The following is a 144,179-nucleotide window of genomic DNA, read 5'->3' on the forward strand; positions in this document are numbered from 1 at the left end:
ATTTGCCTTATGACTTTGGGAAATCACCTTCCCTCTCTGGGTCTCAGTTTCTCTGTCTGTCGAATGAATAAATAGGTTTAGATTATGCCTAAAGCCTCTCCTCCTCTGAGATTTTCAGAGCTGTAAATGCTTACTATGTATAATAAAAAGCAATATTCCTTTTTTCTTTCTAGAAAAAAAAATCCACATTAAATGGATTCACTGAAGCCTAGGTATAGACGAAACATAGAAATCAGAAAAGTAACAGCATTTATATATGTAAACATAAAACCACCAGATTTTCTAAAATTTTCCATTTCTTCTCTCACTAGCAGATGGGAGGCAGTTTGATAGAGTTTATCAGATGAAGCAGCTGCCATCTTACATGAGTGACACTAATGAGACAGGTGAAATATTCAAGAGCCCAAGACTGTCTTCAGGAAACCACTGTAGCTCTGCCAGGGTCATACTGGGCATGCCTGGAGGTTTGTCTTCTGCTCTAAAAATAGACTGCGTAAGTACTATTTTTTATAATGATGATGACTATTATTTAGAGTTTGCCCCAGCCTCCAGGCAAATATCCCAGGAAGAACAAAAGGATGCTTAGTATAATTAAAACAAAGAAAACGTAGAGGTGTTGGCATGTGAGAAAAGGAAGTGTTTCGACATCAGAAGCCAAGAACTATTTGTTGGACTTGATTAATCATCACTAATGTGGATTTTATTTTAAGATCACACAACATCGTGGAGTTTTGTTTTATTCACACACACACAAAGGCATCCAAACAGCCTCTTTATAAAAAAGTTATCACATTGCCCTTCCGGGCTTGATTGTACTTTTCCAGAAATAATTTGAAAGGGCCATTTTTCTAATCTCTGGATCTTGAGGATTCAGTGTAATGCAGATCAACTCAGTGGATATGATTAAGCTTACATTAGAGGTCAATACTAAGTTTAAGTTATGTTAAGTTTATATTAGATATTTAGATATCAAACATTGAGGACACAAATGTTGCGTGTATTTTTTTTGTGTGTGTGTGTATGTGTGCATATAATTTCTAATTTTCAGGACCCCAGAAAATAATGGGCAGAATTAAAACACTTTGAGATACATTCTAGGAAGAGGAAATAGCAGTTACAAAAGCAGATAGAAATGATATATTTCGAGTTAAAAAGTGGAGAGAAATGCAGCAGAAAGAACAAGTAAAGGCAGATTATAACTGGCCATATGAGTTCTGCAGAGAATGCAAGACTGTGGTCTAGTGTAATGGGGAGCCATTGAAGAGTTTCAATAAACATATCCCATGATCGTAGTCGTCTTTTAGAAAGGTCACTTGGGATGCAGGGTGGACAGTGAATTGTATAGGTTAGATATGAAGGCAGGGAGACCAACCAGAAACCTGTTAAAATAACTGTGGTGAAAATTGATAAGGGATTGATCTGGGCAGTGGCTGAAGGAGGGGTAAAAAAGAAGATATGATAGATATGAATTCTAAAGATGGCAAGTTTCCTGCAAGTATCACTATTCTAAGGCATTTCTCATTTAGTTAACAGGGTTAAAAGGCAAATATGATAGGCTGAAAACCATGAATATGGCCATTTATGTAGCTGTCTCATGTAGTAATGGGCATTTAAACATGAAATATTAATGTAATATTAGAATAGTTTACAAAAAGCTTTACAGGGTCAACCATTCTGTTTGACGATAATTTCAACACTGTCTTAGTACTGAAATTGTACTTTTCAGCTGCTAAAGATTAAGATCAACAAACCTATGAAAAAATATCAGCGGATCAGTACTTGGAACAGAAGTGATTTGTTGAAACTTTTCAAATAAGAGAGAAAGAAAAAGAGACAGAGAGACAGAAAGAGAACAGAATCTCTGATAGGAAGAGAGAATCCTGGCCTATGTCTGAATCAGACCTGCCCACTTTCTCACCAATATACTTTCTGAAAAGCAAAGAAAGTATTTGCAAAGTAAAAGAAGAAGATTTGGTTGTCCAAAGAATTTAAGACTTGGTCCCAAACTATGAGTCATGACACCCGTGTTTTAATTTCTTGGCTGTGGCTGAAATTCAGTTGATGACTTGAACAAGTTACATCAAGCCTTAATTTCCAGGCTATAAATGGGTATAGTCATAAGTGACCCTTACTTACCTGTTTGTGTAGTTGAATAGATGACTTGCACATGTTTATTAAATGCTCTAAGTCCCTGCTCAAAGGCTAGCATATAGGTATCATTACTTCGATGGTGGTGATTTTGGAGACTGTGAGCTTTGAAGGTGGTGAGTTTGAGTCCCCTAAAGGGGCAGACTATTTTGTCAAAGGTGCCAACAATACAATCAACAATTTCTGGGTTTACCTGGCCAGCCAAAGAATGAGATCAACTGACCTACAAAAAGTATCAGAAGATTTGGACTTAGAAGAAATAGAGGTTACATGCTGAGAGTTTGCATATCAGAGAGAAAGAGAGAGACAGAAAGAACAAAAAAAAATGTTTGCACGTGAAAATAACTATAATCACTTTTTAAATTTGGTAACTGGGTGATATGGTTTGAACCTGTGTCCCCACCAAATTGTAATCTCCAGTGTTGGAGGTAGGGCCTGGTGAGAGGTAATTGGATTGTGGGGGCGGAACTCTCAAGAACGGCTTAGCACCATCCCCTCTATGTTGCTGTCATGACAGTGAGTGAGTAACTTCTCAGGAGATCCGGATGTTTTAAAAGTGGGTAATTCCTCCTTCACTTACTTTCTCTCTTACTTTTTCTCTGGCCATGTAAGATGTGCCTGCCTCCCTTCACCTTCAGCCATGGTTGCAAGTTTGCTGAGGCCTCCCCAGAAGCTGGGGAGATGGCCAACATCATGCTTTCAGTACAGCCTACAGAGCTGTGAGCCAGTTAAACCTCTTTTCTTTATGAATTATCTGGTCTCAGGTATTTCTTTGTAGCAACGTGAAACTAATATGCTGGGTTACATCAGGCACTGTGCTAGCTGCTCATTAATTGTCTGCACATTCGTGATCTTATTAACATTTCTGTCTAGCACACAGTAGGTCCTCAATAAACATTAGTTGCAAAAATAATTCTTTGTGGCAAGTCCTGTTACAACCATTTTAATTATGAATGTGAGAAACAAGACTGGGGGCAATGAAGCATGCAAAGTTCCTACATGGTCTCCCTGACTTCCCTGCCCCTACTCTCCTTCCCCATTATCACTGTGTCACCAGTGACCCTTACAGTTCCTGGGCTATGTAATTTTTCTTTCTTCACTGTTGGCTACCATTTGACTCTATTTTTCCAAATCCTGAGAATTCATCTCCCACTTCTCTTTTTGGGGAAGAAAGGTGGATGGTGCTGTTCATACTCTTCCCCACCTTGGAAGTCAACAAATGTATTATCTACATTTGTAACACATGAGGAATCTACTCTAAATAGAATGCTCTTTACATCCAGAGTTGGGGGCTCTTATCAAATAACTGGCAGGAACCAAATCAGATCTTTGGCATTCATATGGGAAAAGAACCAGCAACAGTTTTTTGTGCTTTATTAATGTACATTTATTAAATTGTTGGTAAAAAATCTAAAGAAATGCAAGGCCAGATTGAATGATTCACTCAGCCAACTGGCATTAGTTAAATATTAATATTTTTTGTGTATCAGGTGCTCTTCTAGGTGTTGAGGAGATACAAAGACCAATAATAAAGCATCAATCCTGGCCTCAAGGAGCTCTTAATCTAGTCCGGAGGCACATACAGTTTATCTGTAACCTCAAACTCAATACTCCATCGCTTTTGTGATCTGTAGACATTCCCCAAGCAGGAAGCACTTGAGGCACCCAGACAGGCATGTTCCCAGCTGAGGTCCAGCAAGACCATATTCTGCCTTCTTGTTTCAGCTCTCATACAGCATCCTTTTTGTGATCTATTTAGTGCTACACTTCTTTCACGTTTTTGTGCTTGTTGACCATGATTTCACTGTTAAATAATGACCTCCAAGCACAGTGCTGAAGTGGCATTTGTGTTTCAAAGAAGGTGGGAGGTTCCTTACAGAGAAAATACATGGGTTATATAAAATTCGTTCAGACATGAGTTATAGTGCTGTTACCATAAGTTCAGTGTTTTTTGTTTTTGTTTTTGTTTTAGATGGAGTCTTCCTCTGTCGCCAGGCTGGAGTGTACTGGTTCAATCTCAGCTCACTGCAATCTCCACCTCCCTTGTTGAAGTGATTCTCCTGCCTCAGCCTCCCAAGTAGCTGGGACTACAGGTGTGCGCCACCATGTCCAGCTATTTCTTTAGTATTTTTTTAGTAGAGACGGGGTTTCACCATGTTGGCCAGGATGGTCTCGAACTCCTGACCTCGTGATCTGCCCACCTCGGCCTCCCAAAGTGCTGGGATTACAGGCTTGAGCCACCATGCCCAGTCAAGTTCAATGTTAGTGAATCAACATTGTATATTAAAGAAAGTATCTTTAAACAGAAACACACATAAAGCAAGTTTATGTGTTCATTAGTTGACAAATATGTGACCAAAGGCTTACAGGAGCTTAACCCTACATTTCCCCTAGAAGCTTTTGCTCAACATTTATTCAGTATTTAAGATGACTTTATAGAATATAGCCACTGCACATAACAAGAATCAACTGTGTAGAAACTTATCCAATCATCACAGCTTGGTGAATGCTCCTGTAGAGGTATAAGCGCTAGTCTATGGAAGCACATGGGAAAGAACAATTGACTTGGTCACAGAGAGTTGAAGGAGTCATTATAGAGGGGTTGCTTCTGAATCAGGTTCCAAAAATAATGAGTAGAAACTCAAAGAACAGACCAGGTTGAAAGGTCATTCAAGGCAGCGGTGTACCATGCGTAAAGGAAGGAAGGCCTGGAAGAGCCTGACATGCTCAGTGATGAAAAGTGAATAGAGGCAGAGCTCTTAAGTCGTGTGCTCCAACTTAGCCACAGGCAAGGATTTCCAGCCATCACGAAGTTTCTCTATGCAGTTTGGGCTGCAATTTTTGCAACAAGGAAGTGTGCTGCATGTCAGCTGTGAAAATTGGCTCAGTGTTCATAATCAAATCTATTATGCTCCCTCTGAAGCCTAGTCCATGTTTCCGTAGAAACCCCTAGTTATATAAAGGGGCCCCGGCCAGCAATTGGCAAGAAAACCCACCACCTTTGGAAGCCGTTATAGTAATGCCAGGGGAAAACATTATATCGTTCCTGCTGGAGATTAGTGGGTTTGCAGGGCAAAAATAAAGATTCCTTCCTCACAGAGTACCAAGCACAGAGCACCACAAGGCTTCACCACACAGGATTCCTCCGTCTCCCTGCCCTGTCCTTATCTGTGAATTAACCCACTAGCCAGTGGGTTAATAAGCACTTTAACGCAGCTTGAAATGAGCACTTCCTACACGCCCAGTGCAATTCAAGGCACCACAAGGCCACAGAAACACACACAGGACACTTTACATATTTTTTCTTTTACAGCTACAAAGCAGTTTATAATAGCCTTCACATCAACCTTCTCAGGTAGATTTTATTACTCTAATTTTATGGAAGAGAAAACAAAAACACCAAATGATAGAATATCCAGTGAGTGGCAGAATTCAGATTTATGTTCAGCTTTGACTTCAAATCTATGGTTTCATCTGTGACTCAGAAAAAATTTAAAAAGTCCCTGTCCCTGAGAAACTTATGTGAAAAGTCCTAAATGCCACTACTGAGAAACCGCTGTCACACATGACGTGTCAAAGGAGTAAGTTGTTCAGACTGTCAATTTCATAGAAATACTCAGAGGACAGAAGTTTGAGCCCAAGGTATCACACTCACCCCTAGGCCACCATTAGCATTGGAAGGAATAATTTTTGGTAGCTGAGATGGCAGAGGTAGGAATGTCACTGCAAGTCCAGAAGCACAAAGGATCCTTTGAAGAGGGAAAGGAGTCAGGTGGGAAAGGGAAACGTAAGTGGTTGAGTGATTTAGAGGGAATGCTTCACATGGTCTTGGGCAGGTCTCAGTGGGTGGAGGGGGTACTTGCTGCCTCCCCTTCTTTCTCCATCCACTGTTGCTAAGGACCTTAACCTCTCATCAGTCTCCTTATTCGGGACTCTGGTCAAGGCCACTTAGTCCCCAGGAGCTCCCAGGATCAAGTACAGATTCTCCGGCTGATGTTGTAGCTCTGCATCTCTGTCCCATGTTGCGGGATACCCCCGGTATGCTGGCCACCCTGGACCACTTTTCACCTAGGCTCCACTTTGCCTCTCTGCGTGGAGTGTCTCTGTCCCCACTTCCTGCCTATTGAAGTCTAACTTCCCACCTCCAATTTTAGTGTAAAACTGCCCTTTTCAAGACTCTGCTCTCAGTTTCCCCCAATCAAAATGAATTCTTTCTTTTCCTGGGCCCACATGGGAAATCTCTCTATTGTAGACGGTTTCCACAGCCAGCCTGGCTGTGTCCTCCTCAAGACCAGGGAATTGTGTCCTTATTCCATCACTTAGCGCAGTGCCTGGCACGTCATCCATGCTTCATCAATCTCTTTTAAAAAGCAAACACATGAAAAAGGTGTCCTTGAAACTAGAATAACTCAGTTTACATTTAATTTAATTAAGATATTAAGATTCGTTTTAGCAAACACTGTGACAACCACCTGAAATTCCATCTCAACTTACCTGCCTCCTAAATGACAGTTTAATTTCACTATAATCTTTTTTATAATAACCTTTAAACTTGTTATTAGTATTACTGATAAAGTTAAAAGACTTTCATCTGGTTATTGTGTCTTAGGAAACAATTATTAAATTCCACACTGATCATTAGAAAACCCTATTATTTCATAATAGGCTGGGCAATTCTATGCAGGCATCCCTCAATTATTGAAACAGAAGCCATCTCTAAGTGTGTGGAAGTGAAATCTCAGGCATCAAATAGTCTACTCACAAACTTAAGCTGTATTATTAGCGACAGACGGGTGTAAAGTGAAAAGTCCTCGCATGGTCTGAAATGATAGTGTTTTATGTGGATGAATGGTGTCTGTGGCTGATGAGTCCTTGCTGGTCCCCAAACCTGGCCAAGCTCAAGGGGGACAGATTATGCCAGAAAATTTTAGGGGTGTGTGTGTGTGTGTGTGTGTGTGTGTGTGTGTGTGTGTTTGTGAAGTAGACATGGTTTAGCTCATGGCAAGAAGGCTTTTCTCATAGAAACACTCACAGATAAAACACCTTTGCGGAGACTGACAACTGAGGCTGGTCTAGGGCATGGGGAAAACTCAAAAAGATAATGGGAAAGTGTTTTTTCTGATCCTAAGGACCCCTTCCAAGTGGGAAATAATTTCACTCTAACTAGGCAGTGCCTTCCTTCCCTCTGTGAATTTTTGCCAAAAAAACAGACCACGAGTCTCTGTGGGCAGTTCAGGAGAGCCTTTCAGAGCCCAAAGGAAACTTGGGCAGCAAGTCCTTCCAGGAGAAGTACCCTGGATCTCAGAAAGGAGAGGGGCCTCAGCACGTTCTCCTGATCCCAACCCACACAGGGCCCCAACCTGTGCAGCGTCGGGCAAATACCTTGGCACACTATGGGAATTTAACACGTTTCATGATGTTCTGGCTGATGGACTAGGAAAGGAAGCAGCCAAAGCCGGGGTCCCCAGGAGCTCTCCCTCCCCTCAACAGGAGCTCTGACTCACAACCTGTTTGGCACTGCTGAGTCCTCTCTGGTTTCCTGAATCTCCCTCTCTCTAATGCAAAAAGCCTCCATGGCAGATGTTTTAGAACAATGATCCTGTCAATGATGCTTTCTTTTTGCATCCTAGAATTTTTTAAGTGTTTTTGAGGATTTACTCTTTAAGGTTAACTGCATCTTTTGGATTAGGCCTTTGGGAAGCCTTTACTGTGGTCCCATGGGATAACTGCGGGCCCCCAGGCTGGAGACCTGTTAATAGGATGGATGGAACTGGGAGCGAGGCTGGGTTCAGAATCTCAAGCAATTTGGGAGCGGGCCTAGGGATTGGGATGATTTGGCTGGCCATGGATTTGAAGGTGAACGTGCGTCTGGAGATTGCGGGGATTCCTCCTTTTTCTTGGAGGGCAACAGCGGGTGTGGAGGAATTCGGTGTGCGGAAACAGAAAGGTCTGCTTCAGGCTTCCTCTGGGAGGGCAAGGCCAAGAGGCCAAGGCTGAGAAGGGGCAGGGGCGACCGCGCTGGGCGGGTGCGCACCAGCGCCTGGGAGCGGAGGGCAGAGGCGGGAAAGGAGATAGGGTCGCCCGGGCGAGGGTGAGGACGCGGCGGGTGACAGCGCGGGTGGGGATCCCCGGGGCTGGGGCGGGGCGGCCGCCGCGAGCCGGGCTGGGGGCGGGGCGGGGCGGGGCGAGGCGGGGCTCCGGGGCCGTCTCGCAGGCTGCGGCGGCCGCGGGAGAGGCGTCCACGGCGGCGGCGAGGCGGGCGGCGGAGCTGGGCGGCGGCGACTCGGTGAGCGCGGCGCGGCTGGGGGCGCGGCAGGGGCGCGGGCGGGGGTCTGCGGGCGCGGGGCTCGGCCTGAGCGGGGCACCGCGGGGCGGGGCGGGCGCCTCCCGGCCGTCCTTCTCCCCCCTGACGCCCCTGCAGCCTTCGGGCGGGAGGCAGAGCGGAGGACCCGGTCCTGGAGCCCTTCTCCAGCGCTCGCCGGCCGGAGGTCCCGCTTTGTGCCCCGTTGCCCCCTTTCTGCAGTGGCTGCCTCAAGATTGTGTTCCTTTCCCAGACCACCCTCCCTCGTCCCTCACTCACTTACCCCCAGGTATGATAAGCTCCAGTCTTGCAGGGGACCCCAATCCTCCCCTTCCCACCACCCGAGGCCGGGGGCTCCTGGACACGCTACAGCCCCAGAAGGAGGGATGGACCTCCCTCCCCCGCCCCTGTACACCTGGACCCTTCCACTGCCACCTGCCACAGACGGTCTTAGCCAGCCAGAAAGCTGCTATGCCTGGGACCCAGCACTCCTTGCCGTCACCCTCTCTCCTCCCTCAGAACCCAGAACCCCAGTTTGGCAAAAGGCACTTTTCCAATGTTGGGCTTTGGGAACAATTTGACCCACTTCCCAAAATGCTGGTCCTAGGCCAGCCATGCTTTTTGGTGGAGACACCTGTCTTGTCTGCCAGGAGACATTCACTGTCAAAATGGGCCAGCCCGTCCCTGGGTCCTCCTCCAAGCTGCTCCTACTTGCTAGCCAATGTCCCCAGAGACCAGGGCCACTAGCTTTGTCATTTAAGGCCTCCAAAGCTATTTCCCCACCCATCCCCAGAATTCTCCCAGTCACTGTTTGGGGAGTGTCCGGTCCAGAACTGACGGAGCGACCCTTCTGGGTCCAGGGCCTGATGTCCTCTCCCACATCCTTGTTTACCTGCCTGCTCCCCAGGAAACCCCAGATGGGGTCATGGGGCTAGAGTTCAGGGTCTTGATCTCCCCTGAACCTCTGTGGCCCTCCTTTTTTCCCTGTTAGAAACTTTCCTCTCTTTCACCAGTCACTATATCCTCTGGATGGGACCTGGGCCATCTGCACAGCGTCGAGTCCCCAGGGCACCGAATGCCAATCTGGGACCCTGGGAGGCTGGGACTTGTGCTGGGCCAGCAGGAGGAGAGTGGCTGCTAGCCGAGTCTGGGCTTGGGGAGCAGGGGTCTTTGGGTGGATCGATTGTTGGCTTTCACTGATCTCTGGCTGGGGGTGAGGGCTTGCTTTGCAGTGGAGACAGGAGGCAGAGCAGGGGCTGTTTTTCCTGCGTGCTTCTGACTGTCTTGTGTTGCTATGGAGACAGTTTTGCCTGTCTTCTTCCTTCTGACTCTTCTGGGAGCTGGTTTTTATTGGTCTGTTGTCCTGTCTTTCATGGCTCTAATTTCTCCTTTCTACTTGCTCTGAAATAAACAGTCATAAACATGGGCACTGGGCCCAGGCTGGGGGCTGGCAGAACTTCACCTCCTGCTGGCCCTGGACTCCTGTGAGGGGAGAGTGGGAAAGCGAGGTGGAACAGACCTGCCCACATTCCCTCCTGCCTCTGGGCACTGGCTCTGGGAGGGGGGCAGCAGCATCACAGCTTGGGCACATAGTGGGTGCATAGTGCCTCAGTGCTAAAAATAGATCCCAAATGTGGTGAAGGACCTCACTGGTGTTACTTCCTTTCATCTTCGCAATAGCCACGTGGGGCATGGGCTCTTTCCACTTTGCAGATGAGGAAACTAAGCTCAGAGCAAGTGAGCTATTTCCCTGAGGTCACATTGATTTGAGCACACAGTCAGCCCTCAATTTTGGTTGAATGAATGGAAAAGTGATGAGACTGACATACATGCATCTCAGCTGGGCTCCCTGGGCCAGTCCCAGAGGGACCACAGAGACCTCCTCAGTCCAGCTGCCTAAACCCACACTCCAGGAGGCTCTCGGGAAGTGTCTCCACTTTCCCTGTTCCTGCTGGACTCCTATGGAGGGAGCTGCCTGGTGTGTCCCAAGTGTACCCTTGACCTGAACTGTTGAGGACCCCAGCTGAGAGCAGAGTGAACCACTTGTGACTTCCTGTTTTTACTCAGCACCAAGAAGAATTCAGTTTGCTTTTACTCCCAGACCCAGATGCAACTGGGTAAGTCAGGGACACAGAGTTGAGTAGACCCTCCCAAGCCAGCCCTGGGCAGGGAGTTCATAGCTCCCCAGGGCCATAGGGGCACCCACTGTCAGCTGTCAGTGAGTCTCCAGTGTGGCTGTTCCCTCCCTTCCCTGGTGTTTTGTGTCAGTACTCCCATCACGTCACCGCACTCTAGGTTTGTTAAAAGTAAGCCGAGCAAGTATTACAGTAGCACGAAAAGGCCAGAGAATCAGCAGCCTCAGTGTCAAATGTTGGCCCTGAGAAAATGAGTTCACGCATATAGCCTCAGTGTCTCAGTCTTTAAAATGGGGGTGATGGCATCTATCCTATTGGCCACATTTGCCTGTTCTTTTAGGATGAAATAGAATAGCCTTCAGGGAGTGCTTTGAACACTTTGAAAGGCCGAAGGACCCATAATGTCCTGGTTCTTTTGGGAGATACCAGTGTTAGAGAGAGCCCTGAACCACTGTCCAGAGATTGAGAACTGACTTAGGAATAATTAGGCTGTAAAATCTCAGTGTTAGAGCATCCTCCAGAAGCATTTTGCCCAGCCTTGATGTTAAATCCTTTAACTCATTTATGTACCCTATGTTTATTGAGTATCTGCTCAGTACCAAATACAGTTTTGGAAGCGAGGAATTAAAAAAGTGAAGAGTTTTTCTGTTTTAAAAAAAAAAAAAAAAATGTAGTCAAGGGAAAAGATCCTTGTAATACAGTGAGAGAGGTGGTGTGATAAAAGGAAGGGCAGGCTGATGTGGGCCCAGAGATGGCCACTTGACTAAGTCACCCATGAGGGTTGAATCAGGTGGCCTGTGCATTGTGGCTGAATACATTTGTCCTTCCACTGCCCACTTGAGGAGCAATGGAGTGATGGCTAGAAAGCCACTCATCAGCCATTGTGAGCAGGGCAGGGGAGAGAAGCATGGTAGGGAACCAGGCCTGCCTTTCTCACTGAGTTTTGACTCATCCTCTCATAGAAGCCTCCAGTTCCTACTTCGTTATGGTTAAAATCTTGTCTCAGTGGCTGCAGTGGCTGCATGAATTACCTGACAAGGCATCATGGTGATTGGAAAGAAAGTGGTCTTAAGAGTCAGCCATGAGTTCAAACTCCACTCCTGCTTTGTCTTAGCTGTGGTTGAAGGTGCATCTAACCTCTTTGGGTCCCAATTTTTACATCTGAAAAATTGCAATAATTATACTTGCCTTCTAAGATTTAAATGATCTTATGTATTTAAAGGGTCTGGCATGGTGCCCGCCTCACAGTAGACTTGCTGTTATTTAGTTATATTGATTAGAAATGTGTTCTCAGTTACTGGGCCTCTGGGTCCCCTTAAAACCGTGGTGCAAAGCTCTTTGGATGAATTCTAGCCTTTGGAGATCCATTCATTATCTGAGAAGGTTAAGAATTGCCTGTGCTCAGGCTCCTAGCACTGCTGGCTAATTTTGAAGTTATCTCTCACTAGATAAGCTATGTTCCGCAATACCGCTACAATGCAGGAATTACCAACACTTTTCATTTCTCAGAGGAGAACAAATTTGAGGTGGCAATAAACACCCTGAGTTTTAGAAACTTATTCTATCTCTGAGAATACTTTAAAATGAACGCTTCATATTTTTTATTCTGAGCGTGTTGAACTTTTTGTAAGCTGTCATAAACATGAATATACATTTTTCCCAATTATCACTACAACTCTGTGATGTTCGTATTATTGTCTCCATTTTACAGTTAAGAAAACGGGGAAAGGTAAAGTCCCTTACCTCGTGTCCAGCATCTAGGAAGTGGCAGGACCAGAATTTAAAGCTAGGTTCTGCTTGCTTTTTGTGCTGTGGTACACAGTCTTGTCATTTCCTTGGCTGGCATGTCAGTGACCTAAAATAATTGTGTTTGGATAATGCAGGCAGATTTTAACAGGGGCGGAACTGGTCAGTGCTGTAACTCAGTCTCTTAGTAAATATTTAGAGAGTTTATTAGGGTTTAGCTCTCAGCATAGCCTTAAGAAGGGTTTCTGCAGTTGCCTGGGGTTTTATTTCTACAAGTGATAAATAGAAGAGGAGTTTGACACATCTGAGTTAAGGGGAAATGTTTGATGGTGCTAGAAGTAGCTTCCTTTGCCCAAGAATGGATTGCTGGTTTGTCAGTGAAATAAACTTAACCTTTAGGCAGGCCAAGATTTTGTGATTGAATTTATGAATGGAAAGCATAACGGTTGCTTTCCAGGGATACAAAGACAGGAGAAACAACAAGGTCAGAGCATATGAGTGGATGGCTCTTCAAACACAAAGGTGATTTGGATTCAGTCTATTTTTTTTTCTTATTTTAAGACAGGGTCATGCTCTGTCACCCAGGCCAGAGTGCAGTGATGACATTGTAGCTCATTGCAGCTTCGACCTCTCCAGATCAAGTGATCCTCCCACCCCAGCCTCCTGAGAAGCTGGGACCATAAGTGTGCGTTACCAAGACTTTTTTTTAATTTTTTTGTAGAGGTGGGCTTTCTCCATGTGGCCCAGGCTGGTCTTGAACTCCTGGGCTCAAGTGGGTCTTCCGCTTCAGCCTCCCTAAGTGCTGGGATTCAGTCTGTCAGTACAGCTATCACCTAGGAAATTGGAGATATTGAAAAGCAGTTATAGAAGTGCTCATGAACCTTTCTCGTGTAATTTAGAAGCCTAATTTCCCTGGTTTAATAACCCCATTTTCCCCACAAATCCAAGAGCTGAAAATGGGTGCCATGTTTCCCAGCAGTGTGTTTACCAGGTCCAGCTTAGCGCTGCAGACAGATGCGTTTCTATTTGCAATTATCTCAGGGCCTGAGTTTGGTGTCTGCTTATTTAATGACTTCACTTTCTAATAAAAATTCTGTATGGCATAGATAATTAGATTTTTAAAATGAAACTGGGGAAATGGAGTGCCCCAAAGAGTTTAATTGCAGTTTTATGATGGATCAAGCATAAAAATGAGATTAGTTATTTGACAAATATGTATGGGGTGGGTTCTTGCCTTGTGTTGCACTAGGATACAGTGATCAATACATCACCCCTGCTCTCAGGTGGCTCTCCCTCCACGGCAGAAGCAGGGGAGGAAACACATGCCCAAGTGGCGCTTGGCCAGTGTTATACAGAGTGCAGTGTGCTGGGGGAAGAGGGAAGCATTGTTTTGACTCTTACTACAATAGAGTTCATTCCCTCCACATGGGCGCTCTCTGTGGAGCACCTGAATTACACCTGACATTGCACGGAGAGGGAGCACAAAGCAGAAAAGCGCATGTCCTGGAAGGCTGCCCACCTAAGCTCAGCTGTCAGCTGCAGGCCTCACTTCCTCGTAAGGGAGGAGCAGGTCTCTGTGCTTCAGTTTTACTGTTGGTGAAATGGGAAGGCTGGATTTCATGACTTGAAAGGGCCTTTCCACATCTAGCCTGATGATTCTAGTAAGCTCTTGGGCTCATTTCCTCTAGTGACAGGTGAAGAGGCAAAACGTAGCCATCTTAGTTAGCAGGGTTGCCAAGAGAGAGCTGGGATGCTGAGAACCAAGTGTGTCTTCAAAGAATCCTCTCAAGGAGCCAAGAAGCCCTGCTTTCCTTCCCAGAAGGAAAATGACTTTCTGGTTGAGGCTTCCAATGAAAGACTGATGACAGTGAAAAGAGACAAGCAGAGACACAGGAGTGGCACAGAGTCACCAGCTTACTCCCATATTCTGGAGCCTTCACCACAGTGAATGCAGAGGAGGCTGACCTCACAGATGCCTTGGTTACTGCAATGTGCTCTTCTGTTTTAAGTTAATATGGTTTTTAAAAAATTATTATTTAGTTTGAAGACTCCTGAGTTTCCAAATTAAATGCACAGTCATTTTTTTATCATGAGGAACAACGAGTGACACACATCTATCCCAACATTCTTCAAGTTCTCTCATTCGCATTGGCAACCAGTTGCAGGCTTTCCAGCCACAGCGATGAGGCTGGCTCCCAGTCACCTCATGTAGAGAAGCTTCATGCTACGGTCGGGGCAAGAGCAAGTGGAGAGTCCAAGAAACCCCCGGGTCTGATAGTCACTCTGCCCACTCACAAGCAGCCTGGACTTTGACAAGCTGTCTGATCTCTTGAGTCTTATGTTCCTACTGAGCCATGTAGGATATCGTCAGCAGGACAATGATAAGCATTTTGTACTCACTTTTAGTAATCTTCTGAAGAACTTTTGAAACAGTTATTATCCCCATTCTATGGATGGGGAAACAGAAGTCCAGAGGTGTTAAGGAATTTACATAATGTCACCTCATTAGAAAGGTGACATGTTTAGTATCTGAAACCACATCTCTGTGCCTTCAAAGCCTGATCTCTCTGTACCGCCCACACTATAAATAAGAGCTGTGCATAGGTGAGGAGCGTGGAGTTAATTAGCATGTGTCTTGTGTACAACTTTCATCTCAAAGAGGCGGTGAGTTTCTGCTAGCCAGAGGAGCCTCCTTATCCTAAAACTGAATGAAGTATAGCTTGTGTTCCAAGTGCTTCCATGTGACTGGTGTTTCTGTGTTTGGCTGACGTCCTTCAGGGTGTCCTTTGCTCAGCCCACCTCAATGGAGGATGCAACCCAGCAGTAATGAGCTGAGCCTGCAGTGAGTGCAGCATATGGCCTTGCTAAGCTGTGGATCACGCCCAGTCGAGGCAGGTGGTATCCAACTTACTTCTCAGGCCCTTCCCCGGGACAGCTTGCAGTCATGGGAAGGAACACAAGATAACTACATTCTTAGCTTACAGAGTGACAGACATGCATGTAGATGACACCCCTGCTCTTTGTTCCACAGAAACTGGCCGGGGGGGTTAGACAGATAGGTAGATGGATGGAATGAAAAGAAAAGAAAAGGAAGAAAAAAGGAAGGGACGAAGGAAAAGAAAAGAAAAAAGGAAAGGAAAGAAAGAGAAAGAAAGGAAAAGAGAAACTGAGACCGGTGGCCTTCCCAAGGCTGAGACAAAAACTCAGCTACCACAACTCTTTGAAATTCAAACAAGTGACATCTGCTTCTTGAAGTTCTGGAGCAAGTGTTTGGAAGCAAACAGACCTGGGTTGGATGGAATCTTGGCCCTTCCCTTGGGCAAATTCCTTAAGTTGCTAAGTTTTCCAGTTTGTGAACTAAAGTTAATAATGTTAGTGTCTCAGGAATATGGTGCGGAATATGTAAATTAAATATACATCCATCCTCCTTTTTGCCTGATCTTTGAATAAAATTTGTTTGTAAAGCTTTGGCTACGTCCTCTAGGTTCCTCTTTGTTTGTTGTTCTGGGAGAGAAGTGACATGAAGTGAAACTTCTCCTTTCTCTGACTACACATTCCTGAATCGTCCCTGAAAAAGCCCCATGTAGTCAGCCCCTCTGGGCTTGTGTTTCTAGCTTTTCAGCCTTCAGTTTATGCCTGAAGTGAACCTAGCCGTATTATTTCCTAGATTGTAACAAGGATAATGATTCTTGTCAGCATCAAGCACTGTACACGCACTAGATGATCAATCTCCTTATCCTAAGTGTTTTTCCTATTTTTTAAGAGTGTATTTTTTTTCTGGAGTGTTGCAGTTTTAAATCCAGGTCCTTTCGTACCTTCAGAAGTAATAAATGGGGTCATAAGCTATTTTCTGACACATATACATTCACTTATTTTTAAGTCCAAAATCCAAAAAGCTCTGAAAATGGGAAGTTTATTTCATCACGCATTTGAAAGCAAAAGCTGACCCAGAGACTCTTTATAGCTTTTATGTATTCCACTCAAGATGAATGAGGTTTTCAGCAGAAAGATGAGTGACTCAGACCCTGCTGGGCATGTACATAATATATGGCTTATGTACTCTTTACCTTTCTAAAAGACAACATTTCTGAATTTGGAAGCACTTCTGAGCAAAGAGTCTCAAAGAAGAGTTTATAGATCTTGCAAAAAGCCTAAAAGAACTCACCGTGTCGGCAAAGTCCAGATGACACAAGTGAATATCCTACCTTTGGCTATTAGAGGGTATGGTGACATGGCCCATCTCATGTGTATCAAAAGCGTTAATGGTCATTTTTATATTTTTCAATTAACTGAACTAAATGACCATGCTTGGCACAAAAACAAAACAACAGCCAAAACACATTTAAAAACATGGGCTCTCAAATTTCATTGGGACAAAGTCTTCAAAAAAAAACTTTTTCTGAGAAGTAAAAATAAGCTGGGAATTTTTGATTGAATGTGGCTTATAATTAAGTTTTGGTTTTGGCCTTGGAGGGGAAGGTAGAGGGAATTTTTAAATCTTACTCATCATTTTACCCATGTGAGGAAGAGCCAGGGCAAAAAGAGCAAGCATGGGGAAGTGAAAAGCCTCAACCGAGTGTGAGAAGGTTTTGGTTCTTATCTTGGGTCTGCTCTTGGCTTGTTGAGTGAGCTTGAACTTGTCACTTCCCTTCCCTGGCCCCTAGGAACTGAGTTATTGAGTAAATGACTTCTTCCTTTGTCTCTCTGAGAGTTAAGACATGGAGGCTAGGATGTCAACAGAGAAGGAGAGTGGGAAGCACTGAGCTGTCTGGCTGGCTGTACTGGGAGCTTCTTCCAGCCCTGGGCTGACCTCCGGAGGGATGCTCCGCTGGGTTCCTTCCCGGGTCTTCCTTTACTTCTTCCACAGCACTGGTCTGTGCCTTTGGCTGCTTTGTGTCAGATGTGTTTTGGCCCTGGTGCCTCTACTGCCATTCGCACCACTGATGCCCACGAGGTCTCATTGGCCGTGGCCCTGTTGGCAATGGCCATTCTAGTGGTTGCTCTGCTTTTGGGGTTAGACCATAACGAAGCATTATTGAGGAGGTGTCAGAGAGGAGGGCGAAAGTTTTCTATTGGAGAGCACAGAGCCAGTGCAAGATTTGCCCAGGGAAATGGGATAGTTTATATAGGGTCCTGTGTCTGTGTGGACTAGGTATTTAAATAGAGAGCATTTAGGTAAACAGGTTTGGGGACCGACCCACTGAGCTACCTCTCCCTGTCTCACCTTATCTTTCTCTCTTGTTTCTCTTTCTTTATATCTTTGTCTTCTGAGTTTATTATCAGTGCATCATAATTCTGACTTTTTCTAGGTCAAAAGCTTAACATTTCTTTCAGAATCTGATGATACTTAAAAATCAGCAACTCCTCCTCTCTGAGGACCCACTCTGCCCTTCTGGAGAAGGGTCTCACCCACTCATAACCAGTGATAGCCATGTGGCTTCCACCATGGGGGAGTGACCTTAAGTTGTAGGATCCTGAAGGCCTTTGGTTTGCATAGACTATTGGGGCCACTAGCGAGTTGTAAATATGGCTCACATCAGGGCATACAGAGATTAGGATGCCTCTGGGATGGCTGGAACTTAGAAACTAGAGAGGCCTGGACTAGTGAGTGTGTAAGTATGATGTGTGTGGTTTGGATGTATGTGTGTTTATGTGTGGCTTGGAGTGGGCGTGGGGGTATGGTATGTAGATGTGTATAACTGTGTGTATAGATATGTGTAAGTGTGGGTGCTGTGAATATGGGTGTGTGTGTGTGGTTTGTGAGTGTGTGTGTGGATGTGAATATGTGGATGTGTATAGCTGTGTGTGTATAGGTATGTGTGAGTGTGGGTGGTGTGGATATGGGTGTGTGTATGTGCTTTGTGTGTGTGTGTGTGTGTGTGTGTGAATTTGTGGATGTGTATAGCTGTGTGTGTATAGGTATGTGTGAGTGTGGGTGCTGTGTGTGGTTTGTGAGTGGGTGTGTAGGGATGAATATGTGGATGTGTACAGGTGTATATGTAAGCGTGTGCATGTGCGATAGGAGAATCCTTTTAGTTCCAAGGAAGCGCTGCAGAGGGCAGGGCCCTGCCAGGCACTCTCTGGACAAGGCTCTGCCCTGGCCTTTGTGTAGCTCACAGGTGGAATTAACTCCCCAGACCCCCCTGTGGGCCGAGGGACCTTTTGTTTTTCAGGGACCAGTGGCCTCCAAGAAAGGCAAATCTGACAATTAACTGGCAGAAAGCAACTGAATTACATTTCTTAGGGAGAAAATATCCAATTCTGCTGCTTCAGAAACATAGAACCCTGTAAATCTTATTCCACATGTTTCAAAAACACTCAAATCATTTGCGTATGCTACTTTAGAAATAAAAATAAAGAAAAATCTAATACAGGTTAAAAAGAAAAAAAAACACTAAGAATGCATTCAATTTTATGTAAAGTCAGTTGGGAAAAGTAGGAAAGAGAAAAGGAAGGGCGGGGGAAGGAGAAACATGGAGGGAGACGCCGTGCAGCAGCCGCCGGAGCCCTTGTGTGATCCGGCCGTGCTCCAGTTGCCTCACGTTTACAAAGTTCAAGTGTTTAGGATCAAACCCAAGCAGGGTTTAGCAGCGTTGAGACCCTGGATGTGAGAAAGAAGGAACAGAAGAGGAGGTGAAAGATTGTTGCAGTTTTGCTTACCAAACTGCAAGGATCAGGAAGACCATGTGGGCAGTGGAGTGAGCACTGTCCAAGGAGTCCCCAGGGTATAAGCCTGGCTCTGGCGCTGACCCTCTGTCTGACCTGCTATAAGCCCCCTCTCCTCCCTGAGCCTCAGGTCCTCCATTTTTAACAAGTGTGTTTGACTAGATGAAGTCTAAAGCCATTTCTGCGTTGGTGAGGCAAGCCTGGCCCCACACTTGAGGCCCAGAGGCTTTCTCAAGATGGAGAGGAGGTTGGCTCTGGCCTGCAATCACTGAAGCCAAGAGCCCCCTTCCCCATGGGTCCAAAGTGGGGTTTCCTCTTTCATGACTCGGGGCGAGCAAATGAACTTGTACAGGTATGGATGAAACGCTAAGTGGATATCTCCTATTTTTTTCTCCCTTTAAAACATCTGTTTTGTCAAGTCCTCGTTCCTGTTTCTCCCTTTCACACTGTATGTTCAGTAACCTGCTAGTAAGGTCATGGGTTGTGTAAATTTATCTGTTAAACCTCAGATTCAGGAAATAGGTTGAGTAGTTCATAGAAGCTAAAATAGCTACAGTGCGATCGCTATTTGTGGTATATGAATGTGAGTTATTTTTTTAAAAAACTGGTGACTTACAGGTTGCCGAGTCCAGACATGACCCCGAATTTTTCAAAGTATTCCCAAATTTTTAATTATATTAATAACAGTGAATTATGTTATTCAGTATACATTTAGCACCCATTAATTCATTCTAACTATTTGGATATCATCTTTATATACATTTTTCATCCCACAGACAACCTTCTAAGGTGATATTTTCATTTCTCTTTTAAAGATAAAGAAAAGGAAGGTTTTAAAATTTGCTTTAAGACATAGGACTGGAAATAGGGCACCAGGATTTGGTTGACGTCTGCCTGGCTCTAGAAGTTCTACACATTTCCATACCACACACTGCTTCCAGGCTACAATTATATTTTATTTTTTTAAGAAAGTAAAATCCTTTTTCCTGCCATGACTGGAGTCTCTTAAGCCTCAGAAAATATGATCATAGCTTCATTTCTTTGCCTTTTTCCAGAATGGAGTCCCATGGTGTTCCCTACTTTAATGTAAATTTCATGCAAATAGTATATGGTATTTCTATTTAACAAACTTTGACCATGTATTCCCAAAGTGACAGACAGTTTTCTGGATACTTGCAGATGTGTCATTCATCTGGAAATATCCAGAAATACATGGTCAATGGAAGAAGTCGTGCTCTTTATTATGTAGAGGACAAAACCAAGACTCAGAGAGATGCAGCATTGTGGCTTGCTTTGTGAATCAATGATTCACAGACTACAGTTTATAGAGTGCTTGGGGTTGTGCCTTGCCCTGGAACAGAAGCACTCCTTGTTGAACCAGGAGATCCAGTTGACTCACCAGCTTCCACCTTGCAGGGCTGGGGTCCCCAGCGTCTGTCTGCTGCTCATAACTCAATCTGCTGGTTGCGGAGAAAGGCAACTTCCTCTTGTCTCTTCCCATGTTGTTTCAGCCTGCACCACTGTTGGCTCATTTTAGCTCACCTAAGCTCCTTTTTCAGTTTCATGGCTCAGCCTCAACTTGCAAATACTATGCATTAGCTTCGTATTACAGAAGAAAAAATGGTAATGTGATTTACCCAGGATCACACATGAGCTACATCCTCTTTTCAAAATGTCCTTTCTTTGCCTGGGCAGACTCTGAGATTCACTTCTGGTGTAGCATTCGCTGGAAACCTTCCCCAGTTCCCCATCAAATTCATCCATCATTCATGCATCAACTTATTCAACAGATATTTATTGAGCATCTACAATGAGTCGCACACTTCTCTTGGTCTGTTTCTGGGGATTCAGCAGTAAACCAACACACAAAACCCTGTAACCCATGGAGCTTATATTTTGTTGGGGAAATATGGACCATAAACACATAAACAAGTAAAATGTACATCATGTTCAATGGTGACAAGTTCCATGAAGAAAAATGAAGCAGAGGTGGATACACAGAAGGATAGGTGGATGACGGGAAGTTTGGGGAAAGAGTTGCTATTTTAAATAGGGTTGCCAGAAAAGGTGAGGATTGAACGAAGGCCTCAGGAAGTGAGAGAAGAATCCATGTGGCTAACAGGGGGAAACTGTTCCAAGCAGAGCCTCAGCGAGGGCCAAACCAGGGTAGAGTGTGCCTGGCCAGGTGAAGAAACTGCAGGGATGCTAGGGCTGGAGCTGAGCGGACGAGTGGCCGGTTGCAGGCCATGGGGTCATGGAGACATCACAGGCCAGCCTGTGATTTCAAGGCCCTCCTGGCGTTCCCTCTGACCCAGAACATTTTTGCTGTTTCCAGTTCACTGGCTTGTTCTCACGCTGGCCTGTGCACCACGCAGGGCGGGTCCAGGCTTGTCCTCAATCTTCACATCCCCAGCACATAGCACAGGGTCTGGACTAGAAAGAAAGCACAGCTTTTATGAAGACCTCTGCTCCTATTTATTTTTTAAGTCAAAGAGTCCTAGTTAAATATTATTTGTGATTTTTTTCTTAATAAACATGGGAACTTGGAAGAAATGCTGGCTCTAAATCCCAGTTAACCAGCTGGACAACCATCAGACGGGCAGGATTGTGCTAAGGAAAGTATAAGGTGCCAGGAAAAAAGCTGGAAGTGAAAAGCTGTGGAGAGGAGAGTGTTAATTGCAGTCCAGAGGAAGAGGGCTTCTTCAGAATCCCCGGGGATTAACAGCTCGCCGGATCCCTGCTGGGGACTGGTGTTTATAAAAAGTGACCGGAGGCTGGAACAGGGAGGCTCTCGAGAAACCCTCAAAGTGTGTCAGGATTTCAGCCAGGACTTTCCATTCCCACTTTGCTGACGCACAGGGTAGCAGGGGGAGCCTGTGGGACCTGGAAGACTCTCTGGAGACCTTTCCAGAAAGGAAAAAAAAAAAAAAAAAAAACCTACCCTGGTAGGGCCTTTCCTCTCACAGAGCAAAATGCTAGTCTCTGAGAAGCTTTAGTTTCTTCAAATGCAGGGAAAAATCCTTGCAAATGTAATGGGACTGCAACAAGGGGAGAGAGGAGGGCTAAGAAAAAAAAGCATTTGGCCCAGTGACACATCAGGGTTGAGGACCTCTGAGGGCTGCCAGCTCCCACCTCATATCCTCTCTGAATCCTGCTCCTCGGGACAGTGGCTTACAGCAACCTGTACCAACCTGGAGCAGGTGGCACAAGCAGCTCAATAGGATTGGAGTGTGAGGGGGTAGCTAGAGCTCAGTGAAGACTGAAGCTAGAGGACATCCTGAAGCTGTGGGAAACTATCAGGGAATTTTCACAAAGGAGCAATGGAAATGGATTTCCCACCAGAGGTACCTGTGGGTTTCAAAGGATGGACCTCATAGTTAGAAAGTTGCCGAGCGTTCATTACCCGGAGTTGGGGAGGGAAGATTGCTTTCAGCTGCTGGATCAGATAATAGGCTTGCTTAAAAATATTAAAAAAGGGAAAAGCAAAGACTTGCCTTTTCCTTGTTCAATAACTGCTTTTTGAGAACTGGCTGTGCTTAGGTGCTGGAGCTGTTCCAGCAGATAAACCTTGCCCTCATTGAACCCATTCCAAGGGGCCTCCCTGAAGAGGCTTACCTGAAGGTACTTGAGGGAAGATGACTGGAATTTCCTGTGTTCCATTGTACGTAACAAGTTTATAAAATGGGGAAATTTAAAAAAAAAATCACTGCACCTGATATTAAAATAATATAAAGTTACTTCTTGGTCTGCCAATGACCTGCTCAAAGTCACTGGACCGCCTCCCTGGGCCTTCATCTGCTCATCCTCCAGTGGAGCCAATCTTCCTTCCTGCCTCCCTTTCAGGAATATTTTGAAGGTACCAAGCTTTGAAAACAAGTTGAAATCTCTGTGCAAATTGCAGGGTGTGACTCACATGCCTGTGAGGGACCCGTGTTCACAAGGTACTACCTGGTGAGTGGTTTTGGGTGAAGGATAGAGTCTGTTCACAGATCAGTTTTTATCAAGTTTACTTCTCCAGGTTTGTCTGCAATGGTTTGGGGTTATTTTTCCGGTTGTCAGAAATACTTTTCCTGATTTTATATTAGTATTTGGCTTCTGCAATGCAGTGCAGTGCTTTACAAACATGCACACGTATATGTTTACCTAATTGCTGTAGGATGATAATTTAATGTAGTTGATATGACAGTGTAAAAAGGCCAAGGCCAGGATTGTTGCTCCAGGTACGAGGAGGCTTGAAACAGCAGCTGTGGGTACACAGGAGTGGAAGGTGTTAGAAGTCAGCCTAGCTTGGGTCAGGGTAGGAAACCAAGGGTGTGAATTGTCATGGAAAGCCACATGCAAGGTGCCAACCCTCCCAGACCGCCCAGAAATAGCTGTTGAAAATTGAGCTTTCTGGTGAAAAGATCAGCTGCTGCGGAATGCCTTCCATATAGGTCAGCAAGTGGGGCCAGAGAGCATAGAGCGAGCCTGAAATGTGTCTAAATAAATGATTATGGTGACTCACTGGCTCCCATTGAAAGGAATTTTTTTTTTTTTTTTAAAGTGAAAGTAAGAGAGAATGAAGACAATAAAGCAAAGCAAAGGAACAATAAGGTTTGAATTTAAAACAATAGAAGCAAGAAAATTGAATTAGTCACTCATGTCAAATCGTGTGAGCCTCTGTCCTGAATTGCTACCTCCCTTCTTGACTTGCATGAAGGTCATGGTCTTTCTGTCTGAATTTCCTGGTGAAATAACACACCCTCTGATTGTTGCCATTCCCGGTGCCGGCTCCAGGCATGGAATGGGCATTCCGAGATATTTGTCACAGAGCCACTACAGAGCTTGTCTGTTGAGTTCAGGAAGCCTTTCCATGGCCAGAGAGGAGCATCCAGTCTCTCTGAGATATTTAGTGTTGCTTTGTGGAGCCTCTGAGTGTGAGAGCTGGGGCTGCCAGCCCGTGAAGCTTAATGGAAAATGTTCTGCATTTGTTCTATTGCAGGCTTGTTGGTATGTTGCTGCATCATCTGTGATATCAGGAACTGGCTCATATACCAGTGAAACCTTTATGATTTGCTAGTGTTTTAATCAATCTGCAGTTTGCGGAGATTTTTACATTAAGGTGAGTCAGCCTTGTTATATACTATAAACTCACTCAGTGAGTGTATAGCTTTGCTTCTCTTTCTGGTTGATTTCTGGGCTATTGCTTAACCATTCTCATGTCTTAGGGATCTATCCATAAAATGGACATAATTTCTTCTCAGCAGACCCCAACATAATACCTATGAATAGAAAATGATTTGATCTGGAAAAATGTGGAGTATGTCACTTTTGGTGCAGTCAGAAATAACAGTGGCTGATGGCGACGGGTATCTTGCTATGCCCCGTGTCAGGGGCTGCAGGTTGGTTTCTGTGGCACTGCTGCACGTTTCTTCTCATTCTGGAACCTGGTCTGAAGGAGTGTCTGTTTCTTGGAATGCGTCATGCTCATGACAGAAGTGATTGAGCAAGGTGGCAGAAACTTGAGACTTCTTGAAGCTTCTACTAGGATGTGCCTCTCTTTATTCTACTTTCACTCCATTTGCTAAACAAGGCAAATGTCCAAGCCCTATATCAATTGTGACCTTCTCCCAGGGAAGGGGAATCCAAGTCATCTGGCAACCATCAAGACTGTACTGTATAATCGTCCCCTGTACTGTGCCACCGTGCGCTGTACTGTACAACTGTCCCCTGTACTGCAGTCATCCCTGGGAGAGAGACCACCCCTCTCCCAAGATATCAAAATCTGCAGATGATCAAGGCCCTTATATAAAATGGCACAGTATTTGCATGTAACCTATGTATCTCCTCCTATATATTTTCAGTCATCTCCAGATTAGTTATAATACCTCATGTAATGTAAATGGTTGTTATACTGTGTTGTTTTTTAAATTTGCATTATGTTTTGTTGTTGTTATTTCTTTATTTTTTTTTTCTGAGTATTTCCCATCCTGGGTTTGTTGAATTCCAAGGATGTGGAACCCTTGAATATGAAAGGCTGACTACAAAATCTTTTGCAATTGAGGAAATAATGCAGTGTAACAAGCACATTGTAAGCTTATTAAACACAGTGTGAGGATTATGTTCTTAGTAAGATAATATTTGATTGGATAGTAAGAATGGAGCTTATGTCTGGTATCAATATTTATTGGGAAATATCACACTAGGATGTAGTAGTCTATGATGGAGGAAATTTTGTGTCATCCACCCCTGCATTTTAAAGGTGAGGCCTACATTCTCTTCCTGGCATATAGTAGGTATTCAGGACGCATTAGTTGTTCTGTGTAAATTCATGAGTTCACAGCTGTTCCAATACGCTAGAAACCCAAGACAGTAAAATATAATTCAAGTCTCTGCGGTCTCTTTAAGATTAGAAAACAGCAAAGCCACATTTCAACTGCATACTAGAGAGATAAAAAGGTTTATCAATTTATTTCTTAAATTCAAGTGTAATCACATCCACAAAGCCTTTTGCTGAAATTCCCCTTTTGATGAAACTCATGTCATCCCATCAAATAACTCCAGTGGCACAGACTTAACTAACTCAAGGTCTCCAGCATTGTTGATGGGCAGTGGCCTTGACAGGGACAGTACTGACATAGTGCTTTTGACCATTGTTGTGTCTTTCTTTGGGGCTGTCCGAAATGCTTATTATTCATCACATTCTTTTCATTTTTGTTGTCATTGTTGTTCCTACTCTGTCTTCCTGGGAGCAATGGTAACCTCTTAAATTTAGAAACAACAGAGCCAAGGCAACAAGATATAAGGGTAGGGCCAGGCTGTGCAGTGGGTGTGGCAAAGATTCCACCTCCCTGGCTGAGTTTCTCCATGATAGATAAGACCACCTGTGACACTTCTCCACTCACTAGCTGTGTGACCTTAGGCAAATTAGTTAACATTTCTGTGCCTCATTAGTTAGATTAATGGAATGAAGATAAGAATAGCATTTTCTCTTAGAGGTGCTGTGAGGATTTAACGAGGTGATACATGTGAAGTGTTAGAGCCGGGGAGGTCAGGGGGATGAGATGGGTGTCATGGTTGGACAGGACCATGGGCCTCAAACTACTGTGGTGGTGGTTCCAACTGGAGCCTCTCAGAGCAATGCTCATTGGAAGCACAAAGGCCATTCATAGGCACATTGTCATTCACCTTGATATGGGTGGGTCAGGGAAGGCAGTCTGATGGGCAGATAGGTGGAAGAAGTGTTTGAGCTGTGGGGTGGGGGGTGGGGGAACTGAGTGAGCCATGCCAATATCCGAAGGAAAGATGTGGCTTGTACAAGGCAGAGGAGAAAGAAAGTGGGGAGAGCCTGAGATGAGCGTGCTTTGCTAATTGTAAGAAAAGCTAGAGGGGTTGGTATGTGTGGTGAGGAGCAAATGAAGATAGCATTGACGGGGGCAAGAGGGAGACTGGACCTGCAGGACCTGGTAGTATGAGTTTTGATCAAGGAGAAAGGAAACTAGCACTTACTGAGGACACGTCGTGTGCTAAGCTCTGAGCTGAGTCTAAGCTTTTTAATAATTCTGCAAGAGCAGCTGGTACAGATAAGAAAGAGGAGTTTACATTTTTACGTACGATCAATCAGGTGGCTCACACATGGCAAAACCAGAATTTAGAAAAGGTCTTTTGGATTTCAGAGCATACTCCAGACATGCTTGAAATTTAGACGTTTGTTAATTATCTAGTATTTGAATATACTTGTTCAATTCTTTGCTTCAAATCAACTGAGGTGATACAGGAAAGCTAAATTTCAACTCACTAATTTGCATTAACACAATTGATGACTGTAAAACATCTTTTGGGAAGACAGTACCAGATGTGGTTTCATTGCTTGAGCGAATTAACACATCCCTGTTACTTGGTATGCATTAATCTGGGTTCTTCGGAGAAATAGAACAAGTAGGAGATAGATACAGATATGGATGTGGCTATAGATATGAAGAGATTTATTTAAGTAATTAACTAACATGATCATGGGTGCTCGGATGTCCCAAGAGCTGCATCTGGCAAGCTGGGGACCCAGGAGAGCTGATCATAGAGTTCCAGCCTAAGTCAGAAGGGCTGAGAACAAGGAGAGCTGATGGTGTAAGTCTGGTTCAAGTCAATCCAAATGCTGGAGGAGACTCATCTTCCAGCTTAAAGACAGAGGGAGAGAGAGCAAATCCGTGCTTAATTCACCTTTTATTCTATTCAGGCTTTCAAGGGATCTGTTGAGGCCCATCCATATTGAAGAGTGCCACCCACTTTACTCTGTCTACCAATTTAAATGTTAATTTCTTCCAGAGATACCGTTACAGCAACACAGAATAATGTTTAACCAAATATCTGGGTACCGCATGCTCCAGTCAAGTTGATACGTAAAATTAGCCACCACAAAGGCCATTTTTTAATGAATGTAAGTACAATGAAAGAAAATGTCAAGTTACAATATGGTGGCTCCCACACTGCACATGGCTTCTCTGGTCTTGCAGAGAGGCCTGAGCTTGCCTGCCCCAGAGCCACATTTCCCCTTGCACCGATCAGCTTCTCTATATTCCTGAGACTTCCTTTGCCTATACAAGCCCTCTCCATTTTCAGGGCAACACTCAAGCTCTCCTCATAGGTCAACTAAGCAGGCAGTATTCTTTGAGTTAATTTTGACTACGGATTTTCAAAATGTGTTGTCATGGCTGCATGGAAAATGGTAATATTTGTACAGCTCACCAAAGAAATGGATGAAGCTGCTTGTAGCCACAGGGTAGTGGCCTGTTGGGGGAGGAGGAACTCTAGACACCTTGATTCTACCAACTGTCCCCCTGGACCACAAGTGTACCTTTGCTACATGGTTGGAAAAATCTGATTTAAATCAAGCCATCCATCTTATAGATGGGAATACTGAGGCCCAGAGAGGGGAAGACCAGAGCTAGAGCCACCTGATTTTCTCCTGGGATATGCCTGTGCAGTTCTGATCATACTGCATTGCCTGCCTGATCCTTTTCTGCCTCCTCATTTCTGAATTATTCATTGGGCATTTGTCACAGACTGTCAGGGACAGCTGACTTGTGTGGGTGTGTGGGCGTGTGTGTGTATAAGCACATATGATCTTTTCCCAATTAGATAATAAATCATCTGGGGACAGGATCTTTGTCATGTTCTCTTTCTTTTCTTATGCCCTCCAAATTACCAAGCATATCAGATTGTACTTTTCTATGTATTAAAGTATAAAGGAATAATCATCCACCATTAGCCTTTAAAATAAACTGTAGCATTCATCCTACTTCAAATGTCCTTTCTTCTAGAAAGTATTTGCTAATTCCTAGCTGCCAATGATCTCTGGTTTGTCTCATCTCCCAAAGCATTTTCTTTGTGACACTGTAGCACTTTTACTGATTTCCACCTTATATTAGAGTCATAGCTAGAAATATCCCATCTCCTTTTCCAACGACGTGACCACCTTAACAGTAAAATATGTATGGCTCATGTAATAGAGTGGTGTTTACTTCACAGGCATTCCATTCTAACTCCGCATTTTAAAATGTCTATTACATATCAGATACTGCAGTATCTGTGTCATTGCAGGAGCTCGTTTAAACTCCAGAGCAGCTATATATGGTGCATATCAGCTTTGTTTTATTATGTAAGGAAACTGACGCTCAAAGAGGGGAGGTACCTAGTTCCAGACTGAGTTGAAGCCAAACTTCTGGTTCCAAATGCTATACCCTTGTTCTAGCCCAGGACAGTTGCCTGTTTACCTTAGCAAATGTTTGTGGAATAAATGTGCAAGCCAAGAATAGGTGACTTAATTCATTTGAAGGCTAACAAATGCTGAATGTAAGTTATTTGTGGCTTTTGGAAATCATTGTGAAAATAGCTTTATACTGCAAAAATTGAAAAGAATGTTGATTCTCATGGATCACTTTTGCTCGCCTGTGGGTTGTCTCTGAAACATTTGCAAGTTCAATTGAAATATGACTTTCAGATGAAAGAATGCTATCACTGTCCCAAGTCTTTCTTTCCTGATGCCTACCACCATGAAAGCAGAAGTTTATACTTTTTCATTTTAATGGTAATCAGTTTCCTTAATAAGTCTTGTCTTGGAGAGGTAAATTCAATCAGCTGCTGTCTGCTATGAGGTTGAGTTGTTGTGGCTTCACATGTGTGGGTTGGTGGGGCAGGTCTCTCTTTATTTTTCTGCTCTATTTTTTTCTTATTTCCAATAGCAATAATTGACTCCTTGCCTGTTAAAGACTCCCGAAAAGGTAGAAGAAGGCATGCGCAGCCATGTTGGAATCATCTTCCGTGTGGTTATGTAAGTGTGGCCTCCAAGGAAGTTACTCCCGGAGCCCAGTCAATTTCTGACTTAAGCTGAGCCCGAAAGCCCCAATCATGCTTCTGAATTTGGTAATGGCAAGTGTCTTCACAAACATCTGGGAAGAAAACAAGCTTAGAGGAAGCTTTGACAGACAACAGTACTTAAGCCCCAGCAACAGTGCGACAGATGCCAGTTGAACAGTGTGATAGGCTCCAGCTCATGGGTGGACGTGGCAGGGACTGTCCAGAGGAGAAATGGTCACCCGAAGCTGGAACACAACAAGGGCAGTCTTCCAGCATGACTAAACACTGAAGCTTTCATGACTCAGCCCATCCACCAAGGGGACTGATCTTAGAGTTTCAGTCCTAACCTCCCTGTGTGGCAGGACAGACACAGCAACTAAGTGGGATGTGTGACTTTACTCACATTGGTTCTCTACCTGGGGTCAAACCATAGCAGCAGGGTAGAGAGCCCTGAGATGCTGGCACAGAGAGTTGAGAAATGGCCTTTATTATGCCCAGGCTTGCAGATGCTTGAGCTTGATCCTCAGTCATTGGATACTTACGGAATGTCTGCCGGCACTGTGCTTGGCACTCGGGCTAATGATGGTTCAGGCCAAGTCTAGTAGAGAGCTCCTTCTCAGAATATATTCTTGTGTCATGGGACTTGTCCTAGCAGGAGATGTTCAGAAGGCATTCATTCATCTCTTCACTCATTGAACAAAGGCTTTGAAAACACTATGTCTGGGTGGGCCCTAGGAACATAACAGTGAGCAACACTGATGTGAGCCTGGCCCTGGGAGCCTGCAGGGTGTCTAATAGTGGGGGACTACAGATAGAACTGGGGATATGGTCTTTGTAATCCTTTTTAAAGGTGCAAATATATGTGAAATGCAAACAAAATTGTAGAGGGAAGATGTACACAATTATTGATCAACTTTAGTGTGCTTCATTTACATCTTAATGCTATGTCTTAAAAAATACAAAAATTTTCAAAAGCATTGCTGCACATTGAGGTCCCTTGAAAGTGTCTATGGTAGGTCTGGGCTCAGTGGTGCTTCTCTAGCAGTGTCCTTTAATTCAAGCAGGCTTGTGCAACACTGTCCCATCTTGAAGTATTGAAGAAAACTTTATCTCCAGGACCTGGTTCCTCAAGCTTCTCCTGCCTACAGGAGCCTTTCAGCTGCCTTTGTCTGTGTTTCAATGCCATTCATTGTTTAAGGATTATGGACTAAGGTCATTCATTCATGCATTTGACAGATATTTATTGAATGCCTACCTCAGTGAAGGAAAAAAATTAAATAATAAATAATAACTTTAATAATGTTAAAGCAATAATAATATTTTCTTCAGGTAATAACATTAAGAAAAAAGTAATAAAGTCGTGTATTTATCTTATTTGTTATAAGTAATAATTATTATATATAGTATACTATTATAAATAATAACAACTTTAAGGTAAGGTAATAAATAAATATTTAGTGCCTTCTAGTATATTAGAAGGTCAAATGGTCAATGGGAAAAATGGAATCAAACCGAGGGGATTGTGGCTGCTGCAGAGGAGGCCATTGCAGATGAAAAAGATGGCCAGGGTGGTTCTCATTGAAAGAATGACATTTGAGCAAAAACTATTAAAAGGTGAGGGAATGAGCACACATATATCTGGGAGAAATGTGTTCCAGGCAGAGAGAAAAGGCAGTGGGACTTATGGATCTGTGGACAAGGTGGTGGACCTGAAAGAACACAGGAAGAGGAGCAGCTGCAGCTGATGTTGGAAAGGTGCTGGGGAGGCAAGGCCTTCCACGCTGAGTCTGATGAAGCTGGAGAGCACGTATCAGCGAAGGGTCCCGGTGGGATTCGCATTTTAGTGGCATCACCCTGGCTGCTCTACGGGAAGTAAACCACAGGGTGTCAGGGATGAAAGGGGCGGACCCGGCGGCAGCATGTTTGTGCTGGACTAGTTGGAAGGTGTGCAGGTGTGCTGGGTATATTTTCAAGGTAAAGGCAAAAGAATTTTCTGAAAGATCGAATTTGGGGTGTGAAATAAAGAGGAGGCTCAGATGATTCAGCATTTTTGTCCTAGCAACTGGAGGGACGGAATGGTCATTAGCTGACATGAGAAAGGATGTGGGTAGAGCAGGATTGGAAGGAAAGAGGAGGACTTCCGTTTTGGGCCACGCTGAGTTTGAGTTAGGCATCAGAGTGTAGCTTATGAGTAGACTGTTGGTTATTGCTGGCAAGGGAGAGGTCAAAGCTGGAAATGTAAACATGGCATTTATCAAAATAGAGATGGTATTTAAAGATGTGAAACTAAGGCAAGATCACTACAGGAGCGAGCCCTGATAGAGCAGAGAGAGGCTGAGGAGCCGAGTCCTGGGAAGTGCCAATGTTAAGAATTTAGAAAAAGAGAAAGAAGTAACCAAAGAGACTAAGAAGAGGTCAAGACTGGGAAGAGGTCAAGTAAGTAAGAACCTTCTAAAACAGGTGATAACACAATTGTGTCAATTATTGCTAGTGGGTTTAGTAAAGATGAAGACAGAGTTGACCATTGGCTTCAGTGTCATGGAGATCATCGTGTCCTCTGCTCTCACCCCCAGCCCACGCAGCCTGCCTCCTTTGCATGCCATCATGAATGATCTGCTTATGAAGCTGCGTCTCCTGCAAAATAGTTTTCTGGCTGCCATCCTTCAGACACGCTCACTTGTGTGCTTATGCAACATTGTTGAGCACCTCCCACATGCTAGATGGAATGAGTATGCAAAGTTGAACTTGGTATTTTTCTACCCTCAGATGTCTTGCAGCCTAAGGAGAAAAGCAAGGTGTCTAGCATCCACTACAGCAGAAGAAGGGATGGAGGGATAGTAAAATGATGAGAGTTCAGAGGACAAAGAAATTTTCTCTGGGGGTCAAGGTTGAGCACATGGCTGAAGTGGCCTTTAAATTTGGCCTTGAAGGCTGGACAGGATGTAGAATCAAAGAAATGAAGGAGAAAGAAGAGTATTTTAGATAGAGTGGCATATAGGAGTAAGGGCACCCAGGTGGGAAGGCTGGAAAGGGGGCCCTGAGCTGAAGGCGCAGCGCAGGGAAAAGAAGGTGTGGAGAATAAGGCCAGGATTTGGGTCAGGGACCTGATGAAGGCTTCTTAGAAAATAGAGGCTGGGCTTTATTTCTTAGTCAATGGAGGAATCATTAAAGGTTCCTGAGCCACAGAGTGATGCAATAATGGCCGTGCTGCTTTGGGAGGAGTCATCTGGCTGTGTGTGCAGAAATGTCCAGGGGAAAGACAATAAGAGCCTAAATTAGGGCAGCAGCATTGGGAACCGAGGAGGGGGAGAATGTGAGGCACTGCAGGAGCAGAGTTCATGGGCCCAGCACTCCAGAGGGATGGGCACATGCTGGGGATCTGGGGCCTGGGCCCTCCCTGAGAACCTCGTCGGCCTTTTGAGGTCAGTGGCCTCGGCTGTCCCTCGTGCTTGTCACCCCCACCCCCACCCCATCTTCTTCCAAGCCCATGTGTGCTCAAGCTTCACCTCATTAATGAAATGAAGCTGCTTATTTTTGGAACTCTGTAATTAACACAGTTCCTGTGCTTAGGAAACAAAAGCGCTCTATGCATTTTAGAACTCGCCACCTGCACTGTGTCCATCTAAAAAGGTGAGAGCGGGCACATCCAGGTCACTTCTGGCTCCAGTCTCTGATCTTCTGCTGCACTTGACCTGATCCATTGCATGTAGCATTGCCAGGAATTGTGGAGCAAAAACAGCTCTGGAGGCCCAGAGTGGGCGATACACAGTGCCACCCAAACAGCAGCACCATAGGAAAGGCCAAGCTGCCAGATGGGGCTCTCCACTCTGCCTCCATAAAACCAGGCAGGCTGCCTGCCCATTTTCCCTAGAAAACCAGCCTAGTCACTTGGCCAATTGTGCCAGAGAATGGAAGCCCTCTCAGTGCCCTGCGGTTCTCCCAGCCCCCATCCAGGGCCGGCTGGGGCATGGCAGGCTATGGCCCCCAAGGGTATCATCACTGATTTAGGGAGGCTAGAACCCTAGCGCTGTGGGGGAAGGGCTGGCCTGCTGCCAGTCCCAGCATCCCAATTCCTGTAGCAGTGCAGGGGGAAGAGCCTCTGTGGGGGCGAGGCTGGCTTCCTTTTGAATCTGCCCATAAAAGGATAAAAGCGCTGCTATCTGGTCCGCATTGGTAGGATTTCTGATGGTAAATTTTTTAAAAGTGTGGATTTTTCCCCCTTTTTGCAAGGATATGTGTGTGTGCATGCAGGCGCATGCGTTCGGGTGTGCCTGCATTCACACAGTTTGCAGCCTGTATGTGCTAACAGATGGATTCAGCCTCATCTTTTATCCGGTGTTACAGAAGATAAAACTGAAACTGGATGATATGCTGCCTCTTCAATTTAAGAGAGAAAAAAATAAAATAAAAAAGCTCTTAAAGGAAGCCCTTATGGTAGAAAAGAGTGGTCCAAAATATTGTCAGGCTTTACTCAAAAGGCAACGAATGGCAGAGCCATTTCAAAGTAATTTTTCTCCCTCCTCCCTCTCTGACTTCTCTAAAATATATCATCTATGTGTCAGAAGTAGGGCAAGCTTTAAGGCTATCATGAATTATGTACCAAGGGACATCATTTCCCAGGAGTCTTGAACAAATGCCCCACGGTTTAAATTTTACAGACATGCTCTTCCCCCCAGTGGCAGCAATTTCTGTCCCTACCGTCTTCCTGAGATGGAATGGGAAAGTGTTTTGCAAAATGCACAATGGGACGTTATGCTAATAAAGGTAATTGTGCAGTGGTTGGAAACCATTCCTTCCTGAAAGAGGCTTTTATACTCCACAGACTGCCCCACACTCCAGGTACTTAGGCAGCAGGCTGCTTCCATGGGTCTTGCCTTCTTTAAGCTGGAGTCAAATATGTTCAGGGTGAGGGCAGATTGAAAGAGGGAAACCGAAATCAACTGGGCATTTCTGTGCCCATCTCGTAAGGCAAAGACCCTGCCATTTCATCTGAATTTCAGACATGCTTTAACTGTCTATTCATTATTCCCTAAGATTTAGGAAAAGCTGTGTGAAATTCATTCTTTCATCTAAAATTGGAAATATACATTCATTAGCTAAATAAGAAAGGTGGGTTTGAGGGTCTTGGTATTTTGCTTCCTCACCGCTGTTGGTTGGATCAGAAAGTTAGCCCAGAACATGGGAGCGGAGGATGAGCGATGACCATACCAGGGTGCGGTGCTGGGTAGGGCATTGCAAGACACTGACAGCGACAGCTGCAGGAAGTGGCTTCTCCTCTCATGCTTCACACTCTCCCTCCCAATTGATTCTTTTGCAGTGGATATTTTAAAGTTCTGAGCTTTTCTGTATGCAGCCTTGAGAGAGTCCAGATACAGTTCTTTATATAGATTTGTCAATTTCTTAATCTTTAACAATTGTTTATTAATTATCTCACTTCATTCTTACAACACTTTTGAGATATGGAGGGCACATCATGTTTTTCCCGTTTTAAAGAGAAAATAATTCATGGAGTGGTGAAGTCACTTGACTAAGGACACTACTGCCAAAGTAGTGATATTATATAGATACAGCTGTAGATCTACACACACAACATTCCACACTCACATGATATAAAATACAAACCTGGCAACAGCACCCTGTCTCTGCCAAATAATGAAAGGTAAAACCGTACATTTAAAGTGCAGGTTCCTTTATGAGGATTTGCTGGGCCCTCTGTGATCCTCCTCCCAGCCCCTGACTCACATGCAATGCAAGCCTCTCTCCCACTCCATCCCATCGATTTCTTAACCTCCAGCCACACCCCTTCCTCACGTGGGGAGCTTCATCACTCTTGTTCATTTTCAACGCCCATGCTCTCTGTCTGAACACCCTATTCCCACTTCACATCCTCACTGCCTCACTTAGTGGTATATGGAATTCACACTCTGATTAGGCCCCAGCCGCTGCAGGAAGCCTTTTCTGCCCAGATCCCATCACAAAGGGGGAGTCCGGTGCTCACTACAGATGCTTCCACACCAGCCTGTGCAACCGCCACACTGTAGTTAATCGTCATTTCCTGCTGTTTATATTTCCTGGAGGCTTATGGGCTATTAGCAAACAAGAGTGAGGTACCATACCTTGTTCTCTGAATCTTCAACCCCAGAGGGGGAAGAAATTCAGGAAGCCAGTGACAGCCTGCAGGGTGGGCTCCAGTGAGATTCCTCCTCCTTCTTACTGCTCTTTTGTCTGAATGCACCTCAAACAAAGGCTTTACCTAATAGGTAGGCTTTGGTGACTGTGTGCCATTCAGGTGTGTGGCTCCAAGATGAGGTCACAACTGCCACCCTGCCCATCACCCCCCATTACCCAGGCCCTCAGCCCCACATTCGGCAGATATGTTGATGAAAGTTACCGATTTCTAGGGTCTGTGGGATCTGATTGGTCCCTAAGTGGACACAGCCCCTGGTGAAGAACAGAGTTCAGGACCAGACAACCTTCTGCCATTGACTGGCTGTGTGATCTCAGAAAATTCACCTGAGCACTCTGGACCTTTTTTTCTGCATCAGTAAAATGACGGCGGTAGATGCTACTGGAAGCTGTTTTGTTAATTACAGATTATTTTGTATAATGCAAGGTACATAAATCATATGCATAAGTATTAGCCATTATTAGCAGGAAAAAATTCAAGTTTGCCATCCAATAAATTAGGGGATTATTAATAATATGTAGCAAAATTATTTTGTCATTACTGAAAAAGTCATTGGCTTGATCAGTTCAGGATGCTATAACAGATTACATAGACTGGAGTACTCAAATAACGGAAATGCATTTCTCACAGTTCTGGAGGCTGTGAAGTCCAAGGTCAAGGTGTAGGCGGATCTGGTGTCTGGTGAGGGCTGGCTTCCTGGCTTGCAGATGGCTTTCTCCTCATTGCATGTTCATATGGTGGGAGAGAAAAACCATCTCTGTTGTGTCTCTTTTTAGAAGGCCATTAATCTCATTCACATAGCTCCATCCTTATGACCTGCTTCTTCCCAAAGAATCTTCCCTTACCTCCAAATACCATTCATTGGGAATTTAGGCTCCAACATATGAATTTAGGGGATACAAACATTCAGTCCCTAGAAGTCAACATGTTGCTGCTTTACATATTACAATGTTAAGTTTAAAAGCAAAGAGTTTGTTTAAGGCACGAGCATTGCAATCAAAGAAATCCATTAGCTGTTTGGCCAAGCAGATTTCTTTACTGCACTTAGCCTGGGCATCACAAGACCCACTGTGCTGGGATGTGCATGTGAGGAATGAATTACAGAGGCGTGATGGAAAGGGCCAAGTTCAGCCCAGGAGATGGCCGGCTCCTGCTATGTGGTGGTTTTGGAAGTTTCTTTTCTATTTTTTGTTTGTTTGTTTGAGATGGGGTCTTGCTCTGTCACCCAGGCTGGAGTACAGTGGCATGATCATGGCTCACTTTAGCCTCAATTTCCTGGGCTCAGGTGATTCTGCAACCTCAGCTTCCCGAGTAGCTGGAACTACAGTTACATGCCACCATGCCCAGCTAATGTTTAGTGTTTCTTTTTCTTTTTCTCTTTTCTTAGAGATAGATAGGATCTTACTATGTTGCCCAGGCAAGAGAAATTTCTTCCCTGAAGTTGTCCTACTTCCAATCTGTGGCCCGAAGTCTCAGCTAGAGTATAACCAGCTTTTCCTGAGTTCTGAGTAACTCTTGCAGAGGGAATGTAGAGACTGCAACAAAAACATTTTCTCCTACTAGAAAGGTGACTCAGCACTGGACACCAAGAAAGTCGCATTTAGCTGAAAGTCAGTAAGAAACTCAGGACCAGGCCTGGGGCAGTTGGCCTCCTATCCTGGGTCACGGGCCTCTCCTCCACAAAGCAAGCGACTGGGCAGACAGTTGCCCAGGTGGCTTCCAGCTCTGGCATTCAGTGCATAATAATTTATAGTTGAGTGAGTTGTCATTAATAGAGCAGGAAGGGTGGAATTATTCCCATTAATCTGCTCACAGTTCTGGTCCTTGAGAAGCCACTGGGTCTTGCCACGTCTCGAATTAGCTCTGGGCCCTTGGGCTTTTAATTAAAGGGCTTTGTGAGTCAGGTGGTTTATGGTCAGATTCAGATCTTCAGGGAGACACAGAGGGATGTCCTCTGTTCTGTCATCTGCTTGTTTAGAAATCAGCTGCCTCTCTCAGTGTGAGAACTCAGAATCTGGAGTCTTGCAAGGGACTTCCAGGAATGACTTGTGGTGATGCCTCACCCCCTATTTTGCTGACTCCAGGCCCAGAGGCTGGGGGACAGTAGAGATGCTGCCTGCCATTGCCTCTTTCCTCGTGCGTGTCTGAGTGGTGCCAGCCTAGTCAGATTCTGTTGCAGTTCCCCGTGCTTGCCACAACGTTGGTAGCGTTTCTTACTGAACGCTGTTTCCGCTTCTGGTGGTTTGTGCTAAATGCATTTTCAATCCCAAGTGGTACAGAGAATAAACAGATTGTCTTTAAAAAGTGGCTTTGAATGTGTCGAAAGCAAGGTTGCCTGCTGTGTGTTTTTGACAATTGCCTCCCCAGAGGAGCCTTTGAAAACCTCACTTTTCAAGATGTTTCAACTCCTATTAGAAAGTGGCTTAAATAAAATTGCTCTTCTGACCATCGCTGCTCTGGATGCCAGGCTAGTGATGACTTGTCTCACCCGAGTCTCCAGGGCTAGAACTTCACACCATTTCTTTTCACTACCCTCCCAGAGGAGGTGAATAGACACTTGTCAGATTCTTCCGCCTGGTGTCACTGTGGGGGGATTCACACACACTGAAGTGTGGGCTTGCTAGAGAGAGACTGCATTATTATTTTGACTAGACACATTTGCTTTTCCAACTAGACACATTTGCTTTTCCCGCAAATGATTATGGAGCACCTGCGGTGTGCCCGGCACCATGTTAGGGCAAGAGCTCTGCCTCATCCTTGCATTGTCAACCTGTAACATCCGTGGCAATGTTCTGTACCACTGCCCTCCCAGGGTTCCCTCAAGCTGACTCCAGTGCCTTTTATTTTCCTTCTGCATGCTGATGTATTCAAGGTATTTGAATGGGCTACCGTGCCACTATCTCCCCATCAGGCTCTCTCAACCTTGATACTGCTAACATGTTGGGCAAAGTAGGTCTCTGTCAAGGGAGGGCGGAGGGACTTTCCTGGGCATGGTAGGATGTTTAGCAGCATCCCTGTCCAGTAGCACCACAGCCACCTCAGTTGTGGCAACCAAAAATGTCTGCAGACATTGCCAAATATTTCCTCCCTATTTTACATTGTCCAAAGTGCTCTTTATGCCCTTCACAGTTAAGGAAACTTAGGCAGGAAGAAACTTGCCCAAGTCAGATCGTGAGTTGGCAGTAGAGCTTTAGCTACAGTTTAAGTCCTGTCTTCCCAGCCCAGTGTCCATTCTATGGTTGCATTCAGTGGTGTGCTCGTAAATGTTTCATAACAAATTCTCTGGTATAAACAAAAGCCAGACAAACTTGCTGGAAGCATGGGCCAATTTCCATGGTGTAAATACTCCCGCCATGGCTGGCATCAGGCTCCTTCCGTGGTCTCACTGAATGTGAAATTGGGAAAAGATCTGTACAGTTGGCTCTGGTGAGCTGGTGCCAGCCAGTTCAGAATGCCCCCGGGTCCATGCATCCTGATGATGTTAGTCTTGTTCTCCTCTGGACTTGGTTCTGCCACCCCCAAACACAGGCACTTATCACTGTGATGTGCTGTGGGGGAAGCATTAGCATGGTAAGCGTTTTTGATAATTTCTCTGTATAAACATAAAGCAGTTAGAGTGGAGTTTTCCCTCTCTTCTGTTAAACAAAAGTTTCTTTTCACAGTCTTTCCATTGCAGGAGTTGGAAAAGCCATGGGACAGCTCTGGTGTTAGAGCAGAAATGAAGTTCCCCAGAAGGGTCCTGGACAGAATGATCTCTTGGGCAGAAACTAGATGGTGTAATCAGATGTGTCTAGTGTAAGGTGCTTGGGAGGCATCACGGTGGTGATAGCAGTTGTATTTTACCATTCTGGAATATAGGTGAAGGGATGTGCCTGGTATTTTAGTCCAGATAGCTGTCATAGAGTCATAGCTGCTATGACCAGGGAGCCTCATTTTCCACACCTGCGAAGGGAGAAATGGTGATCCCCTTCCCACTGTTGGTGTAAAGAGCAGATGAATCTCTGCCTGAGTCTCAGACGCCTACTGCCCACTTGGTTGCTTGGTGGAGGGGCTGGATATCAACAGTGTAAGCTCAGCAAGCCTCAAGTCTTAGTTGGTCGTGACTTTTTCACCTTGACCATGACTCAGTGTCATGTGCTCCTTGGTATCCTATCTGTTGCCCAACATTAGACCAGGGAGAAGCTGGGACTGAGGGAAGAACCCTTAGCTAGTTGTCAGGAGATCCAGGTTCTCCTCCTGCCTTTGATATCAACTCATTACACAACCTTGGGTAATAAATACTTCGGTGTGACTGGAATGAGGATAGCCTCATGGGAAGGGCAGGAACATGGTAGGGCAGTGGATTTTATCATGAAGGTCGTGGGAAACACTTGGAGGGTTTTAAGTATCATCATCAAATGTGTGTTTTGAAAAGTTTTCTCCGCAGAGGACAGGGCCATAGCCCAAGCAGTTAGGGGTCAAACCAGTTAAGGGATTGGTGCAACAGTCCAGTCAGAAAGCGATGAGGTAGCTGGGTGCAGTGGCTCATGCCTGTAATCCCAGCACTGTGGGAGGCTGAGACTGGCAGATAGTTTGAGACCAACCCTTGGCAACATGGTGAAACCCCTTCTCTACAAAATATACCAAAAAAAAAAAAAAATAGCCAGGCATGGTGGCCCACACCTGTAATCCCAACTACTCGAGGCAGAGGTTGCAGTGAGCTGAGATCAAGCCACCGCACTCCAGCCTGGGTGACAGAATGAGACCCTGTCTCAAAAACGAATAAATAAATAAATAAATAAAAGTTATGAGACAATTCATAGGCACTAAATGCCAAGTGACACAGACAGAAAGTGCTACGAGAGTTCAGAAAAGAGAGAGGTCGGTATGGATTGTAGTCTTGGCGGGGTATTAGAGGACACTTTCTGGAGGAAGTAAGACTGCTGCTGGTCTTGAAGGTTGATAGACGGAGCAGACGGGTGAAAATCTAGGCTGCAGGGCAGGGCAGGAGAGTACAAAGCTGCAGTAAATCACATTTGGGCTTAAGCTGGGAGTTTATGTAAAGGATGAGTCTAATTAGTATGCACTCGTTTATAGAGGGATTTGTACCTTCAATTTAGGAATATGGATTTTGTTAGAGGTGGTGATTCTCACATGGAAAGTGCATTTTCCTGTAGTCAGTTTCTGTGGGGGTCTTATCCTTATCCATTCTTCTATCCACTGCTTCCCTGATAGAAGCATTGGGGCAGGGGGTGTGCACCCCCCTCGCACAGCCCTGTGCCATTGGGGAAGGCAGGATCCCTTTGCATCTTGGGGACGAATGCAATGCTGAATACTGATCATATGACCCCTGATTTGCCTCACAGCAGGAAGCCCAAGAACAAGAGCAGCTGTGCTATTGTCTGGAGCGCAATTGCCAGTGTTTGTCTGCCGAGGCCAGGGGTGACCCTTGCCAGCATCATAGATAAGCCGGCTCCCAGCTGTCATGGGTGTGTTCTCAATTGGTCCTCATCCTGTGGACTCTGACTCTCTCCCGCTTCCCAAAAATGATGGAAGTTTTTTATTTTCCACCATGCCTGCTTTGCAAAAGTGTGCCTGGCTCTGCCCACAAAGATGATGTCAGGAAACAGTTTGCTAGAAAATAGCATGAGCGATATATCGTTGCTTCTGAGGCTCACATGAGGAAATGGAGGCTCCAAAGTGTGAAATGACACACCTGAGGTGGCACAGACAGGAACTGGTCAGGCAAAAGCTAGAAACCAGGCACCCTCTGGACTTCAGCACATTCCTGTTGGGTTTGGACCGGAGTGTGCTATAGAAGGGACTTTATTTTCAGGGTAGTTTTAGCAGAGATTTGCCTGATAAGAACATGACTTTCTCAAATGACAATGTATGTCCTAGGTTAAGCTATTACAGAAACACTCCACTGAAGGGCACTTTGGCATTGAGGGTCCCAAGACTCAGTCCCAAGACTCAGCCACTGTACACATGGCAAGTGACTTGCTCCAGTGTGTCAGGGAGATTTAGGTCCAGGACAGAAACTGGAGCCTAGATCTCCTGCTTCTCAGCCCAGAGTGCCGTGCCTCCTAGCCAGCCTTATGGCATAAGCGATCTCTATGGAACACCCAACAGAAGTCACCTGACAGTGTCCTTTGTGGATAGTGCTGTAGGCCGGGGCACTGGGAAGTTTTGAGGTGATCTGTGGGACTCAGGGGTGGTTTGCCACATGACACCATGTGGTCTTTGGGTACATGAGGGCTGTGGGTATTCACAGGATATGCTGGAGCACACCAGAGTTGCTGGAAACTTGGACAACACATGACTCTAGCCAGGTTGGCTCTAGGTTGTACTCACTGCAGTATGGCCATGGCACCATTGCATGGTTTCTCCCTCCAAGGCAGCAGTGGCCTAGAACCTCTGTAACATACCTTTATATCTGATAGTCAGTGTCAGCTTGGCCCCCACTCACTTAGGGCAGTAGTATTTGCTGAAGTTCAAATAGTTGCCAAATACTGCACTGGTCATTTTAAATGTTGGGTACCCCTAATGACCCTGGAATGAAGCCGTTCTTCTCATTTTGCAGATAAGGCAACTAAGGCTCAGCTCCAAAGACCTGAGACTGAGGTCAATGATTGTTGGGCTCGAGACCCCAGGCTCTTTCCACAGCCCCATCCTCCACTAATACTTACTAAAGCATCTGGGGTATCAGCTTACCATCCAGCTGCAGATGAAATTTAGAAGCATCAGTATGTGTCAAGTCCTCCACAGCCTGACAACAGCCTCTTTTTCTACTCACTCTATCTCTGCCACCTCTTTCCTTCCTCCCCAGGTATGCTGGGCTGTTCACTGCTCTCAGAGAAGCTGAATTTTACAAATTCAACCTTCAACACTTCTCATTTGAGCAGGGCTCTGGGCTAGTTACAATAGTTTGTAAAGATGAATAAGACGTGCTCTCTTATTAGGAACTTTCCACCCAATGGTGGAGATAAAACATGAACACAAACATAATAGCTCATTTGGTTTTCAAAGTAGTCCAAAGAAGCTTGCTGGTATATATCTCCATGTGATCTGCATTTAACAGGTGTTGTGTCTGAGGATCTGACAGTCGTGACTGACTGAGGGTCACACAGCCTAGCCAAGGCCAAGCTAGGGGTACACCCAGGTCAAGACTGAGTCAAGGCATCCTCCTGGCTTTCATCACCTGGGGGTGGTGAGACTCAGACTCCACAGTCTGGACTGTTGGGTTTTGTCTTATTCCTGCCTTCCAGATGGAGACAAGGCAGACTGTCAGCTTCTGACATCTCAAACCTGCTTAAGATGTGCCCCTTACGCCTCCCTAATGGTGATGCTCCTGTAGTTGGAGCCCTGGATGGGAGGAGGGGAGATAAATTTGCCCCTTTGTTTGGCATCCAATTGTGCTGTTGCTCTGGGTTGTCAGAGAAGAGGAAGCTGGCCTCCTTGAGTTTCTAATGTGTCCCCCACTTCCTCACTCAAAGGAGACCCGGTGTAACTGACATTCTGGAATGCAGTCTCAAGGAGAAGGAACTCACCCCAGCAGTTGTGTTCAGGCAGTGCAATGTGAACTTTTTGAAAAGCTTGGTGGAGTTTCCTGAATGCTGCAGCCAGTTTGACAGGTGTTCTCCTGCCTGGCTCATGAGTGCACTCACCTTAATGGTTGTTAAGGTGTTACAAAGGCTGCTGACAGATGGTAAACCACAACCTTGGGAGATGAAACTAACGTGAGTCCAGGGGTAGAGATCTGGGCTCTTGTTCTTGTTCTGCTACCATTTGCCCACTTGCAACTGCCTTCTGTACCCCATGACTCAGATACACCACCTCTGAGGGTGGCCTGGGTCCTCTCCTTTGCAGTAGAGTGCAGTGGTCAGGGCCCAGGCTGGGGCCTCTCAGATGCGGGTCCAAATGCATGGTTTGTTATCTACTTGTCGTTAATCCAGGGCTCGTCACCTAGCCTTTCTGACTGTCCAGCTCCTTATCTGTAAGATGTGGATAATAGGAGCATTGCTGTTTCCAGCAAGCGTGGGCAAGGGCTGGATGGAACACTCAGGTGATGTCTACCCCATGCCTGGCACATAGTCAGTGCTCGATGAAGGAGGGTTGGTATCTTGTGCCCCGTCACCACCATCACCGGTGTGTTGACCTCTGACTGCCTAGAACTGCCTGAGCCATGGCCACTCCCACTCACTCCCTATCTGGTCTCTGGGCTGCTTCCATGCTCGGGTTCCCACCATGGGAAGGCTGCGTACTGGGTGGCATCAGACAAATCCTTTCCTTCTCTAGGTCTTAAGTATCCCCCAGAATAACATAATTATTACTATTAGGAATGATAGTAATAATAATCATAATCATAGCTGTTGTGTGTTGAATTGTGGCCCACAAGAAGCTATGTGCATTCCCTAACTTCCACAACCTGCGCACATGACCTAATTTGGAAAAGGGTCTATTTACCAAAAAATCATCACTTGTAGAAGCCCCTACACAAAACAGGTGAAAAGTCTCTCTGTTCCTGTTATCGCAGGACAAGGGCCCGGAGCCCTAACAGTCAGTGCCTTCCCAAGAGCCCTGTCAAGGCTTTCTAGGGCTGCTAAGAGCTGGCAGTCTTCTCTGGGGCCTCCAAAAATCCCTGGCCTCGAGGCCCCGTGATGCTCCACAATTAAACGTATGCCGGAAATGGTCTCTTCAGAGAATGGACAAATGCCCTCTGCTTTCTCATTAGCACTTCACTTTACCTGTATTGATGTGACAGGTTGTCAAGACTGATATCCTGGCTTCAAAAGAACAGCAGATTCTTCCTTCATCTTGGGCAGAGATTCCTAAGAGGGCAGATTCTTAGGAAGAGTAAAACAAAAGAGTTTGAAATGCCACCTCCTTCTCCCCTAGGCCCAGTAGCTGGGAAAAGGGGGGATCTCTTACCAAGCCAGAGCTGCTCACCCCTGGGCATGATCAGTGCCTGCTGGCAGTGGAAAAAGGCCAGGCCTTATCTCAGAGATGCAGCTGTCCCCGGAGGACCCCAGATCTGTGTTCTTCCAGTAGACTGTGGTTTCTCCGGCAGGTCCAGTAGTGGTGACAGCCGCACTCCCATGCTGGCTTCCCGTCTGCTTGACTCAGGCTGTTCTTGATGACAGAGCCACAGAGTCCTCGCTCTTGAGGGACTGGCTGCTTATCAAAAGAGCTGGGCATTCGGGTTCTGGGCTGCCATGGCACAAGGAACCCACCCATCTTTTAAAATATGCTGTTTCAACTAGTGACATCTTTCCTTCTCAAACCATAGCTGACTGCTTTATAACCAAGTAGCATCAGCCTGTTGATCTCTAAGGCCAACAAGCTCCACGAATTCAGAAGACAGGCAGGTAAACACAGGGAGAATGAATTATTACAAAGGAGTATTTGTGTGGATTGGGAAGCAAGGCTTTGTCCAGGAAGGTTCTCTACCAACACAACTGGACGTGAAAGTAACCAGCCCATGGGGGTGTGGATTGTATTCGGGTGACCACATGTTCTTACATGCCTAGGACAGTCCTGGTGTCTGCCTGTTGTCCCAGCGTTATTATTAAAAGGGCCCCCTTTCACTCTCAGAGGTATCCGGGTTTGGATGAAAAACCGTTAAGTCACCCAGTTGTATGTCTGTGTATATAAAAGTGGTTAGCAGCACTTAGTGTGGATGTGTAGTGTGGAGAGTATGTGGATGTAGAAGCCAGTGCCCATGAGTTCTGACAGCTCAGAAGCTGTGGGTTAGCGCCGCTGCACGGTCATGGGTAAATCACTTAACTGTTTCACAGCACACACGGCTCTGAGGTGAGATCAGGGGCCTCAAAGTCTGATAAATGGTGGTTCAGAGCCTTTCTCATAGGCTGCTAGCTTTGACCTTTACAAAATTACTTAGCTTTTCTCAACTGTAAATTAAGAGTAATCATATGGACCTCTCAGAGTGGGTATCGTTTTTACGCAGTCTATGTACAGCATCTAGCATATTTTCTGACAAATCGTAACCTGCCAACAAATGGTGCCTGTGTTGTTGTTTTAATTCCAGGACAGTGACCGCTTTTGGCCTTAGTCTTTTCAATGGGGAAATGGTAAGAGATGATCCCGTCTTTCCTGGCTTCCCAGGCTTCATGAGGCTGTAACCCGGTGGCATCCCTGAAGCCTGGTATCCTGGGTTTGTGTGCCCTGCTGTGCTGGGGATGCAGAAAGGAACCGCTTGCCTGCCTGCCCAGCTGCTCCATCCCTCTGGGACATGGGAATTGGATTCCCAGGGCATCATCCTCTCCACCCATCCTGGTGGCTCTCCCATCTCAGGCCCTCCCTTCATCTCCTCCCTGGCCCAGCCACTCCCTCCTCCCACAGTGGTGCTGTATAAACACCAAGACCAGAATGTCATTTACTGGTGTTGGTTGACATTGGTCGGCTGCTACCCTGAGGGGACTGGGGACCAAATTCCTAATCCTGCCTGTATAGCACCTCTCCGTATTTCCTGCCTGGAGAGTCTCTATCTTCCTTCTCTCCTTTTGAAGGAAGGTGGCATCTGTTCCTACTGTGTTTGCTTTATTCTCTATCTTTCCACTATTTGGCTTTGCAGAATTTGAGCCAGCCTGCCTAAGTTCACACCTTGACTCTCCCACTCAAAAGCTAAATCCCATGGGCAAGTGACTTCATCACTCTGTGCCTCAGTTACCTCATCTCTAAAAGTGGACAATAATACTACTACCTAGTTTGGTTGCCATGAGGTTTCAGGGGGTCACTAGGTGCATGGTGCTAAACAAAGCGCAACACACAGTAGGTACTTGATCAGTATTAGCCATTTTTATTATCTAAACACCGGCCCCTTCTGGTTTCTCAATGTTGGTCTGTGCTGCTGGCATTGAGGAACTTAGTCTAAGCTCTGCTGCTGGTGAATTGTGGAAACAAGCGTGCCCCACCCTGGGCTTTGGGTCCCTTGACTGCCTGCCCCAGAGGGTGGGGACGTGGTCTTTGGGGCCCTTTTGGCCTCTCATAGTGGATACTGCTTTCCCTTCCATTGCCCTGCCTTGTTTTTCAATGTCCAGACCCATTCAGAAGGGGAAGGCAGCAGCCGTTTGAAGCTGTTCCTCAGCCCTCCCCTGAATGGGACCGGGAGGGACAGGACACAGGGAAAGGTCGCTGGACTGGAAGACAAGAGATGCCTATTTTGGGCCCTAGTTCTGTTTTGAGACTCTGGATGAGGCCTCTCCTGTCTCTGGTTTCTCCATTTATAAACTCGGGTGATTACCCATCAGCTTTGTACCTCTCTCAAAATGAGCGAAGATGTAAAGATACAGAAAAGCATTTTACTGGCTGCCAGGTGCAACAGAAGGGCAAGCTCCTGATTGTGTTGGCGCTGTGAGTCCCACCAGGCCAGACACAGGGCAGAGCACTGTGGAAACAGCGTGGGCCACCCGTGGCTGCTTGGATGGGAGCAAATGCGTGCTGGGGTTGCTGGTGATCTGTGAAGCTGTGCTGCCCGTGGAGACGCGAGATGAGAGTTTTCAGTTTCTTTCCCTCCCCTCGCTCTCTGTTCTCCCTAATAGACATTTGGCCCTGGGGTGACTCACACAGTAAACCATCGGCAATTGCTTCAGAAGGCTTGGACTCCTCTCAAATATAAACTGACTTTTTGTTGTTCTATGTTTGCTTTAGGGGAAGTGGGGCAGATCCCTGGGAGGCCATTAGCTGTGGGACCCGGAGTAAGCCCCTGCCCTTGGAGAGCTGTTGTGTTGCATCTGTTGGGTGGGAGGAGGTGGGGTGAGAGTGAGAGCGGAGTTGGGGTCCATGTTAACTGAATTCGTGGCCGTGGATCGGAGCCAGGTCGGTGACACTAAAACCCTCTCAGAAGATTTTTAACCATACAGATTTCCTGGCCATTAGCTAAGAAGCTGACAAAAAATATAGACCCAACCCTGTACTGCTTAGCCGGTACCCTTACCTCTGGAGTAGGGGCGCCAGTATCTAACGGCTTACCCTTGAGGGGGTTCTGCATTCTTTACCACTGGTGCCCATCAGGGGCCTACGAAGAGCATTAGCATTAGTAGACGTGGTATTCGGTTATTATTAGAGTCATGTCTGTGTGTGGTTGTTCATACCAGGTGACTGTCATTCTTTACGATGTGCATTTGGAGCTGAGCAATTTCCGTAAGCCTGAGTAAATACGTAGAGTGAAGAAAATGGATAGAAAACAGGCAGAGGAGGTGTGGTAGAATCATGATCAGGAGGAAATCCGGTGTTCCGCCTGACTGACTCTTGGTTTTGTGGTGGAAGATAGCAGCATCCTTGCTGAACCCAGCTGAGTGAATCCGTCCCAGTCATGCACACTGAAAATGGGTTGAATTTTGAGGACATTCGAGAGAAAAAAAAGCAATGAAGATGGGATACCTCTCCCGGATATGGGATCACTTTGAGAGCTTTTCTCTTGTTTCAAGATCCTTTTGTGACGCACCTGGCCTCTCAGCTGGTCAGGAGGTGAGGAACAGGGCCTTACCCCAGAATCCATCTCTGGAAATTCACCACCTTCAGTGTCTGCACCTGAGTGTGTGGAAAACAGCCCTATGCCAGGCTGTGCTCGGTGGTGAGAAATGGGATTTGTGGACCGAAACCCTGAGTCTGCAGGAAGTAAACTTATTTGCCCCGCCCCGCTACCATCACGATCCAGTTTCCCAAAATGCAGGTCCCAGCTCCACTAATGTCCACTCAGAAATCACTTTCTCATCAGGCCAAGGACGTTTCAAAGTTGCTGTGTTTTCTCTATCATTTCCCTCCCTCCTCCCCGACTTCACTTCCTGTTTTTTCTTCCTCTTTCTCCACCCCCACCCCGTCTCTCCTGGCATGTCCCTTGTTGTCTGAGAACAGGAACAAAGCCCTGAGCCAGGGAGCGTTGATAATCGTGACTTCCTGAGGTGCCCTCTTACTGCTGCCCCTGCTGCTGAGAGTCAGAGCCGGCCCAGCCTCTGAGGGCATGAGAGCCCCAGCTGGGAGCCTGGCTGGAAGCCTTGGACTTTAGACATCCCCCCAAGCCCCACCCCTATCCCCCACCCCCATCAGAAAGAGAATCTAATAAGAATAATCTTTCATGCCCTTACAACAATTTCAGTTTCCAAAGAACTGCCTCATGCATTTGAATGGAAACACTGGAAAAAAACAGACAACTCTAGTGTTTCGTCCTAGTAAGGAACTATAGTTCAGTTTAGATAACAAAAGGTAGATTTAGGAGGCCCAAGCTTATTTCTGTTTCTGCCTTGCATCTCTTTTTTGACTCTGCAGATCATTCTAGCTCTTGAAAGACTGGTTTCCTACCTCCCTGGAAAAAATGGAATTAATGGTATCTTACAGGGATTTTTTTGAGGACAAATTAACAAGAAAGTGTATCTCTATAATTCTTACGATATACTTGACAGATATTTGCTTAATAAGTGAGTGCTCCCCTCTATTTCCTGTGATTTGGTTTTTTGCACAAAGGAGTGGACATTTAAATGCACAGTAGCCAGGGGGAAAAGGAGTCCATATCTGTTGCTGTGTTTCTCTGAAACATGGAGAGAGAGGTGGGTGTGGGGGCAACTGGGTCCACACTTGCTTCTCACTGAAAAGCAGCACTCACTCCCCACCGTGTCACTGTGTTCATGGGTCATGGTATTTTATAACAATATTTTTCTAATGCGAAACAGGGAGAACCATCCCAACCACATGCCTGAGGTAGGCTGTTTTATGAATTTAGCTCCCAGGGGTGAAACTACAAAAACAGCAATCTGGAAAAAGTGCCACCTCCCTTTTTCAAAATTTGTTAAACAAAAAATTAAAAATAAAAAGACTTCCCATTCAAGGTCAATGACCACTTGTTTGAGAAATCATCCTGACCATGTGGCTGCATTTAAAAGATATGTCAAAGGTCAGAGAGTCAGAGACATGTTCCAATGTGGATGTGACTCCCACACCGCTGAGTCTTCAAGGGGGGCTGTTTTCTTCTCTGAGCCTCAATCTTCTAATTATGAAATGAAAGAATTAGACAAGATTCTCTTAGATGTCCTTCAGGCCTGAAAACCTATGATCTGTGACTCTCTCTACTCTCCTTAAAAAATATATTGTGACTAGCGGAGAATGGAAAATTGCTTCTCACAATAACATGACTTGCCTTCCCTTTTCAGCAGGGTGCCACCATCTGAAGGACAGAAAAGCTACAGGACTCTAGGAGGCCACAGTCCTGATTTAAGCCCGACTTACTTTGGCCAGGCAGCAGCTAAGCTGGTTCATTCCATCAGCCTGGATTGGTGAAACTGAATCACAGGAGATATTTCCAGGTGAGAAACAATTGACTTCGATCATAGCATGTAGCACAGTGATAACCATCATTGTACTGCAGGAAGTGTGTCATCTGCATGCTTATATTATGAAAGACGTGAAAGTATTAAGAACAGTGATTTGACCAGATCTGTTCTTGATCAAAAGCCGTGCCTCCTGACATCACATATATCTAAAGAAAGGCAAATGAAAAAGGACATGAATAGTAACTGACATTCATTTCAAGGTAGCTGTCTGCAAGGGGTTCAAGACCCTGGGCTCTATAGCTGTATTCTGAGTGAGATTTCTGCTATCTTTTGGGGGTTAAGGAGTGAAAGAAGGTAACTTAGAACTACACGCAGGAAAAGAACAGATTCGAGCTGCACGTCTTGGTTCGTTTTTCCTTGCAGAATCTGTTTAAGATTTAGTATTCCTTTCTGTGCATGCTAGCTGACCGGGTTTAGACAGTAAGAGGAGAGGTCCTTTGGTAGCCAGCCTGAGATGGAATTTAGATCTCATGTTAGAGACCTGACTTGCATCCCACCTGCTACAACATCTTTAGAAATGGATTTAGTTCATGAAGTTTCATTCAAGGGCACTTGGAGCAGACAGGCTGCAGCTAACCACTCTCGTCACCCGCTTCCCTGACCGCCAACACAATGGTTCTGTCTTCTTACTGCTTTTCTCTCTCCCCTCCTCCCAATCATTAATGGTTCTGTCTTCTTATTGCTCTTTCCTCTTGCCTCCTCCCAATCACTTATGGACCCTTTTCTTCTTATGTGCAAGGAATGTGGCCACATCTACTAGAATGTCTTCACCGGACTCACACCTGATGTAGGCTGGCATCCGTCCCAGATGACTAAAGATGGGTCAAGGGTTCAGCTGCCTGGACTGTGGTATATTAACACATCTCTCTCAAGTAGGCCCAGCGTCCCCACAAGGACAAGGTCAGGAATCATGAAAAAAATGCCAACACATTGAGATGGCTACACATCTTTACGCTCACACTAGTTTCTGGTGTTATCTTCTGCTGCCCTCTGTCTTGAAGCTCTTGTTTCTCAGCCAGATACCTTGAGTTTTCTTGAAAACTAAAACCAGAAGCCTTTCATGAAGCTAAGCATAGGACAGAAAGTAAAACTAGGTGATACCTGAAGCTCCTTTTGCGTTGCTAGGATTGTTTTATCCCAGACTTGCTTCTTATGCCAGACTCTTATTCTTTGGGAACACGCTTATCTCTTTCCTGCTTCCCTTCTGCCTCTTGTGGTCTCTTTCTCTAGCCTGGTCTCTGAGCTAAAGCATAATTCAGTGGAAAGGGAAAAGCTTTGCGATTTACACACACTTGACTTCTTGACTTCAGATCTCAGCTGTGCTATGTGTTGGTTCAGTCATTTTGCTTAAATCATCATTTTAAATCCCCAAGCTTCTGTTTCCCCACCTGCAAGGTAGGAATAGTACACTCCATGTTATAGGCTGGTGTTGAGGATTAAGTGAGATCTCACGTGAGCATGGTTTCTTGCTTATAGGAGACCTCAGCAAATGCCAGCTCCTCTCCTTACCCAATCTTTTTAAGAGCTACTTAAATACAGCTTTGATCTTATATCTGGATTTCATTTGAACCTTGTGCCTAAAATCCAGGACAGGCCTTGTCCACAAACACTGTTAAGTCCCAATGATTTAAAAAGGAGAGAACTGTTAACAGGCTTTTTGATTTCAGAGTTCCTCATCCATAGAAGCCTTTTCTCACCTGGGCTTTAGCCAGATTGCCTCTCCAACCTGGCCATTGGAAGGTTTTCTTTGCCAAATCCAAAGTTAGAACCACTACTTTCCTAGACTTTTGACTCTGTTCTCTATCCCCTGAGGTATTAGCTGAAAACTGACCCCCTCTCGGTGACTTTTTCCCTTCAGACTAGCCTACATCCAAGACCCAGAGTAATGGGTGAGTTAATTTTGGGCAGGTGTCCTGGCCTGGTACTCAGCAACAGTCAGGGTTCAAGCACATGCTCATTCAGGGCTTCCTTCCTTGCCTGTTAGCTTTTCTGAGGTAGTCATTCATTCAGTCAACAGATATTCAGAGAACATGAACCATGCAGTGGGTGGCCTGTGCTGATCTTGGTGCTAAGGATACAGGACAGAGCAAAACCAAGTTCTCGTTCTCAAGGAGCTTGCATTCAAGTAGGGTCAAGAGATCATCGGCAAGTAACAAACATGCATGTATTACATCAGGCAGTATTAGGTGCTACGAAAAAAAATAAAGCAGAAAAAAAAAATAAAGCTAAGTCAGAGAGCTAGAGGGTTGAGGGAAATGGGCATGACTGTTTTATACAGGCTGCTGGGGAACACCTCTGGATAAGGCATTATTTGGGAAGGATCTAGAGAAAGTGGGGGAGCAAGGGTAGAAGGAACAGCCAGAACTAAAGCTCTGAGCAGGGAACGTGCTTGGATTTTACCCAACCTCGAGTGACCAGTAGGATTGGAGCAGGAGGAATGTGGAACCTATGGACAGAAGCGAGGGCAGAGAGGTCTTGGGCATTTATGGTCTGGCTGGCTTTTCTGGACATTTCTCGACCCTTCCTTTCTCTTCCCCAGAGCTCTTACCCAGTGTAGTGTTAGTCATTCATTCAACAATCTTTACTGTGCCCTAGCTACTGAGACTCTGCAGATTAATGAGTCTGGGCCCCATTCTTAGGACCCCATTCTTGGTGCTAGTTCAAGGCTTCTCGGGGAAGTTGCATGAATAAAGTAGGTTGAAGTAAACAGTTGTCTTAATTTGATCATAGAGCCAATTTGCTAGAGTAGGAATTTTCCACTGGAACCTCCCATAGGTAACTTTTACCTATTCTCTTGGAATTCACTGACATGACCGACTATTGCTCTGTCTTGCCTTCAGGGTAGAAGGAGGATCATTCATTCAGCAGACATATGAGTGCCTCTTCTATGTGAGTGCTGCACTAGGCACTGGGGATAAATGAGGACTAGGTCAGCCCCTGCAGTTGAGTTGCCTCTGGTTTTACTAGGAGATGCACTAATGGCTAGACAACACACTTTTATCAGTGTTGCAGTAGGAATGGGTGTTTGGGGAGCTCAGAGAGGAGTCCCTGACCCAGACTGAGGAGGGGAACCACAGAAGCTCCCTGGGAGCATGTCTACACTCAGTCCTGGAGATGGGATGTAGCCAGACAGGTACCGAGCAGGGAGGCCAAGATGCTTCAGGGAAGGGTGTTAGGAATTCCCAGGCGGGGAGATGGAAATGCAAAGGTGAGGACTGTGCCTTGGAGAACGCTGTGCACCTTCACCTCCCTCCTGAGACTGTGGAATGTGGAGAGGTGAACCTGAGAGACCAAGGGACTCACTTAGAGAGGGAGGTGAGGGTATGAATTAGAGATTTTCCAGATGAGGCCAAGTGATTGGAGTCTATTTTGAGGAGAGCTCAGAGCTACTCACAGTTTTTAAGCAAAAATGGATGAGCTGATAGGATTGGAGTTTTAAGAGGCAAAGAGCCTAATTTTATTTGAAACCCCAGGTCCTTAAAATGCTTATTTTATACCTCTTTCGTATATTATTATAAGATTATAGTTTCCTTGGCTGTAAAATAAGTTCACACAGATCAACTGAACGAGATGGCTGTGGGTAGCAGATGCATACAGTGGCCCTTCCCACCGTTAGTGCTGTAGTGAGTGTTAAATGTCAACATTTCATGCCTAGTCTTAGTACACAAATAGCTATGAAATGGTTAGAACGTAAGCTTTGTTTCTTTAGAAGTGGCTGGCAAAAACTTACACAATTCCAGTAGAAATGATGGGATTTAGATCTTGTTACCTTTTCTTCCAGTCAGAAAATGATTGGGTAATATCCATTCCTTAACCCTCTCTCCACTGCATACTAAAATCAGAGTGTTCTCATTAGAATTTACACACTCATTAAACAGGTAGTATCTGAGTATCTACCAGGGGCCACACCCTGTTTTGGGCCTGTGAACATCAGGACGAATCAGACATGGTCAGTACCTCTAGGAGTTCCCAATCACGTGGCAAAGACAAGAGAAGCCAACAATCAGAGGAGCAGATAGTGGGTGAGAGCCCAGACATGAACAAAGCGATGTGGATGCAGAGGTTGGAAGGTGTTCTCTGCCCAAGAAAGTCAGGGCAGGCTCCAGGAGGGGCCATATGGTTTGGGCACTGAAGGCTGAGTAGGAGTTGGGAGCTGGAAAAGAGACGCTCGGGTACATAACTGCACTCTATAAATAAGGGCCAACATTCATTTCTCTGTCATGGGTGAGGAGGAAATAGCCAGCCTGCTCATCATGCTCAGATAATGCCTCAACTCTGCTTTTCAAAAATCCATTAGTAGCCACCTCCTCATCCTCCCACTTTGTCCCCAACAGTGACTAACAAGAAGCAAATTGACTAATTTGGGTTGATCTTTTCTCTGACCCTGTGGAGGTGTTAGTGAGCAGAATAGGGTACAGGGACCAAGAAAAGAAGAAGAAAGAAGAAGAGGAGGAATTCATCTTCATCACCCAAAAACGTGGATTTAGCAGCATGGATTGCACCATAACTCCCTGGTGGTAACATGCAGCTTTACAGAGACATAAGTCTGTTTCTTCTAAGTGAAAACTGTATTTCCCCTGTTACCTTCTTCTTGGAACTCTTGGGGTAGAATATGTGTATATGTGTGTGTATATATCTATCTGTATATATATATAGATACACACAGAGAGGGTTTCTGTACATGTGGATGTACATGTGGACGTGCTTACATGTATGCATTTATGAGTATATATGTGCATATGTATATATGTGTACATTATGTAGGATTTATTCTAGAACCTAGCTCAGAGCCTAGTGCAGCTGACCTCCCATCACCCCTGCTGGCTAAAGATGAATGGACTGGCTAGACCTAAACTTTCACCAACGGGCTTCCCTGGATATGACAAGATCACTGTACTTCATTTTATTGGATATTCACAAGCTCTAGGAGGGAGCCTGGGACCAGGTACAGAAGACGAGACTGAAGCTCAGGGAGGAAGTGGCTTGCCCAAAGTCTACAGCTATGAGAACATCAGGATCTAATCTCTTGTCTAACTGTCCCCTCTTCCACTATACATGCTGTGTATCAACCTCTCCACAAGCAGACGGGGCTTCAGGCAGACCAAGGAGGAAATTCTGGAGCTAAGCATTGTGAGTGGACTTGAGTCTCACCTACACTCCAAAATGCAGGACTGGGCGAGCAGTGAGGTCGGAGCAGCATGCCTAGAAGCATGCTGGGAAGAAGGAGTGAAGAGAAGAAGAGGCAGGTTTCTTTTCAGAGGCAGCATCCTCCCACCCCTGCCCCTGCACTGAGGCAGATTCGAGCACACTCTCATCCTCACCTGGGTTCTGTTGTCCTCCATGTCCTCAGAATCCACACCAAAGGCCACTTCCCCAAGGAAGCCTGGCTTGATAGCCCAGCTGGAAAGAGTTCCTTTCTCCTTCGAAACCCCACAGTGCTGCCTCTGTGTGGCACTTTCCTGGTACAACAGGGGTATAGATTTTTTTAAAAGTTGTGGGGGTGGGGGTGGGTGGAAGGAGAAAAACAAAAAAATGGCCATGAGATCTGGGGTTAACTTGGATTCTAGTCCGAACTGCCACTGACTCACCAATTAACCTTGGACAACCCTCTTCCCTTAATCATCACTATGAGGGAATTTGGCTTGATCATGCAGCTTCTTCCATCTCTGAACTTGACTTTAAGGTACCCAACTCCCAAAAGAGTCCTTGAGTCCACTTGAATCACACATGGCCTGGCAGGACCCCGGTGTGGCGTTTGCACTTTAACCACCTCCACCAGGAAGCCCCGCTGGAGGGAGATAAATCACCTCTCACTGCTTCATAGCAGGCAGGGCCTCTGTCAGTCCTCAACAGACAATGGCTGATCTGGCTCACAGAGTGAAAGGGGCTCAGCTTGTACCCCGCGCTCTTGGCTGCAGGCCTTAGTGAAGCAGCTACCAGCCCTATACCGAGAGCTCTGGCGCACCTGCTATGTTCAGTTGCCTGGTTTCCGTCCTCTCTGCTTCTTCCAACCCTGTCTTTGTTCTTTCTTTGGGTTGGGATCTAGGAGAACCGGCTTGGCAGGGGGTTTTGGCCTAGGCCTGATGGCAAGCTTGCCTTTCTCTGTTTGGAGCTGTAAGCTGGCGGCACGCTGGCCCCAGGACGGAGACTGCACTGACCTGGAAGTCGGAAGAGTCCGGGGTTGGGGCCAGGTGCACACTGGCAGAGGAGTTCTGAAGAATCATGACTGCTGAAACCAGCATGGCCAGTATTTCCTCTGAGGCCCCCACTTGGTCGTCACGAACCTCAGCTCTTTCGTGTCTCCAGACCTGAAGGCTTGGCTATGCTGCAAATCAGGGAAGAAGGGGAATGGCCATCTATCAATTGTCTTCACTAGAAGGAGCCTAGAAACTTGATGACATCTGCAGAGGCACATGGACCTAGTTTAAGGACCCCCATATAACAGATATTGTACATGGTAGTGGGCTTCAGGTGAGGTTTGCTTTAATTGTGGTCTTGATGTAATTCTTTGTAGTGCTGTGGTTAGGAGCCCAGGTTCTGGAGCCAGAATGCCTGGGCTGGAATTCTCTTCAGCCCCTCTCAGCTGATGCTCTTGGGCAAGTTATCAAGCTCTTCATAGGACAGTTTTCTCATCTCTAAAATGAGAAGACTAGCAGCACCAGCCTTGTAAGGCTTCTGAGATCATTACATGAATTAGTATAGGTAAGCATTTAGAAAGATGCTTGGAGGATTGTTAAGGACTCAGTGATTGCTAGCAGTTTTTATTTTGACTTGAAGCCTCAGTTGAATTTTCTATTAGAAGCAAATGTCTGCAGTACGATGTAGGTTCAAACATTTGCTGACCTTTTATGAAGCATCTTCTGCGTGCGGAGCTAGGCCTGGATGATGGAATTGCAGAGCCGAGGCCAGCATCCTGACAGATATCAGGATGAACACCCGGCAGGCATCCCTAGTGTGTGACACCATTGGTGCCCTTAGACAACCAGTGAAAGGTCTTAGGAGACCAGAGGCAGGAAGGGCCTCTGAGCGAGGAGTCCTCTCAGGGGGAGTGAGTGAGAGGCCCAGAGTCAGTGTGGAAGCAGGAGCCCGGGGGAGCCGGGGAAGGCTGAAGAGTTGACAAAGGGTGACTTAGGGAAGGATGCCATTGTGAATGGGACAGTGGGAAACCAGCCAAAGAGAGAGGAATTGTTCAGCAGGGAGTTTTTGGTGCTAGTGTGAGCAGTAAGTTCTGCCTGAAGCCTCTTCAGTGCAAATGCCTGCAGGCCCCAGGAGCAGATCCTCCACTTTGTCCAGCCCTGGAGTCAGGAGGACAGGGAGGGAGAAAGTGTCAGTGGTGGGTTCCCACCATGGAGGACAGAACAGCCACCACTCCAAGGCCGAGTGAGCACAGGCCTCCTCTGTGTACAGCCTGAGCCAGGCTAGCCTCGTCCCCTTGAGGGACCTGACAAAGACTGGCTTGTTCTCCGCTGACATCAGGCCTCGCCCTCAGGATTGCTCTGTGCTTCGGGGGCAAGATCTCACACAGTGATAATCGAGCTAAACAGAAGAGAAGAATCGAGTGAAGATGGTCTCAGGCGTCACCATGCCAACCCTGGGCCTGCGGAGGGCACCTGCCCTGTGTCCAATCTGCACCTCCCAGTTTGCACCAGGGACATCCCAGTGGTAAAGCTGCTGGTATCGGTTCAGAAAGGCCAGCTGCCTGGTCACTGGGCCACCAAATGTTATAGTCACATTCAGTAATAGCTCTAATATGTAGGTTGACTGTTTTCTGCTTTTGCATTGCATCTAGATTTTCTATTATAACAGAGATTTCTGTGGAGAGCTATAACTCGGAAGTTTCATAAAGCTCATTTTTGGAGGGAGCTGAGGGATCGTCTGGTTTACCTCTGTGTGATCCCATTTCCAGGTGAAGAAACAGGCTGGGAGAGTGGAGGCAGTGTTGGTCGTGAAGAGAGTGAAGACTTCATAGCCATCTAGTCCAGCTCAAGGACTGAGATATTCTAGTAAAGCACTTAGTACCAAGCCCGGCCTGCAATGGGACTCAGTAAGTCCTGTCACTGGTTACAATGTAAACTTCCATTTGTGCCAAGTGCAAGCAGTAAAGGGGCCCACTTATAAAACCAAAGGCCTATTAAACCAGTAGGAGAGGAGCTCCTGGTTTAGGGACCAATCCTAAAACAACCACTGGGGACTTGGGGGATGCAGACGAAAATGGGGATGCAGTGATTCTCAAACTTCAGGCCGCTGAGGATTGGATTAAAACGTAGACCTGCGTTCAGCAGTTCTCACGTGGGGCTGGAGTGGCTGCATTCATAACACGCTCCCAGGTGGGTGCCAGTTCCCAGACCATGCTCAGAGCCTAGAAAATTCGAAGAAAAGAAAAGTAAGCCATTTTGAATTTCATGGTTAGAAGCAGTTTATGGAAAATTCATTGCCGGAGCTCCTTTATGGACAAGAACTTCTGGCTCCTGTTTGGAGCCTGATTCAGTCCATGTAATGGAGTCACACAGAAGGGAATGGTCTTGATGTGATCATGTTTTAAGTACCAACTATAAAACAGGCAGTAAGTAGGCTGAGCAGGGGAGAAACGCAGATCATCTAATACAATAGTTGCAGCAATGGAGACGTGACCGCAGTGCTACAGGACCAAGAAGAGGCCCAATAATTTTGCTGTGCCTCAGTTTCCTTATCTAAAAAAACTACTCTGCAGAGAGATTTTGAAGATAAGTAAGAAGCAGCAAAGAGCTTGACATCCAGTAGGCATTCAAGAAAAGGCAGCTGTGGAGAGGGATGTGGCACCTTGCCAAGGCCACATGGCTGCTGAGAGGCAGGTGAATGGATGTCTCCATGCTCTCTCCTCAGTGTATTTTCCATCCTCCACTGAGGACCAGAGGACCTGTGGTTATTTTGTGTAGCTGAGCTGGGTTGTCAGATGATATGAGCTGAGGAGCAACGCAGATCTTGTGTTGGAATCACAGTTTACTGTCTTCAAGCGGAATGAAGACTTAGCCCGAACACTGCTTGATCTGTCTGGGAGGCTTGCAAGCTCGCCAGAGGATGAAAGGCAAAGTGTTCAAATGTAGAGACCTGTGTGGCCGCAGACAGCAGCTCGGGAACCCCGATCACAGGGGAAAGTTTAAACCAGGATAGAGCATGGCTGAGTCATCAGGAGCTGGGATGGGCTTACACAGAAATTCGGAGATAAACTTTGTGCGTTTGTTTGTTTGGTTTAAGTGTGGTTTTGGTTTATCAATCTAAACAGGGAAGTTCCACAAGGACTTTGCTGCCTTCTCTTGTGGACTGCAGATTTCCTGAAGGGACATCCTCCATGGAAGCAACTTGTACCTTTGTCCGCCCCCCATCTGTCCGTAAGAACAGGCTCGGGGGTACAGATCATGAATTGAGGGTCTCCAACTATGTGCATTTCCTTTTCCAGAGCATTTTCCAGGCCCAAAATGTAATTTTAAGTGGAGGTTTTGTTTAAATGAGCTATAGAAACTCATTCTGATAAGCTCGTGGTAGGATCCTAACCTCTCTTTTTACCCTTAACTTGAGTGAAGTTGATTCAGCCACAACACAGATGTTTTCCTCAATGGAAAACGTGACTTAAGAAATTAGTTGAAGGGGCTGGAGAGGATAATTACTAAACCAAATGGTGAAGTCTATTCGTATTTCCTTCTCAAATGTCATAGCCCCGTTTTCTGGCAAAGCGGTCAAGACAAACGGTTTTGAAATGACCTTGAGGCGGGAATTGAGTTACTACATTAAGTGAGCACTTAACTACAACTATGAGTTTATACACTTTTTACAAATGAGGGGAATAATATTTAGAAAATATTCAGGACGTTGAACTTGATACCTCTGTCCTTTTTTCACCAATTTTTAACTTTGTATAAAGTACATACCTGACCAGGTCTGGCATTTTTAATGTGAGATGAGAATGACCCTTAGTGGATAAAATACTTAACTGCAAGCTTTTGCAGTTGCCCAGAGAAAAGCTCTCCATTTTAGCAGAAATATACAATATAGTCACTCTTCAAACTGACCTATTGGAGAGTAATTGTGAGAATTAAATGAGAATATTTACATGCAGCGCTTCATGTAGCATTGAGTGTAGGGCTGACACTCAGTGGATGGCTGCTGTTAGTATACTTATCGGATCATGAGAATTTGACTTAGATGAAGGCCTCTATGAAAACAGGGGAGTGAGTCTTGGGGTTTCAGTGTCAGGGTCCTCTGTGTCTGCCCTGGTATGCTTAGGAAAGGGAACTGAAGAGAATCATGTGCTCTCCTGCCCAGAGGTGGAGGCATTAAATACCTGAAAGTGCACTCCTGAAAATGCATGGAAGTCTTCTAGAGGAATTTAGACTTACAGGAATGTATTATTCATTCTCACACTACTATAAAGATATACCTGAGACTGGATGATTTATAAAGGAAAGAGGTTTAATTGACTCATGGTTTCACATGGCTGGGGAGACCTCACAGTCAAGGAGGAAGGTGGGGGAGGAACAAAGTCATGTCTTACATGGCGGCAGGCAAGAGAGCTTGTGCTGGGAACTCCCATTTATAAAACCATCAGATCTCATGAGACATATTCACTACCACGAGAGCAGTATGGGGGAACTGCCACCATGATTCAATTACCTCTCACCAGGTCCCTCCCATGACACATGGGGATCGTGGGACCTGCAATTCCAGGTGAGATTTTGGGTGGGGACGCTGTCAAACCATATCAATAAGTATCCATATAATGAGATCCATCTCCATTTGGTGGGGAGACATTACTATTTTGTAAGCCTGTCCTTGAAGTTGGACTTCTCACGCAGCTCAGCCAGCTGGTCAGAATCCATGCTGAGATGGTTCTGCAGGCTTCTTGTCATGAAAGTAAGTCTCTAGCCATTACATCCTAGCAGTGGGAGGCAGGCTCTTCTCAAATTCTGCTGTCTGTTTTAGAAGTTAATTTGTGCATCATTGAGGACATATTTTACTTTTCCAATGACTCAAATTTTCTTCTTTAACTCTCAAGCATAACATGAGATCTTTAGCTATAGCCTTATTAAAGTGAGGGAGACCATGGTGGAACCATTTTTATTCCTCCTCTCCCTTCATCCCACCCTCTTTTTTCCTTTTTTTCTCCTTCCTTGCTTCCTTTCTTCCTTCCTTCCTTCTTCCTATCCTTTCACCCCTTTCCCCCCTCCCATCCATGTGCCCTCCCTTCCTCCTGTCTTTCTCTCTTTCTAAATAGTTGCCTGGAAGGACCTCAGGCTGGAGGAACTTGGATACTGATTGTGGCCTTCATGCCATCATTCTTCACTCATTCTTTCATGTATTCAGCCAGCACATACTCCCTGGGTGGCTTGCTATGGATTCAATCACAATTAAGTCCCAGTTCCCATCCAGGGGACCTTTACCTCCTAGGAGGAGAGATAGGCAGACAAGCGGGCGTGACCAGGAATTCAGAAATGTGGTGGGAGAGAGGACACAGGGGGCTGTGGCATGAGGTGCAGAGGGCAAAGAGTCCCCGCCGCAGGACTGGGACAGGCAGCATGGCCTGGCAGGGAACTACTTTCAGACAGAGCAGGCTTAAGAGCCACACAGAAAAACTGGTCCAGTTACTTCAGCATAACCAGAAGAGTGGGAGCTGCCAACAGCTTGGCTTTCACAGATCTTAGAGCCAACTCTGTGACAGCTGCTACTCCAGAGATCCCTCATCTCCAGCCTCCACCCCCCAGTATGTGTGATCTCAGCAGATCCCAAAGTGAAGGATGCTGGGCTCCCTTCTTCACAGCTCATGGGCTTCTTGGTAGTGGGATGTTCACTGGGAGTTTCTCCTTCTCCTCCATCTCAAGCTACAGCCCCTTTCTGCAGGAAGCCTTTCCAGACTCTTCTAGCCTGGATGAGGTACCTCCTCTTTTGGACCTTTTGCCCCAAACACTTTGCCCAGATCACAATCCTCACTTGAACCTTCCTCCCCATTTCAGTTGTCTTTGAACATGAATTCCCGTCCTTACTGCTGGAGCCACATTTTATTTAGCTCTAGTCTCTAAAAAGAGCAATGCTCATGTATTTATTTCTTTGACTAGTCACCAGATTTCAACCCTGTATTAAGAACTGTGCTAGGTACAGAGGATGGCTTGATGATTAACACCTGCCCTCAAGATGTTCAACAGACAGGTGTATTACATTTTTGATAGAAATATATGCAAGATATATATTTTGGGACTATATAAAGAAAGAAGAAGTCCATCCTACCTTTGGGGCAAGTGTTAAGGATGATGAAGTGTGTTGGATTGAGGGAGGATCAGTGGAATTGAGAAGATAGGAAGTGAAATGTGTATAGTTAGATAACTAAGCAGAGACAATACAGTTTTGCGAACTATACAGAAATTTTGGTTATGCTTATAATTTTTAGAAACGTCACAAAAGTTTATCATGTATTCCAACTACATGCTGCAGTGTACGTAGGCTGCCAAGGCCTTGGTGGTTTTGAATCTCATCTTTATCGTCTGTAACTCAGAAGGACTGGACCACTGGGCTGGATTAGGGACAATGCTCCCTGTTCCAGCATTCTAGGGTTTTATACAATGAGAATGTCAGCAATCCCCAAAAATGTATTCAGGCAACCTAATGCCAAACCATGTGCTAATGAGTTAATTAGAAATGAGACACAATTTGCTATGAGTTTCCACAGTCCTCTTCCCCTGACCAGAGGCCACAGGCCATGTCTTAAGCCATTTTCTGTTTCCCAGAAACATTGAATAATAGCACAGGAGTATTCGACAAAATAACATAGCAGCTCAGAGTGTGAGTTTTCTAGTATGATGGGCTGTGTTTGAATACCAGTTCTGCTGGTAATTAACTGAGTTATCTTGGTCAAGTTATTCACTTGCTTCAAGTGTTCTCATATGTAAAAGGGAGATGGTAATAGCACAGAGCCTTGAGTTTGATTTTGGCATTAAAGATTATACTTATGTATTTAGCACAATGCCTAGCACAGAATATATGCACACTCTGTGGAAGTCATTATTATTATTCATCTTACTAAGTAAGCAGTAAGTACTCAATTGCATATTTTGTTGGCCGTAAATCAGTACATATTGGCAATATGCTCTGTCTGCCAAAATTCCACAGTACCATCTTGGGTGGCATCATTAAAGGTTTAGTGTCCAGATGGAAGCGAGATGGAATCCTTCTGGTCAGACCATACTCAGAGGCCTGGAAACGGTTCTGGATACTACACAGTAGTAGCTTCTTTGACCAGTGAGAGTGTGTGAATAAAATATCAGGATGATCTGAGAACCTCTTTGCCCCGTGATATGGAAGAAGAAGCTTATGTTTTGTTTTGGGAGGAGACACGACAGGGGAGTCATGAAAGATGTCTTTATTCATTACACATATACGTATGGCATTCCTTCTATGTGTCAGGCCCTATTCTAGGAGTTGAGGATACATAAATAAATGATGATATATACTAAAAAGGAAAACAGAGTTTCTGGGGAGTGGGGGTCAAGTAGTATTTTGGACAGAACAGTTAGGTTAGGCTGCACTGAAAAACCCCAAACGAATGGATAAAGAAAATCTAGGCAGAGTGGGGAAAAAGCATTCCAGGCGGAAGGACTAGCAAGTGCAAAGGTCCTGTGTCCGAAACATGTGGTCTCCAGCTGGAAACTGAGGTCTGAGGAGGGGTGAGATGACATGCTCACGGTCTTGTAGCTAATCCATGTTTCAGTTGAGATGTTGATATTCAAAGTCAGGCTTTTCAGACAGCAAAGCTCATGCCTACTGCACTCTGCTCTTTAGACAGGGGAGGGAGAGAAGAGCCTGGGGCCCCAGAGGTCCCCCTTGTGTGCTTTATCCCCTGTATCCCTGGCCTACAGTTCCAGAGATGACCAGCAGAGGGTACCATGCACCGGGTTTCCGCAGCCACTGCCTGAAGCCATGTTGAATGAGCAAATGTCTGCAGCCGCCTCTGTGAGATCTAAATGTCTCCTTGGCAGGAAATCCGCGAGGAGCACGGCGGGGTTGTGCAAACAGCCTTACAATGTCCGCTTGTGTGTGTGCACTCGCCTTCGCCTGTATCGCCCACAATGCTCTGTTTTTTTTGGATAATGGGGCTCTGTGGACCCATGTGCCTTGTCATGCAAAGGGAGTGACCTGCGTTTGTCATAAATGGGCTCTTGTATGATTAATAGTCATGTGAATGATCCCGTCGCAGCAGCGGTTCAGCACCCAGCTTCACCTCTTCACTGACGTGGTGGTCTGAGTCGGCTTTCTTCTCCAGCTCCAAAGCAGCAGTGCAGGATTTATTGCTGAAAGGGAAATGACTTGTTTGCACTGTGGTTGCAATTTTTAAAATGCGAGACAGGGGGCGTAGATACTTATTTGTTGTCGGGACTTACTGCGTGCCAGAAGCTGCATTAAGAACTTTACCTGCCATTGTCTTACTTATTTAGTAACAATACTGAGAAGGAAATATTTTGATTTGCATTTCACTCACAAGGGAAACGCAGATTCAAAAGAGTCCAGTGACTCTCCCAACGTCTCCAAAGCTCATGCTGTTTCCATGAAACGATTCCCTTTCCTTTTTAAAGTAGCTTGGTCTGTGGTCCACACGCTACGAATGGCCGTCCTCATTCCACTTGGCCATCTATAAACTGAAATTTGTGATCTTAAAATAGATGAGGGATTTCCTCGTTTCTGGGCTTCCATGTATTTATTTTACCTCCTGAAAATATATCAGTCTGCATGTGTGCATTTTTCTGAGAAAGCCAGTTTTCATTAGATTTTCAGAGTAGTCTGTGATCCTAAAACAAAAGGACCAGTCACCCAAAAGTGTTTATATTTGGGGAAATGCTTATTTTTCTGTGACCTGTTTTTCTCACCAGTGACTGTTTTCTCTGCTCAGTCTGTGTGGTTGACGTCTTTGGTGTTGCTGCTGGGTAGCGACTAGTTACCCAGCCCATCCGATCCATCTCAGTGGCCATAAATGAAGAATGGGATGTTTCGGACTCTTCTTGGTGGTTGGGTAGGGAGGAGTGAGGAGGCGTGGTTGAAATGGCTAAAACATGGACAGCCAGTCAGAGATAGTCCCTGCAAGAATCCACAACAACAAAGGTGCTTACTTATGTCTGAGGCTTGGGGAGGAGGTTACTGGGAGAAACGATAGATAGAGCGTCTTTAGGCATTCCAGGAAAAGGGAACAGCATGAGCAAAAACACAGAGAAAAAACCAGGCACTGTGGCTCACACCTGTAATCTCAGCACTTTGGGTGGCCTAAGCGGGTGGATTACTTGAGGCCAAGAGTTCAAAACCAGCCTGTCCAACATGGCGAAACCCTGTCTCTACTAAAAATACAAAAATTAGCCAGGTGTGGTGGCATGCACCTGTAATCCCAGCTGCTTGGGAGGCTAAGGCAGAAGAATCACTTGAACCTGGGAGGCAGAGGTAGCAGTAAGCCGAGATGGTGCCACTGCACTCCAGCCTGGATGACAAAGCAGACTCCAGCTTGGGGAAAAAAAAAAAAAAGAAGCAAGGAGCCAAGAACACTTGAACACTTGCACTGTCATACTCAGGTGGCTTATGTGCAGAGTGATCAGAGGAGTTTCAGCAGAGGGGCAGGATCTTGAAAGAGCTCTAAGCCAGGTTTATAGCCTCGCATACCAAGTAAAAATTTTATCCACCTTTATTTGACAGCCAGCTTGGCAAGTGTTTACGCTAACCATGGCTAACTTCATCTACACAACTAACTCTGTGTTCTATTTGCTCCCTGGATTCTGTTTCAAGAAGTAGCAGCTCCCCACCCTGGCCCCTCCCTGCCTGGCAGGCCCACCTCCCACCGCTCTGTAGGCTGTCACCTCATCCACCTTTCCTGTTCCAGCCTTAGGGTGACAGTCTGCACAGCTTGCTAGAGCTCCAAGCCAGGGCTTTTACTTTAACATGTTAGTTTTGTTTGCAGTGAAGAGTACATTGAAAACAATGGCAATTCCTCCTTTCAGAAGCCGGAAACAAAGGCAGAACTGCACCTGTCTCTGAGATTTCAAGTGAGGTTTTGACATTCTGGACATTCTTGATGCTTGAGATTTCACGGAGCATGCTAACCTCCCTTGGCGTCAAATTCTTCAGGTTTTTAGTATGTGATAGCTATTATTGGGTTTTTTTTTTTTGGTGCTAAAATAATTTTTGATATCCCTCTGCATTTTCTAAAATAAATTTGACCCAGGAGCAAATTCCCTGAGTGCTTTGACATGTAAACTCCAAAGCCTCCTTTGGTGCCCAGGTGAGCTCCAGTTTAAGAAACCTCAACATCTGGAAACCTTCTTAGATGTCAAGTCATCCCATGGTCCTGAGGCCATTGAATTCTGCAGGGCCTTTTGCTTCTCAGAAGCACGACTTTCATCAGGACTCATCTCCCTGCCCCTTGACCTGACAGGTTGCATTTTACCACCTGTGAGAGAACTACGGGAGCAGATAAACTCCATGAACAAATGCATGATGCAGTTACCTGGGGAATGAAAGCCAGGCAGGGTTTTTTTGTTTTGTTTTGTTTTTTACTTCCATTATAAGCTAACAGAAATGGAACAGACTTAATTCTTCAGAATTCACTGTATACAGTATATGACCTTCCCTGCGATATGTTCAGAGACTAATGAATGATCCCAGGGGTCTCGAGTATCCAATGTAAGAGTGGAAGGAGGAGAGAGAGAGACTAGAGAGAGAGATGAGGACACCCAAGAGAAGGGCAGAGGGAAGAGGTATGGATCTAAGGGAGGCGTGGAGAGCATTTGGTGGGAGAGTAGATCAAGGGGTACAGCAGGTGGAGAAATCTCAGGTGGTGCCCAGGGCTGAGATTGGGAGGATAATAATGCCTTTCATCGGGTGAGGGAGGACGAGATTTTGGGAAGGGTGGAAAGATTTCTGTGGCCTTCCCCAAATGGCTGTGCTTGCGGGTCTGGCGCTGGGAACAGAAGCCCAATATAGGGCAAGAGGCTGAGACTCATCTGCCTATGGGTGGAAGTTGGAGTCCAAAAGGCCTCACCAGGGAGGATGAGAAAAGGCTGAAGAAAGGACATGGAGACCAAGACTTAAAGGCCAGATGGAGAAGGCAGAAACTTAAGGAGGAGCTTCCAGAGAGGTGAGAGATGAGGACGGGGGTGGGTCCCAAGCATCTCAGCAAGGAGGAGTCGATCAGCGGTGCCCACGACAACACTTCACCTACAGCTCTGCTCTCAGAGGGTTGGCGGGTCCTGGCTGTTGCTTATATAAATACTTGAGAAAGAATTCTGGAGAAAGGAGGTTTGTAATCCAAAAGAACTGACGGTCTGTTTAAGCAAACTCACTGTCAGAACAGCCCAAATTTGAGGTAACTTCTAGGCGTTCCCGTTCGCTTTCTAGAATGGAGTTGAAGCCAACCCAGAGAGGAAGAGGAACTTGCCCAAAGTTACACTAAGTGAATGGCATCTCCAAGATGAGTGCTTGCGTCTCTGGGGCCCCTTGCCCTGCAGGGATCCCTTCCCCTTTGAAATGAGGCAGCACGGGCCTGGGTGGACTGAGAGTGTCCACCTGCCTAGGTGAGAAGCAGACACCTCAAGCAGTTTCCTCAGTGTGTTCTTGATTTTCCAAGAGAAAGGGGACAGGTTCACTGCTGACTTCCCAGCCGTGGCCTGGGCCAGCGATGAGCCCAGTTTGATTGCTCCCGTGTTCACTAGCATTTGAAATCAGGGGGCACATTGACTTTCATTCTCTAAAAAAGAATTAATTTTGCCCTTATTTCTTGGGTACATTTTGCTGCTGTAATATTGATGTTTATGGAAAAATTAGCTATGATGAGGTAATAGTCTATTTTAGAAAGCTGAACTCAGATATTGAAAGAACTATTTTAAACCTGCACTTAATTGTTTAATTCCATAATGGTTCCTTGGCTTTTTTTTTTTAAATTCCCATGAGTTGCCTTACAACTGGACTCTAGCAGCTTGTGTTCCACGGGGAATGCCAAGACCTTTTGAGGGACACCATGGTATTAATGATCGATGAGAATATTCAAGGCATTTTCCCATTTGAGTGTCATTACATGTAGTGTTAAAACGTTTTGAAAACACATTTTAGCCATTAACTCATTTTTATTGTCAGATGAAAGTGCTTAATAGACTCACTCCACTTCAGTTTTCTTCCTTCATCTTGGAATGAAATCATCTGTTGGATTCTTGGCAATACTTTCGACAACGGAACGGAAAATCTCATGACTTCATTGCAAAAGATGGCAGATGGAGCAGGGATATACAGCCCAGCCCAGCCTCTAAAATCGCTAACCTGGTTTAGCAAATACAGGCTCCCAGAAGTTATCAACTGAGCTACTTCATTCCCCTGCTGCCTAATTTCCCACAGAAAAGCAGCTGCTTATATCACTTAAGAAATGTACCTGTAGTTGAGAAGCATTTTTTAACAGCACCTGTTTTGTATCTGACGTATTGTAAGCTGATGATTAAATGGAAATGGGTATTTTGTTTTGCCTGTAATTCAAAACAGTCAGAGGGTGTAATGTTGTAGATGAGGTTCTGTGGTGACCAGGAGAAAGCGTGTCTGAGTCATCTGAATTCTAGACATGTCAGGGCCGGGCGCCTTCCTCCTGGGACACCCACTGGATGTCAGCCGATGGTTGGGAGGAGCCAGAAGTGCTGCTGGCTTTGCAGAGCACTGTGGGACATCTGCAAGTCTTTGATGTCAGTGACAGCAGTAGCCTCCCTGGCTGCCCATCAGGATTTCTCCAACTCTGAAACTTGTTGTTCAGCTTGAAAGGTAGATTGTCTTAATCACCCTCCTAAAATCACATCCAGTCTCCAGAAACATTCCTAAAGCCAAACTTGACTGTTTTCCTCTACTCTGGTTTTCTTCTGCCCTGCTGCGGAAATCTTGGGGCCCCATTGTAGCGAAGTCAGACTCATGGTAAAACAAAGTGAGGTAGCAGATGCAGATGCAGCCGCCGGCCTGACGATGTGGGAGGCCAGGTTGTGCTTGTAGCTCTGCTCCCAGCCCCGCACAAGGCATTGGCCAGGTGAGTGATCCTAGACCTCAGGATTTCATAAACCAGTAACATATCCACATAAGCCTGGCAAATTTAGAAGACAACTACAACATCATTTTATAAGGTAAATAAAAACCTTGTGACATAGAAATGGTGTTTGAATAACTTTCTGAAAGGCTTATTACGTAGGCATTTTGTTTTTTTCTCATTTTGCCTTGGAGCGACTGAGGCTTGGGAACCACCAGTCAGAATAACCCTAAGGATTTATTTTCCAGTGCTTACTACATGCCAGGCCTGTCCTAAGTGCTGGGAATACAAGGAGATGTAAAAGCAGCCCTGCCCCAGAAGACAGGGAGATATTGGAGACAGCATATATAATTATGGTTTGCTGTGACATGCACTGTTGCATGGCACACGAGGCATGTTAGGTGAGCAGAAAGGAGGAGCTCACTCACGAGAGTGGCTTTCGTTTTTCCTTGTGTAGAATAGAAGGGGAGGGGGAGGGCTCAGGAGGTCCTTCCAAGGATCCTGATTTCCACCCTCCTACTTGAAAGCAGGTGTGGGGAAGCAATTGCGAAGACCTGGTGCTTAGAGATCACATAGAAGGGGATTCCAGTGACCCTGTTCTGTCACTGGTGAGCTGGAACAAGTTTTTAAGTCTCTAAGATTCCTTATCTCTGAAATTGGGATAATTAGAGTAACTTTCATATGGTTGTTGTAAAAAATAAAATATAGTAATACATATAGCATCCTCCTCACTCTGTCCTGCAGATCATTAAGAATGTTAAGCAGACAGAGCAGCATGTGCCAGGGCCCTGAGGCAGTCAGGAGCAGAGCCGCTCTAGGGACGGGATGTGCAGGGCAAAGCTGGAGTGCAGGGACAGGGGCCAGGCTTTCTGCGCGCAGTGCACACATTTGAATGCGTTTTATCCAGCAGGCACTGAGGAGCCACAGAAGTGTGTTAAGCGAGGAAGTAGCATCTCAGATTTGTGATCAGGAAGATGTCTCTGCTGGCAGCATGGGAATGAGTGCAAGGGAGACAAGATTGGTGTCAGGAAGATCAAGTTGGAGGCTATTTGCAGAACACAGGCAAGCTCTGCAAGGGAATGGATTAGGAAAATCAAGGTGAGGAGGAAGAGAAGTGTGCAAAATTATTCTGGACCACCAGCCAGGGTGTCCTTGCTAGGGAGCAGAGAGCATTTGAGTTCATCGTGTCTTAGAAAATGAACTTGACGTCCCATTTACTTTTTGTGTTAATGGACAGAGCAGGAGATTGACAGCCACTTCTAGTCTATTCTTTGACCCTAACGCTGTGGATTCTTGAGCCCATCCTTTTGTTGTAAAATGAGAGCTTTCAAAAGATGACCTCAGTTCTAATGTAGAGTGTATTCTCAGCCAACCTGGATTCCCAGGATTCTTCACGTCTGGGCGGCAGCTTGCTGCTTCTATGGAGCAAACCCTTCCAGAAGACTTCACCCCGCATGGTTTTCTCTTTTCCTTCAGATCCTGAAGAAACACCTCCCTTCCTGTATGTGCTATTGAGTAGCACTAGTGTAGACCCGGCCCCTTTGGAATCTAATGGAAGCTGTGGGCTCTCTCCCCAGAAAAATTAGCATGTTGATTCAACAATACAGCATTTGGGGATGAAATTTGGGGATGTAGGGGGACTTTATATTATGAAGTCCGGGACCCATCTGGAGGACCTTGAGAAGGATACTTACTATACCTGTTCATTGAGTTCTTACCTGTAAAATGAGTCCAATGATAACTTTCTTCCCTTTGATACATGCTGACACTGAAGATAAATGCAGTCAGACACATCTTTGACAAAGATGTGAAATTATATAAATATATGTCATTGCTGTATTCATGTTCAGTCTGTAGTTTAACTGCTATGTTGCAAAAAAAAAAAAAAATGATTTTCTTATTCCCAGAATGTTGAGTTGTAGGTAATCTGAGTCTTTGATTTCTTTAAATCTTTGCACCAGAGATGATAGAGATTATAGATTCTGGAAGCTATTGGGTTATTTAAAATGATAAGACAATCTACCCTTTCTGGTAGAGGTCTTATTATCTGTTGGAGATGAGTATTATCATCTTAGACCTTAAGAAAAATGTTAGAAAATAAACGCTGGTAGGGCTGCTGTTGTATTTATTTATTTTCTCACCTTCTGTTCATTATTGATAAAAAGTAGCATTGGCTTAGGAATTGTCCTTTCAAATAGTCATAACCAAAAAAGAAATATCCTAGGAGCTTGTTATCTAATCATGAAGAATGAGCATTGAAATTTTGGTATACACAGGCAGAGGTTATCATTCACACTGCCCTGTTCCCTGGGCTTGCATCCTTTGATATGTCTTAATTATAGAAAACAAACAAATTTCTCCATAAACCATGATCACATCTTTTTAAAATAAACTCTGCTTGATTTCGTTTGGTTTTATACTCTGGGAGTGCAGCTAATGCTATCAATTTAATTTTTTTTTCTTCTAAACAAAAATATAGTTCCAAATAGTGAAAAAAAAAAGTGACTGTGTGTATGAAATCTCTTCCCTTTTTTGAAACTGGAAATGTGACTAGAAAATTATTTTTTAAAGAGAGTCATGGTTTTCCGCTGAGTAGCCTTAAAGCCAACTCTCATAGAAGTGCTTTTGAGCTGAGAGCCAAGAAAATGGTCATAGGAAATACCATGTGTACATCCAAAATTGTCACCCTTTAAAGATGAGTGCCTCCCTTGGCAAGGGTATGCCTCTTTAGAGGAACTGCTCCCAATCCTAAAGTGGCTAGAGAAACGCCCTTCTTCTACACTATTTGGGGGGAAAAAATTGAAAGACCCATTTTAAAATACTAATGCAATAAATGAATCTTGCGGAATAAATCTTCGGTTTTCGGAGGATTGATGAGTCACCCAGTGTGTATCCTGTGTTCCCTTCACACTCAGAATCCCTCTCTAGCTGGAGGGCTTCTCTCAGCCAACCCAGATTCCCAGGATTCTTCACGTCTGGGCGGCAGCTTGCTGCTTCTATGCAGCAAGCCCTTCCAGAAGACTTCGCCCCACATGGTTTTCTCTTTTCCTTCAGTTCCTGAAGAAACACCTCCCTTCCTGTACGTGCTATTGAGTAGCACTAGTGTAGACTCGGCCCCTTTGGAATCTAATGGAAACTGTGGGCTCTCTCCCCAGAAAAATAAGCATGCCCATTCAACAATACAGCATCCTCCACATGCCTTTGGCTGACCACACTCTCAGAAGTCCCCAAGCAGGGGCCTCCTAGGGATGTGGAGCCCCAGGACTTCTGCTGTGGAGAAAAGAGCATAGACTTCAGATTCACAAATTTTCAATGTCAAATGTGACTCTATCTTTTATTCTCTTGTAGTATTTGTAAAGTTGTTTAGCCATTTGAGCCTCCATTTTATCCCCCCAATCAGTATGAAGATAATGATAGCTACCTGAAGTTTGCTGTTTGAATGAAATAAAGTGTGTGAACGCCTCAAGTATAGCGCCACACGCACAGTGGGCACTCAATCAAATGCTGATGTTCCTGTTTCTCTCATAAATAGTAGTAATAACTATAATTACTCTGTTACTTAATATGTATCGGGTACAAACTACTATTTTCACATTCAATTAATATCTTTGAGTACTTACGATTTACCAGGAATGTGCTTTTAGATAGATTGTTTAATTAAACTCGTGATGTTTCCCTAAATAGAATGTGCATCACCTGAATGCTGAAGCCATGTCCTCTCTCAGTGCATACCCCACCTGTAAGTGCCCTGGGGATTCTCTCAGAGTAATTATTAAAGGGAGCATTTTTATTAGAAAACCAAAGGAGGTAGAAGCAACTTGCCACCCAAACTCTGATCAGATTACGTTTTCATGGGGTAGGCATTGCTCTTTCCTTTTACTTGGATAGGTCACTGTCACCAAGAGAGTCACTGTGGAGGAAGATAAAACAGACCTCCTAGGACTGGAGTGGACAGCCATCCCAAGTCCCCTGCTTCAGATTGCTAGAAAATCTACATGTTAACTCTAGTTCTTTGATCCATTTCATTTCTTTTCAGTAGCAGTATTTATGAACTACGTTGGGTGAGTTTTCTTTATTAGAAAATTTTTTTCCTTAGACTGTGTGCTGTATGACATGGGGTACATAGACACAATTGTTTGGTTAAAAAGTAAAATCTGACCGGGCTCGGTGGCTTGCGCCTCTAATCCCAGCACTTTGGGAGGCTGAGGCGGGCGGATCACAAGGTCAGGAGATCAAGACCATCCTGGCCAACATGGTGAAACCCCATCTCTACTAAAAATACAAAAATTAGCCAGGCATGATGGCAGGTGCCTGTAATCCCAGCTGCTTGGGCATCTGAGGCAGGAGAATTGCTTGAAACTGAGAGGCGGAGGTTGCAATGAACCAAGATCGCGCCACTGCACTCCAGCCTGGGCAACAGACTGAGACTCCGTCTCAAAAAAGAAAAACAAAGGTAAAACATTTGATAATAATCTGAGTATTATTAAAAGAGTGACCTCATCATTCATATTTTTAAAAGCATTTTTATGTTTGGGAATTTTGCATTAAATATGGGTTTAAATTTTTGTAAAATTACCTGAAGCCTCTAATTATCAAAAACTTATGTAAAAATTGTTCTTTTGAAAATTTAATTGTTTTTCATAAGAATTTATATTTTTTAATCAGCTTCTATACTTAATTTTAATAATTCTGTTTTCCAATCTCTAATAATATGTCTTCCCCCAAGTACATTTTGAATATGAAATAAGAAAACGTATCTAAAATACAGTGTCTTGAATGTAGAAAAATCTCTTTCAGCCATTAATGCCTATAAGCATTTACCTGGCTATAGTTTAATGTGGAGAAGAAATGCATAAAGGACCATGGATCTTAGGACACCAAACTTGAAATATAAAGAAAAATGGAAATCATGTGGGATCATACAATGCTGGGGACATCAATCCATTTATCAGATTACCTGAATACCTTAAACTATAAGAGCTATAAGACGAGTTGTAATGTTGAACAATTTTATTTAATATTTTCCCAGCCCTTTGCAGTATACATGGTGCTTTCACACTCAGTTCATTTAGGCTTGCAAGAGTTCCGTACAGGAGATACTATTATATTACTGTTTTGCAGATGAGGAACCCAAGACGCACAGCTACAATGACTTGCTCTGGAGTAATAGGCAGTTAGATGGTGCGCTTTTTTCTATGATCCCGTTCACGTATTACTTATAGTATGCACCCTTTTGATAAGTCATGTTGTTACTTTGGCCTACTCTGTCTTTCAGATTCTCAAAATTGTGTCCTAATCTCTGAAAATTAGCCCCAGGTTACAATGCATCGGGAAATAGACCCAGCAAATGCCAGGGACCCAGTGACCCAGATGCCCAGACACCTTCACTTCAATAGAGAAAGGGCAAAGTCCTGGAAAATCTAGGCAGGGAAGACTGGCGCCTCTAAGAGTAACAGGCTGCCCGGAGAGGACACAGATGAAAGGAGGACCACCTTCCAATGCCTCTCTCCAAAGCAGAAACATCCAAATAAAGGATGTTGATTTTCAAGACCCCATCCCTTCATGAGTGCGTATCCAACTGGTATATGCTCTGCTGTCTCTTCATCTGGTAGCCAAGACCTTGTACAGGTTGAGTATCCTTTATCCAAAATGCTTGGGACCAGAAGTGTTTTTAATTTCAGATTTTTTTTCTGATTTTGGAATATTTATATCATACCTCCTGGTTGAACATTCCAGGCACAAAAATCTGGAGTTCAATAAGCATTTCCTTTGAGTGTCATGTCAGTGCTCAAAAAGTTTTAGGCTGGGTGTGGTGGCTCATGCCTGTAATTCTAGCACGTAGGAAGTCTGAGGCGAGCGGACACCTGAGGTCAGCAGTTCAAGGCCAGCCTAACCAACATGGAGAAGCCCCATCTCCACTAAAACTACAAAATTAGCTAGGCCTGGTGGTACATGCCTGTAATCTCAGCTACTTGGGAGGCTGAGGCAGGAGAACCACTTGAACCCTGGCGGCAGAAGTTGCGGTAAGCTGAGATCACACTATTGCACTCCAGCCTGGACAACAAGAGCAAAACTCCATCTCAAAAAACAAAAAAAGTTTTAGATTTTAGAGCATTTCAGATTTCAGGTTTTTGAAATTGGAATACTCAACTTATACTCTCTCCTTGCTCCACCCCTACCAGACCCTCCCCACAGGAATGAATTTAGATCTGAAAACTTGCATGTATACCAGTGTAGCTACATTATGTCTGGGTAGGACTTCAACTTAGAAATGATTTCTGAAGATGCCAAGGGAGTCAGTGTGTCTGTGTGTGTGTGTGTGTGTGTGTGTGTGTGTGTGTGTGTGTGTCTAAAATAAGCCTAAACTTTACAGTATACACAACATACTAGATTTAATTAATAAACTCTACAAATAGCTCTACAAATAATAATGCTCTACAAATTACTACTTAAACTATTTTATGCCTAGGACATCTCTTATCCTCCTTTATTCATTCTATCTCTAATCTTTCAGTATTTTTTTACCTACATTTCTTGCCATACTTCTCTCCTTCTTGAAATGTGTCTCCTCCACTTTGGGAGAAGTGGAGACATTTCCTGTTCTCTGAACCTACATAAGCAATTTATTATCTGTAGAAACTGCCACGAATCATCATAATTTTAAGATACTGAGATTAAAGTCCTCCTAGGGATCTCAGAGCGCTTGCTGGATTGCCGTATTCCGTCTGATATAAGCTCCCACACCATAGAGAAAAGTGATAAACCAACATCCTGTGAGATGGACCCAGCACCAGGTCACATTAGGAGGGTATCCATGGAATCACCAAATAGAATGTAGAAACCAGAATTCCCAGCTCTTCAGAGTACACCCCAACCAAGCTACTCTGTCACCCATTTGGCCATGAAACCACAGCTCTGCCCATGGGAGCTCAGAGACTCAACTCATTCTCAAATATGACTTCCTGTGTGAAACAGCCTCTTCTCTTAGAAACCAGAGGAGGTTTCACTTTGTCTTGACTCTCTCTTAGCCATGACTCTTTTTCCTTTTTTCAATAAAACAAACAAACAAAAAGCTATACTTCTCTAGTATAACCTGTTTGTATTTTCTGAACACCAAATATTGAAGGGGACACTTCTTTGCTTTGGCTATCCAGGATCCCAAAGCGATAAGCCATCAACAAATGTCCTGGATCGGATGGCTTATAATTCATCTACTTCTTGCCACTACCTTTCCTTTACTGTTTCGCTTTTTCTGTCCTACTCCTTCTACTTCCGTTACTTATTTGCATTCTGTAACGGTGTATAATAATTAAAGTCATTTTATTGAATGAGATAACTTAAGAAGCTCTATATGAATTAAGTAAGCTATTTCACTAGTACTGTGGTAATGGCTATGCATATTTTGTATTCACTGATGAGCTGCTTGAAAAATAATTGGAGAGTATCTGTTATGCAGAATATGGATGAGAGGTCTTTCCAAGTGAAACCCTAGGTCCAATTAAAAATAACTATGGTGTCTACTAGGTATCTGTGTGATGATGGACCAGTTCACTCTGCAGATCTTCCTAAACCAGAAGATACTACCATGAATTCTTATCAACCTTGGCATGGGGCAGTAAGCATCAAATCATTTGGCCGTAATGAAATGAAAAGCAGGTTTTCTAGGCTCCATGGGACTAGACTTGAACTCTGTTTCTACACAGTGTCCACGGCCATTGTTCTAGAGGGGTAACACATGTAGAATACTGGGAGTTTCAAGTAATTAATCTTGGTTGATGTTAGAATGATGTTCCAAAATATCTGATGATATCAGCCAAACCACTGAGATAACATTTTGAAGAGCTAGAATTCCACAGCTAATATTTGGACATATTTTTACATGTGTTTGTTTCTATCTGTTATGAGTTTCAAAGGCTTGACATATTTTCTACTCAGGTACTCTGAAAGTAAAATCACATACAAGACAGAATTTTAGAAGGAAGCCCAATCCATGTAAGTCCCTTATGACACATTCATAGCACAAAACTAAGAAACTTAAGAATATTTAACTTCCATCAAACAGTAAAATTATCTTCCTACAAGAAGTGATTCCAAGTCCAAGCTGCAATTGTTCATTAAGCTGGCAACAGATTATTTCTTTTATTTTTATTTTTATTTTTACTTTAGGTGCATACCATATCTGGCATTTCTCCCTATGTTATCCCTCCCCACCCTCAAAGAGATTATTTCTTAGAGACCCAGGAGGATTAGTGAATGCTGCTTAGTGGCAAGAGTGGATTCTACCAGCCCAAGCTTTAGTTTGGCAGAACCTACCTCAAACAGGGTTTTGCTCAAAAAGATCTTAAAAGGAAATGTGCATAAAATGCAGGGAAAGAATGGAAGAATAACAGAAAGGATAGAGAATAATCTTTGGGGAGAGAGAAGTATGGTGTTTGCTTTCCATTGTGTGTGTGTGTGTGTGTGTCTGTGCATGTCCAGAATATTCCTACACCTCAAGGTGGGAGATGTCTAGGATGTGTCTAGTTCACCCTTCTGTCCAACACATAACTCATTTTTCCAACGATGTTAAGGGCTGATATAGCATTTTTCTACTTAAATATTACCAGTGAGAGAAAACTCACTATTTCAGTAGACAAGTCACTTAATATTTAGATAACTATAATGTTTAGAAATTTTTTCTCATCATTTCCCTGTTAGTCTTCCCTTCCTTAGAGTGACATACAGCCTATTATAATCTCCCTTCCATAGGCTAATCCTTCACAGGTATTTGAAGGCTGTTAGGATAATCATGATGATGTTGATGATAATGATGGTGGTGGTAACTATCACTGTCATCAATAATAAAATCATGCCATTTTTCTTGAGCACTTCTTGTAAGTGCTATGCTAAGCATTTTATACTTTTATGTCATTAATTCTCACAACTTGATGAAATAGATCCTTTTCAAAAGTTTATTTTACAGATGAGGAAACTGAGGCCTTACAGAGATGAAGTCTCTTGCTCTGGGTAGCAGAGGTAGGGATTAGAAATCCCAGAAAACAGCTGGCATTAGACACCGGCCATCTAACAGGGTAGACTCCTTAAACAGTCTCTCTTCTGGTTTCACGTTAGTGATTTATATTGAAGAGTATGTCTGCAAATGTGTGTTTTCCCAGCGGAGGATTATAGAGACCAGATTCCACCACTTGCTGCATATTCTCATGCACAGAGTCATACTTTCAGTGCATTCTTCTCTCGCCACGTCTTGCTTAGAGTGCGGTGTTTTTTAAAATTCCTTGTGTCAACATAAATATTGTTGGAAACCATAGGCATTGAAAATTGAAGGCCAGCAGTTCCCTTGCACCAGTTCAGTAATTTTTCAAATTGACTTTCACAAACTGAGATATCTGAGGCACAAGAATTCACTTACAGTAGAGTTAGAGGAATGTCTTCCCAAGAGCACATTGCCCAGCATTTAATTGCTCTTCCATAAATATGTGTTGAATGAATGAGTAGCTTGGTGAATTCCCTAAGAAGTTAATGTCTAGAGCTGAGAGCAGTAAAAATTTTTCTGTTTATTAAAAAACCCCTACATTTTAGCTATTCTTTTTTTTTTAAGTTGAGACTGAAGATATGTAACAAGTTTATATTTTTTCTGTTGACTTGACTCACCTTTGTAGATGTCTTAGGCTGCAGTTTTACTGAGAGTCACTTTTTGGGCATTATGCCTTTTCATTTTTAAGCTTCCGGAAGTATCCAATCTCATTACCACTGAAACATCAAATCACAAGATCCTCTAATTTGCCTGGGAGCCACTCCTCTGAGAAATCTGGCCTCTTATACATGTTAAGAGGAGTTCCTGGAGTGTAAATCTGTGTTTTCTAAATTCTATTCCTTGTGAGCTTTAAGGAACTTGCGTTTTTGGACAGGTATTTTTTAAATGCCCTCTTTGTTGTCTTGTCCACTGATATGACATGTTTCACATCTATTGAAAGGAAACAAAGCAAAGCTGAAACATTTGTTGTAAGAATCCAGGGGATTAGGAAAAGTGGAAGGGAAGCACTTAGGAAAATATTCCTAAACTTTATCGCTTATAACAAAATTACCTGATTCTTTTCATAGAATATTCTTTTGTGTGTTTGGTGTTTTACATGGTGAACGAGATATGGAGTGTAGGTGTATTCTCCAGAGAGAGCTTATAACACTTCTATCAGTGTCATACTTTGTATGGCTTAGGCCACATGTCCCTAAGTTTTAGAGACCTAGCACACCTCAGAGACATTTATCTGCCACCAATTTAGAAATGAGTTGCTACATTATTGCTCAACCCCTGGGGTAGAGATGCTTTCTTTCTGGTCTTCAACGGTAGCTATAGCGGGTCCAGGGGTATTCATGCAAGTCTGTTTTTTATGTTGCTAATGGTATTTGGTTTTGTGTTGCCTTTCCTAGGTTTGCTGGGATGGGAAACCTGCTCAAAGTCCTTACCAGGGAAATTGAAAACTATCCACACTTTTTCCTGGATTTTGAAAGTAAGTTTCAAAAATCGTAATAGAAACTTTTTTTACATCACTTAGTTTGTTGATAAGGAAGTTATAACATAAAGATGTTATATGATACTTTAACCAAATCGAAAGGTCACTATATTAGTCTGTTCTCATGCTGCTACTAAAGACATACCCGAGACTGGGTAATTTATCAAAGAAAGAGATTTAACTGACTCACAGTTCCACATGGCCCGAGAGAGGCCTCACAATCATGATGGAAGATCAAGGGACATCTTACATGGCAGCAGGCAAGAGACAGCTTGCGTAGGGAAACTCTCCTTTATAAAACCATCAGATCTTGTGAAACTCTTATTCACTGTCATGGGAGCAGTATGGGAAAGACCTGTTCCCATGATTCAATTACCTCCCATGGGGTCCCTCCCACAACACATGGGGAATTATGGGAGCTAGAATTCAAGATGAGATTTGAGTGGAGACACAGCCAAATCATATCAGTCACTATGCATTTTTTTTCTGAAATCATCTCTAATGTCATTTTTCTTCTTCTTTATCCTAATTTTTAAGAAATCCAATGGAAAATGTTTTTAATGCACCCATGGTTTTCTTTGATTTTAGAAGTGATCAACTTTTGTATCCCTAGCATAAATAGAGGATCATTTTGGTCTTTGTTTTCCTTTTGAAGGTCGTAAGCCCACAAAAGTGCACACAGAGGAAAAAAAAAAAAAAAGATGTGAAGAAAACCATTATGTATTTTTCCTAAATATGTATATGAATTACTGTATCACATTCCAAAGAAAATACTAAGGACAGTAAATTACAAAGATTCATATAAAACAAATATTGCTAAACATGAAATAAAATGGTTATCAATACTAGAAATAAGGCTTACAGAATATTTTTAGTCATTTTCTTTATTCTTTATGTAGTATTTGGTTTTAGGAACCATTTCAGGATTTTGACTATATATATTATATATATATATATATTTTACATATATAATATGTATATAATATTTATTATATATATATATAATCTTTTATTCAAAAGGTTATGTTTCTCTTATCAAAAGCTTTAAGTTTTTCTGAGGAGAAATGGCTTAAGAATCATGACTGAAAAAAACAAAACAAAAGAGATACTCTTTCTTGTTTGTTGATTGAATATATTGACAAATGGGAATGAGGACATAAACGAGGCACATTTATGTTTACTCAAACTAAGCTCGTGTTTCTTCCTCAACTCTCATGTTCACCCCTTTTCAAAATTCCAATTCCACAATAGCAAGCACAGTTAAATGTCTTTTTTTTCCTGGTAATCACCATCTGTTACACACTCTAATCTGCTTTAAACTTTAATTTTTCAAGTATTTTATCTCCATTAAAAATAATAGTTGGAACTTCCTTGCATATAGATTAAACCTTCTAACAGAAGTTTGCTAAGGAAATGCTGTAAGACCCTTCCAAGATGCACTGAACCAAAAGTAGAAGCTCCATAGGTGTAATTTTTGGTGTCTTTGGAGGGTTTTAAATAGCTTCTTGAAAAGGAAAAGTGTCCCCAAAGCTCATATATTCTGAAAACACATTTAATCTAGATTATAGTCGATGAAAGATTCCTCGCATTGCATTTAACTCAGTGTGCTATGTTGTTGTTATTGTTTGGCTTGGTTTGGTTTCGTAAGGGGTTTAGCTAGAGGCAGAGTGTGATGATATGTCAAATAAATGGGCTTTTTTTACTGGTTTAACTTTTGATATCCCTCTAAAAAATACACACACACACACACACACACATACACACGTTGTTAAAAGAATGATTTATTAATTTTTTAAAAAATTTTACAAAACAAATTAGCTATAATCTTACCACCCTTCTTTTACTATTTACATGTTTAATGGTTCCCATCCATTTCTTACCAGATGTATTTTACATTGTTGCATTCAGTGTGTACAAAGGCCGAAATAGTAATAACACGTCCCATTTATTCACAACTATGGGAGTGTGTAAAGGCCTGAAAGTAGGAGACTAGCTTGCTTGTTCTGTCTTGGAAGCCCTGAATTCTGTGTGCATCTGTGCATGCTCACATGTACCTCCCAGAATTCAGCAGCTCCACTTGCCTGCTTAGCTGTTCTTGGTCCCAGCTTTTTATGCTTCCAGAAAGAACAGTGTTGAGTTCTTGGTCAAGTCTAATCTCAAAAGCCTTTAAAGTGATCCAAGTAGAATTTGCAGGGATTTAAAACTGGTTCTCAAATGGTATTCCCCTGAGCATCAGTTTTCTGAGTCTGTGTTCAAAAACTCCATCCCTCACTGCCGTAGCAGGCAGGGAGGCGTTGACTGGGGCTTCTGCACTGCCCCCACCACCCCCACCTCCCGCTACTACCAGAGTACTGTGGGTTGCCCAATCTGGTACTTTGAATATTTTCTTAATGCTTTATGTAAAGAAAGATCATGGTGGCTAAATAGAGCATTTAGAAGTCTCAAATTTTGATGATGATTTATCATACTAAAACTCCATTTGTCAGTGTAATTTCCTCAAGAGAAAGAAGTGTGGACTGGATTCCCATGTCTGGTGGCTCATTACTGGGACTAGAGCTATAGTATTTAAGGAAGATGTAGAACTATAAATTTATAAACATATGTACAATCCTGCTTATTTCCTCATCAGTCCCATGGAGATTAACTTTATTCCACTGAGACTCTGAGAAGATAAATAAGTAGGGTGAAGTCACACAGGGAATGACTAGGAAATCAAGATGGGAACACAGATCTCTTTGGCTCTCCTCCTCCCCTGACTTTCCTTCCCTAAGCGCTCAGCACCAGCAGCTTCCTAGAAGAGCTATTGCCATTGTTCTGTCCTTGACCAGAGAGGGACGTCTTAGTTGTCTGCAAGCTAAGACATTTCGTGCAAAAAAAAATTTATCCTGAAAATCCTATTTCCTAAAGATGACTTTTAAGAAACAGTGATGATGGACTGGAGTAGAGAAGGTGGGCTGACATCTCATGATTTCTCCTTGAGTCACTGGATTTCAACTCTGTCCACTAAGGGTGTGCCGAGTATGGTTGTGAGTGTAATTGTAAGCTACTCAGTGTTAGAGACACAGAAGTAAAGAAGAGCGGTCATTGCCCAGTGAAGTCTCAGGCTAGAGTGGAGGACAATATAGGCACTGGGTTCAAGGCGAAATAAATAAAGGACTTATAAGGCACGGTGTGGCATGGGAGTAAGGAAGGAAAAGTGTACGTCTACTCTCAGGAGACAGAAGGCTATGGGAGGAATTGAAGAAGTCTTTTTGCAAGAACTGGCATTTGGAATGGGCTTTAAAGAATGAGTGGTTTTTCTACAGGCACAGGTATGGAGAGTTTTTTTACCAGATGGAAACAGTATGATTAAAGGCATAGAAACTGGAATAGGAAGGGCGTGTTTAAGAACAGCAAGAGGTTCCATTTAGACAAAACACCAAATGCTTGCTGGAGAGAAACGGGGAATGAAGTGGCAGGCTGGCTTGGGTTAGACTATGGAAGGTGAGGCTGCCAAGCTTATGAGCTTAGGGCTAGATGTCCAGAACTGGGGGTCACCTCTGAAGAGAATAGCATACATCCCTGAGAGAAAACCAGAGAGCTGAGCGGATGGGAACATTAGGCATGCTTAAGTTTAAAGGGGGCTTGGACTTGAGCAGTCCAAGGATCCATGAGAGAGGTCAGACTATGGAAGAAGGAGGACATCTTACTAACTTGAGATTCCTGGAGGCAGGATCTGGGTCTCCCTCAGTTTTGTGACCCTGCACTTAGCCCATGAATGATCCTCAATAACAGGTGCTGATCCCATGAGGGAACATAGTGAAGTGGGCTCTATCCAGGTAGTCAAGAGAGCACAGGTGATCAAGAAGGAGGGAGTGTAATGGATTCAATGCTGCAGAACTGTCAAGAACGAAGCTTGAAAAGGGGATGATGAATTAGGCAGTGAGCTTCCCAAGTAACTAGCGGCCTCTAGGGGAACAGATTCAGAATTTGTTGCTTTGAATATAGAGACTGGATTGTAAAGAGTTAAGGAGGAAGAGGTGTCGGGAGGGAGGAAGGCTGAACAGCACCTAGTAACACCTTTAATGAATTTGGCACCTCTACTTTGAGTGTTGAATATTCTTTTTGAAGTTAGTGATGGAATATAATTGAACTGGGTCAAATAGATATAATTAAGCTGGGTCAAAAAATAATACAAAATTAGACACATCTGTCCTTAGGTTTTCCAGTTGCATAGATCTGTTTTAATTTCTCGTCTGACCTTTGCAGCACATTTTATATACTTGGCATTCACATTTCTCTACAAATCACTTAACATCTTCTTTATTGTTCTTTTTCATCCCTCTATTTTTTTTCCCTTCTCTCTCTACTTCCTTGTCATGTCTCTATGTCCTCATTGAAGGCTAGGAAACGGGGGTGGAATGAAAGATTAATGCAGCAGCCTAATCTTTCATGAGTGATGGCTTCAGTTTACAGGGAGAAGTATGTCTGAAGCTCTACTCAAGATTGGGCAATCAGACCCACCATTATGGCACCCAACATAGGCAGCAGGCATTAACCTTTCCATGAAATAGTTTCAGTAATTCCAAGGCTGAAATGATCATTAGAAACATCTGGGGGAACCTTCTTTTTATATGATTACCTGAGCCTCACCTAAAAATTCAGATTCAGTTGTCTAGTCCCAAGAATCCATTTTTCCAACGTTTCCAGGTGCTTCTGATGATAAGCTGCTTTGTAAACCACCTTTAACTCATGCATCCAGGTGAGGATACGTATGTGGTGTTTACAACAGGGAAGCTGAGCCATGCAACTTTTTGAGCTCCAATATCCAAAGCTTGGAGTGGAAGACCTCCAAGTTAGGTAGAAGTGCAAGTAGATTAAAATCTATGCATTCTCACTTCAAATAAACCATTTCATTTTCAATCAGCAAGTAACTTGATCTGTCAAAGATTTCTTTTGGGCTTGATGGCCAATAAGCACATGAAAAGATGTTCACTATCATTCGTCATGAAGGGAATGCAAATCAAAACGACAATGAGATCACATTTTACACCCACTAATACTGTTCTAATCAAAAAGAGAGATAATAAGTGTTAATGAGGATGTGAAAAAAAAATAGTATTTTCATACACCACTAGTAGGAATGTAAAATAGTATGTCTGCTTTGGAAAACAGTCTGGAAATTCTTTGAAAGGCTAAGCATAAAGCTACCATATGACCCAGCTATTCCATTCGTAGATATGTATGCAAGAAAAATGAAAATATATGCCCCCACAAGAACTTGCACATTAAAGTTCATAGTAGCATTATTTATAATAGCTGAAAAGTGAAAACAACCCAAATGGCCATTAGCTGATAAATGGGCAAATAAAATGGCATATTAATTCAATTCAACATTATTGACCAATTAAAAAAAATAAAGTTCTGATATGTGGTATAACATGGATGAACCTTGAAATGATTGTGCTAAGTGAAAGAAGCTAGCTACAAAGACCACACACTGTTGATTTCATCTATGTGAAATGTCTAGAATGGGCAAATCTGTCGAGACAGAAAGATTATTTGTCTAGGTCTGGGAGGTGGGGAGAGGGTTGGAGAGAATTGGGGAGTGGTTGCTAATGGGTGCAATATCTTTTTGGGGTGTCAATGAAAATGTTCTAAAACTGATTGTAGTGATGCTTGCATGACACTAAGGATATATTTTGAACTGTTGAATTACGTACTTTAAATGGGTGAGTCATATGGCACGTGAATTAAATCTCAACTAAGCTGTAATTTTTTTTTTTTGTTTTTAAAAAAGGATTTTTTTGGAAGATCTAATTCTTTTCTGGTTAATGCTGACACTATTCCTTCTTCCCAGAATATATTATTTCTCTTCTTTTCCTGATTACTGCACTTTTAAAAATTTACTTTCATTGGGATGTAATTTACATGCTCTAAGATGCATCAATTTTACGTTCACAGTTTAGTTGGTTTCAACACATGCCATACTTTATCAAGACATAGGATATTCATGTCACTCCAGAAAGTTCCATCAAGCTCCTTCCCAGGCAGTCTACCTCCCGGACTCCAGAAACAGCTATTAATCAGGTCTAACTTATATTGCAAAATATAAGTCTATAAAATCTCTAAATTGAAATTCATACAAATAGAATCATACAGAATATGCTTTTTTGTATCTATTTTTCACTCAATATCATTCAATATAATGTTTTTGACATCCAGCCATGTCATTACATATATCAATAGTTTATTTCCTTTTTGTTATTGAATACTCTTCTGTTGTATGACAATTTGTTTTCATTTTCCTGTCGATGAACATATGGGCTATCTCCTGCTTGGGGCTATTATTAGTAACTGTGCTATGAACATCTTGTAGAATATTTGTGGGCATTATATTTCTTGGGTAAATACCTAGCAGTGGAATTGCTGGGTGATACAGTTATATGTAACTTTTCAAAAAAGTGAAGCAACACTATATACTCTTATAACACACCTGCACATGGCACATGTACCCACTGGGTCTAGAATAACAATAAAAATTAAAATAATAATAAACATGCTTGCACGTACAAAAAAAAAAGAAAGAAAACCTGTGAACAGCTGTCCAAATGAGATTTACTATTTTACCTCCCTAACAACAACTAAGCAACTACAAGTGTTCCACATCTTCTCCAACTTTTGGTATTCCAATCTTTTTTCTTTTAGCTGTTCTAGCAGTGGTGGGGTAATAACTCACAGTGTTTTTAATTTGCATTTCCATAATAACCGACAATGTTGAACTCTTTTTCATGTGCTTATTGTATAATTGCTTATCTATTTAAGAAAATATCTTGTCATGTCTTTTGCCTAGTTTTAATTAGGTTGCTTGTCTCTGTATTGGTAAATTGTAGGAGTTCTTCATTGTAGTTTGGATACATGTATTATATAAGATATTATCTGGCAAATATTTTTACCTAGTCATTGGCTTGCCTACTTATTTTCTTAATCATATCTTTTCATATATGGAGGTTTCAGATTTTGATGAAGTAAAATTTATAATTTTTTAATTATATGCTAAACACATTCTGTATTCTGAGAAATCATGACCTATACCAAAGTCACAAAGATACTTTACTTTGTTTTCTTCTGAAAGCTGTATTGTTTTAAGCTTTACATTTAGGTCAGTGACTGATCTTGAACTAATTTTTGTATATGTTGTAAGAAAGGTATTCGGTTTATTATTTTTTCATAGTCTATAAGATTGTAGTAGCACAGGTGGATTGCTTTAATGTCCATTTTGTAAACTAGCTAATTGTAATATGTGTGATGTGGGCTAGTTCAGGATTCCCTGTTTTCTCTGATTGCTCTGTTGATCTACCTTCTCACGAATTAATACCAAATGTAACAAATAATAGGTCTTAGGGTCAAGAAGAATAAGTCTTTTAACTCTTTTGCAAGATTGTTTTGGCTATTCTAACTCCTTCACTTTTCTAAATAAATTTTCTAATTAGTCCTCAATTTCTACAATAAAAAAATTCTACTGAGATATTGATTATAATTGCATTAAACCTATGGATCAATTAGAGGAGAATGGTTATCTGGGTAATATTCTTTCTACCTATAAATATAGCATATCTTTCCTTTGATTTAGATATTGTTTAATTTTGCTCACTAATATTTTACAGTTTTTAATATAAAAGTGCTACACATCTTTTGTCAAATATACCCCTAAGCATTTTATATTTTGACTTATACCAGCTTTTTTATGATTAGTGTTTAACATGGTTTATATTCTCCCATTCTTTTGCTTTCATCCTGTTTATGTCTTTATCATTGTAGTGTGTTTCTTGTAAACAATGTATAGCTGGTCCTAGCTTTTTCCTCCAGGCCGATAATATCTGCCTTTTAGGCTGAGCACAGTGGGTCATGCCTGAGCAACATAGTGAGGCCCCATTGCTACAAAAAAATACAAAAATTAGCTAGGTATGGTGGCATGCACCTGTAGTCCCAGCTACTCAAGAGGCTGAGGCAGTAGGATTACTTGAGGCCAGGAGGTGGAGGTTGCAGTGACCTGAGACCACACCACTGAACTTCAGTCTAGAAGCTAGAGTGAGACCCTGTCTCAAAAAAAGAAAAAAATCTGCCTTTTAACTGAATATTTAGTCCATTTACATTTAATTAATTTTTTTATTATGTTTAATTAATGTTTGTATTTGAGCTTAGTATTTGAGTCTATACAATTAATTATTGTATTGCATTTACTTGTTGTTTGTATTTTAGTGTATCTTGGTGTTAGAACTATTTGTTATATTTGCTTTTTTTCTTCATGTTTTTCCTGACTTTTTGATTAAATCAAACTGTTATGGATATTGTATTTTAGTACTGCGTTTTGTCTTTTCTGTTGACTTTTTAGTTATGCCACTTTTCGCTTGCTTTAGAGATTATACTATAAATGATTGTGATCTGCCTTCAAAATATATTCTTTACATCATAAAGAACTTAAGAACTTAACACAGTATACCTGCAAACTAACACCTTTCACTCATTGCTTTTGTTATATATTTTGCTTCTATATATGCCATAAACTTTTCATTGCAATGTGTTTTTTTATTTTAAACTGTCAATCATCATTTAAGAGAGTGTGTGTGTATATTTGTGTTTGTGTGTGCGTGCGCGTGCGCGTGTATGTGTGTGCATGTGATTTTAATAGGTCCTTCATTTTTACTTGCATATTTATTTATTTGTTCTGGTGTTCTTCATTTCTTCTCATATAATAAGGTATCTCTGGTGTCATTTTACCCAAGTCTAAAACACTTATTTTAATGTTTCTTTTAGTTCAAATCTATTGGAAACAAACTTTTTGAGTTTTTAATCGTCTAAAAATATTGCTATTTAATTTTCATTTTTAAAGGATAGAGTTCTAGATCCACAGGTTTGAAGGTTTTTCTAGTTGCAGTTATTATTTGCTTTATTTTTCTTAAAGCACCTGAAAAAAATAATTCCATTGTCTTCTGGCTTCATTGTTTCTGAGGAGAAACCATTTTTATTGTGCTCCCCTAGATGTAATATGCTTTTCTCTGGCTGCTGTCAATAATTTATCTATTTTTGTTTTGTAGTGGTTTGACTATGATGTGCGTGGGTATGTTTTCTTTGTATTTATCCTGTTTATGGTTCTCTAAGTTTCTTGGATCTATGAATTAATACCTGTCATTAATTTTCAACATTCTTGCTTATTATCTTTTCAAATGTCTTTGTCTGTTGTTTCCTTTTTCTTCTTCTTCTGGGACACCAATTACATAAGTCAGGTGATTTGATATTGCTTCACAGATCTCAGGTACTCTGTTCCATTTAAAAAAATTTTCTTTGTATACAGTTTGTATAATTTTTATTAGTCTCTCTTCAAGTTTATGGATACTTTCTACTAATGATAAACTTATCAAGGAGCTTATCATTAGTAGAAAGCATCTAATATGGAATTTTTCATTTTTAGCATTTCTGTTTTCAGTGGCAAAAACTGCAATTACTTTTACACCAACCTAATAAATAGTTTTAATGAATTTTCCGAAATTTTCCCTTTTTACATATATATTATTCAACATTTTAGATTCTTTAACATATATTCATAGTTATTTTGGAATCCTCATCTATAAATTACAACCTCTGGACTATGTCTAGACTGTATCTATTGAATCTTTACTTATTTGGTGATATTTTCTTGCTTGTGTTTGATAATTTCTTCCTTTTTTTTTTTTTTTTATCAAATGCCAGACAACAGAATGGTAATGACTGATGTGACTAATATGGGCACTCAGAAAATGACCTGCCTTTTCTTCTGTCAGTCCACTAGTGTGGTTGAGTCCATGCAATCTATCTAGGCTGTACTGTTGCTTGTTATATCTGGTTCACTGTAAATTTAAGATATTTGAGGGAAGGATCAAAGAGCTGGGGATCTGAAGAGTTTGTCTCAGTTTTCCTGTCACATCTTCAGCCTTCAGAAGGCCCTCTAGAGCACGTGCTTCTCAGGATGTCTTTTATCAGCCTCCTTGGCCTCACCAGGCAGACAGTTGTTCTTTACTTACTGGGGAGTGGATGGTGGCTTTCTCTTCATTATTTTGCTGTGTCTACCACAGCAGACCTGGCATGCTGTGCCCTAGAGGGCACCTTCCCAGAGCTTCTCCCCTCCCGTAGTAATAGATGACCATGCTTCACCCTCAGATAAGACTGAGAGTATAGGAGCATTTCCCTTGTGTATCTTCCCCTGACCCAGAGGGTTTCCTTTTTAAAATCTTTTTTCTTTTCCTGTTCTCAGCTTCTTTTTTTAGCACTTGGTGAAGGTTCATGGAAGAGACTTTGCAGGTAGATATAGACTGTCCTTCTGCTTGGAGCTCCCAGGGCCTCTCAGCTTTCATGACTGTTCACACTCTTCCTTTTACAGTGTGTGAAAATATCAGCTATTTTCTTGTTACCTGTATTTATGACAGCTTCCTCCTCTTACCATTTCTCTGTCAAACTTGAAATCACCAGTGGTCTCATAGCACCTAGGAAAGTCTTGCCACCATATGTATTATAATTCATTAAGGAATTTTGCAACCTCAAGTGTCTTATAGTTAAAATAACATTTTTATAGAGTATCTAACTGGTTTTCTTTGTTAGGATGGGAGCAATATTCTTTTTGAATTTTTTATCTTTTTAAAATAATATGAAAATGTGTTACATATTTATATCTAACTGTCTTACAGATTCATATATAAAAATTAGCATTACTTTGTATCACCTAATGTATAGTTTGTATAGATATTTCTCTGATTTTCTCAAAGGGCATTTAATAGGTTTTTTAGTCTAATCAGAATTGAAATGAATTCAAAATATATTGGATTATGTTTCTTTCCTTTTTAGAAGAATTACCATCAGAGCTACCCTCTGATCGATTTTAAATGCATAATACAGTATTTTTAACTGTATTACACATTTATAATCAGGCAAGTTGTTGTAGCATAGATATCTAGAACTTATATATCTTGTATAGCTGAAACTTTATACCCATTGATTAGCAACTACACATTTTCCCTCCCCCATGCCCCAGGAAACCACCATTCAACTCTATGAGTTTCTATGAGTTTGACTCTTTTAAATACCTCATATAAATGGAATCATGCAATCTGTGTTCTTCTGTTACTTGTTTATTTTGCTTAGCATCATATCCTCAAGGTTTATTCATGTTGTGGCATATGGCAAGATTTCTTTCTTTTTTAAGACTGAATAATATTCCATTGTATGTATATTCTACATTTACTTTATCTGTTTATTTTAAATGGAAACAACTCAATACTTTTGGTTCAATTTTTCAGATTGTCATAAAGGGTGTATTCCATGTGCTAGGCACTATACTAGTTGTGGTGTGAATAGCTGCAAGTTTACACTCTACTGGAGGAGGCAGACATCATGACCAGCATCGATAAGGCAATGTTGGTAAACGCTGTAGCAGCGATGCTACCTGTGTTCTAGGATTCACAGGAGAGAATAACTACTTTGATCTGAGATAAGATAGGAAGACAGTTGCAGAAGGGCAAGCCTGGGAAGATTTCCAAGAAAGGGTCACATAATAGCTTCAACGATGCCATATTTTATGTCTTCCTTTCTGGGAAACTTTCTTAGCTTCCACTCAGGTTGTTTTTGAAAAAAGTCTCTACATTCAATGCCATTTAGCTCTCACTGCATGGTGACTTTTCTTATACTGTTCTACTAAATTATTACTGATAGTTTGTAACTTTCACTTTAGAATGCCGGTCGTATTTTATTAATTGCTTCATCCCCCTCATCACCTGTCATTGCGGCAGGCACATAAAAGTACCCAATAAATGCTTTCTGAATCTAATGATCCTGTCCTCACCCTCCTAAGGTCCTTGAGGACAGGGACTATATTGTCGGATCCGTATCTCCCAAAAGTGTCTGGCATCATTTGCACTTAACAGGCTGTATTAGTCCATTTTCATGCTGCTGATAGACATACCCAAGACTGGGCAATTTACAAATGGAAAAGGTTTAATGGATTTATAGTTCCATTTGGCTAGGGAGGCCTCACAATTATGACAGAAGGCAAGAAGAAGCAAGTCATATCTCTTACATGGATGGTAGCAGGCAAAGAGAGAGACCTTGTGCAGGGGAGCTCCTCTTTATAAAACCATCAGATCTCATGAGACTTACTCACTATCGCAAGAACAGCCTAGGAGACTTGCCCCCATGATTTAATTACCTCCCACTGGGTCCCTCCTGGGAATTCGAGATGAGATTCGGGTGGAGACACAGCCAAACCATATAATTCTGCCTCTGGCCCATCCCAAATCTCATGTCCTCACATTTCAAAACCAATCATGCCTTCCCAACAGTTCCCCCAAAGTCTTAACTCATTTCAGCATTAACTTAAAAGTCCAAAGACCAAAATCTCATCCAGGACAAGGCAAGTCCCTTCCACCTATGAGCCTGTAAAATCAAAGGCGAGTTAGTTGATTCCTAGATACAGTGGAGGTACAGGCATTGGGTAAGTACAGCCATTCCAAATGGAAGAAATTGGCCAAAACAAAGGGGCTACATGCCCCGTGCAAGTCCAAAATCCAATGGGGCAGTCAAATCTTAAAGCTCCAACATTATCTCTTTTGACTGCATATCTCACATCCAGGTTATGCTGATGCAAGAGGTAGGCTCCCACTGCTTTGGGCATCTCTGCCCCTGTGGCTTTGCAGGGTATAGCACCCTTCCTGGCTACTTGTACAGGCTGGTGTTGAGTGTCTGTGGCATTTCCAGGAACACCATATAAGCTATTGATGGATCTACCATTCTGAGGTCTGGAGGATGGTGGCCTTCTTCTCACAGCTTTGCTAGGCCGCACCCCAGTGGGAACTCTGTGTGGGGGCACCCATCCAACATTTCCCTTCCTAACTACTGCCCTAGCAGAGGTTCTTCATGAGGGTCCCACCCCTACAGCAAATTTCTGCCTAAACATCCAGACATTACCATACATCTTCTGAAATCTAAGTAGAGGTTCCCAAACCTCAGTTTTTTATTTCTGTGTACTTGCAGGGTCAACACCACATATAAGCCACCATGGGTTGGGACTTGCAACCCTCTGAAGCTATGGCCTGAGCTGTACCTTGTTCCCTTTTAGTCACAGCTGGAGCAGCTGGGATGCAGGACACCAAGTCCCTAGACTGCACACAGCAGAGAGACCCTGGCCTGGCCCATGAAACCATTTTTTCCTCCTAGGCTTCTGGGCCTGTGGTGGAAGGGACTGCCACAAAGTTCTCTGACATGCCCTGGAGACATTTTCCCCATTGTCTTGGTGATCAACATTTGGCTCCTGGTTTCTTATGCAAGTTTCTGCAGCCAGCTTGAATTTCTCCTCAGAAAATGGGATTTTCTTTTCTATCACATTGTCAGTCTGCACATTTTCCAAACTTTTATGCTCATTTTCCATTTAAAACAGAATGCCTTTAACAACTCCCAAGTTGCATCATGATTGCTTTGCTGCTTAGAAATTTTTCCCACCAGATACCCTAAACCATCTCTCTCAAGTTCAAAGTTCTGCAAATCTCTATGGCAGTGGCAAAATGCTGCCAGCCTCCTTGCTAAAACAACAACAAGAGTCACCTTTGCTCTGGTTCCCAATAAGTTTTTCATCTCCATCTGAGACCACCTCAGCCTGGATTTCATTGTCCACATCATTATCAGCATGATGGTCAAAGCCATTCAACAAGTCTCTAGGGAGTTTTAAACTTATCCACATTTTCCTATCTTCTGAGTTTTTCAAACTGTTCCAGCCTCTATCTACCACCCAATTCCAAAGTTGCTTCCACATTTTCAGATATTTTTTCAGCAGCACCCCATTGTACTGATACCAATTTACTGTATTCGTCCATTTTCACAAGCTCCTGATAAAGACATACCTGAGACTGGGCAATTTACAAAAGAAAGAGGTTTAATGGACTTACAGTTGCACATGGCTAGAGAGGCCTCACAAGTATAGCAGAAGACAAGGAGGAGCAAGTCACATCTTACATGGATGGCAGCAGGCAAAAGGAGAAAGAGCTTATGCAGGGGAAACTCCTCTTTATAAAACCATCAGATCTCATGAGACTTATTCACCATCAGAAGAACAGGACAGGAAAGACTTGCTCCCATGATTCAGTTACCTCCAACTGTGTGCCTTCCACAACATGTGGGAATTCAAGATGAGATTTAGGTGGGGACTCAGCCAAACCATATCATAGGTGCTCAATAAGTATGCTTCATTGATTTTCCTATTATCTCATACTATTCTACTCTTTGTTTTTAATTCTGGATTTTCTCTTTCTCTCATACCTTGACTGGGTACTACTTTGGAAACACAGAATATTTGATCAGTGTGTTAGAATTAACTGCAGGCAGAAGTCAGTCTGTTAGTGCCAAATCAGTCATCCACTGGTTAATCGTTCAGTATCTGAGACATGGTCAGGTATCAAGCCTTGGTAGTTTTCTTCTGCAAATGTATGTTTGTCTCCTCACTGGTGTACACATCCCTGAAGGGAGAATTTAGATGGCATCTTATGCTTATATTATTCTGTATTTTATTCCGTGCCCAGCCTAGGGCTGGGCATGAAATATAAGCTGAGGAACATGGGCTTTGACTGATAGTTACCAATGAAGAAACTATATGCAGCATCTCCTGAATTCCTCAGGCAGGAACAGCAGCAGTGGGCTGTGGGTTCTTAGTGTGGCAGAGGACCTGGAGGAATGAGATACGGTGCATAAATATAGGGGCATTAGAAGAACATGACCTCTTGTTCAAGAATCATATGATTTTGTTGAGGAGATAAGATGTGAGCACATGGAAGAGATGGTAGTACAGGTAATAGGGAAGAAGTCTATCACAGAGCAGAGAATAAGTGATATGTTAGCCAGAAGTACAGGTTCTAGATTGGACTAAAGAAATTTCTTATAAGATAGTGGCTGAAAAAAATGGTTTTCTTGCAAGACAAACTCATATAAATTAACAATGGAATACCAAGATCAATAATGGTTGTGGTGGGGGCTGGGGTATAAAGAAATTCTGAAGTCTCCAAATCATTGTACTCTTAAAAATACTCTGACTATGTTGACCTATTAGGAATATACACTCTTACTCTTAAAACAAGAGTGTTGAGTCAAATCAGCCTAACTCAGGCCACTCCCTGCCACGACTGGTTTCTTCTTTCATCTGTTCTTCTCTGCTACCTTCCCATCTCCTAAAGCTGTTCACAGGAGGCTTGAACATCTTGGAAGAAGTGGGGAAATATCAGAAAATATCAGATATTTTTTGGCCTAGTATCCTCACTTTACAAAAGGAAACAAACAAAAAACAGAACATACCAGAGAGGCAGTTTATTGATGGCAATACAGAGATTCAATGACATAAAAAAAAAAAAAATAAAACTTCAATTTTTGGCATTTTTCCTTTTTAAGTGCTTTAAATCTGTTACGTCATCTTCATTATGACCTTGCAGGCAGGGAAGAGACAGGCTATTCTTAGCTTCCCTCTCTTTTAGTAATAATGAATCTGGCCCAGAGAGATTACTTGGCTTGCCCTGAGGTCTAATATTGAGTGGCAGTGAAACCTGGTCTCAAAAATGCCATCCTTGGGCTGCTCCCACCACATGGTCCCACTGTAGGTGAAGGAAATAGACAGCCCAGCAGGAACTCTGACCCTCCCAATCTTTTCAGTCCTACTGTGATTGTTCCATAGGAAAGGACTTTGGACCCTGGTGTAAGATGACTAATGTCCTCTACGAATAAATACATCAGCCCTGTCACACTTATATTTTCCAGCAGACATTTGCAATTTTATGCTGTTTTCATAAGCAGTTAGTATTCTGCTATAAATCACTTCCATTTTACACCCCCAAATATTAATAATAGATAACTATTTATGCTTCTTAGTTTACCCTGAGGGGAGAGAGATTGGGGGAGAGACGAAGTGGGTGGGAAAGAAGGGCAGAATTTAATTTACAGCTCTGGTGAAACCATTTTACTGTACTTTTTTCAGTGTTTATACAACAGTCATGGGGCCCAGAGATAGCTATATATCCTATTGATGAAATGCCAGGGCATCTTTCAAAACCGAAGACATCTCTATGTAAATGGTGGTTTCTACTCATATTATCTTAGGTTAATTTGATTCTCTGTCAGATTTTCCATACAGTCCTAAATAGGCTGTTAGGAAAATGTGTGTATGCTCCTGGTGCATTTGAAGACAGTGTAAGTCCTTGGCCAATTTATAAACATTAGAACACGTTGATTTGATAACCCTTCCCCAGTGCAAGCCCTGCTGTCATGCCCTGTGGTAGGTTCACCAAAGACCTTCCCAAGAAACAAAGCACATAACCGCCTTCTTCTCCATTAGCATCATGGAATGCCATGCATTGGTTTAAAGAAATATCACTGTTCTCCACAATGAAATCTTCCACACTGCCTCAGGTGACAGCAAAATATTGATAGTTAATATTCATCATCATTAGCAAATTGAGCCCCTGCAAACAAAACTAATCCTGTTTAACTATCTTAATATATAAGGTGCTTTTACTATTACAAATTCTAGACACTTGGAGTTTAGTGAGTTCTTGATAACAAATGTGTATGTGTGCAGGTGGCAGGGCACATGATACATTTTCATATTTCCACAGTAGCGAGTCCCGAACAGCACTTTAAATCATCTCCTCAGATAATGTCCTGGATATACTTGTTCCAGGGCTCCTCAAAGTATTGGTTTCTGAAATTGCCTGTGTAAATCACAGAGATTTTTAACTGCTTTATTGTTAGGCAGGAGCAACCCCAGCTTTATGTAACCATTCTCAATTTCAGTGAAATAATTGACAATGGTTAGAAGTTTAGAACATGGTTCTTAGAAGAAACATTACCAAAGAAAACACTGGCTGCAACTAGAAATGACCCATTTTCACCAATAACATTATTGGTGTGTGTGTGGTGGGTGTGTTTGTACCTTTCTTTGACTAAAGGTCAGTCTTTGTGTTAAAAATAGAAAAGCAAAGCGCACAGTTCAGAGTTCCTGTTCACTCAGCAGATGCTTTACAGGGTTGCTGATAGCTTAAATTTAGTAACCTTTTCAATCACTAATTCTTCAGGGTTCCTTTCAAGATGTCTTTCCATGACATCTGAAAACACAATAAATTTTAAAAACATGGTCACCAATTGAATCTGAATACGGAGAAAGCCAAGTGTAGGCTCCAACGCCTCTCAAAGGGATTTTCCAGATGGCAAAATGATAACAGCTTTAGGATTAAAAAAGTAAACCTAAGTGCAGTTTTTCACTGTGTCAGACTCAACAAATACCCTATTAGTGTGCTAACCACACTGAGGAGACATTCAGGCTGGAGATCAATAATGGATGATTTGAGAACACAGATGTTAATGAAAGAGTGGATGGCCAATTTGACTGTAGGTAAATACCTATATCTTAATGGCAACCAGGAGAGATATAACCACACAAAAGCCATTTGACTGCAGTGAGCTATAATGGGTACCACTGCATTCCAGCCTGAGTGACAGAGCCAGACCCTGTCATTTAAAAGAAAAAAATTAAAGTCTTTTGGGAGTAGAGACAGAGGAGAGGATCTAAAAGTAACAGGACATTTACTTACCACACTGCTTTCAAGTACCCACTGTGCTATCCCACCTTACCAATTTCTTCATGTATTCATTGATTCATCACATGTTTATTGCCTGTCTCCAATGGCCTTCTCAAAAGATCTCAGGATCAAAGACAAGCAGAAAAAAAAAATCACAAAACACAGTGTGAGTAGTATATTTAAATTATTTAACTGTTCAGCAAATTTTTCTCGAGCATCTATTATGTGCCAGGCCCTGTGCCACACCCTAGAAATATAATGATGAGTGAAACAAATATGACCAGAGTCCTATAGTCTAATGGTTAAGATTTTCATTAATTAGTTCTGACTGTATGATCATTTAGCTGGGGGATGAAAATAGAAAGAATCACAGACTTCCACAGGGATTTGGGCCAGTGTTACATTTCACTGTGGGTCACACAGTCCTTTTCCCATTTAAAAAGAGAGACAGACAGACTTGGAGCTTCTCCCAGTTGTCACTCTCTTCCTTGGAAGCTGACACCACTTGTGATTTGAGTCCCCTGAGAATCTTATGGCACTCTGGCCCAGAAGGCAGGGACCCTGCTCCCCGTCTAATTATGGCTGGAAGAGGTGACCTCAGTTTCACGACAGGAGAGAAGGAAGAAATCAGACATTCAATAAAACCAACACATTTTGGATAAAAATGAGGCAACACATTTCTAAGCCCGGATGAAAGAAGGAAATTGTGGAGTGGCTTTCTCCTACCGCACCCCACCACTGCTAAACCACATGAGAAATATTTCTAATAGGACGCCAGGAAATCTGCCAAAAAAAACAGTTTCTCAGAGAGGGAGGCTAAGGACCAAGGGTCTTGTCTTATAGATCACTCCAGCTGCCAGCAGAGAATTACCGTAGGATGGAAGGTATTTGTTTACCACACCCCCCCAAGTCCGCCTCCTCTGGGAGAGAAGTGGTACCAGCCCCCTGGTTACTCATGCAACTCTGTGATCATATAAATGTCAATGTTGATTTGTATTAGAAAGGATCCCTTCACCTGAGATAGAGAGTGCAGTTTGTTTGTCTCTAATGCCAGTACCTTTTTAGGTCACCCTTACAGAAACAGTCTTATTTTTGAAACACTTAAGAGAGGCCTTATTTTTGAAAACTGACTTGAAATCTTTCTCTTTTTCTGTTCAAATAATCATTAACAGGATTTTTTTTTTTTTTTTTTATGTTCCTGCTCTTCTCTCTGGCCTGCTTAGTTTTAATTCTGTTTTGTTTAAAACTTATCAAGTGGTGGCTTGCTAGGGTGGAGCCAGATGACAGCTGAGATTAGGAGGCCTTCTGGTCTGGCCTCAAAGTGCATTCTTTCCCACTTTTTATAATTATATTCAAACCGTCTTAGCCCTGAGAATCTTGGTCACAGACTATTTTGCTTTTCTTCTTCTCCAAATAAATACTTCTCTAGGAAATTGTCTTTGTTTGGTTTATGACTTTTTAAAAGAAGAAAGGATTTGAATAGTCAGTGTTTTATTTTTACTTGTTTTCTAGGATCATTGTTTTGCATTTTTTCTTATGTTTTCTTCCCTGACACTTTTCTTACTCAGAAACTGCCAGCCTTACCCTGGAATTCTATTCTACCGAAACACTTTCTCCCGTTATGGGCTCCCTAGCTTGCGGATTTTTAGGTTTCTGTTTAAGACACTTACATCGCTTTGAGAAAAGTTTGAGAAAGGAGAAAAAAGATAAAATACAAAGTGATTAATATTGTGAGTAACATCAAGTCTGAGAAAACTTACCAGTGTTTGTGGGAAACACTGATAGTGCGTAAAAACCTAAAAAAGTACAGGTTGAATATCCCTTATTCAAAAATGCTTATTAGGACCAGAAGCATTTCATATTTTTTTTCTGATTTTGAAATAGTTGCATTATACTTTCCAGTTGAGCATGCCAAATCCAAAAAGCCAAAATGCAAAATGCTCCAGTGAGAATTTTCTTTGCGCACCATGTGGGCATTTAAAAACATTTCAGATGTCGGAGCATTTGAGATTCTTGGACATAGGAAGCTCAACCTGTAATAAATGTCTTTTTCCCTTACTGTCTCCAGCAGACTCTGTTTTCTAACCTGGCAGATTTGGTTGCTTGTTTGTTTCCCAGCCTTGCTTTCTCCAGCTGCCAAGCCTTTTTCCAAGTTGTACTCTCTTCATGAATATACTCCCTTTCACCTTCCATCACCCCAGCTCAAGTCCTATCCCTTACGTTTAACTTTTCCACTCTTCATCCCTTTCTCTGAGTCCTGATTCACATACGTTCTCATACCTCCTTAGTTCCTAGTTGAAATGGTCTCATTCTTTGAATGTATAGTTTGCAAAGTTTCTGGATAACCTGTGAGGACCTATGATCTTTTTCTCGAAGAGAATTGCCATAGCACTGATGATTTTCACCTTTCATTTATTAGGAAACGCTACCAGTTTCTTAGGTCTTAGGCAAGACCCAGTGCGTCAACTAGTCTAAAAATCTCTATGGGTTCCAGTCATGGAGAGTGCAGGTAATTGAAGCAGGAGCAGCCACCCTGCCTCAGTTCCTCCTCTGATCTCAGCCTTTCCAAACACCAAGTCAGTATAGCCAGTGCTCCACTTGGCCATCACTTATCTTGTGGATGCTGTCTTTTTTTTTTTTTCTTAACACCCAGAGAAACACTGGTGATCAACCCTTTTGCAGGATCAGGCCCTTGTACTCCCACAAAGATTAGTTAAAACTGAGATTTGATCTGGGAGGGTTAGACCAGGTGTAAACTCCACCCTCACTCTCTATTGGTGAGTTCTGCTGCAAGCACGCAGCGCCTCAGGATCTGGATATTTTAAAACAGAGTTTTATAAAATGACATCTGTTTCCTCTCCATAAGCTGTGCCTTTGTTTTAGATGGAGAGATGAACTTCCCTACTAGACCAGGCAGATAACCTGTTATACAGGGATTACCAGATAAATAAAACCCAATCTTTACCACCTCTCCACCACCAGCCACCAGCTCCCATGAAATGCCCCCAGGAACAAGAACACATGCAGGAAGGTAATCAGGTGAGAATTCACTGAGGAGCTCGAGGGTACTTCCGTGACTGTTAGAATATTGTTTTCATTTTGGAGGCTTCAGTGCGTCACTTGTTTTTGTGGGCAACAGTCATGGTCAAAACCAAGGATAAACAGAACAGTTGTCTTTAAAATGAACTCCCTGCATGTCTTTGCCAAACCTCCTTAGCATGAGCTCAGGTTCAATGAGAAATGTTTTCTACATATCCTTGTGTTCAGGAGTGATATGCCTCTATCATGGTTTGAAGTATTTTAGTTATCCAGTTTTTAAACATATTTTTAAATATGGGAATATAAGGTGGACGGTTTTTCCCATCTACACAAATTTTCACAGGATTCACAGATTTTCAATCAAAGCAGAAATATTCAGTTGCTTCTCCTTTAAAAGGCAGACCCAATAGAGTTTCAGTTTTACAAGATGAAAAGAGCGACAGATATGGAGGGTGGCAATGGTTGTATGACATTATGAATGTATTTAATATCAATGAACGGCACACTTAAAAGTGGCTAAGATGGTGAAATTTATGTGTACTTAACTGCAATAAAAATAGTAATTAAAAAAAGTAAAATAAGAAAAAGACCAAAAAATGTGAATTCAGAAAGACAATGTTTATTCTTTCTATCATCCTGGGCACTGTTTTACATAGGAGGTATGCAAAAGATTTGTTCCACATAAATAAATAAGTGCCTATAATGATTCCTGTATGCTTATTTTATGACTATAAAAAGATCATTGACTATTTTGAACTGATTAATGAAGAGAAGTTGTGTGAGTTTGCCCTTCTAGCATTCTAGCAGCTTACTAGGTTAAAGAGTAAATACCAGAGCAGCAGGAATATGATAGGATTGTCAGGCAGGTAGAACTGAATATCCATCCTCATCCCAAGCTGTTTGTAAACACCAGCACTCTATGTCTCTCGGTTTCTTTGTTTCTTAGATGCTCAGCCTACAGAAGGAGAGAGAGAAATCTGGAACCAGATCAGCGCTGTCCTTCAGGATTCTGAGAGCATCCTTGCAGACCTGCAGGCTTACAAAGGCGCAGGCCCAGAGATCCGAGATGTATGCCAATCATCACACTGAACTGACAACACCCGAGGAGCAGAGGGAAAACCACACGTGCATGCGCATGCATGCGTGCACATGCACAAACACACACACACACACACACACACACACACACACACACACATGCAGAGCAAGATTAAGTAATAGCCATAGTATTTCCTAGAGTCCCAGGAAGAAGTACAAGGAGGGTAATGTGTCCTTCAAAACAAAAAGCATGGGCCAGATATAGTGGCTCACACCTGTAATCCCAGCACTTTGGGAAGCCGAGGCGAGTGGATCACATGAGGTTGGGAGTTCAAGACTAGCCTGGCCAACATGGTGAAACCCTGTCTCAACTAAAAATAAAAAAATGAAAAATAGTTGGGTGTGGTTGCAGGTGCCTGTAATCCCAGCTACTCTGGGAGGCTGAGGCAGGAGAATCACTTGAATCTGGGAGGCAGAGGTTGCAGTGAGCTGAGTTCGCGCCATTGCACTCCAGCCCAGGCAACAAGAGTGAAACTATGTCTCAAAAAAAAAAAAAAATGCATGAATGGCCCCTTTTATTCTAATGCATTAATATGAGCACACAGTGCTATAGATTATGTAAAACATTAACTATTCTCAAACATACAGGTGATATTGCAGTTCTCACATTTAAACAATAATGTGTCAATATGTTACTTCATTTAAGGGAAACAATGTAAAGTCTGTGAACAACCGTTGAAATATGAATTGTGTAGTCTGGGTGGACATGTACTTTCTGGCGTTTGGTAATTACTCAGGCAGGTTGCACCAGTGTTACACACAACAGCCAAAAAAACCACCTTACTGTCATCTCAAATGTTTTATGAGATTTTGTAAAATTAACAAAAAACAAAACAAAAACAAAAAGAAAATCGCCACTTGGACTTTTACAACTTCACAATGCCTTAAAAGCAAGAAATTTTGCACTCTTTTTATTTTAAAGCATTAGTTTTGTGTAAATATCAACACATACATATATGCATGAAAATACACAGACACACACACACGCACACTACTGCCACTGCCCCCATTCTTCTTAAAAGAACACCACCAGCATCATAATCCTCAAGTTGCTGAAACTCAGACAAGGCAGAGTTTCTAAGAAAGTAACAGTCTACCAAGAGGTGGTTTTTCTACTTATGGGTCACCATTTAATTTAGATAATTTAGATAACATGACAAACTGGCAGGAATGCAGTACCTATTAAAGAGAAAGGAAATGTCTACAGAATTTGCACTTTATAATGAGCACTAATTCCACTTTAGAAGAATCAAACGGTGATGGAGAGGGCTGAGTTTGTTCCAATAGATGTGAATTTTTTGTATTCAAGATAACAGAAACAAGTAAGATGACACAGGATCTAACTGTAGAGCCATTTGCTGTATCTTCAAGTGTTAAAATTTCCATTCAAAATGAGCATCTTGGGGGACAGTCCAATGAACCAATGTTGATGTAAGTATTATACATCAGCAAAGCACAGCAGGGATTGTATTTTTAACTAAAATTTCTCAATCTTAGGGTATTTTGATGTGGAGCTTGCTGCTTCTTTTTAAACAGACAGCTCTACTGTGTTTTTGTAGGCAATTCAAAATCCCAATGACATACAGCTTCAAGAAAAAGCTTGGAATGCAGTGTGTCCTCTCGTTGTAAGACTAAAGAGATTTTACGAGTTTTCCATTAGACTTGGTGAGTATGTGTTTGTACTTTTCATGTCCCACATATGGAGTTCTGTTTTGGTGTTTGAGTAGGTAGTGGGAACAGCTTACCATATTGGAAAGTGTCCCACATTCATCCACTGTGTCAAATGAGAGGCCATAACAGCTCTTGTCATTTTCACTTCTTTCAATCCACCACAAAGTTTCTTCACCTGAAGTTACTGGCACCTTTAGTGTGTTTCTACCAGTGAGTATCTTCTTGATCCTGTTCTCTGCTGTGTCCAACTCTTAATAGTTTTACTGTGAAGTGATCACACTTCTGAGTAACAGAGAAGTTGAAAGATACAGGTTACCTGCTCACCCAACAAAGAACTTGCTTGTCTGGAGTCCAATGATAAATTTAATAGAGTAAAATACAAGAAAAACAAATATAACCTTATTTCCTTAAGCTTTAAACAAATTGTGCAAGTACAGGATGGCTTTGTAGATGTTGAGTAATGACAGATCTGGTTGGTAATACGCTCAATGTGACCAGCAATATGACAGAATCACTCCCCAGGGAGGAGGCTTCGTTGGTTAATATAGTGTATCTTGAATGAGGAAGGCAGGTCTTACTCTACTTTTGCCATAAAATGAGTGCCACGGATTAAGGGGAAAACACAGAACTTGAAATATCTTGGGAAAGTAATGACCATGATGTTGAGAGGACTAGAAGTGAAGACCCAGGGAAGTATTTGAATGAGCCAAACCAATTTTCCAAGAAGAGAGGGTTTCTGAAGACTGTCCGGCAGAATTGAGTAGCAGGGAGCGTAGACTTCTTTTCATGTTTCCTCAAAGGGTAGACCCAGTTAATGGAAATTCTGAGGAGACAACATTTAGCTCAGCAAGAGGGGAAACAATTCCTCATTGATAGCAGGCCAAGGTAGAACTGGCTGCCTTCTCAGAAGAGAGTGTATTCTTATACATGAATATCTCAAAAAGGCCAGAGACATCCTTGTAGAGATGCTATAAAAGTTAGGTAAGAACTGTATAGAGCAGACATGCGCAAACTTTTCTGTAAAGGGTCAAATCATAAATATTTTAGATTTATAGGCCATCCTGTCTTTTTAGCAACTACTCACTTCTGCCTCTCTCATGCAAGGGCAGCCCTAGTTATTACATAACAGAATGAGCATGTCTGTGTTTTAAGAAAACTTGTGTTTATTTACAAAACAAAAGTAGTGGACCAGATTTGGCCGACGGGACATACCTTGCCAATCCCTGCTATAGAGGATTGGTTAAACGATGCTGTGCTATTAGAAATATATTGAAGAACAAGCTATAAGGGAATGTTTAGAATGTTTGTCTGTTTCTAAAGAACAAGAACAATAATGGAGGTAGACAGGGTAATGGGTTCCTAGAAAATTATTCCTGGGATTAGGTTAGAGTGTGGTTGCAGAGAAAAGTCATATAGGTGCAGAGGTCTTTCCCTGCAAAGCCAGTCATCTAACCTATGTGTTTAGGGTACTGTCTCATCTCATCCTGAATTATGAATGGCTGTCTCATGCGCATGACCCAAAAACACATATTTGCAGTATTCTAATAGTCTCAGAAATTGGGATTACTAAATATGTCCAGGTCCATCTGAGCTTAGAGACACATTTACAAAACACTCTGGTCATGGGGGTTTTCTGCAGGGGTGGCAGCCTGCCCAGCCATGTGGGATTTCTTCTCTTTCTGGTCCACACGCAGCACACCTCACGTAGTTATTGAGAAAGACTCAAGCAGGTGTTGTCTGAGATTGTCAGCTGAGGCTGGGAATTGTGTTCTTTGAAGGATCTCTGTGGGCCGCCTCCAATATATTTATCCCTTTGATTTTCAGAAAAAGCTCTTCAGAGTTTACTGGAATCTCTAACTTGTCCACCCTATACACCAACCCAACACCTGGAAAGGGAGCAGGCCCTGGCAAAGGAGTTTGCCGAAATTTTACATTTTACCCTTCGATTCGATGAGCTGAAGGTTAGGCCAAATGTGCTGTGAAAATTTAATGAGCTTGTATTGAGTACCTACTGTTTACAGCTGCTCTGTTAGTGTTGTGGGGTGGGTGGGTGGATAAATGAGTAGGATGTAACTTCTACCCTAGAGAGACAAATAATGTGGTGAGAATTTGCATTCCATGTGGCAAAAGTAATTTAAGATAATGATTTGTATATGGAAATTTTAAATCTGCCAAATGAAATCAGAGAAAACCTTTTCAAGTATCTGTTCCGCATTGAGACCAAATATACTTTCCCTGAAATCTAGCCCACAGGGCATATTTTGAAATAATGATGCTGTGGGTCCTTATTTTTAACCAGAGGTTGCTTTGACTCTTATGTAACATAGAGAAGCCCTGGAATATTTATAAAACCTAGTGTCTGAGCTCCTACTGCACATCCCCCATCTGATACTGAGAGATGACCTTCGCTCCTCTCTTTTGAATTTCAGATGAGGAACCCAGCTATTCAGAATGACTTCAGCTACTACAGGAGAACAATCAGTCGCAACCGCATCAACAACATGCATGTGAGTCCCTGGGTCGCCTTGACCTTTGCACCCTTCTCCATGGCTCTTTTGATTTCTGCATCAGGCAGAACCCAGAGAGAAGACAATGTCCTTGTCTGTAATGCAGTTCCAGAGGAGAGTATTTGGAGACTTTGAGTTTCTCTTTATAAATGCATCTTCTCTTCTTGTTTTCATTAGCTAGACATTGAGAATGAAGTCAATAACGAGATGGCCAATCGAATGTCCCTCTTCTATGCAGAAGCCACACCAATGCTGAAAACCCTTAGCAACGCCACAATGCACTTTGTCTCAGAAGTAAGTGAAGCTGAGAAATGAGGTGCTTTTTTTCTTAACTGCACAGAAGAGCTGTAAGCAGCGCTAATGCACATTTGTGTCTCCCATTTAGAACAAAACCCTGCCAATAGAGAACACCACAGACTGCCTCAGCACCATGACAAGTGTCTGTAAAGTCATGCTGGAAACTCCGTAAGTTAAATCAGAGGTGTATTCTTGGTTGAGACTTCACCCAGCCAATGTCTGTTACGATGAAGATGTTAATGGCATGTACCATTTGGTTCAACACTCTAAAGTTTTCATGTGTATCATCTGCTTTAATTTCATTAAGAACTCTGGGTAGCTGGTGTCACTATCCCTATTTCATAGCCGGAAAAACTGAGACCCAAACAGGTTGATGGACTTCCCAAAGACTGCATAGCTTGTTAGGTAGCGGAACCAAGACTCAGATCAAAGATGCTGTAGAAGATGTGTAAGAACCAAATGGATGATAAATACATTGTAGAGAAGACGTAAAACCAAGAGTTTAGATGATGAGACTGTTTCAAGACTGAGAAAGGAGGTCTCTCTCTCTCTCTCTCTGCAGTTCTTTTTGTACCTTAACTAGTTACTACTTGTTAGATTTAAAAATGATTGAGAATGTTGGGGATGAAGCAGCATGGTAATCTGTCCTCAAAATTCTGAGCTCCACTTATGTCTGCAGCCCCTGCTGTGCCTGTAAATTACTGGCCTGACTTCCTGAGCCTCGGTTTCCTCATCGAATGAAGTTCTCTTAAGGCCATCTACTTTGCAGTCTTTAGGAAGACCAAAGGCCTCAAGAGTGCCTTATAAAATCTGATAGCTTGTTCAAATGTAAGATGGCATTAATTTCAAATATTTCACTTGTACCAAAGTTAAGATTTATTCCAAGGCAGAAATAGTAATCATTTTCATTGCGGAGCCAATTCATAATGAAATAGATGCTAAGAAAGCCTCTAGAATTAGCCTGAATTATCTGAATCATCAGGGACCCTGTCAAGGTAAGTGGACAAAATTCAAACTCTACAAATACTCTTAGTATCAATGAATGATATATATCTATGAATGATACATATTTTGTTTAGGTATTTTTGCCAATCCAATGTATCTGCAGCCTGTTTCTTAACAAAGGAAGTTACTCTGACTGGAGACACGATAGCTGCTCTGTAGAAATGAACCTGATTCTTTTTCTCTGTGATGATGTTATTACTCTCTATAATCTTGGACAGCCAGAAGGACCTGCTATAAAATATCCAAGATTGATGGGTGGGAGAGTGAGGTACATGATGAGCTAGTCTGCTGAAGGGCAAATGAGAAGGGAATTTACTGCCCTTTATTTTACCTTATTTTCACACTGAATTGCTGGTTGAATAGATTCAAGGAGAATTATCATCATGGAATTCCTCAGAAGCATATTAACTGGTTGTTGCAGGTCTGGGATTGTTCTCAAGAGAGGATTGGAGGCATCTAAAGTAGCCAGTTTTGGGACCAGAGAAATCACATGCTCTGACAAGGAAGTGACGCTGCTGCTGTTTCTTCTCTTGCAGGGAGTACAAAAGCAGGTTTACTAGTGAAGAGACCCTGATGTTCTGCATGAGGGTGATGGTGGGAGTCATCATCCTCTATGATCATGTCCATCCTGTGGGAGCTTTCTGCAAGACATCCAAGATCGATGTAAGAATGGCTGTGAAATGTGCTTTCCAAATAAGGCCCATGAAGATTGCCAAACAGACTTTCCTTCTCTTCCTCAGGCTCCTCAAGACCACTCCACGGAGAGTGATCTTTCTAAGATGCACAGCCCATCCTGGCAGCTGTCCTCACAGCGAGATGTCCAGGCTTTTTTATGTGCTTAGGACAAAACACGCAACCTTAAAAGCATAGCATCAATGCTGCGATGTTGATCCCCTCAGCCTCTATTGGAGCTGAGCAGATGGACAATCACTTAGCTACATGCTGTCCCTTCATTTAACCAATGTGCCATACAAATAGATGGTTTCTATTCTATACATGTCCTGTTTTGAAGAGTTGGGACATACTGCCTTATAAGACACCATGGTCAAATCCCAAATGACCCTTTCACTTCCTCTCCCACCACTCCCTACCCGTTGCTCCACTCAAGCCCCATGCCATTCCTCATCATTTGGATATGTGTGATACGTGTGAGTACTTTCTCCTGCCCAGAGAGCCTTCCTCTTCCTCTCTGTTGGGTGTATTTCTTTCAGACATGCTTCAAACGTCACTTCATCTAAGAACACATTTTCTGCATGGGATGAGCCCTCCTGCTCCTCTGGTCCCCAGAGCACTCGCCATTTTGTATTTTCTGACTCCTGCACAGTTTCTCGACAAGGACAGAGACCATAATCTCTATGCCTAATGTCTGCTCTACTGCCTTGCACAGGACCTGGCACATAGTGGGTGGCACTCAACAGATGCCCTGTAGGAGTTTTGATGGATGGATGGATGAATGAGTGAGTGAATGAATGAATGAATGAATGAATAATGAAAATAATTGAAAACACATAATTTCAGTGCGCTGGTGCGTTTCCTGTTTATTGTGGGATAAAGCACATCTCTTCTTCATCCAGCACTTGCCTGCAGCACCAACTCAATAGTGTATCCCATGTATTTGTTTAAAGCCTTTAATGTTCAGAATAGAACCTCTTGGTAGTAACTTACTCCAGTGTAGCTGAGTCTGAGTGGCACACTGTGTTCACTCATCTGCAGAGAACAGTATCCTGACGCTTTGGCCTTATGCAAGAGGAAGTCTACATATGCAGGATGGCCATAAGTCTGAAGAATACAAGATATTCTTGTATTCTTGTATTCTTGTATCAATAAAAAATGTAACTTGGATTACTCATTATGAGGTTCTGGGTTCGTAGCATAGTTAGGTATGTTTCTTCCTAGAATCTTTACTACTTTTAATGTGATTATTTCTGTTTACCAAGAAAATAAATATTTATGTTAAAAACTTTTTGGTCAGGCACAGTGACTCATGCCTGTAATCCCAACACTTTGGGAAGCCAAGGCGGGCAGATCATGAGGTTAGGAGTTCAAGACCAGCCTGGCCAACATGGTGAAACCCATCTCTACTAAAAATACAAAAATTAGCCAGTTGTGGTGGCGGGCACCTCTAGTCCCAGCTACTTGAGAGGCTGAGGCAGGAGAATCGCTTGAAACTGGGAGGCAGAGGTTACAGTGAGCTGAGACCAGGCCATTGCACTCCAGCCTGGGTGACAGAGTGAGACTCCATCTCAAAAGAAATTTCTTTTGACGTGTAGGAAATGAAGATATAGAAAATTAAATGTATCTGTAATAACCTCACTATAGGCAGAGGACCACCATTCATACGGCGGCATATGTGTGTTACCTTCTTTTTGTGTAGATCCTTGTGTGGACATGTGTGTGGATGTCCTTAACAAATTAGGAGCCTGCTTTACGTGCTTTTTGAAACATATTTCTTTTACATAAAAGTATATTATGGACATTTTTTATACCAATAAATATTTTTACTGTATCCTTTTTGAGGCTTTAACATTTTCATACTATAGATTGAGTACAAATAACTCTATAAATATTATTTGACTATGGCTTGAGTTCATTACCCAGAACTCATGAGACATTCTCATTACCATAGCCATTCTCATTACCATACCATGTCAACTTGTCACAAAGTCAACAATTAAAAATACACTGGGTAAAAGTATGCCTCGTAGCCCTAATGTTTAAAAAGCTTGGCTTTAAATGTTATTTAGTGAGTCTTTTGGTCGAGGCTGTAATCAGTATATCATGTTAAGTCTTCACACATAGCCTTGATGTTTTCTTTTGTCCATGGAGGTCTCACTACATAAGGCTTCTTCATATGGATGTTTGCATGTGCCTCTAAGAAAGTGAAATATGGCCAGCCCCAAACCAAAGGTTCCCCTCTCCCCACAAACCTGTTCCTTCTCCTGGGTTCCTGTCTTAGGCATTTTATCGTCCTCCAACCAGTCCCTAAGGCAGAGCCTAGAATTGTCTCTGAGAACAAGGAATGACTTCTTCACCCCATGTTTTGTCAGTCACCACATCCTATAGAGTTGACCTCAGATTAGTCCCCAACTCTCCCTGCTCCTCCATGCCCACTGCTGCTCCCACACTTCACACCCGCAGAGGCTCTCACTGGTCCTTCTCTCTCTGTTCTTGCTTCTTTCTGGTCCCCTTCTATATCAACCGCATTGCTAGATTATTTGGCACCTGTCAAATATGGTTTCCACAGTTAAAGGCCCCCAACTCCTGAGCATGCTGTTAAATTCACATTGCATCTGGCCCTAGCTGCATCCTGGGCAGCGTCTTGTTATTCACACCTACAGCGTTAATCGCCCTAAGTGGAACTCAAAATTCCCAAACAGCATTCCCTGCTCTTCCACCCCTTTCCACATCTGCATTCTCACTGCTTCTTAGGCCTGGTTCACAAGAACACTTCCACACTAGGATAATAAACTATGGGAGAGAGACAGAATCTCTGCATCCCTGGGCCTGATGCCATCCTAGGCCTGGGGCGGCACATACCTGGCATGCTTGTAGCTTCTCCCAATCCAGCACGCATGACAGACTTCTCTAATTGGCCATGACATTCTTTCTTGATGCGCTTATAGGATCCCCACACTCTGGTGGCCTCCATCAGTCTATCAGGGTCTATCAGTCCTGTAAGATAAAACTTTTGACATACAAGAAGCACAATGACAGAAAATGTTTCTAAGGGCCGTTATAAAAGGGGCCCTTCATATAACTAAATCCAATATATAACAGTGTGTGAATAGCTGGGTTTAAAACGAGTGATTATGTTATTTGCAGAAAGATTCTTCGTTTGCCAAAAAACACTCCAAGATATGCATACTGTAATGTGAGGAATATAAATTCAGTTTCCATGCACTTCCCATCTTATGGGTCAACTGTATTATATGGACACTAAAAGCTAAGACACTTACCTAGGTTTGTGAAGACACTAAACAAACAAGCATGAAGGGAACTCAGACAGTTAGCCTCCGTGAAGTTCACATTCTGAACGGTGGCCCTTCATCAGTCCTCTCAAAGGTGATTGAGACATAGACCTGCTCCTCGAGGAGCTCCTGGTCTAGTGAAGGAAAGAAGTTAATATGGGCACCAAACTCCCCAAGTGTCTCTACTAAATGGTAGAGTAGTCCTGGGAGCACAGAAAGGTGTTGGTTACTTCTATCTAATGAAGGTAGAGAGGTCAGAATAGGATTCCAGGAGGTGCTGATCTTCAGCTGGGTCTAAAATAATTGTTAAGGGTTTGCCAGTCAAATAGCTCAAGAACAGAAAACATGCAGGGCAGAAGAATGGCATAAAATTATTCAGTAAATCTCAGCGCTGAGTAGACAGAAGGCCGTGCATTTGGCTCCATAGTACAAGGCAAGAGGAACAAAGTTTCAAGTCTTTGTCCTTAAAGCCAGGAAAGTGAAATGTACAATTGCAATATGGTATGAAAACTGATAATGATTGCAACCATACAGAATCCTCTAGAAGCCCAGAGGAACAACTTACCAGCCTGAGGGGGTGGGAAAGCTTGTTGGTCATTTCTGTGTTGGAGTTCTCTGGGAAGAAAAAATCTGACATTATGGATAAGTGTTATTATGGGTAGATATTAGCATAGACAGTATTGCTAAGATATTAACAAACATTGTGCTTTCTCCCCCTAGATGAAAGGCTGCATAAAGGTGTTGAAGGAGCAGGCCCCAGACAGCGTGGAGGGGCTGCTGAATGCCCTCAGGTGAGCTTCAGCTCTTCGTTAGGCTTGCAGGGAACAGCCAACCCTTCAGGGCTATTGAAAATGTAAATACTGTTGTGGATAGCACCAAACTCAACCCTTGCATATTTTCAGACATTGAAATATTCCTAAAAATCTTTTGAGGTCAGCACCATTTTTATCAGCCCTTTTTAAAGATGGAAAAAATTGAGATTCAGGGAAATCAAATAACTTGCCAAAAGTCACACAGTAAATGGACAAGCTAGGACCTGCACCCAAGTGTGGGTGAACCCATGGGTCATGGACCTAATTCTCAGCCACACTACTTTGGGGCTTATAGGAACTCCTCAGAACAAGAGGCTTCCAGGCTCTCACTTTCCCCTTTGCCAGTGGTTCCCAAACCTGGCCTCCCTTGAGGATTGTGTGGGTACCTTTTGAAAACACCGCATGTGACTCAGACCAAATGAATTGGAATCTCTGGGCTAGGGGCTCAGGTATCCATTTTGTTTCTTTGTCTGTTCTAAAGCTCCCCAGGTGGTTCACATGTGCAGCCACCAGAACTGAGAACCCACTGTCTAGATGCCTAAATATTTGGCCAGCTGTGGCATGTTTCAGCTCCTCACTGCTAACAAGTGATGCCTAGGCAGCCACTTTCTTCCCAGGGATGCATGTGCTTAGTCCATTTCAGAGAGGGGATTCTTTTTTAGCTCTGACACATCTGTAAGAATTGGTTGAATCACACTGCTGTATAAATCATTCTCATACTAGATTGCAATCTAGAAGGTTTATGGTCCCTGTTGTCTTACTCATCTTTGATTCTCCTGAGTTCTACTCAGTGTTGTGCATGAAGTAAGTGTTCAATAAGTCTAAGCAGGATGGATCAATAATGCTCTATCTATTTACAACACTCAAGTTTTATACTCCACTTCTAATCACATTGTCTCATTTAATCATCACAAGTCAGAGAGGCAAGGCTGATCTGTTATCCCCACTTAAAAAATGAAGAAATTGAGACACACACAAAATGAACCAAATAGACCCGAGGTTGATGCTGTTTTGCTGAGTTGCTAAGTCATCATCCTTCAGAAGAGATTTACTATTAATATAAGAGACTTTCAGAGTCCATGGGAAACCCAAGCGTTTCTCCTGGTGTCCATTTCACCCCACGATGACTCTATACACAGGAAGAAGGCTTTAACTTCTGAATGTTTTGAGCTTTCCAGCTTCATTCAATGAAGCAAAACGCTGTGCTAGGCCATGAGTCCCATCTGATTTGTTAGAACTTGTGCCTCTTGGAGGCAATGTAATGACCTGAAAGGAGCACAGCCTTTCCAGATAGCAAAATATAGGTTTGAATCAGAAATCACAAATCTCAAATCAGTAACCCTGTGATCTGAAATAGGTCATTTAACCTCTCTGAACCTCAGTTTTCTTATCTATAAAATGAAGGTAATAACCTCACCTTTACAGGATTATTGTAACATGAAACTTAACATGGAGCATCCAGGACCTGGCCAAAGTTTTATTACATGTTAATTCTCTTTTTCTTCTTTAGCATAAATGATTCTACTCCCGGTTATTGGGAGGCTGCAGATTGTACCACTTTTATGGGTTTGCTTACCTGCGTTTGTGCCCCCTTGTGGTGGCAATGAGGTTAATTAAGCATTGCAGGAAAATGGAGAACCATAAACATTCAAGTTCTGGGCAATGCAGCTTTGCAAATCCCTATTCTGAAATTTGTGAGTCAGCCGGGGTAGGCTCAGTCAGGATTCTGCACTCAATCCTGCGAAGTCCGCCTCCCTGGAAACAGACCGCTCATATCTCCTCTGTGTAATTATTTGATTATGTAAAAATATCCACTTCGTTTAATAACCATAATACAAAATTCCTTTGGAAGGAAGAATCAAATATTAAATCCGTCTGAGAAGACTGTGAGCATTGAAGTGTGATTCTTTGTTTAAAGAAATAAGCTCAAATATCAATTGTGTTTCCCAAGGTAAAGATGGACTGAAGCTTACACAGAGCACTGTTTGCCGCTAACCTCTACCATTCTCCATCCAGGTTCACTACGAAGCACTTGAATGATGAATCAACTTCCAAACAGATTCGAGCAATGCTTCAGTAGAGCTCTGCTCAGAGAAGAGGATCTATGTGCTGACCTCAGAAGATGTATATGTTTACATAATTTAATACAGATTGATGTTAATACTTGTGTATTTACATAACCGTTTCCTTCTTGTCACTGAAATATATGGACCTTAATTTGTATCCTGACTGACTCAACCCAGCAGAGCATAAATTGACTTGAGAGCCTTACCTTTGATGTCTGAAATGAAACCCCCTTCTCCAAAGGCAAATTTTGGAGACTTTGATCTTTGCTACTGGAGTCCTTTAACAACACCTGTAACAATCAAAAATTTCTAATTGTTTGTGGTAGTATTTTAATTCTAGATGTGTTATCTCTCTGGGAAGTATAGTTTATAGAAACACAAAATATTTGATTTCCTGTGTCGGCTCAGCTACAAGAAACACAACTGTTATCTTGACAGAGGAAGAAGGGAATCCAAGAAAAATGCATGTGGAGAATTAAACCCAAGTGTTTTGAATTCAACACACCCCCTCTTTGTCCTCAGACTGCAATCCGCACGTGCAACTTTTCTATTTGCACGTGTTTTATTAATCAGCATATTCCCTTTCTGTTTGGATTTATATCCCTCTAATGTTCTCTTTTAATTTCACAAGAAAATACAAATGCCTATATTTTGATCAGTTAGTGGGAGAGCAACAGAAATAGCTGTGCTCTTGCCACTGGACTGATGAAGGAGGTTGTCTGAGAAGTGGGAGACAGGTCCGCAGAGGTGCACTCAGGCAACAGGACAGCAATCTCTCTGCCTCAACCCTCTGCCTGCAGTGATTATGGAAATGGAGCTTTGGCTTTGAAGTTATCTGTAAATTTACTAACCTTCCAGTTATCTGCAGAGTGCTGGGAGCACAGCCCCTCCTCATAGGAGCCCTGTTCTCTGAAGATGATTCATATGACAACAGAGGTCTAAGGTACTGCATTAGTTACCAGAAAACTAGGAGAATTTAGAGGGGAAATATCCATGTTTTCTGTTTCTCTGGGTTTTAAAAAATGGCTTTTCCCCAACCCTGTTTCTAGTTTGTTGCAATGTAAAAGCCCTGGTGCGAGCACCTGAATTGAGTCCTGGCCTTACTAAGGAGTCATAGTGTGATCTTGGGAAACGTGTTTAAGCTCTCAGAGTGTTAACTTCCTTTTCTCTAAAATGGTCAATTAAAACAATCTTCAAGAGCCCTGTAAGGTTAAAGCCAATAAAATGACTGACTCTGCCCTTCTTCCTTAGTAAGTGATATCCAGTAATCATCGCCCCACCTTGTCTTGTTGATGAACAATATTATGAAGCCTGCAGTAATTCTCTCTGTAGATCAGAGCTTAGTCAGAATGGAATCATGAAAATCTTTGATTCTGACCTCCCAAGGAAAAATGAAACCCAGAGGATGTGGTTATACAGGATGGCTCCCATGTGGGCCTAGAACCCAGGAAGCTTCACTCTTAACTCCATGCTCTTTCTTTTATGCCATGTGGCTGTGAATACATACTATGGGATGGGATTCAACCCTTCTAAGTAAATCCTCAGTATGGTCTATATTATTATTTGCCTGTTTCCACTAGAAGGAGTCACCCAGATGTTTAGTAATTGATAATCCGAGAAGTGGAGTCTGAGTACATCAGAGTTTGGCATTATTTGCAACATCCCGGGAAAGAGCTGTAAGATACCATTGCTTTCCGGACTTTGGTGGTCAGCTGATCTTTCTTTGGATCCTCCAAGAAAAGGGAAAAAATACTTGTCTTGTTTTGTTTTTAGCAAGGGAGCTCAGTCAAGTGGAAGGAAAGATTCCCTGGTCTGTATCTAAAATCAGTCAACAGAGAAGGAAAAGGTTCTTTTCCTTGGAGATTTTCAAGTTGAACAAGTACAGCTGCTTGGAGGAAGGTTCTCTCATCAGAATACAAATATGCTAGATGGCCTTCAAGACTTTTTTGAACCTAAGGATTCTAAAACCCTAGAGGAAGCTGGAAGATATGATTATACCAGGTGAGGAAATTTAGGAGGTATTCATCTTAAGAGATAGTCCATTTGGTGTCACATGTTACACTTGAGCAACGATTTTCTAGAATATAAATATAGAACCACATAATGTTTATCATCATCAGGTCAATTTCTTCCCCTCTATCAGGTGAGGATATTAAAGCTTAAGGAAGGGAAAAGACTTGACAACTACCACAGGGCTCACGAGGGGCTTGAACCCATGTCGTGTGTCTCCACAACAGCTGCCTCTCAGCTGGCTAAAGGAGAAAATGTTAAGGATGATCTGTCAAATTAGATTGATCTCAGAGTAAACAGATGAGCACATTTATAACTTTAAGTTAGACCTTCTATCAAATGGGACCAAACGTGAGGAAGGGGCTGCTGGCCTGCCCCAATTTAGCCAGGCCACCTTGTTTTAAAGCCAAGATTCAGCAGTACATGGATTCCGAGAAGTCCAGGGTCTGAATTGTTGCCTCTGATTACTGGAAGGACAGGTTAACTGAATGTCTGTGATCACTAACAGGTGATGGGCGTTCTGCTCACTCCAGAGATACTGTGGGAGACAAATTCTTTTAACAGGCTGTCCACCCAGCATCAGAAGTCATTGAACAATCATGGATTGTTGCGTTTGGTTTTTTGTTTCTGTTTTGTTTTTGCTTTCTGTGCTGCATGCACATGCGTCCAAGACTTACGGGTGGTTTAGGGGAAAGTGATAGCAACAATGTCAATGTCATTGTTAACTATATTTCATATTTGAGGTCTCATTGTTTTCAAATAAACAGTGTTTTCCATGACTGAGATATTTATTTTGGGGAAAGCAACAAGGTAAAAATTATGTTTCTCAAATGCACTGCCACTTTGGCGTTATGACTCTGTTCTCAGAAACTCTTTGTGCGCCACTAGGAATTAGTAGTAAAAAAGAAGAAACAACTGGAAATGGATGTCTTCAAATGTGCTGGCCTTTGGGGTAGAATATTAACAACCAGAAAGAAAGGTTTGGATATTATCTTTCAACTATTAGTTAATATCATTCTTCATCAACATTTGTTCCTAGTTATCACCATTAAATTATGACATTAATGGTAAGCAGGTTACTGATGCATCATCACAGTTAAGTAAAAATGATTTTATATTTTCCCCAAAGAAAAATTAAGCCTCCCAATCTTGGCATCCAATTGTGCAGTAGAATTCAGAGACTTCTCATTCAATCTTGTATCCTATACAGCTACAAATATTTTTAAATGTTAGTAATAAACATTGGAATTTTGTCTTAAAGGGTCCAAAACTTTGGAACCCAGTTTTCTCACTACATCTATAAAGGCCATTACAGACCCAAAGGTGTTTTGAAGTTTTCGTATGTTGTTTTCTGAAGTCATTGTAATTTTTTTTTTGCCTGTTTTGCCGTTTTTTGTACAGGAGTTTTGAGTGTGAAATGAAAATTAAAGTTTGGTACATATATTTACAAATTCACCTCTATTTTATATGATGCTCAGGGTTGAGTGGGTAATAAGCACATGATGATTAGTCTACATAGATGTTTGCCAGACACTTACTCTGAGAAAATCACACTAGCATCCCTTTACATCTCTATACCTGAATTTCTAAAAAGAAAAAAAAAAGTAATACCCAAAGTGTGCTACTCTTGATACCAGCTGTCTTTTGTTCATTTCAGCAAGAGAAACCTGAATAACGGCCAATGGCAGAAAATGGCAAAAGGGCAGAAAATGAACAGAGACATAATTGATATCTAGAGATGCATGAGCCCTACTTGCCCAGAGATGCTAAGAAACACTAATAAGTGGTCTTTTCTTTTTTCTTTTGAGTGCAGGAGTACTTTATGGGTTTGGCAAGATCAGCAAATAACATATTTTACGTTAACTACATTTTTCAGGCAATGTAAGCCCTGAAATAATTCTTTTAACTATTCAACTTTGAGGGTTTCCTAGAACACTACTTTTAATCCCTGCACTTCTGAAGCTGATCACCTGAGACCTGATTGTGTGTACTCTCCATGGCTCAGAATTCCCAAGAGAGACCTTCCATGATACTCTATGCCAAAAAAAAAAAAAAAGGCACAACTGTTAGGACTATTCGTGGCACAATGGGAAATAAATGGAAATGGGAATTTTTCTGTAAATGAACAAGTGGACAAACTTAAGGAGACAAAAGCTAGAAGGAGAGAGAAGCAAAAGGGGCCCTGAAGAGTGGGTATGTGTGTACCTAATTAAATTATTGTTGAGCATCAAAGTTATGAAAAAATAAGGAAGAGAGAATACGTGTAACTGTCAAGACGAATACAGATAGTGAAGAACTGAGGGATGTACAATTCAGAATAATCTTCCTACCAGCCAGAAAGTTGGCTGTTATTCAGGATTCTGTTGAAAGGATGGGGATGAGGAGCTCAGCCGGCCACATTCATGAAACCTGACGAATATTTGCAGTCTGTATTCACACCTGATTTCACCTTTTGGCTTATCCATGTGTAGATAGAATGTCCAGGTGTTTGCTCTTTGAAAGGTCTATATTGTATTTGGCCATCACAACTTAAGTGACTGATTAAATAATACTGAATTGTATTGATAATTTAAGCTATTTCATATTCATTAAATACATTAATCCATCTAATACCTAAATCCTGGTGCAGACTGGCCTAATACCATGCTGACTTCACCTTTATGGTACCTTTTACATCATAAATAAAGTTCTTGGTCATTCTGTCTGCTTCTGCTCAGAAGTCAAACTCTAAAGAAGGGAAGTTTTCTGTGCTGGTCTCGTCAGGTTCCTGAGGCTGTGTCTGTGATGCTTTAGTTCTTTCCTTGCCTACTGCTCTTACACAAAAGTCTGAAAATTCTAGAACTTTTGGAAATGGATGTTTTGAAAGTATGTTCTGCAAAATGCTTCCATCAGATTGCCGTTTGAAATTGTGCTATGTAGGATTTTAGGTAAATCTCTGAATTTAATTTTAAAAGAGTGTCTTTGGAGACAGTTTTTGAAAACCAATTTAAGAACGTCTTTTCTTGGCAGGATGTGGTGACTCATTCCTGTAATCCCAGCACTTTGGGAGGCTGAGGTGGGTGGATCACCTGAGGTCAGGTGTTCAAGACCAGTATGGCAAACATGGTAAAACCCCATCTCCACTAAAAATACAAAAATTAGCTGGGCATGGTGGTGCACACCTGTAATTCCAGATACTCCGGAGGCTGGGGCAGGAGAATCTCTCGAACCCAGGAGGCGGAGATTGCAGTGAGCTGAGATTGTGCCATTGCACTCCAGCTTGGGCGACAAGAGTGAGACTGTTTCAGAAAAAAAAAAAAAAAAAAAAGGAATGTTTTTCTATGAAATCTTCCAGTCTCCCCCCTCAAACCTCACAGTTCCAGATTCTTTTCTCTGTCTGCATTTTGTGTGTATTTTTAAATGTTCTTTGTTTGCACTATAACATGCTTTGTTTCAAGATGGGGGGCTATATTTTATTCACTCTTCTTAAGCCAACCAAGAGGTGAAGTTGTTTGTGCTGTGATTTGAGGAACAGCAGTTTTAAGAGGCTCCCTACACCTTGAAGAACAGGTCTCTAGAAAACATCAAATGCACTGGGTGAAGCCATCAAATTGGTTTCTTCCAAATGTCAATATATTTGAAAATATATTTATTTATTTTATATGAGACAAATAACAAAATCACTATGGGGAAAGGTACAGAAGCAGTGGGGTTTTATGTGAATGTGAGCGGGGAGGATATGCTAGACCATACATAGAAATGATAGGGAGCTCTGGGCTAAACCAGGTGAGTATTTATCTCTCAGACGTGTCATGGGCATTTCACCACTATGGTGCTGTCATTAATGCATGCCTTCTTTATTTAGGACTATCTGAAGTCTATTTGTGTACATCAAGGCCCAGGTCATTCTCCACCTCCTTTGTGAAGCTTTCCCTGACTATCCCAGCCCATGCTAACCCTTCCGTTTCTGAGTCCCTAATGCATTTAATTTATTTGATACTAAATACAGGCCACTTTATAGCACTTGAAATAAGTGTTTGTTTTTTCCACTAGATTTTGAGTTCCTCGGGGAACAGAGTGTGTCGCTTAGAAGACTGAGTTCAATATAGGCCAGTGGCCGAAAGGCTGCCTGCCGAGGGGAAACTTCAGGGTCCTGAGACCTGATATTCAAAAATCAAACCTTGAGAATTAATTTCTACAGCTCACCAACCATTCACAATAACAAAGTATCTGCTTCCTTGGCTGGTCAATTTTCTTTCAAGAGGAAATATTTACCTACCTGTCAGGATGTTTTTAACCTCTGTGGACACAGCCTGCAGCTTGTGGCTACTCTGCCAGGAGTCCAGATGAGAAATCAAGCTGTTGTCTTGATCAAAAGTCAGTCAGCTAGTCCTGGCAAGGGCAGGAAGCCAACATGCTAGTTAAAGTATGTCTTGCAATATCAGTCTGGGTCAAGGTTGCTACCCTATAAAGCAGCTGAGTTTGACACACTCAGGGGCAGAAAGACACCAGAAGCAGAGAAGTTCACATAACCAAATTGATTCAGCACCTTGGAGAGCAACCTAGGTGTGGCACCTTAACAGCACATTATTTATCCTGGATGCTACAAGCCCTATTAGTTGGTTCAACTTTGTCTCTAGAACTCTGGTTATCAAAGATAATATGCTTCTTCTAAAAATAAAGTTACTAGGTAGATGGAAACCCACTTCTTCTTTATGGAACTTCTGAATATCATTCAAGACAGGCAGAAAGAAGTTTTTGAAATGCCCAGGAATCACCTTGAGTGTTCATTTGCGTGGTGTTTTCAGATTTAAGCCAAACTTATAGTCATGACTCTTCCTTCTTCTTTAGTCTCACGCCTCTAGTCATACATTTTTTTTTCAAAAGTGCTCTCAAAATACAGCAACTTCTCCCTAGTTTGTTTTGCTTTATTTTCTCAAACCATCATCATCTCTTCACTAGATCACCTTTTCTGTTGCTGCTCCAATTTTTTCTCATCACAACCAACACTCACCTTTTTCTGACCCGTATTTAATCCTATTGATGCCTTTAGAAAGTTTTCTGAAATATGTTCTGAAATATTGATTTTCAATGTGTGAGGTGAGAGGAAGATATCAGTTTTCAAGTATTTGTGAGACAAGATTAAAGACATTATTTTATTATTGTTTTTACTACCAGACATTTTTGTATATTGCAAATCTCTATAGAAGTGTATACCATGTGATTATATCAATTCTCAAGTTTATTTACTGAAAGACTCTTGTATATTTCTCAAAACATCTATAATTTCTTGTGGACATTAGCATCCTGTAAAAACGTTACTAAATCAAACCCAATAGCTTGAGATAAAGGCCTTCAATGAAATGAACTTCTTAATTCTCTCATCTCACTTACCTTCTATCAAAGATGTATCCCATTTCCCCATGTAATAAAAGTGGTCACAGTTTTCTAATATACCATCAATTTTTTCATAGTTATATGTTGCTAATAATGCTTTCCCTTCCGCCTGAAATTCTACTTCCTTTCATCTGCCTTATAAAATTCTATTCATTCTTCAAGGCACTGCTCAAATGTTTCTTCTTCTTTGGACCTTTCCATATCCTATCTCAAAAACTGTATGGAGTCTTATTTGTGGTTCTCTCCTCGCTCTCTCTCTCTCTCTTTCTTTCTGTTTCTCTCTCTCTCTATTGATCTATCTATATACACACATACACAATACGTATACTTTAATATATATGCAGTTTTAGATATAATTTATAATATAGTATTTAATATCATTAAAAGTGAATGAGATAGGAGAAATGAACATATTATAAGACAAACATAAATGAAAACATACAATATACAGATGTTCATTGTATTTTCCACTTATGTTTTCTTCAGCGAACGATGGATTCCTTAAAGGCAGTGACTATGTCTAATTTTTCTCTTAATCTCTCTATTCACATAATCTCATGGAATTCATAGCATTCAATGTGTGCTAAGAATATATTTAAATTAATTCCCTCATCTTGCTTAGAGCTGAAGCCCAGGTCAACCCACCACTTAAAGCAAGATGATCTTGTGTGCTTTTGCACAAATACAGTTCTTCCTGCTGTCTCCTCTGGTGGGAGTGTCCCTTTGCCAAGGACACTGGTCCAGAGCCACTATGTATGACTCAAAATAGATGTCATGGTAATGGATATAGTCTGGCTCTTGCTTTACTCTCCAAGCCATGATTCTGGCATGGACTGCGCTAGCCTGGAAGAAGGAGCCTCCTTTTGTGTTCTCACAAAGCAAGGATGAACGATGACAGCCATGCACCAGGCCATCCAGAAACTCTTGGTTCCCTATTCATTCCCTGTTAGTGTATTTGGTACTGCCAGTGTACTCTGCTACTCTCACTTAAATAAATCTCCCCAGGATCTGTCAATAAGATGCTGTGAGGGTTTTCTAACAGGAACATTTCCCCAAGATATTCACGCTAAAGCAGGTCTCAGATATGGGTTATTAGTCAACAACACATTTGGGCAAGGGAGAATAACAAAACCTAATCAAATGTTCATCACCGATCTCTATGGCAATAGTCAAATTCACGGGTGGAGGTAAGGGTGAGCAGCATTTAATATACTAAAAGCTGCCTTGTACCACACTAAGGTTCTTGGAGTGCCAGAATGGATACACCTCCACAGGACCTGATATACCACAGAGTAGTCCAATGCAATCATACAATATGGACACAGAGACATAATTACCAGGTGGCATAGCATTTAGGCTGGTTGGCCTAAAAGAGATTTTCCTCAACAAGGTTGAGAAATATAAACACACTAGTGTGTAAGGTGATAGGCTTCCACATGGAAAGTGAATTTATTTGGAGAACAGCTCTCTTTGCTGAGTTGTGAAACCCAGCTATCTTCAAAGTTCCTGGGTCAACAACCATGGATGCCTAGGCATGGAGTCAGATGATGGAGGATTAGCCACTGGACCAGGGGAGCAATAATTAAAGGCACTTTCAAGATTGATCCCATCCACTGGTCTACAATTAAAAGCTTTAGCGTTGATATAATAAAGCATAGAAAAACTCTTTTAAAAAATGGTTTCCCATAATATGCCAATATTTTAAAACTTTTAATGTTTTGACATCTTTTATTTATTATTGTTGTTTACATGAAATACAAATATTCTTATTTTTATGAAAATAGACTCAAAATATATATAACTATGACTTTTAATTTAAAATATATAAAGGCACCTTTCCAGGCCAGCGTGTGTGTTCATATGAGAGTGGGGCAGATGTATACATTAGCACACGCATACATACACATTATACATAACATTTGTTTATATAATTAATCCAATTTATTTTCACTTATGTTTTAAACAGATTTAAAGGTTTAATTGATGAACAGTAGACTGAACCTATTTAATACATACATTTGTGAGTTTTGCCATGTATGCACATGCACATGTAATGTGAAACCGTAACCACAATCATTACAATAAACGTGTTCATTATACTGTATCCTCATGCCCCTTCATAATCTTCTCCTCCCATTCCAGCCCCAGCTATTCTCAAGCAGCCACTGATCTGCTTGCTGTCATTATCAGTACACTGTATTTCCTAGAATTGTCCTAAATAGAACAGTACAATACTTATTCTTTTCTGTTTCATTTTGTCCACTCATCATAAACGCTTGTTTTTTTTTTTTTTTTTTTAGACAGAGTTTCACTCTTGTCACTTATGATGGAGTGCAGTGGTGTGAGCTCAGCTCACTGCAACCTTCCGAGTTCAAGAAACTCTCCTGCCTCAGCCTTCTGAGTAGCTGGGATTACAGGTGCCCGCCACCATGCCTGGCTAATTTTTGGATTTTTAGCAGAGATGGGGTTTCTCCATGTTGTCCAGGCTGGTCTCAAACTCCTGATCCTCCTGCCTCTCAAGTGATCCCCCTGCCTCAGCCTTCTAAAGTGCTAGGATTACAGGTGTGAGCCACTGCGCCTGGCCATGAATGCTTTTACCCCATGAACACTTTTAAATTCACCCATGTTGGTGCACGTATTGATAGGTTGCTCCTTTTTATTGTTGACTAGTATTCTATTGTATGCATGTAACACAGTTTGTTTATCCATTCATACATTTAAATTATTTGGTTATCACAAAGTAGAATATTATGAGCATCCACTTGTAAACTTTTGTATGGACATATGCTTCATTTACCTAAAAGTAATGAAGTATGATTTACTGTGGCTAAATCATATGGAAAAAATATTTAAACTTCTTGAGAAACTATAAATTGTTTTTGAAAATGATTGCATTATTTTAAATTCCCAGCAGCAATGTATGATTGTTTCAGTTGCCCGCAAAGCCTCACCAACAGTTGGTACAACCACCCTTTTTAAACTTAGCCATTCTAATAAGTAAAGGTAGTATCTCATTGTGGTTTTAGTTTGCATTTTGCTGAAGACTAACGGTGTTTAGAGTATATTCATGTACTTTCCTTGCTATTCATGCATCTTGTTTGTTTGGTAAAGTGTCTGTTCATATCTTCTGCTTTTGTTATTGTTGTTATTGTTTTCTTATTATTGGGTTTTGAGACTTAATACAAGTCCTTTAACAGATACAAGATTTTAAAATATTTTCTCACAGTTGGTGATTGTCATTTCATTCTCTTTACAGTAACTTTAGAAAGCAATACTTGTTGATTTTGATGATGTCCAATTTACCAACTCTTTTTCTCTTCTATTGCACTTTTAGAGTTGTATCTAAAACATTCTAACTCAATGTCACAAACATATTCTCTTAAGCTTCCTTCTAAAAGGTTTAACATTTTAGGTTTTACAATTAGGTCCATAATCAATTTGTGCTGATGTTTGTCTATTTGTGTCTATGGTGTTAAGGACAGTTTGAATTTCATTATTTGCATATGTATTCCAGTAGTTCCTATGTAACTGCTGAAGACTGTCCTTTCTCCACTGAATGGCTTTTGTATCTTTGTCAAATATAAATTGACTGTATATGTGTGGATCTAATTCGAAATCCTAGTCAATTCCATTGATCTATTTATATAACTTAATAACTTAGCATATATACCACAGTCTTGATTAATGTAGCTTGATAATAAATCTTGAACTCAGATAATACAAATCCTTCAATTTTGATCCTTTTCAAATTAATTTCAGCTGTTCAGGATCCTCTTCATTCCTTATGAATTTTAGAATTAGCTTGTCAATTTCTACCAAAAAATTATCCTGCCGAGACTTTTATTGAGGCTGCTTAGAATATACGTATTAATTTGGGGAGAATTGACATATAAACCACATTGAGTTTTCTGACCCATAAAAAATAGTAGTAAATCTCTCCATTTGTTTAGGTCTTTAATTTTATAAAATGCTCTACATAGATAATCTTTGAATAATTTTTCTTTGTCATTTGGAATCCCTTTTATTTATTTACTTTTTAACTTATAACACTGACTAAAACCTTCAGCACAATGTTGAATAGAAGTGGACATTCCTATCTAATTCCTGATCTTAGGGGATTCATTCAGTCTTTCATCTTAACAATGACATGAATTGTAGGTTTTATATAGATGCCTTTTATAAAATTGAGAAATTTCATTTTTATTTTGCTAAGTGTTTATCAGGAATGCATAGCGGATTTTGTCAAATGCTTTTATGAATCTATTAAAATGACCATTTTTTTCTTTTAAAATCTATTCAATATTAGCATGGTGAATTACATTAATTGATTTTTGAACATTAAACCAAACTTGCATTATTGAAGTTAATCCCACTTAGTCATAATTTATCTTTTTAATCCCACCTAGTCATAATTTTTTATTTTTTTGTGCATTTTAATATTTGATTTTCATAAATGTTGTTAATAATTGTTGCATCTGTTTATAAGGAACATTGGTCTGTAGTTTCCTATCTTTGTAATATCAGTCTGGTTTTGATATCAGAGTAGTGCTGGCCTCATAAAATGAGTTGGAAAATTTTTCCTCCCCTTCAATGTTCTGAAAGAATTTGAGTAAAATTCACCCTTCTTCAAACTCCTTGAACTCAAACTCTTCAATCGTTTTGTATTAGCTTAAATATCACTTTTTTGGGACACCTCATCTGGAATTCTTAGATTTTTTTATATCCTTCCTAGGTATGCGTTACCATGGTCCACTATATTTTTTCTTTCATTAGCACACATGCCATCTGTAAGTGCTTTATTATGATTACTTTTCAGACTTTAAATTTCATGAAGTCAGGGTCCTTTTCTGTGTTGCTCAAGGCCCTATCACCATCGTCTAATAATACCCAGCCCATAGTAAGGCTGGAAAACTTCATAGTTATGTAGATTAATAATTTTTTTTACTAAACACCCTTAAGTATCTAATGAAGAGATCATTTTTTTCTGTGAAATAAAATGTAATCAAGAACAAAATTATACAAGTTTCTAGTTTCTTGTTATAAACAATTCGTATCTCTCGAATTCTGTATAGTCATACTGTACAATTTTTTTAATTTTTTTTATTTTAATGTTTAGGTATATATTCTCCAATATTTCAATAAGGAAGAATTTTTTATTATTATTATATTTAAGTTCTGGGGTACATGTGCAGATCATTCAGGATTGTTACATAGGTATACATGTGCCATGGTGGTTTGCTGCATCCATCACCCTGTCGTCTACATTAGATATTTCTCCTAATGCTATCCCTCCCCTATCCCTCCACCCCTGGACAGGCCTCAGTATGTGATGTTCCCCTCCCTGTATCCGTGTGTTTTCATTGTTCAACACCCACTTATGAGTGAGAACATGCAGTGTTTGATTTTCTATTCTTTTGTCAGTTTGCTGAGAGTGATGATTTCCAGCTTTACCCATGTCCCTGCAAAGGACATGAACTCATCCTTTTTCATGGCTGCATAGTATTCCCTGGTGTATATGTGCCACATTTTCTTTATCCAGTCTATCATTGATGGGCATTTGGGTTGGTTCCAAGTCTTTGGTATTGTGAACAGTGCCACAATAAACATACATGTGCATGTGTCTTTATAATAGAATGATTTATAATCCTTAGGGTGTATACCCAGTAATGAGATTTCTGGGTCAAATGATATTTCTAGCTCTAGATGTTTAAGGAATCACCACAGTCTTCCACAATGGCTGAACTAGTTTACACTCCCACCAACAGTGTAAAAGCATTCCTATTTCTCGTCTTCTCCAGCATCTATTGTCTCCTGATTTTTTAATGATCACCATTCTAACTGGCATGAGATGGTATCTCAATGTTGTTTTGATTTGCATTTCTCTAATGACCAGTGATCATGAGCTTTTTCTCATATGCTTGTTGACTGCATAAATGTCTTCTTTTGAAAAGTGTATGTTCTCCCACTTTTTGATGGGGTTGTTTTATTCTTGTAAATTTGCATAAGTTCTTTGCAGATTCTGGACATTAGCCCATTGTCACATGGGTAGGTTGCAAAAATTTTTTCCCATTCTGTTGGTTGCTGGTTCACTCTAATAATATTTTCTTTTGCTGTGCAGAAGCTCTTTAGTTTAATTAGAACCCATTTGTCTATTTTGGCTTTTGTTACCATTGCTTTTGGTGTTTTGGTCATGAAGTCCTTGCCCATGCCTATGTCCTGAATGGTATTGCCTAGGTTTTCTTTTGAGGTTTTTACGGTGTTAGGTCTTATGTTAAAATCTTCAATCCATCTGGAGTTAATTTTTGTATAAGGTGTAAGGAAGGCATCCAATTTCAGCTTTCTGCATATGGCTAGCTAGTTTTTCCAACACCATTTATTAAATAGGGAACCCTTTCCCCATTGCTTGTTTTTGTCAGGTTTGTCAAAGATCAGATGGTTGTAGATGTGTGACATTATTTCTGAGGGCTCTGTTCTGTTTCATTGGTCTATATCTCTCTTTTGGTACCAGTACCATGCTGTTATGGTTACTGTAGTCTTGTCGTATAGTTTGAGGTCAGGTAGCATGATGCCTCCAGCTTTAAATTTTTTTTTTCCAATTCTGTGAAGAAAGTTAATGGTAGCTTGATGGGGATAGCATTTAATCTACAGATTACTTTGGGCAATATGGCTATTTTCACAATATCGATTCTTCCTAACAATGAGCATGGAATGTTTTTCCATCCGTTTGTGTCCTCTCTTATTTCCTTGAGCAGTGGTTTGTAGTTCTCCTTGAAGAGGTCCTTTACATACCTTGTTAGTTGTATTCCTAGGTAGCTTATTATCTTTCTAGCAATTGTGTATGGGTGTTCACTCATGATTTGGCTCTCTGTTTGTCTGTTATTGGTGTATAGGAATGCTTGTGATTTCTGCACATTGATTTTGTATCATGAGACTTTGCTAAAGTTGTTTATCAGCTTAAGGAGATTTGGGGCTGAGACGATGGGGTCTTCTAAATATACAATCATGTCGCCTGCAAATAGAGACAATTTGGTTTCCTCTTTTCTTAATCAAATACGATTTATTTCTTTTTCTTGCCTGAATGCTCTGGCCTGAACTTCCAATACTGTGTTGAATAGGAGTGATGAGAGAGGGCATCCTTGTCTTATGTTAGTTTTCCAAGGGAATGCTTCCAGTTTTTGCCCATTCCATACTGTACATTTTTTTGTAGAATATTAGTGTACACTTCTGGGTTCCCCTTGGTTTAGTTTCATTTAGTGATTTTATCAATATCAATATCAATATTAATACCAGCATATCATATATGTGTACACATGTGCAGATTCACAGTCTTTGTTGTGGAATTTAAGAGAATCAGAGATTTATTTTTTTCTATCAACCCTAGCATTTAAAAACCTATAGAATATATGTCATTTGAAAATCTTAAACAAAAAGCCCTTTCAACTCCATTGTTTTAGGGGAGGAATTCTCAGTCAATATTCTCAATTTCTTCTGTATTTTTGACCCTTGTTCATGTAGTCTACATATTTCTTTTGATTTTTAGTGATTTTTATTTTTATAGAAAATGAGACATTTTGTCCACATTTTAAAACACTTAGTAAAAACTTTTACACTTTTTTAAATTTTTAAAAATTATTTACTTGTAGTTATATCCAGTTCCTTGGGACCATTTCTTTAAAATTTTTGGTTTTTGTTTTATTTACCTTTATTAAACAAATACAGTACTTATCTACCTGTGTGTACGTATTTGTGCACTCATGGTTGTATGTGTGCATGTTGTAATAAGTAGCTATTGGACAATAGTAAATGGTTGGAGAGAGAAAGGGAAGTTCTAAATGCAAACACCCTGGGTTTTTATTTAGGTTACATGGCTTGTTAAATGCACACCCTTGGGCAACGTTATTTGTATATCAATTTAATGGGCTGCTAATGTGGACCATTGGACTGTTAATTATAAAAATGTTGTAAGGGCCTTGTATAGTAACCAATCAATAATTGTTAGTTATAATTATTCGTATATCTATTGTAGTAATTTTTATCTTTATTTTCTACCATCTTAAACTACTGTACTCCTATTAGCTTTCTTATTTCTTATTTTTATAACTCCTTTTGTGGACTATTTAGTGCTTTTTTCACTGTTTATGGGAAATCTCTTTCAGAAAATGCATTTTTCTGTGGCAATATCTTTAACTGCATTTCATAATTATTTTTACTAGGTTGTTTTATACTCTGTATAATTTTTTTATCCATTTAAGTGTTATTTAGGAGTGATTTTAAACATCCAAGTAGTTGAAGATTTTGTTGAGTTTTGCGTTCTAATTTTGTCTTTAACGTTAGTATTATCGTATCATGATCAGAACATGTGATCTATACTATCACTATGACTTTGGAATTCACCAAGTTTTTCTTTGTAGCCTGTAGTTTCAGAATTTCTCTGAAAACAGAGTTTAATACCAGGACTTGTGCCCAGATCATTTTTTTAGGAAAGAAACCCAGGAAGCAGGGGCAAGAGGACAGAAGGAATAACACAGGGAAGGAGGAGGAGCTGACAACAGGTGCATTGCGGAGCAAGATGCTTCTGTGGGGAACTAGTGCTGAGTCCTTCCAAAACCCTCTGAGGAGCCATGCAGAAAACTCATAAGCATTATTATTTTCTTTTTTTTGAATGACTGATGCTAGGGCATTTATCCACTGTTTCCTAGCCCGATTAGCTGAACTTTGCCCAGGGTGGGGGTAGCATTTGCGCCCTGTCCTTCTGAGATACACCTGTGCATGGACAGAGCAAGCCTCAGGCCTCTGATTTCACAGAAAGCTGGGAGGCAGATAGTTAAGTATCTGGGTAGATGTCATAGGCTGTTCAGGTTGCTATAACTACATGTCATAGATTAGTTCATAAACAACAAAAATTTATTTCTCACAGTTCCAGAGGCTGTAAAGTCCGGGATCAAGGCAGCCAGAATCAGCAGACTTGGTGTCTGGGGAGGGTCCACTTTCTGTTTCATAGACAATGCTTCTTCACTCTAATATCATGTGCCAGAAGGAGAAGAGGCAATGGAGCTCCATTGGCCCTCCACTAATCCCAATTTTCAGGGCTCTGCCCTCATGGCCTAATCGCCTCCCAAAGGCTCCACTTCCTCGCACCAATGCACTGAGGGTTAGGATTTCAGTAAAGAGATTTCTGGACAGTACATGCACATTCAGTCTGCACCAGTAGGTCACTGGCAATGCACATGAACTGTGCTTGACATCACGTTTGCCTCAGGGGGTCTGGAGACCTGGATTACAGGTTATACATAAAGTCACTTGCATTTTTGAAGTATTATAATAATAATGTTTTGTTTTTTTAAGGATGTTTTTGAGGCATAATTTCCAGTCTTTGCTTCTAATCTTGCACTGAGGGGAAGCTCAATACCTCACAAGGAAGACAATTACATTTTATAACCATGTTATGAGAAATAGAACTATAACTCCATATCTTCTTCTTTAACAAATGATGAATGATTTTTCTCATTTATTTGACTAAGAGTTTATTTATGTAAAACTGGAATGTGAAGAGTAAAAAGTATTTTGGCATTAATTAAGAATGGATAGAACAGATACATTCTGAAATAATTATCATTAGTAATTTCCTGAAATTTTGTCTTCTTTCTTGTTATTACAAATAATAACACTCACCTGATAGAGCAACTTCTTATCTAGGCAGAAATGACAACCTTGTAAGAAAATCACATTTGTAATATCATATTATTAGAGGGAAAACTTTATTGCCTCTCCTAATTAGCAGACTTGTAATTTTTTTATTTCAATATAAATTTTTATTATATCCTATTCTACTAAAAAGCCATTACTAAAAGATTTTGGATAGTCCCTTAATATGATAAAGTTTATATAAAATTAATTATGGCAAGTAAAAGAACATACACTGAGAAGAACCGAAAGGGCAGCTAAGTAGAGTATATGAAGAACATCTAAAAATATTTAAGACAGATGATGGATTAACACTGCTACTGGTAATGGGGGATCTTATGTAACATAAGATGTTACAGATGGTAGGAATTATGGATATGAAAGGTTTCACATTGACAGACTTTGCTAGTGTTTTTAATAAATGTCCCATTCTAGCCTTAGACAGAGTTGGGTTGTTTGAGAAGCAGCCATGCATGGCATGTTGACTTAAATTACCTGTTATTAAGTCATTTTGTAGCCTCAAGATAACAGGACTCTACCTGTGGAATTATAGTTTTCTGTGCACCATTTTTTCAGAGAGTTGTCAAATTAGCATCCCTGAATTCCTGTGGTTGTAGATGAATATAATTGACATTATAGAGAGGAAGCTCTCGGTAGAAACAGCCTCCGTTTCTTCTCCTGAACTCAGGCACTTACACATTCATTGTGTTGTTACTGAGTAACTTATACTCACTGTAAGACCAGGTGCTAATTGCCAGGAATACGGTTTATGACAGTCAGACAGTTCACATGCTAGTTGTCAGGGGGTGGGGCACAAAAGTATGATTCAATTGGATAATTATTGTGATAGAGATAAATATGTCATTAAATAGGAATAACATGGGAATTTCTAACCTAGCCTGGGTCAGGTTGGGGAAAAGTCAAGAAATCCACCCAGGATATGGCAACTGAGCTAAGCTTTGAAGACTGGAGGTTAAAACATCAAAAGGGAGAAGGATGAGGGCACCTGTTACTGACAGACGTAGCAGCATGTGCTAAGACAGGAACGTATGGCCTCAGGGAGTTTGTATCCCTGAAGAATACCATTTTATTTATTTATTTGTTTGTTTGTTTGTTTGTTTTCTGAGGCAGAATAAATAATGGAAACCCAGTGAGAGATGAGGCTGTACAATAAAGTAAAAGGAGACAAGGGTGATGGGAAGATATGAATAGATTTTCAACTGAAATCTGACTTGGTCGAATGTATGCTTTCCAGTGATTGTTCTGGCTGCTGGGTTGGAGGATGATTTGGAAAATATGGATTGAAGGGAGGAAACCAGTTATCAGTAACAAGAGGATATGTATGAATGCTTACATAGTATTTACCAGGAGTTAGGCCCAGTGAGTGAACTATGTATATTAACCTCTTTATGTGATTGCCACTATGTGATATGGCTTGTCTGTGTCCCCACCCAAATCTCATCTTGAATTGTAGTCCCATAATCCCTACCTGTGGTGGGAGGGACCCAGTGGGAGGCAATTGAATCATGAAGGCAGTTTTTCCCATGCTATTCTCATGGTAGTGAGTAAGTTCTCACGAGATTTCTTGGTTTTATAAGGGGTTTCCTCATTCTCATTCTTCTCCTTCCTGACACCCTGTGAAGAAGGATGTGTTTGTTCACTTTCCCTTCTGCCATGATTGTAAGATTCCTGAGGCTTCCCAGTGCTGCAGAACTGTGAATCAATTAAAACCTCTTCCCTTTAAAAATTACTGAGTCTTGGTTAGTTCTTTATAGCAGTATTAGAACAGACGAATACACTATCTAATAAACCCCATTGTTATAGAAGAGAAAGCTGAGGTACTGGTCAAGGTTCTCCACTTGACCAACCTCTATTTGGGTTCCTTCTGAACTCTCTGTTTAGTTAGGTCTGACTTTGGACTTTCATGTTTGCCTCTGCACTGGCCAAGCTTAGCAAGAATCCTGCTAAGTCAATTTAACCAGGACCCATACCCTCAATATCTAATCAGGTTCCTTATCCTTCACCTCCAGGTGATGTCACCCTGGCCTGCCTTCAGCAAGCATTCTTAGGTCAGTTTAACCAGAATCCCCTCTTATTCTGATGTTTCTTCTTAGTAATTTTCTACCTTCCAACACCCACCCTGCTCCTTGACTATAAATTCCCACTTGTCCATGCCACATTTGAAGTTGAGCCTAATCTCTCATGCCTGTCATGATTTCTCCACCCATTGAAGAAAGCCTGCCTTATCATTTTTACAAGCATCATTGGATATCTTTCTTTAACAGCACAAAGATGGTAAGTAAAGCAGCAGGTCTGGGATTCTAAAGCAGGCAGCTGAGCTCCGGACCTTGTGCTCTCAAACGTTGCACTATAAGAACCTGAATTTTTTTATGGGTGCCCACCGTGTGTAGACAGTATGTTATGCACTTGGCATACTTTATCCCAATGGCTTCTCACACCAATGGCTTGAGGTAGGTAATAATATTATTCCATTTTAAAGATGAGAAATCCAGGCACGGATAGATTGGTTATGTTTCACAAAGGCATATAGCGTGTGAACAAGAGTTCGCAACAAATACAGAACAAGGATTTGGGCTCATGCTGTCTCATTCCAGAGCCCATGCTTTTAATTGCTCTGCAGGGCTGCTCATGAAGAAGCGATTGCTGTAATTGCACAGTGGTTCTAACTATTGAAGCGGAAGCTTACCTGATGTAAAGCCATCATGGAGGCTGGAAACTAGAGTATACGCAATGAATAAAAATAAGTGTGCCATGATCAAAATCTTTCTACTTCTTCTCTTGAGGTGACTAGACTTGCTCTTTTCCTTGATTAGAATTGTCCACGCTAGATTTTGAGTTTTTTGTAGAAAATAACCCTGATTCCTCTATCTGTATATTGCCAGATACAAAATAATTGTGAGATGAGCACATTAATTAATGCTTCTCAGCCTGTGAATGGTCCAGCACAGGCCACAAGGCCTTTGAGCCAGGAAAGGAAGCATGTCTGTCTCTTATTGATGCTACAGTGCAGGCAGACTCTTTCACAGAGAAAATGTTGGTCTTGTACTATGTATGGTAGCCACTAGGCATGTGTGACTACTTTAAGTTAGATAAATACAATAAAATTTGTAATTTGATAACTCAAACATACTAGCCACATTTCAAATGCTTAATAGCCACATTCCATGGCTACCCTAGTAGACAATACAAACAAAACTTTTCCGTCAGGGCAGAAAATTCTACTGAAGAACCTTGCATGTTTCCCAGGCCTTGACATTTCTGTGTTAAAACCCCTGAGACACATTTCCACAAAGCAGATTTCTGAGTTCTATTTCAGACATACTGATGGAAACGTTTTTACAAAAAGCCAAGAAATCCAATTTTTTAATATTCATCTATATAATTTATTTTAAGAAACAGTGGTGTAGATTTTTGATTTTCGACATTTTTGTCTAAAACTTCTTTTATTCAAACAAAATCCTACCTAGAATTACAGCAGGGTAAAACAAAACGAAAAAAAAAATGGAACTGGTTGAAGTGGTGGGGTGGTGGCCCTGGAGATCTAACTACTCACTGCAGGATCCCCATGGAATACAAAGGTGCAAAGATATTAAACTTCACATTTGAAAAAATACTGGTCCAGAGGCTATAGGGGCTTCCCAGCATCTCTGAGGTTCTAACTCCCAAAAACCTGGGAAGATTGATGATGTAAAGTTTGAGTAATCAGAGCCATCTCCCTAGAACCCAGAATCCATAAACTGGACTTGGAAAAATGGGTCATAATTGAACACGAGTTTTCAAACAACTAATCTGTACAAAGGTTTAAAGGTAGATGTATTCCGGGTAAACCAGGCTGCATGATAAATCCCCTTGGTGTTGATGAGGTGTGGGGGATTGGGTTGTACAGGTACTCTCTAAGCCTCCAGTTCTGCATGGCTTTCATCACATATCCAGATGTTTTCCTCAACATGCTAGGTTTTGGCCCTAACCTCAAACTTATATCTTAACATTTGGGACACTCAAAAACTAGCGATTGATATGTCATAGATTAAAGTAAAGAGACAGCTTCATGAAGTGGTGAGGATATATGAACAGAGGGTTAGGAGATGGGGACTTCAGTTGGTCTCTGATGTTGGAAGGTTGGAGCCAAGTGAGATTTAAGCTGAGAAGAGATATCAACTATCACCTCAATCAAAATGCAGATTTGCATGAGCGGAGAAAAGAGAATCTTTTACCAAGCGCATCTGGATATCCTGGCTGGTTAGAAGGACACATCACCCAAGATCAGAATAATACCTCTTGCTGAGTTACCAAGGTTGGCTCAGTTTCCTGCCAGAGCTAATATTATTGCATTCACCTGCAGCAAGTCAGGTGAGTGTAATAATATTGGTGATAAAAGTTCAAGCCTGTTAATGAAATAATTTTTTTTTCTTTTTCTTTTTTTGAAACAGGGTATCCCTCTGTCACCCAGGCTGGAGTGCGGTGGTGCAACCATGACTCACTGCCATCTCGACCTCCCATGCTCAAGTGATTCTCCCACCTCAGCCCCCAGAGTAGCTGGTACTACAGGCATGTGTCATCACTCCCAGCTAGTTTTTTTTTTTTTAATTTTTTGTAGAGATAGGGTCTAACTATGTTGCCCAGGGTGGTCTCAAACTCTCAGGCTCAAGCAATCCTTCTGCCTCTCAGCCTCCCCAAGTGCTGGGATTATGGATGTGAGCCATCACACCCAACCATGAAATAATGTTTCTAAACTTATTTTGCAATCTGTGAAGAATCACTCATACACAGTAGTAGGGTAGACAGGCATCAAATCATCCTCATTCTTACTCCCTAGCTTACCACAGTTATTGACAGCTACACTGAGCAACTCATTCAAATATGGCAGATAATGTCTATAATGCTACCACTGTGGCAAAGTCTTTGTAGATGAGGTCTTTTATCCTTAGTAAAAAGCAAATGTGGCCGGGTGCGGCGGCTCAAGCCTGTAATCCCAGCACTTTGGGTGGCCAAGGCGGGTGGATCACGAAGCCAAGAGATCGAGACCATCCTGGTCAACATGGTGAAACCCCGTCTCTACTAAAAATACAAAAAATTAACTGGGCATGGTGGTGCGTGCCTGTAATCCCAGCTACTCAGGATGCTGAGGCAGGAGAATTGCCTGAACCCAGGAGGCGGAGGTTGCGGTGAGCCGAGATCGCGCCATTGCACTCCAGCCTGGGTAACAAGAGTGAAACTCCATCTCAAAAAAAAAAAAAAAAAAAAAGCAAATGTGTCTGGAACAGAGTGTTTCTTCCCCTGGGTTGAGCCATGGCTGTGCGCAGAAGTAGATGATGATCATCAATGTGTGCAATGATGTTTATTGAGTTCCATCCCTTCTCCTACATCCTGACAGCTCTGGACGTTGAATAGCTTGCCTGTTATTTTAAACTATAGTGAGGACACTGAATAAGTGAATGAATGAATGAACAAAACAAGGAAAGAATGTTATTCCTTTAAAGCTTTATTCTTTTGGGGATTTTATTTGTAAACTACAGGGTATATTATATTTATTTAGCTTAATCTATCAGAATGACATTTACTTCATTAAATTAAGAATTTTAATTAACTAATGAAGATTTCATGTGTCTTCTCTTAATGTTCATATTAGAATAGGCCATTTTGATGACAATTTTTATAGCTATAATTAAATATTTCTAATAGATTTAGTTAGAATTTGCAAATAATAAGGAATATTTCATCTTTATTTTATAACTCATGACATATCCAATTTAGCCTTGTGGTGGTCACCCGGCTTTCTGTGTCTTCTCTCATCCCCATTCACAAGTCTGTGCTTTGCTTAGGGAAAAACCTTGAGGTACTGATAGAACACAGTTGTAATGTCCGTGAAATTCAGAGATGGAACCACAAAGCAAGTGTCCTTTCCCTGCTTTGATATGTAGGGTAACGCCACCCCATGAGGCCACCGCACATATCTATCTAACAACTTAATCAGCACTAATCCAGATAGTGTCAGCTTGGCATGTGTTCCCTGGGTTCTATGCTGGTCAGAAGTGCTCTTTTTTGACATTCCTAGGAGAGGGTCATTATGCTGATGTCTGAACTCCTCAGTGCTGGGGAATCCATGCCTTTAAAAGAACACTGGCTAATTAACTGTGTGGCTTTGATTTTTTTTAATAATTTTAATTTTATTTTAATTTTATTTTATTTTTAATTTATTTGCCATATTTTAAGTTGTAGGGTACATGTGCAGACTGTGCAGGTTTGTTATATAGGTATACACATGCCATGGTGGGGGTTTGCTGCATCTATCGCCCCGTCATCTACATTAGATATTTCTCCTAATGCTATCCCTCCCCAATCCCCCCATCCCCTGCTACTCCTCCTCTAGCCTCCCATCCCCCAGGCCCCGGTGCGTGGTGTTCCTCTCAGCAAACTGACACAAGAACAGAAAACTAAACACCGCATGTTCTCACTCATAAGTGGGTGTTGAAAAATGAAAACACACAGAAACAGGGAGGGGTGACTTTGATTTTTAATGAGTTTATATTCAGCCAAAATACATCTTGTTTTTACCTTATATTTGTCTAACTCTGCTGTTTAGATCCATTCATTCATTCATTCAAACGTTCATTTACTCTCCATTACATTCTGAGCACTGGAATGGGTATAACTGGGCCGAACAAAGCAAGCTCACCCTCTGTTCCCAGAGGTCTGAGGACAGTGACTAAGCCCTGTCTACATTTCTTTTCTTTCCTGGTTCTTCAGTTGTCCCTCACAAGGCCTGTTGTCCAGCTCCGTCACCATCCTGTCTTTTCCTTTAGCAGGTAGCAATGAGCTACCTGCTGTGGAAGGTCACACCCCTGCTTGTTTTCTGCTATCTCCAATACAAAACACCATTACAATTATCAAAAATATAAATCAGGTCATCTGAGGCAAGAATAAAAGGACAGTCTCCTTGTGGGTGGTCAGCTAGCCTCCTCATCCCTGCTCTGTCCCACAGAGTCCCTCTCCCATAGCACCCATTTGACTCTCTCCAGCTGGACAGCAGCTTAGCTTCCAGACGATGGTTCCAGAGTAAGACTGCATCAGATTTGAATGTGCCTCAGTTGGGATACAGACACAACACAAATCCGCCTCTTCCCAACCACATTGCCGTGCAAGAGCTGAAGTTATGGCATTTGTGACCAACAAACTGCTTCTAATGCTCAGAAGCCTAAAATGAGCCTGGTGCTGTGAAAGTCAGAGTCCAAAAGGAAGAACAAAGCCCCCAGTTTTTCTTCCCATGCTGATTTGACCTGAGCAATCTCTTCTGAGAAAGCTGGGCACCACTCTCCCTAGATTGCTGTTTTTTGGATCCTCCAAGAAGGCACTTCGTACAGACTGAGCTCTAAAATATGTGGGAACTAGCATCCTAAACTCTCGGAGCTGGAAGGACACCTCCAGGTTGTCCAGTGCCAGCCCCTCACCAGCAGGCAGGACAGCAGGCTCCCCAACGGGAAATGATTGTCCAACGGCTGATCCATGGGCTTGGCCAGAACTCCTGGTCAAAATACTATTGTGTTTGATCAAAATAATGTCACTGAGAGTTTGAGCCATGGGTGTGGGTATTGGCCACATCCCTAAGATTAGAAGTAGCATCTCTCTAGAAAGAGGCAGACCTTCTCATTTATAATCACTTCAGACAAGAGGTCTGGTCCTCTGTCAAGAAAATAGAATTTACAAGACAGTTAACTTCCAGCTGTGGTTACTCTTAGTCTCCTGAGGCCTAGTTTTCTTCAATCCAGACCCTGATGTAGGCAAATGTGGGCATCTGGGGGTAGAATGCAAAGACAATGCTAATCACATGTTAGGAGCAGAAAGGAGGCACCATGGCCCTGGGCCCAGGCAGAAGATGATCAGGTTGCGCTTTACACGTTCGGAGTCAGTGCCCTGTTGGGGGCTCGTGGCAAGCTCCACTGATCTCATGATTCTGATCTCTGGCGTGGCTTTCACTCCTGACCTAACGCCTGCCTCTCCTGTCACCCACCCCCACTGCATTGTCTTGACCTCCTCAAACCTGGGTACCCCTTCAACTTCAACCAAATCCTTTTCCTTCCTTCCCAAGGAACACTTTCACCCCTCCAGGCCCCTGAGTTTCTCTCCCCTGAGTGCCACAGTTCTGGCTGGCTGTGCTGCTTATTTTCTCACTGTTCCAGGGCAACTGTCTTCCTGAGAGATTATCTTTTTATTCACATTTTACATGGATCTCTGTGTCTTTCTCCCTAGCAGAGTTATAGTCTTCGAGGGCTACGAGAATGATGAAGTTTATAATTCTCTGTGTCTCCTCACTGTGCCAACCCCACGTCGCCTGCCAGCTCACAGTTCCCAGGCTGAGACCCTGTACAAGGCAGGGCTTGAAAATGCAGATGCAGCAACTAGGACATGAAACTCTGCACACTTACCTAGAAGAATGCAAAACAAATTGAAAAATCACTCTGCTACTGACCCGTACTTCCCAGGGCTTACCATGGTGCTCTTGACTCTCTTGAGTTGGCAATGGTATCTTTGAAAGCTGGAAACCAAATATCTTTTTCTAAAGTATTGTCTTCCTTTATACTCAATTATTAAAAGCCCCATCTGCGCTGGATGTATCCCCTTCCATGGACATTCATTTGGGAGATAAACAACTTTCCAGTCTGTGCTGATTCTGGTAAGACCGTCCACATAGCTTTTCCTCTGACTTTCTGGTCAGTATCTTTCGATCCTGTTGAATCCATCTAAGCACTAGCAATTGTTTATAAAGCAGTGTAGTTCTCACTTCTGGCATCATGGAAACCACGTACTGCTCTATGTTCTACCCACTGGGAGGATTTTCTTCACCACTGTTCTTTAGGGTTGCCCTGAGCGACACTGTGGTGCTTCAGCCATCCACTTTTGAGTAGTTTTGGCATCTGTAAACCAGTCTTGAATTGTCTCTTCCTGAGTCACCTGATCCAGAAACACCCCAGGAGCCATAGCCATGGATTGAGAGAGAGAAGGAGATGCAACAGGAGCCTATTTTGAAAGAGTCTCACCCACCTGGTCATGAGTCCTTCTTGTACCTTCTAGACTTGTCCAAGCTTTCTCTATGAAATACAATTTGCTATTGGTGATTAGATTGCTGTGGTACAAGACCACCTTTATGGCTAGATGTGTCAGACAATACTTAGTTGATAATGGGAAGCTCAGATCTCAAAGTTGCCAAATAGTCATGGCTACGTATTCAGATTCTACCAAGTAGAAAGAAACCCACTGGCAAGCCAGAGCTATTTCTCAAAAGAAAAATAATTGCATGCAGAAGACAGCAAAGGTTTGTACTTGAATTGTAGAAGTCTTTGCTACAATTCTTCCACAGATGCTTTCCAGATGCTCTCTACAGTCAGTTCCCCTATGTTCCAAGGCCATTTCTAATATCCTTGGATCTGTTGAATCATAAGGAACAATGCAGCTCTTACTGCAAACTGAACTTGCCGGTGAATTTTCTACGGTTTTCTCACTCTCAAATGTGGTGCTCTTACAAGTGACTCTGACAATAGGTCAATGTGGCCCACTCAAATGTGAGACGTGCTGCCTCCAAAATTCAAAATGCCCTTTTAAGCTTTGCACCTCTTTTGTCATTCTAGGTAGTATGAGGTCCACCAGCTTCTGTTTTTACCCTGAAGGGGATCTTTTCACATGTTCCATTTTAGTTAAAGAAACTTCACTGAGTTTAATGTGGTGAGCCCATGAATTTTTAAGGGGTTTGTGTCTATCCACCAGTTTACATATCTTACTAAGGCATCAAAAATACTTGTTTTTTTCTTCCCATAAGACCTAATCAATATAAGGCCATCAGTATAGGGGACGTGTGTGATTCTTTGTATAATGTCAAATGGCTCTGGACTGAAGAATCGACATAGTGTCAAGGCAAGACTGTGATGGCGTACTCAATAATGTTATACCAAGTGCCAAAAACTGTGTTGATTTGCTCTAATAATGATGCTACTTTTGGGATAGCAGCTAAAATTGCAGTTAACATCTGATTAAGTTTACACGATCCAGTTATTCTCAAAGACCTATTTGGTTTCAACAGAAGCCAAATTGTTGAGTTAAATGAATATGTAGTAGGTAACACCACTTTTCTTTTTTCAAGTCTTTAATGTTGTCATTAATCTTTGCAATTATGCAGTGTTGCTTCTAGTTTACTATCTTGGTAGGAAGAGAAGTTCCAGGGGCTTCTACTTAGCCCTCTCTACCATTATCATCCTCATTCCTAGGGTTAGAAAGTAAATGTGAAGATCCTGTTAGTTGCCAAATATGTCTTTTCCAACTGTAGACTCAAGAAAGGGAAATAACCACAGGGTGGATCCTGGACCAAGTATGTTCACTGAGAATTAGACTTAAGCTAAGACCCCATCTATCACCTGTTCATCCTAAGTGACCTTTTTGACTGGTGGGACACAGAGTCTATTAGGGTCCCCAGAAATTAACCTCAATTCAGAACAAACACCTAACAATTGCAAAAATGTTGGAGTATTTCTACTTTACAAATGCACATTCACTCCAGTAAATGGCCACATTTCTTTTTGGAAATGCTTGGAGGAATATTTATGGTATTTACTCGAAGAAACGGTCCAGTCTTTTCTCAAGGAGACCTGGTCTCATTTCAATTCATAGTTTCTGTGGCTATGAGTTGACTTAACTCTGGAAGGAGTCCAAGAGTGCCCACTGTGGTGATGTGGTGATGAAAGTCAAGTTTTCTCTCTCTCTCTCTCTCTTTCTCTCTTTCTTTTCTTGCCATCAGGCATAGTAGGATTTTTCCTCCCTTATACATTTAGCAGTATTTGATGTCCTACTAGATCTTTGTCATATGAAAGATCTCTATGGCCCAAATCATATGAAAGATCTCTATGGCCCAAATCAGTCCAAGCCCTGATGCTTCCCTGGTGCCCTTTATGATAGAGGTTCCACCTTGTCCCTTGTCCTTAGGAGGTAACTGCAGTCATTTGGCCTCTTTTTCTACAAGAGTCTTACATCTTCGTTCAAATAAGGAAACACATCATATGGTGGCATCCTCTCCACTCATAACTGATCTGTAAATGACAGGAACACAACTTTTCAAGGATAAAGGTGCACCCCTTAGTAATGCATTTTCCAATGTCTTAATGAAAGAATCAAACTCTCAGCCTCCTCATGGAACATAGTTGGGAAATGGTGTACAGATTGCACATAATAAGTTCAGTCACAGTATCTCCCCAACCATACAGGGAAACTGTCGTCTTATCCTCATTAAATGTAGCCCAGGAGTCAGCAAACTTTTTCTGAAGGGTCACGTAGTAAATCTCTCAGACTTACAGGCCACATGATCTCTGTCACGATTACTTTAGAAGAATCCATCCCACACCACAGTCCCCAGAGTCCTCATGAGGGCCCCAGCAGTCAAGTGCAGTAGCCACTAGAGCTCCCAAGGCATGTCCTCAGTGGGTATTTTATCACATTCAGCCACAGGTAACAGCTCTATCAATCATGATGCCACTGCATGTCACAGATTAGCATCTCACTTCCTATTGCAAAAGTAAAAAGCATAACACTACACTCAATGTTAAAAACACAACCAAACCCATTCCCAAATCCCATCTTTGTGTCTATCTCCTGAGACCACTACTAACAGCATTCCTGTATCAGTCAGGGTCCAGTCAGAAAATAGAAACCATAGAGTTATTTGAACAGAGAAAATTGAACATAAGGAATTTTTAACTATAACAGTTACAGTTAATCTATAAAGGAGTAAAGAATACTTGAAAGGGTTCCCTAAGATTGATGGAGAACATTTAAATAAGAAAGAAGAAAGGATCTCTTCCCCAAGGATGGACTCCCTTCTTTGGGAAGGTGGGGTTTATACTCTGCCGGGTGACCAGGAAGTTCCCTAGGTCACCCCACATTGGAACTAGTCCACAGATACCAGGTTGATGAGCAGGGAAGCATGGCTGAACGTGGCAGGGAAAAAAAATAACCTCTCAGTTACAAGTAGGCTGATACAGTGGGCAGAGACACACAGAAGGAACTGGAAAGCAAGAAATGCACCTCTGGGGCACATGTTTGCCAAAGCTGGCAGGCAGTTACTCACACTATGACTGGTAAGCTGGAAACACGCCATGCAGGCAAGGCTGGGGAGTTAGCCCTGAGTGTCCATGAAAATCACTGGGGGTCTACCACAGGGGTACCACTGAAGATTAATAGAATATGGTCCACAGGGATACCATCAAAACCTGATGGGGCTGAGCACCAGTGGATGTCCCCCAAATGCCATGCTCCAAGAATCCAGAAGAGAAGCCCTCCTCCTGTTGTGTTCCTGCAGCGCCCTCTACTGAGAAAGCTAAATATTGCACAAAGTGGCAAGGCGGATACATTTACAGGGTCCCTCTCCATTACCACAGAGCAGGCAATGAGAGGTGGATGTGAAACTAGGAAGCAATAAATTGCTATTTTCACAACAGCATTAATTATTATGATAATAATAAACATTTACATTTTGTCAAATCACCTGCACATTTATTACCTTATTTAATCTCTCCAATTATTAACTTCATTTAAAGGATGAGGAAATTGAGGGTCAAAGGAGTTTACTAATTCAGAGTCCCATAGCTCTTAAAGACAGAGTTCAAATGAGATTTTTAAATGTAACATGAATTTTTCCTATTGAACTCACTGCCTTCCACTGGGAGGACCAGAAGGAATAGAGAATACATTGATTATTTCAGTAAACAAATATTAAACACCCACTCCAAGCCAGGCGCCAAGTCAGGTATTGAGAAGCAGAGTAGATAGTAGACACGGTCTCTGCTTCCCTGGAGCTGCCAGTCTAGAACAGGGTGAGCAAACTTTATCTTCAGACAGATGGGCGGAGCACACGAGGTCAGGAGTTTGAGACAAGCCTGGCCAGCATGGCAAAACCCTGTCTTTACAAAAAATACAAAAATTTGCCAAGCACGGTGGCATTAACCTCCTGCAATCCCAGCTACTAGGGAGGCTGAGCAGGAGAATCACTTGAACCTGGGAGGCAAGGGTTGCAGTGAGCCGAGATCAGGCCACTGGACTCCAGCCTGGGCAACAGAGTGAAACTCTATTTTAAAAAAGGGAAATATGAATATTAATATTTTAGGGCTTATAAAATCAAAGAAGCAAAATTGAGGATATGACATAAGTGCTTATACAGATATTTGAAATGTAACTACTTAAGATGTAAAAACTATTCTTAACTGTTAGGCAGTTTTGTCTCTACGAAGCAGTTTATTGCACTAATAAATAGTTTGCTGATCCCCGGTCTAGACAAAGAGATATATAACAAAAATAAATACCTATGCTAGTGCAAAATGTAAGAAAGGCACAAACAAAAGGAAATAATTCTATGAGAGACTAATGAGTAATTAATTATGTCTAAGGAAGGACATTTGAACCAAGACCTGAAGAGTAAGTTGTTAGCCGGACAAAGATGGGGAGTTCTGGGCAGAAGCAACAGTTCCAAGGAAGCCAAGAGCTTGGTGCATGCAAGAAGGAATGAGAACACAACGTCAATAACAATCACACACACATGCACACATGCACACACACACACACACACACACACACACAC

General features: G+C 42.2%; 1 protein-coding gene across 4 annotated transcripts; it reads left to right on the forward strand.

Moving 5' to 3' along the window:
* Positions 1-8,343: 8,343 nt before the first annotated feature.
* CYRIA (CYFIP related Rac1 interactor A) lies at positions 8,344-116,265 on the forward strand. Of its 4 annotated transcripts, none has more exons than XM_032294071.1 (12): positions 8,344-8,434; positions 49,660-49,812; positions 79,316-79,395; positions 100,999-101,120; positions 102,710-102,815; positions 104,646-104,782; positions 105,251-105,328; positions 105,506-105,622; positions 105,714-105,793; positions 107,167-107,293; positions 111,319-111,389; positions 113,427-116,265. In XM_032294071.1, exons 3-12 carry the CDS (start codon positions 79,326-79,328, stop codon positions 113,488-113,490), a joined length of 972 nt encoding a protein of 323 aa, XP_032149962.1. In that variant the 5' UTR covers positions 8,344-8,434; positions 49,660-49,812; positions 79,316-79,325; the 3' UTR covers positions 113,491-116,265. The 4 variants fall into 4 exon arrangements, with proteins under 4 accessions (XP_032149962.1, XP_032149965.1, XP_032149964.1 ...); XM_032294072.1 differs by lacking the exon at positions 8,344-8,434 and adding an exon at positions 18,311-24,097; XM_032294074.1 differs by lacking the exons at positions 111,319-111,389; positions 113,427-116,265 and adding an exon at positions 107,371-108,599.
* The last annotated feature ends 27,914 nt before the right edge of the window (positions 116,266-144,179 follow it).

The sequence above is a fragment of the Sapajus apella genome, unplaced genomic scaffold (genome assembly GCF_009761245.1).
Source record: "Sapajus apella isolate SASKATOON/1434 unplaced genomic scaffold, GSC_monkey_1.0 scaffold31, whole genome shotgun sequence".
NCBI lineage: Eukaryota > Metazoa > Chordata > Mammalia > Primates > Cebidae > Sapajus > Sapajus apella.

Excerpts from the sequence above, each read along its gene's own strand:
- CYRIA (XM_032294071.1), top strand. The coding sequence starts at position 79,326 with ATGGGAAACCTGCTCAAAGTCCTTACCAGGGAAATTGAAAACTATCCA. Across the intron at positions 105,329-105,505 it reads ACCGCATCAACAACATGCAT|CTAGACATTGAGAATGAAGT; the intron begins GTGAGTCCCTGG and ends TGTTTTCATTAG. Across the intron at positions 107,294-111,318 it reads GCAAGACATCCAAGATCGAT|ATGAAAGGCTGCATAAAGGT; the intron begins GTAAGAATGGCT and ends TTCTCCCCCTAG.